This window comes from Budorcas taxicolor, chromosome 7 (genome assembly GCF_023091745.1).
Source record: "Budorcas taxicolor isolate Tak-1 chromosome 7, Takin1.1, whole genome shotgun sequence".
NCBI lineage: Eukaryota > Metazoa > Chordata > Mammalia > Artiodactyla > Bovidae > Budorcas > Budorcas taxicolor.
Genome location: NC_068916.1, coordinates 88,364,960 through 88,509,138, shown reverse-complemented (window position 1 = coordinate 88,509,138; position 144,179 = coordinate 88,364,960).

Sequence of the window (144,179 nt, the reverse complement as noted above, 5' to 3'; positions counted from 1 at the left end):
CATGGACTGCAGCCTACTAGGCGGAGGAGCCTGGTAGGCTGCAGTCCATGGACGGAGGAGCCTGGTAAGCTGCAGTCCATGGGGTCGCTAAGAGTCAGACAAGACTGAGCAACTTCACTTTCACTTTTCACTTTCCGGCATTGGAGAAGGAAATGGCAACCCACTCTAGTGTTCTTTCCTGGAGAATCCCAGGGATGGGGGAGCCTGGTGGGCTGCCGACTATGGGGTCGCACAGAGTCGGACACGACTGAAGTGACTTAGCAGCAGCAGCAGCAGCAGGGAAGGAGTTGATAAACTTTTTTGTTAAGGGCCACATAGTAAATATTTCAGGCTTTGCATGCCATAATGCTGAGAAGGCCCAAACTTTCTGGACTTTTATATGAGCCCAAGGGAAAAAAAGACACCCATTATATTTGAAATGTTAGATTTCAGAGTTTATTTGTGATATTAGTTTATCATACCCTTGTTAATACATCCATGTTCAGATTATTAAAAAAAAGTCAGAGAAGTTGAATCATTTAGCCACAAATGCTTTATATGTGAAAAAGACAGGATTTGAATTCAGCTCTGGGCGATTCTAAAATCTGTTCTAAGTTCAGAGTGATCATCTTTGGTTGCTGAGTTCACAAGTGATTTTTATTTTCTTCTTTGTATTCTCATGTGTTTTTTCTAATAGCTTTATTAAAACACATTCATATACCAACAAATTTAAGTATGCAGTTCAATGATTTTTAGTGTATTCACAGGGTTGTATACCATCATTGTTATCTAATTTTAGAACATCTTCAGCACTCCAAAAGAAACCACATTAGCAGCAACATCCTAATCCCTAATTCTTGCTATCACCTGGAAACTACTAATCTCCAATCCTATTCATGATGGAAAAATAATGAATTTACCTCTTCTGGATATTTTATGTAAATGGATTCATGTAAAAGAATGGTCTTTTGTGATCAGTTTCTTTAACTTAATATAACATTTTCAAAAGTCTTTCATGACACAGTGTCTATTAGTACTTCATTCCTTTTTATTGATGATAGTAAGAGTCCATTGTAAGGATAGATCACATTTTTTAATCCATTAATCGGTTGAATGGTTTCTACTTTTTAGATTAAGGGTAATGTTCCTTTGAACATTTGTATATGAGTTTTTGTGTAAATATATATTTGTATTTCTCTTGGGTATATAGCTAGAAGTGGAATTGCTTGATCACATGGTAAGTCTATATTTAAGATTTTAAACAACAACCACACTGTTTTTCAAAGTTGTTACACCACTTTATAATCTCACCAGCAATGTATGAAGATTCCAAGTTCTTCACATCTTTACTAAAATGTCTTTTTCCTCTCTTTTTCTACTTTAACAATCCTTATGTGGCCTCTCTGAAGCCTCAGTGTTGTCCTCTGTGAAATGGGTATAACGCCACCTAACTCACAGGGTTGCAGGGGAATGTTTTGAAAAAGATATGTGTCCATGGGAGCCAGCAGGGATGGAAGAGTTCAGGGTCCAGCTGGGGTTTGGTCTAGGGTGCAGGGGAGGGGACAGGGTGTGAGAGATGCTGGTCCCTGAAGGTCTGCGCTCAAGGTTTATCCTGAGGGCACTGGGGAATCATGGACGGTTCAAGTGAGAGTGCTCCTGTTGACACGTGGGTGAAGATGGGGGGAAGGAGCCAAGGGGGGAATGCTGAGATGGAGGAGAAGTTACCGTGTGCAAGAGGTTGAATGAGCCTCATGGTGGTGGGGGCCCAGGAGCCCCACATCCCGAGGACTACGAGGACTGAGCAGATACACTTAGAAAGCAGTTTTTGTATTTCTCTAATAACTAACATTTATATACTGTGTAGCTGAATGTCTTCTTTGGAAAAATGTCTGTTCAAATTCATTGCTCATTTTAAATGAGTTATTTGTCTTTTATTATTGAATTGTAAAATCCTTTATATATTATAGATACAAGTCCTTTATCAGATGTATTATTTTAAAATATTTTTACATATATATGTATGGCTGAATCCTTTCACTGTTCCCCTGAAACTATAAGAACATTGTTAATTGGCTATACCCCTATACAAATTGAAAAGTTCAAAAAAAATATTTTCTCAGATTCTGTGGCTTTTTTTCTCCCTTTTTGGTGACATCATTTGAAACACAAATGTTTTTAATTTTGATGAACTCAATGTATCTATTTTTCCTTTTGTCACATGCTTTTGGTGTCATATCCAGGATGCTATCATCTAATACAAGATCATGTAGATTTATACCTATGCTTTTTTTTTCTAAAAGCTTTATAGGTTTAGCTCTTACTTTTAGACCTGCTGTAAATCATGACTTAATTTTTGTATATGGTGCGATGTAGTTGTTCACCTTTACTCTCTTGTATGTGGATGTTCAGTTGTCTCAGCACCTTTTGTTGAAAAGATTTCATGCATTTTTCAACTTTTAATTAATATTTTTTAGTTTTATGATTGAAAACACTAAATGTCATAAAAAGCACACAAAACATTTTGCAAATTAAATTTAAATATATGTAGGAGGAGTCCCTGGTAGCTCAGCTGGTAAAGAATCCACCTGTAATGCATGAGATCCCAGTTCGATTCCTAGGTCAGGAAGATCCCCTGGAGAAGGGATAGGCTGCCTCCTCTGGTTTTCTTGGCTTCCCCTGGTGGGTCAGATGGTAAAGAATCTGCCTGCAATGTGGGAGACCTGGGTTCGATCCCTGGGTTGGGAAGATTCCCTGGAAGAGGGCATGTATTCTTGCCTGGAGAATCCCCATGGACAGAGGAGGCTGGTGGGCTGCAGTCCATGGGGTCTCAAAGAGTCAGATATGACTGAGCGACTGAGTGACTAAGCACACAAGAGGATAATGGGCTATCACAGAAATTGAAGACAGGAAACTGATTCAAGGAAAACTGGAAAGGCTAAGGTATCATATGCAAAATAGATCTCAGAGAAATTAGGAGAGAGACAAATCTTAGGGAGAGTATTTTCAAAGGCTGGATTTTCATTTAAAAAATATATGTGTGAATAATGTAGAGATAAAAGCAGTGAACATGGACTATGTTTTCAAGAAATTTGATGATGAGAGAATCAAAGTTCAAAGGAAAAGCAAAGGTGAGAGGAAAATTCTTACAGTACATCTTACAGTGTATAGGAATATATATATATTTATTTTTAAATAGGTCATCTTGGTTAGGAAAAAATTGAAGATACAGGGAAAAGAGGGACTAATTAATTTTAAAAATGTGAGAGAAGGGCTTCTAAGAAGACATTTTTGAATAGAGTTATGATTTATATGCATTGAAAGAAGAAAGCAAAAGGAGAAAGATTGAGTGATATGTTGAGAAACTGAAGAGGGTAGAAGGGAAGGTACAGGAAGAGACAGGAAGGAAGAAGGTATGCAGCAGGAATGGGGAGGTCAAGAGTGAAAGGGGGTGAGTTCTTCAACAGATGAAGAAAATCTTCCCATAACATGGAATTCTGATGTGAGCATTGATTCTAAGTTTATAGACTTGACAAGTTGTTGTTTGCTGATCACTTGTAGACAGGAGATATAGAAATGGAATTAATTCCAGGTATGTATTTTGCTTAAATACTCTTGCTGCTGCTACTGTTGCTGCTGCTGCTGCTAAGTTGCTTCAGTCGTGTCCGACTCTGTGCGACCCCATAGACGGCAGCTCAGGGTTAATCAAAATAAAAAGATATGACTCCTCCGAAAATCAAGACATCTAGCAATCCTGAACCTGCATTGATGAATAGTGACTATCCCTGAGGGGCTTGGGTTAGTTGATCCCTTTTGAGAAAGAATCTAAAGGAATTAAGACAGTTTGCTTCAGTCTTTACCATTCCTGTATGTGTGGGATAGTAATCAATAATTAATAAATGAAGCATACAATTATAAGCAGAGATGATTTTCCATGTATTGATTAGCTATTTAATTTCACAGTTGAAAAAGGAGTTTTTTTTTGTTTTTTTTTTTAGTGAAATCTGTAATGAACAAGACTGAGTGAGGGAACGGCATTGCTAATAAACAACCAGATCTGGTTTTCTTGTGTTTAAGAATTCAAGGACATTTAACCCAACAACTTGTAAACCAAGAATGGAAGTTGAGGGGGTATCAAAATAAATACAAAGATGTTTTTAAATTAGAACAGTTCCACTTATTTTTACGTCTTCTCTATGATAACAAGCAAATGATAAATGCACAAAACCCAAGACCTTCTAATTTCCAGAAGGTCGACTGTTACAGATGACATTGCATTTTTACGTTTCTGAGAATCTGAGAAAATAGGTACATTTTCATATAATATTGCTTTTGGGTATTTGTTCTGAAGTAAACCTACTAAAGATTATAGATCACATCTTTTTAAATAATGCAGGTTATGAATGACCCTGATTTGTGTAAATTTACAACTATCACTATGAGGCTTTTAAACAATTCCAAAAAGCTGCTCATCTGTGAGCTTGAATAAATAGTTGCTGCTTTCTCATTATTTCAGAATGCTCACTTCTGAAGTACTGTAAATTCTTCTTTCCCATCCAGCTCGTATGACCACCTTCTAGCCACTAGAAAGAATGGATTTGGACTTTCCTGTTATTTACTATAATGGTTATGAAATTTAAAAAGCATTTGATGCATTCACTCACTTAAATCTGCTCAGGCACAAAGGACATGACCCACATAGTTCCCTTCAGAAAAGTGCACCCACATGAGAAATGTGTCTTATTTCTCCTTCACCCATCCTGTAGAAATAGTCTGGTAAATAAAATGGAACACTCGGGGATAGGGGAGGCAATCAGAAAGTTGCCAATTTCTTTCCCTTTGCTTCAGCACCGCACTCTAGCTTTTCTGGTGTTTTGTGGTCTAACTCTACTATTTAATGCTACTGTGAGATCACCCACATGGAGTTGGGTTTTGTCTTTTGATCTTGATTATGTCCCTTTTTCATAACCTTCCATCTGATCTGTTTGAGGGACGGGGGTTGAGAAGAAACACATTGGATGCCAGCAAACCTCATTTTCTGAGTATCTCCATTGATGATTTAGACTCTTTATAACAATGGCACATGGGAACAGGTATTCTATATGTTCGCATTGCTTTTTAGTCACTTATCCCCATCAGGAATGGATAGACCTAAGCTTCCAACTAAGCTCTCTGAAAACACATAAATAGCAAGCTGTTCCTTCACATGAACTTTACAGAACAATATTTGTAATAGCAAGGGGAAGAAGAAAACCACTCTAGTATTAAAAAGATGTTTTACAGTGTTTAGTTGCTTCCGAAGATAAAGGTTAAAAAAGAGAGATTTAAATACACACAAACACGTGCACAAGCGAGGATTTGTTTACTGCCTTCTTTCCCACCCACCGCTGCCCAAGGTGGGGAGGGAGGAGGAAGATCATAAAAACACAGATTTCAGTGCTGTCTGGCGCAACCACTATTGCAGTGGAACTGTCATCGTCTCTGTTAAAACTTTCTGTTGTTGTGATGTTTATTTTTATGTTCACCCCAGAGTATAATCGGATACTTGAACATATTCGTGTTGTTATTGAGGTTATTTTGGGGGGTGAGTGATATAATGCCACTTAATTGCTAAATATTAAAAATAGGGTTCAAGCTGCTTATCAATTTCAAATCAGATATCACTAAGATTTCAACCAGCTGACGCTAATGGTTGTGATAAATAAAGAGGAATGGCTAAGGACTTCTGAGAGGTCAGGTAGGAAATTATAACAACATTTCACTTCACGGTAAGTTGGGAGAAGGAAGCATGACAACGGCCTTGCAATAAACAGGAGGCTTCCTTCTAAATACTTTACTTCGTCACAGTTGAGTTCTGATACTGTGGAAATAAAACTTCAATTCTCCAAATATCTTTCTCCCTCCCTTTTTCACTTTCTTTTTTTCTTTACTGCTTTCTTGCTTTTTCCCTTTTCTTACTAACTTGGATTAGTATCCACCTATCTTAGGTTGATAGAATCACTAATATAGTATTAGTAAATTAATATAGAATCTTTACCAATATTTTCAAAATAACAATTCAGATGTTTTTGGAATTTTATAAGAAATCAAAGAGATTATGAAACATGCCTTTTCTCTCTCTTTTTTTAAGAGATCTGAAATCTGGAAGCATTTGCCATCTTCCAAAAAGTGTAATGAAAACTCTTATTTCTAATTTCCAGTGGAATCTCAGTCTGCCTTAATATAGGAGCCACATTTGTATGACTATATTCTAAATATTTTAAAGTATTTTAACCACTGATTTTCGACTTGAAGAAGTGAAATCACTATATTGTTAGATCAATAACGGGCATTTTATATGATTTAGATGATTAGAATTAGTTGCTGTTACAGCAGTCAACATTACTTACTTTCAGGCAGCTTAGCCTCATGGAAAGGTACTGCTCTCTTGGTTCCCTTAGGCAACAAGAAGACAATCAAAGGCATAAATCTAAATTGACTTACACAAGAAATTGCAAGAAATTTACTGATCTCAAAATTTACTAAGGGAGAGACCAGCACATCTGCCCCAATAGGAAATGATTTCTGCATAGTAAGTGTTGATCTGCATAACCGTATGATCATCGCAAGTGCTGATTACCAAATCTGAATCATCATTACTTAGCAAACTTCTATAAATACACATGGCACCATGTAATATATTCAGCTGTGCTAAATTAATGACAAAGTCCTTACCCCAAGGAGCTTGGGGGCCTAAAAACAAAGATTGACACAAAAGACAAAAATGTAGAGCACATACTGAGTTGGGGAAAATTTTCAGTGCAATGAATTCAGGGAAGAATTTGTATGGTTTGTGATAACAGAAGAATTAAGATTTCATACAAAGTTTGCCTTTTGGATTGCTCCTACTGCAAACTCTGTGCTGGCCCATGAAAGAACTCCAACAATTTAATCTCTTAACTTAGGAATATCAAACAATCTAACTGCCATTTTTTAAAATCTTTACATGAGTATATTTAAATTCCATAAAATTAATACATCCAAAACTGAACTCATTATCTCTTCATCACTGTTCTCTCATTCCTTAAGTCAGCTCCTGCCTTGGTTAAAGCCACTCGCCTCTTGCAATGATTACTCAAGAAATTTCAGAGAAACTTTCTCCCCATTCTCCTCCCTCAGGTGCCACCAAATACAATTGGCTACCAAATTGGTGCTGTGTTCTCTGTTTGCTCTTTCTTAGTACTAATTGGATGGAGAGAGTACATCTCTCTCTCCATCCTTGCTTCCTACTAGCATGTGCTAACCACACCCTAAAACTATAGCCTCATTTAGCTTCTTTGCATTGATTTAGGATACTCTATCATTTTATACCGTTGCATATCTTTTTTTCTACCTTTTCAAACATTTCATACCTAGGGGGAAAAAAAACTTCTTATGAAATTTTCTCAATTAACATGAAAGTAATAAATATTGGTTTCTTATGTAAATGTACCTGTATGACTTGGTAGAATTGTTGTCTAGTAGATATTGGCCGTCTGCCTCCCCAGTAATAACGTTCCCCTTACACTGGCAAGAGTGCCCAGGTTTGTCCTTTCTCATTTGTTTGCCATGAAAATTCCTGACATAGTTTTATCTGTTTTCCACCCTAAGGGGATCAAGTCTGTGGTGAGAGCTAAACTCAAATAAGGAGACAGGAGAGATTTGTTTCAGTGATATATTTAGAGTCTTTATCAAGATGCTTGATAAAGCACAACCTGGAATCAAGATTGCAGGAGAAATATCAATAACCTGACATATGCAGATGACACCAGCCTTATGGTGGAAAGTGAAGAGGAACCAAAGAGTCTCTTGTTGAAAGTGAAAGAGCAGAGTGAAAAAGTTGGCTTAAAACTCAACATTCAAAAAACTAAGATCATGGCATCCAGTCCCATCAATCTATAGCAAATAGATGGAGAAACAATGGAAACCGTAGGAGACTTTCTTTTCTTGGGCTCCAAAATCACTGCAGATGATGACTGCAGCCATGAAATTAAAAGACGCTTGCTGCTTGGAAGAAAAACTGTGACCAACCTAGACAGAATGAAAAAAAGCAGAGACATTACTTTGCCAACAAAAGTCCATCTAGTCAAGGCTTTGGTTTTTCCAGTGGTCACGTATGGATGTGAGCATTGGACTCTAAAGAAAGCTGAGCACGGAAGAATTGATGCTTTTGAACTGTGGTGTTGGAGAAGACTCTTGAGAGTCCCTTGGACTGCAAGGAGATCCAACCAGTCCATCCTAAAGAAAATCAGTCCTGAATATTCATTGGACACTTCACTGATGCTGAAGCTGAAATTCCAATACTTTGGCCACCCTATGCAAAGAACTGACTCATTTGAAAAGACCCTGATGCTGGGAAGAATTGAAGGTGGGAGGAGAAGGGGATGACAGAGGAAGAGATGGTTGGACGGCATCACCGAATCCATGGACATGAGTTTGAGCAAGCTTCAGGAGTTGGTGAAGGGCAGGAAAGGACATGGGGTTGCAAAGAGTCAGACATGACTAAGCGACTGAAATGAGCTGAACAGATCAACCTCCTTCCAAAACTGGACCAGTCCATAGACTAGACTATTATGTAAGTTAATTTCCTTTGTGCTTAAGCTAATGTGTCAAATTTGTTATTTTTTGACACATGCACCTCCGAAATCCTATTCCTATTTGAATTTTCTAATAACTATTTACTTACAAATATTTTATCCAGTATGAATTTTAAATTTTATGAGAACATGAAATGGTTTATATCCTATGTTTCCTAGCATGCCTATACTGGCATATTGGGTTATCAGTAATTTAAGCAAAGACCATACAGTTATCTGTCAAGAATGCTTCTAAAAGAAACACTTCAGGGATAGGAGATTGGACCACATTATCTGAAATGCCCCTTCCATGCCTCAGCACTTTGTATGACTCTATTAATTTTAATACTTCCAAAAGTATTCCACGCTGCAAAGTTGACTGTGATGGTTAACATAAAAAAAGAAAAAAGGAAAGTTATTTTAGTTTCCTGCCACAGTCATAGCAAAGTACCCCAAACCGGGTGGGTTAAAACTACAGAAATTTATTATCTCCCAATTCTGAAAGGTAAAAATCCATAATCAAGGTGTCAGTAGGACCATGCTCCCTCTGAAGCATCCAGAAAGAATCTGTTCCATGCCGTTCTCTTAGCTTCTGTTGTTTGGCTAGCAACCTTGGTATTCCTTGGCTTGAAGCTGCGTAATCCCGCACATCTCCTCATATGATATTCCCCTTGTGTCTTCACGTGACTGTCTTCTTACAAGGACACCAGGCATCTTATATTAGGAGACCACCCTACTCCAATATGACCTCATTTTAACTTAACTAGCTACATCTACATCGACCACATTTCCAAATAAGGGCATATTTTGAGGTACTGGGCGTTAGGACTTCAGCATGTTTTATTTTGGGGGATACGATCCACCATAAGAAATGCCAAAAGCTAGTACTTTCTAGGAGGAAGTTTTATAGAGCTCCTTTCTCCACAGGGTGGGGATAGGATAATTAAGATTCTGGGAGAGAAATCTAAATGATTTAAGGGAAGTGAAGAAAGAACTGACACCCAGTGACCGAAGACCGTTTTGTAAACAGATATATTTTCCTCTGTGATTGGCACTTGTGTGTGAAAGAAAACATAATCCCAGCGGATACTATTTAGCTCTGTCAGGCAAAAGCGATTCATGTTAACAACATGACCTTACTGGTGAGGAGGAACTTTTATTCATTTTGGCTCATGAATAAATTAGCTCTTTAAAAAATTCATAGGAGAAAAACGCTGTGTGAAGTTGTTTTCACTTTTATGTGGGTTATCTGTTTATCAAGATGAGGGCATTATGTAATTTTAATGAATGAAATGTAACAATACATTCCTTGATTTCATAACAAGATTAAAATTGATTCTGAACATAATATAAATCTTCCCTGTTGAAAGGCAAACCCCAAGCCTGTTTTCATCATCATGGAGATGTTATCACAGAACAAATCTGCTTGGAATCAGGCATATCTTGGTTCCCACCTCCACCAATAAAATTGTCATGTGACCTTGGGCAAGTTACTCAACTCCCTCAGACTAAAGCTTTCTAACCTGTAACCTCAAAAGATTGGTGTTGTGACTGAATTAAGGAAATGCATACTCTCTGGCGCATAGAACTTAATAAAAGGTGGTCATTGCCACTGTCATCATTATTAGGCTAGAGGAAGTTTTATTCAAAAAAGTGGCAGAAATGAGAAAAACCTAAAATATAATATTAGAGACATGATCAGTTTTGCAGACTTCTTTTTGCAATCACTTATATAATCATATGTGGGACTAGAGTTTGATTTTCTTCTGGACAAAAGGTTATCCATCTTTCTAGACTATGCAAAGGACGCCTTCAAGGGACTGTTTCTATATATCTCCGTTCATGCCACCCAGTGTTAAATGTAGATTTCTTTTTGAGGCTCAATTCAAAGTGGATAGGCACCTGATAATTCAGACAGAAACGCTATGCTTTTGCACCATAGGAGTGTGGATTGACTCTCTACAGAGATCCAAGCAACTGGGTAATGACTAGTCTGTCATGCAGCCAATATTCTTTTCTCATCTTCTTTCTATATCCCTGGCCACTTCTTTTTCACTGAAGGCTTCTTATCATCTGTCTGCCATATATGGCATCCCTTAAAAAATTTTGACCTCTTTTCTTCTTTTGCTGAACACTTTCTATAGATTATCTATCCTCTCTGATGGAGCCTTCTATCACTCACGTAGTGATAACAACCAGACCTCTGAATCAGCCACTCATCTCTTAGATTTTTCCACCTAGCTATGAAAATCAATAGAATGTGAGTTTCAGGGACTTATCTATATTGTTCACACTATATCCAGTGTTTACCACACTGCCGAGCAGAAGAAGGGTTCAATAAAGACTTTTTTATTTTATTTTATTTTATTTTTGACTGTGCTGGGTCTTCACTGCGGCATGGCTTTTCCCTAGTTGCAGGAAGCGGACCTCTCAGTGTGGTGGCTTCTGTTAATGTGGAGCACAGGCTCTAGGGCACGGGCTTCAGTCGTGGTGGCATGTCAACTCAGTAACTGTGGCTTCCAGACCCTAGAGCCCAGGTTTAATAGGTGTGATGCTTGGACTTAGTTGCTCTGCAGCATGTGGGATCCTCCCAGATTAGGGATCTAACTGTGTCTCCTATATTGACAGGTGGCTTCTTTACCACTGAGCCACTAGGGAAGCCCCTAGACTGTTTAAACAAACAAAATTCAAGAATATTCCACATGGATCACTGACTACTTTTCCTCCAACCCTGTTCCCTAGTCTTAGTTAATAGCAACATGATTTACAAGGTGCCTAGTCTGGAAATCTGGGAACATATTTAGTTCTTTCTTTCCTTCACTTTCAACATTCAGCCAGTCACTAGTTCTGTCAGTTTTATCTCTTTCCATCTTGTCAAATGGGTCCACTTTATGTTTTTGTTCAGGCTACCATAATCTTTATCAGCCCCTCTCTGATTTTCCCACCAGACCCATTTTTGCATGATACCCCCAGCATGACTTGGAGGACAATCCGAACTCCTCTTCAGTGTGTGCACATCCTCCTGACAGCTTTCCCAGCTTCATCATGTGACACCCCCTGCTTCCCACTCTTTTTTCTGGTCATGATGAACGGCTTCCCATACTGAGCTTCCTCTGACCTTCAGTGCACTAACATATTCAGCCCTGTCTCTGAGGGCTCCTCCTGTCAACTCCTTGTCTCACTTTTCCCCGGGCCTTGATTTGAGTTTAGATATCACCTCTTCCAGGAAGTTTATCCCAATTTCCCTCAGCCAGGATAAAGTATATGTTGCCACCTTCTCCAGAGCAACAGTGTTCTGATGTCATTTAACATTTAGCACCCAGGAGATGCTGCAAGCTGGGACTCTGTTTTATTCATTGATACACTCCCAGCACCTAAGACAGTATTTGGCAAATAATCAACACTTAAGAAATATTTGTTGAATGAGTGTTATGTAGACACAGTGCAAAGTAGCCTTTGGCCAAAGGAATGATTATAAGTATTAGCAAATCTGTGCTACTTTTTTTTTTTTTCTTCAGAACAGTTCACTTTGATTTATCTTGAACTGCTAAGCAGGCTGTAACTAAAAATGACTGTGCTTGACACTGACTATAAAAATACCACTGTGCAGACTGTGTTTTTAAAAACCAATATTGAAGCTCAAATCATTTATAGTGGTGTCCATATTAACTGCTCTCTACCTACGTTCACTAAGTGTTGAAAGATTTTTTTTACATCTTTCCTCCAGATTTCTCCTCCAGCTGCTACCATAATAGCTTTCCTTACTTGGTCTTCACTGTTACTAAATGCAAACGAATCAGAATGTGGCACAGAATCCACCTGATTCCAGGAGTAAGCAGTAGTCCTGTGAATCACCCATTGACTCATTCACCATAAGTGGCTGTTAGTCTGACCTGGCATTTGCAGGTACCCGTGGGGGTTACTTTGACCCATAGAGTGCTGCCCACACTTCTACACTCTAGAAAGTTTCAAATTTGCAGGAATTAGGTTAGATAGTGCATTCTTCATCAGTGTCTCTTCTTCAAACACGTACAGAATGGACTTTAGATTCCTGATACTTCTTGACATGTCAGGTTGGCTATTACATCCTCTGTGATCAAACTTATTCTCACAGATTGATTGTTGTTCTCTTAGTCCTAGGTACTGTTAAAATATTACAGTAGATCAAACCCCAAGTGTGTATGTTTATGGTATCGCATTTGAAGAATTCTTGTATTTAGAGAGTTCTTAGTGACCTTCATGAATATTCAGTTATAATGTTTTACATTTTCTTTCACCAGCAAAATGCAAGGTGCAACAACAGAGTTGTCATTTAAAGTAATCCTGGAAGAGCAACATGGCTAACAATATTGACTGGGCCAGAGATGCCAGAGCCTGGTGTTAACAGACGGAAGTGTGTTCTTCCCAAATTCCTATGTTGAAGCCCTAACCCCAAATTTGACTGTATTTAGAGACAGGGTCTTTAAAGAAGTGATAAAGGTTAAATGGCATCAGGTCCTTGATCAGATATGACCAGTGTCCTTATAAGAAGAGGAAGACACACTAGGGGTTCACACACACAGAGAAAAGGTCATGTGAAGATACAGCTAAATAGTAGCCATCTGCCAGCCAAGGAAAGAGACTTTAGAAGAAGCCAAACTAGCTATTACCTTGATCTTGGACTTGCAGCCTCCAGAACTGTAGGAAAATAACTTTCTGTTGTTTAAGCCTCTTTTTGCCTTTTCATACCGTTCCTGGGGTTCAGAGGGGATGACAGAGGATGAGATGGTTGGATAATATCGCTGACTCAATGGACATGAGTCTGAGCAGGCTCTGGGAGATGTTGAAGCACAGGGAAGCCTAGCGTACTGCAGTCCATGGGGTCGCAAAGATCAGACACGACTGAGTGGCTGAACAACAAAAAGCCTGTTAGTCTGGAGCAGTAGGTTATGGTAGCCTAAGATCCAAAACCTAGCTGGGTCTTAGTCCTGGCTTTTATGTTTATAACTGCACACTGTGGGAAGACATCTAGTTCCTGAATTTCTCTGCCTTATTTCTGAAAAGAGAGTAAGTGGAAATGCCACCTTTAGGGGGTCATTGTGAAATAAGTCACAAATTAAGGTGATGGTGCTTTGTGCCTTGTAAAAATGTTATAAAGTTATTTTTAGTTTTCTTTATCTTGTTGATAGTCAACAAAAAAAGGTATCTGTATTATTTTTTTCTATAAGTTAATTTTTTGAGTCTTTATTGAGTATTACCAAATTTTTCTTTTGTTTTGGGACAATGGTCAGAATAGGAAAAAGGTCCTGTGTATTAAAATCACACAAAACAAACCCTGCTGTACCAGCTACTATCCATGTTAAATAAGGAGTTACTTTTCAGTCTGACTTTCTTTCTCTGCAAAGTGGGACTGAAAACAGCTACCAGAGCACACAGGATTATAAGACTAAATAATAGTATGTAGCCCCAGACACATGATTGTATCTAATAAAATATGTGTTGAAAGCATGAGTGTCTCTTACCTAACAAATCCCCTTTTACTCAGCATGTAGGAAACTCTACCCAGACATTCTCGTATTGAATTCCTTTATTTCCTGGAGAAAATTAAAGACAGCACCACAATAGTTAAGAATTGGAACTCACCATGCTCCAGGCACCATAATAAATGCTTCAACTGGCTTAATTTTTTAATCTCCACTACTCCCCATTATTATATTCATTGTACACTTTAAGAAAACAAAAGCCTGGAGTAGAGATGCAAGATTGAGGGTGGCCAAGTATACCATGGGATTTACTTAACACTAAAAAATATTCATTGATTATTTGAAATTCACATTTAACTTGACATGCTGTATTTTATCTGGCATTCCAGCTCAGAAAAGGCTAAGTAACTTGCCTAAAGTTACACAGAGCCATGAATCAAACCCTTGCATGTGCCTCTCACATCCCCAAATCTTATCCTTTATGGATTACTGATTAACTATGATATTAAGGAGAGACCATTCAGATAGGAGAAAAGAACTTAGGCTGGGAATTATCCTAGCTGATAATTGAAATATCTTCATAGTTTGGGCTGGTTGTGAACAAGGTCAAGGCAAATGTTTCAGAAAGCTTTGGGCTCTGAACTGAGAACTTAAGGCCCTAATTAGCTGGGCAATCTGCTTTGACATCAAGAGCAGAACAAAGTTTAAAAGCAAGGTTTCTTTTTGCAGAGTTGTTAAAAATATCTTTTTTTTTTCTCTTGCATTGGAAAACATTTCCTGAATTGGAAATAACGCTACAGCTGAAATAGCTGCAAGCAAGTTAGAAAATGGCTATTAAACGTGCTTCTTTGTAGAAGATGGCACTCCACAATTGCTTTGCCAGTGAGTTGTAGTGAATTGAAGCTGGAGCTCTGCTTCCTGTGTGTGGGCATGTCCTTAGGTATCTCATCTGGTTCTTTCAGCCCTTTCAGTGAAGCAGGAGACCTTGTACTGAACAATAACCTGGGGATCTGTTAATAACACGAGTTCTGAAGTATATCTATTGTTTATACCTCCCTGTTCCCTTTCTAGGCTGCAAAGAATGTAGCCAAAAAGTAGACAGAAAATCTGGAAAAAGGTATTTTGTAGGAGGAAAATATATAATTTAATTAATTTATACAATTTATTTTTTCCATCACATCTATTTATTTATTTTAGAAGACTGGGGAAAGCTTGACAAATATAACCACCTGCCTGCTGAGCATATTCATATTTAAATAAATGAAAGAGAACAAGGGAAGACCTAAATAAAGCTTAACATAAAATATAATTTAAAACAATTAGTTGGGATGTCTGAGCCAAAAGTTGAGTTGAAAACCATCAGTAATTGACTCTTTGGATAATGAAGGATCACAAGTTTAAAAAACACTTAAAGAAATGTTTAACTTTTAACTTCAGAGGTAAAAGTATTGATATCAAGTAATTTAATTTTAAATATGATTAAAGTTTGGGATAAGCCCAAACTTTATAGATTGTGTTTCTGAAGATTTTTTTTCCCCCTTAATTTTTTTAGATTTTAAAATGTGCTTTATTATAGAAACTAGAAATTATGGTGACTTCTCCAGGTTAGCCTACAAAAGCTTCCTTGCTTCTTAATATACTTGAACGGATGTCCTGACCCAAAAGGATAACAGTGTTTTCTTTGTCCAGAGCTCTGATTTCAGCAGGGCCCTCCATAACCTTCTCGCCTTCTTGAGGTCTGTTCTCTGGAAGAGCAGCTAGTCTCATTTAGCTGTTGCCCTTAGAATAAAATCCAAACTTCTCTCATTGACTTAAGGCCTACGCTCTGCCCCGTCTGTATTCTCCAGCCTCATCTCATCCCCATTTGCTTCTGACCAGTCCTATAGATCTTTTCAATGGTTCATCATTCGTGTCATAATGTTACCTGCCTCAGGGCATTTGTGCCTGGTTTCCTCTCTATTTTTGTTTCTTTGCTGGTGACATAGCCGTTCCTTCTTTCTGAGGCCTTTCCTCATTGTTCTGTATAGAGGTGCACCCCCATTATTCTTTATACTACAAGTGGTTTGTTCCCCTGAGAACACTTATCCATATGTCACTTACAACTTAGCTCTTAGAGCAATTTACTGACCCTCTGATTATATTAGAAACTTGTTTTGTCAAGCTCCAGGTCTGAATTACCTCTGGACTCCCTGGCCAGAACACCATGTGAGTCATTTAGTGGGTGCTAAATAGATAGTTGTTTAAGGAATGAATAAATTTGTGTGTGCTCCCTGCTAAACTAACCAATAGCAGCTGAAACAGGCCTCTGAATTCCTTTGGACACCAGGGAATTGTCCCAAGAAACTTGCGCCAATATTTGGAGGAGGGGATTCCAGACGTTGGAGAGTTTCAGGCTGGCTTCAACAGTGGGGGCATCATTTTGGAACAGGTCTTCACATATTCTGGATAACAGAGAATGGATCAGGTATTTAATAAAGAAAAAAAAACGGAAGTGACTGAGACAATTTTCTCTGTGGAAAATAAAATATGTTGCAGGGAGTGTTTATATTTGGGGAGATAAGTTAGGAGTCTACAACAGAGTCCTGGCAAGGAATGGTGGCACTTTAACTAGGTGAAGGCAGTAGAGATTGAGAAAGGTTAACGGATTCCAGAGTTGTTTAAAAGTTCTCAAACTTCAGCGTGATTTATAGATTGCAGAACCCTAAAGTCAGTTTAAAGATGCTTACTCCTTGGAAAAAAAGTTATGACCAACCTAGATAGCATATTCAAAAGCAGAGACATTACTTTGCCAACTAAGGTCTGTCTAGTCAAGGCTATGGTTTTTCCTGTGGTCATGTATGGATGTGAGAGTTGTATTGGGAATTAGGCTGAGCGAGAAAGAATTGATGCTTTTGAACTGTGGTGTTGGAGAAGACTCTTGAGAGTCCCTTGGACTGTAAGGAGATCCAACCAGTCCATTCTGAAGGAGATCAGCCCTGGGATTTCTTTGGAAGGAATGATGCTAAAGCTGAAACTCCAGTACTTTGGCCACTTCATGAGAAGAGTTGACTCATTGGAAAAGACCCTGATGTTGGGAGGGATTAGGGGCAGGAGGGAAAGGGGGCGACAGAGGATGAGATGGCTGGATGGCATCACTGACTCGATGGATGTGAGTTTGAGTGAACTCCGGGAGTTGGTGATGGACAGGGAGGCCTGGCGTACTGCAATTCATGGGGTCGCAAAGAGTCGGACACGACTGAGCGACTGAACAGAACAGAACAGAAAGTCGATTTCTGATTTAGGAGGTCTAGAGTGGAGCCTGAGAATTTACATTTTTAATGAGTTTCCAGGTGATATTTATGTTCCTGGCCAAGGGACTACACTTTAAGAACCGCTATTTTAAATTCATGGGATTTGTAATAAATTTAATGTTGGAAATGAAGGAAGGATTAGTAAACAGAATGATTCCTAGATTTCTGGCTTAAACCATGTTCTTTTCTCCTTCTCCTACACACCTGTTCTCACACTCACTCACTTACTCCTTCTTCCCAATACAGTTGGCAAATACCCTCAGCAGCTCTTAATCCTTTTCCTGATTTCGAAGTAAGCTCAGTCTCAAAAAAAGCTACTGCATTTTTTCTTTTGAGTGTTTGAGGATGCTTATGGAGAGATCTTGGGCTTCCCTGGTGGCTCAGAGGTAAAGAACTTCCTGCCAGTGCAGGAGACACAAGTTCAATACCTGGTTCGGGAAGATCCCCTGGAGAAGGAAATGGCAACCCATTCCAATATCCTTACCTGGAAAATCCCATGGACAGAGGAGCCTAGAGGGCTACAGTCCATGGGATCACAAAGAGTTGGATACAGCTTGAGCAACTAAATGACAACAACAATGGTAAGATCTTAGGTGGAAGCCCATTTTTTCTGACCAGTTCTCGTTTATCTTTGGTTATAGGGACAATTGAATCCAGGGTCTCAAATGCCATGAGCTTACCCCCTGTCTCTTTTTTGTCTCTGTCTCTCTCTAGAAATAGATCTCTGTTTCTGTCTATCCTTGTCTCTCTCCATATTCACAGGAAGGAGAGTAAGACTCCTAGAGCTTTGAGCTGACATTTCTACTGCATCTCAACCAAAAAGGCAAGAAGAAAGAGAACTTCCCTTCTTCACTAAAAATGAATACTAAGGAGGCTTGTGATTGGTTAGGCTTGAGTCATGGAAGTATTCCTGTACCAATCACTGTAACTGGATACAGGGATGACCCCAGTTAACTTAGAGGGTGTCATGTTTCCAACCATGTGGGCAGAGAAAGGGTTGTCTTGCAAGCCTTTCCAGAAATGCAGGTTTAAATGGGGTAGACATAGTTCCCCAAAGAAAGAAGATTACTATTACCAGAAGGGAGAAATCACTTCAGAAAAAATAAAGCAGGTGTCCATCTTCAGCTTGCTAGCTTTTATTTCTCATAACACCCTGTGTTAAGTAATGATATTCACTACAGTCTACATTTTTATATGCATTTTGGAGTTGATTTAATATGCAAATTCTGTAGTAAGTTCTGGGAAGATAGGAATTACATCTTTGTTTTCATTTGTGTCCCCTGGGGCTGGCAGGGAACACAAATACTCGGCTCTTGATGTGTCTAATGAATGACTTAATAAAATCCTCACTAATAGCTTTCTTCTAGACGACTGCCCTTTCCTGCTGTAGTCTTTCTCCTCTCCACCCAGAATTGTGGCATCATTTACTTACCCATATTTATTAAAGGTTATCATGTGAGGATTAACTAAGGATCTCTCAATTCAGTTCAGTCGCTCAGTCCTGTCTGAGTCTTTTTGACCCCATGGACTGTAGCATGCCAGGCTTCCCTGTCCACACCAACTCCTGGAGCTTGCTCAAACTCATGACCATCGAGTCAGCGATGCAATCCAACCATCTCATCCTCTGTCGTCCCCTTTTCCTCCTGCCTTCAATCTGTCCCAATATCAGGGTCTTTTCCAATGAGTCAGTTCTTTGCATCAGGTAGCCAAAGTATTGGAGATTTCATTTACAACATCAGGCCTTCCAATGAGTATTCAGGACTGATTTCCTTCGGGATTCACTGGTTTGATCTCCTTGAACTCCAAGGGACTCGAGAGTCTTCTACAATACCACATTTCAAAAGCATCAGTTCTTTGGCATTCAGCTTTCTTTATGGTCCAACTCTCACATCCATACATGACCACTGGAAAAACCATAGCCTTGATTAGATGGACCTTTGTCAGCAATGTAAATGTCTCTGCTTTTTAATATGTTGTCTAGGTTGGTCATAGCTTTTCTTCCAAGGAGCAAGTAAACAAACATCTGTTTATTTCAAGGTTGCAGTCATCATCTGATGTAGTTTTGGAGCCCCCAAAATAAAGTCTCTCACTGTTCCCTTTATTTCCCGATCTATTTTCCATGAAGTGATGGGACTGGATGCCATGATCTTCGTTTTTTGAATGTTGAATTTTAAGCCAGCTGTTTCATTCTCCTCTTCCACTTTCATGAAGAGGCTCTTTAGTTTCTCTTAGCTTTCTGCCATAAGGGTGTTGTCATCTGCATATCTGAGGTTATTGATACTTCTTCTGGTAATCTTGATTCCAGCTTGTACTTCATCCAGTCTGGCATTTCGCATGATGTACTCTGAATATACGTTAAATAAGCAGGGTGGCAATATGCAGCCTTGACATACTCCTTTCCCAGTTTGGCAGTAGTTGGTTGTTCCATGTCTGATTCTAACTGTTGCTTTCTGACCTGCATACAGATTTCTCAGGAGGCAGGTAAGGTGGTCTGGTATTCCATTTCTTTCAGAATTTTCCATAACTGGTTGTAATCCACACAGTTAAAGCTTTAGTGTAGTCAGCAAAGCAAAGTAGATATTTTCTGGAATTCTATTGCTTTTTCTCTGATCAAATGGCTATTGGCAATTTGATCTCTGATTCCTCTGCCTTTTCTAAATCCAGCTTGAACATCTGGAAGTTCTCAGTTCACGTATTGTTGAAGCTTAGCTTGGAGGATTTTGAGCATTACTTTGCTAGAGTGTAAGATGAGTGAAATTTTCCAGTAGTTTGAATGTTCTTTGACATTGCCTTTCTATGGGAATGGAATGAAAACTGACCTTTTCCAGTCCTATGGCCACTGCTGAGTTTTCCAAATTTACTGGCATATTGTGTGCAGCACTTTCACAGCATCATCTTTTAGGACTTGAAATAGCTCAGCTGCAATTCCATCACCTCCACTAGCTTTGTTCGTAATGATGCTTCCTAAGGCACACTTGACTTCACACTCCAATGCCTGGCTCTATGTGAGTGATCACAACATCATGGTTATCTGGGTCATTAAGTTCTTTTTTGCATAGTTTCTGTGTATTCTTGCCACATTTTCTTAATATCTTCTGCTTCTATTAGGTCCATACCGATTCTGTCCTTAATTACATCCGTCTTTGCATGAATGTTCACTTGGTATCTCTAATTTTCTTGAAGACATGTCTAGTCTTTCCAATCTATTGTTTTCCTCCATTTCTTTGCATTAGTCCCTGAGGAAGGCTTTCTTATCTCTTCTTGCTATTCTTTGGAACTCTGTGTTCAGATGGATATATCCTTTCCTTTTCTTCTTTGCCTTTCATGTCTCTTCTTTTCTCAGCTATTTGTAAGGCTTCCTCAGACAACCATTTTTCCTTTTTTGCATTTCTTCTTTTGGGGGATGGTTTTAATCACTGCCTCCTGTACAATGCTATGAACTTCCATCCATAGTTCTTCAGGCACTGTGTCCATCAGCTCTAATCCATTGTTATCTATTTGTCACTTCCACTATATAATTGTAAGGGATTTGATTTAGGTCATACCAGAATTGTCTAGTGGTTTTCCATATTGTCTTCAATTTAAGTCTGAATTTTTCAATAAGGAATTCATGATCTGAGCCACAGTCAGCTCCCAGTCTTATTTTTGCTGACTGTGTAGAGCTCCTCCATCCTCTATTACAAAGAATATAATCAGTCTGATTTTGGTGTTGGCCATCTGGTGACGTCCATGTGTAGGGTCATCTGTTGTGTTGTCAGAAGAGGGTGATTGCTGTGACAGTGCATTCTCTTGGCAAAACTCTGTTAGGCTTTGCCCTGCTTCATTTTGTACTCGAAGGTCAAACTTGGCTGTTACTCCAGCTATCTCTTGACTTCCTACTTTTGTATTCTTGTCTCCTATGATGAAAAAGGGATATCATTTTTTGGTGTTAGTTCTAGAAGGTATTGTCGATCTTCATTGAACTGTTCAACTTCAGCTTCTTTGGCATTAGCGGTTAGGGTATAGACTTGGATTACTGTGATATTGAATGATTTGCCTTGGAAAGGAACAGTGATCATTCTGTCATTTTTGAGATTGCCCCCAAGTACTGCATTTTGGACTCTTGTTGACTATGAGGGCTACTCCATTTCTTCTAAGGGACTGTTGCCCATAGTAGTATATAATGGTCATCTGAACTAAATGCTCTGATTCTGCCATTTTAGTTCACTGATTCTTAAAATATCGATATTCACTCTTGCCATCTGCTGTTTGACCACTTCCAATTTACCTTGATTCATGGACGGAATATTCCAGGTTCCTATGCAATATTGTTCTTTATGGCATCGCACTTCACTTCCATCACCAGTCACATCCACAACTGGGTGTTGTTTTCACGTTGGTTCATTCTCTTCATTCTTTCTGGAGCTATTTCTCCATTCTTTTCCAGTAGCATATTGGGGCACCTACTGACCTCAAAAGTTTATCTTTTATAAAAAAAAGTTTATCTTTTTGTCTTTCCATACTGTTCATGGAGTTCTCAAGGCAAGAAGACTGAAATGGTTTGCATTACATTCTCCAGTGGCCCATGTCTTGTCAGAACTCTCCAGTTTGACCCATATGTCTTGGGTGGCCCTACAAGGCTTATAGTTTCATTGAGTTAGACAAGCCTGTGATCCATGTGATCAGTTTGGTTAGTTTCCTGTGAAGGATCTCTAGGACTTCAGAATATTTAAGGTAGGTGTCAACAGAGATCTTTTCTTTGCAAGGCCCAGATATTAAATATTTTAATTTTACAGGCCGTATATGCTCAGGCACAACTATTCAACAACTTTGTAGCATGACAAAATCATAGACAAGGGGCTTAGCAGGACAGTCAATGAGGGTAGCAAAGAATTGGACCCAGCTGAATGACTAACACTTTCACTACTGCTACTTTCAGACAACCATGAGTGAGTGATACAGGGTCACCCAGCTGCCAAGAGGTGGTTCTGAGGTTCATCCTGCTATCCTCACACTGTCACCACACCCCCAATGCCACCACCTGAGCTTTGACCTCAGTGCAGCAAAGCGTGGGGAGGAAGCTTGCCCAACTCTTTGCAACCCCGTGGACTGTAACCTGCCAGACCCCTCTGTCCATGTGATTCTCTAGGCAAGAATACTGGAGTGGGTTGCTATTTCCTTCTCCAGGGGATGTTCCTGACCCAGGGATCTAACACAGGTTTCTCTGAGCCACCAAGGAAGACCACTATTAAGAGACAGTTCTAAGTATAAAGACGGGTCAACTTAAAAAGTATCAGCAGATACATGCTTGACTTTATCTTATAATCTAGACAGTACATTAGAATATGTAATGAATATACATCATTTCCAAAGGAATACCAAGACAGAAGTAGCAATAAAGATATAAATGACAGTCAGATGAAATAATTTAGATGAAGCTTATCTCTCTCGAAGAGATAGCGACTGGGCAAGTGGTCAGGAAGGAAATACAATGTGCTTTTAGCTTTTTATGAAAAATAATGTTCAGTTCCATGTTGCTGAACATAGTTCTGTTTTTGCCAAATACATCTCTACTTCAAATTATGGCTGGAATTCTTTATTAAAACTCCACTTCTGGTCTTTGTTTTTGAATTTGTTATTTTTGTTGTCATCTCTTGACTGCTATCCCGTGAAGCTACTACTTCTTTCCCACTGTCCCCTGACACCTTGGTTTCCCTCACACTGTCCCCTGAAGCCTGGATTGCCTTCCCACTGTCCTTGGAGGTTTCAGTATCCTCCCTGTGGTTCTTCTAGCTCTGGTTGCTCCATAGCCACAGAAAACTGCCAGCATCATGAATCATGCCACTTTTCCTGTACTTCTGTTACTGATGCAGTTGGAACATCAAAGCAAACACCCTGCTTTCCTTTGAGAAAGACCATTCCCTTCACTATTTTTTCAGACCACCATAGACAAATGTAAATTAATGAGTATGACTGTGTTCCAAAATATCTGTTTATTAAAACATGAGGAATATTGAATTTTACCTGAAGTATATTGTTTGCTGACCCCTGATCTTTAGCAAAGTTTTCTGCTAGTTATCTCCTGGAACAAGTTTGAGTTCACCAACATATACACAGCTTAGGCATCTAATGTCATATATCTCATAAGTGATCACATTATTTTGTCCCTTTCATAATCCTTAACAGATAGGTTTCTGATCCTTTCATTAAGTTTAGTAAAATGGGAATTGAGGTGATGTGAGTAAGAATGTTATACCTGGAGTGAAAAAGAACTATGTCAATTTGAATGTTTTTGAGTGACCAGTAAATGGAGAAGGAAAAGTGTCTCTGCAGCCTTGAGTTATATTTTCACTATATAATCACATTAACATAAAATAAGAATTGATTATCATATCTTCTAGAGAGTGTGCATATTGAGATATAAAGTTCACCACTACTCATTTTATTAATATTTAGAAAATGAAGTTTTAAATTTTTGCCATTCCAGCTCTGTTATAATTGCTTCTAACTGTGTCTTTAGGTGCTTTAAGGTGAAGTTTGAATTTGATTGAGGAAAGGGATAATAGGAGTAAGACTTAGAAAGAAGCAAAAAGAATGAATTAAACTTGTCTTTTAGGCATTATGTGCTAATGTTCCATTGGAATACTTTAAATGCTAGTGTTGCTAGTCGTAATATAGTTTCTGAGAGAACTCATGCTATAAGATTGATGGTTAATTTTATTATAGAAATTTGAATCACATTATCATATAGGGAGTTTCCACCTCTGAATATTTCACACCCTAGGGATGTTCTTCCCAACCCAGTGGAGAAAAAAAGAGATGCCTGTGGTACATGATCCTGGCTGTGGAAAGGTTCTAATCATAGGTATGAGAATAGATTGATGTCTGAGTAAATACCTGGAATTGTCAATGTGTCTCCTCACTGACTTCAGTGGGAACTTACAAATAAGGATGACATACTGGCATTACGAATATTTCAGAGCAAAAGAAAATCCTCAAATTATTCATGTTGTTGTTTTTCCAATTCAATGGTTTTTTTAACTACTTGAGTCATTGCTTTGTCCAAATTTGAGGAAAAGAAAAGTAAATTGCTTAAAATATAAATTTTCTTTGCATTAAGCATTTTAAAGTTTAGGTTTACAAAATTTTAGGAAGTAGAAGGGGCATTACAGGCCAATCCCCTGACCTTCACTTCAAAGATAGGAACCTCTTAAATCTTGACAAATAATGGCTGCCTTCTGTGTGAAAAATACCAGGCAAAGAACTCATCCTATAACTATGCCCATTGGGATTTTTCTCGCTATTAGAAATTTCCCTTTTGTTCTTATCCTAAATCTACTTGACTGTAGGTCCTGCTCTTGTTTTTAGCCACTCCCCACCTCAAACCATATGCAGTGTCTTGTGTCTCTTTTAAATGAGAGCTCATAAATTAATTGAAGAGAGATACGCATACTCTCTATATGCTTCCAGGTAAATTCTGCCTCCCTGTTCTTCATGTTAGGTGATTTACCCACCAAGCTCTCTGCACAAGAAGTGCTTCCCATTCATCAAGGTTATCCTTAAAGTGAAAGCCTCAAAGCTGGAATGAATACTTTTGATGGATTCTGATCCATAAGAAACACAAGGAATGATTGTTTTCTGACCAGATATTCTTTTTATAAAGAATTATCTGGCTCACGAAAATGCCATATTTTCAGAGAATGGAGATCTAGATGATATCATTGTTTCTAATTCAACTTTTAAATTAATTTTGTGTAAGTCAGTTGCATAGCATTAAATGAATTAACCCCTCTGTTCATAGGACCTTGTTATCACTACAAGCATGTATTATTCTTCTGCCTGCAAGTACTTGTAATATGTGTGTGTGGTATTGTGTGTGTATTCCCCCACTTTTTTTTTTAACTCAATACTGAACTTGTTTTAGGGTATCTAGATGGGTAGGTGGATATTTAGTTTGTGGCTACTAACTACTTCTAGAATTTTGGGTTGTGCATTCAACTGAATTATCCTGCCTGCTCTCCCAGTGATAGATATGTGACTGTCTCTAGGACCCAGGCACAAGTAACAGTGTGAAGAACTTCCTCAGTGCTGTGTAAGCACCTGAGAATTGCTGGACCAGAGGGTCTAAATATGCTAATTTAGAGTAAATAATGCCAGATTGCTCCTCAGAATGACTACAAGATTCTACATTCATCTTCCTGAGGATCTCTATAACCCCGCATTCTCACTAACATTTGGTATTTTCCAGGTTTCTAAGCTTTGCCAGCTTAAAGAGAGAGCTTGCTGATACTCACTGGTGTTAATTTTCTTTTTCTTTCTACTAAAGAATTTGAGCATCTTACTATGTTCATTAGTTTTTGTTTTTTTATTTTTAATTTCCTCCTCTGTCAACAGCTTTTTCATTTCCTTTGTATTTATTTTTCCATTGGCATCACTTTTTTTGATAGCTTAGAGAAAGTCTTAAAATATTTTGAATAATGACTGGTTTTAAACATTGCAAATATCTTCCCTCAGCATTAGCATATATCTTTTATTTTTGTCTACTCATTAAACTGTGGTTTTTCCAGTAGTCATGTATGGATGTGAGAGTTGAGCGCCAAAGAACTTATGCTTTTGAACTGTGGTGCTGGAGAAGACTCTTGAGAGTCTCTTAGACAGCAAGGAGATCCAACTATTTCAGCCTAAAGGAAATCAGTCCTGAATATTCATTGGAAGGACTGATGTTGAAGCTGAAACTTCAATACTGTGGCCACCTGATGAGAAGAGCTGACTCATCTGAAAAGACCCTGATGCTGGGAAATATTGAAGTCAGGAGAAGGGGACAACAGAGGATATGGTTGGATGGCATCACCAGCTCAATGGACATGAGTTTGAGTAGGCTCCGGGAGTTGGTGATGGACAGGGAAGCCTGGCATGCTGCTGTCCATGAGGTTACAAAGAGTCAGATACAACTGAGAGACTGAACTGAATTATTTGCCTTATAATTTGTTTTTTAAATTTTGTTTAAAATTTCTTTATCTGTATCATTCACAACATCTCCCTACATTTTCCCCATTAACTTGATAGATTTTTAATTCAATAAGGTTCAACTTTGTGTGTGCTGTTATTCAATTTTATTTTGCTTTACTGAGTGAGCCACTTTCCCCCACACAATTGAAGAACAAACCATCGTTTCTGTATTGCATTAAATGGTTTATTTACTCCCCAGATAAGCATTTGTTTATCCCTGAGAACTCTCTTTTGATCCGTTGGTCCATTTGTCTGTTCTTGTGCAAATGCATGACTGTTATTACAATTACCTTGCAGTTTTCTCTTTGTATTTGTAAAGTCTCCCCTCATCTTATTCTTTTATATTTGTCGGACATATATAGTAGTCTTTATTTCCTTTGTAAAATTTAAGTATATTTGTCACAACATCTAGCTGAAAATAGGAATAGGATAGCATTAAATTTATCCATTAATTTGAAAGAATTGATATTTTTATAAAGTTAAATTTAGTACTATTCCAGAAAACAAAATTCCTTTCTATTTATCCATGTGATGCTTATATCCTTGTTTTAAATTTTCTTTGAAATAATAATTAAATGCTACTTTTAATCTAATTTCTAAATACTTGTATTCAAAGCTATGTTTTTTAATCAGTGTTCTTTATTATTTTTTCTTATGGTTGTGTTTCACACATTTTGACATATACTCTTTTTATTATCATTTAATTGTAAATAGCATGGTACCTCTTGCCTGAATAAAGCTTTTTTCTGTAAGCAGATCGCAGCCTTTCTGCACTTAGGTAAACGAGACAGCATTTCAGTACTATATACTTGGGGGTCATTTTAAAAAGTGAAATCGCCAATAAAAAGCACAAAACTACAACAGGGACAGTTGTTTACAGTGTGGAAGCTAGAACAAGAAGGCAGAACATTGCCTTTCAGGGCCTCAGCCCATCAGTAAACACACACTTTTCACCAGTTGACACATGACCACAAATGACTGTGAGCATGCTGCAAGTATTGATTTGGAGGATTACAAATAAATTTTAGCAAGTAGGGAAATTTGTAGACATGGAATCCATAAACAAATAGCGAGGGGCGACTGTTTATACAAATTGTCCATAGAAATACATTTCTCTCTCTCGCTCTCTGCCTGCCCACACCCCCTGAAATTATGATTCTCTTTCACATCTGTAATTTCCCCAAGTTATTTTGGGGCATGAGTGTTGAGGGTTGGGCAGCAGAAGCCAACAGACCATGTTAGATGAAGTGACTAGTACTTCAATTAAGTCAGTAAAAAGCCGTCAAGGCAGGTGACCCTGTTTAGCTGTGGAGATCTCCAGGTTAAGAATGCGACAGCAGTGACTTGAGGTAGGCAGGCACAAGACAGAGAAGTTAAGGTAGTCTTGGAACTGGCCAGGGGACCACTGACCAGAGATCATCAGACTAGCAGTCAAATGAGAAGGTGGTCATGACATGGAGGAAAGAGAAGGGGAGAAGCCAGATGCCTCAGTACAGTCTGTGAACAGAAATCAGAATCACATAGGAGGAATCCCAAGCTACTCTATGATCTCAAACATCAACTGGGATTGCTCTGGGAGTGTGCGTACAGGAGGGCTGCATTTGATCGGTGCTTACTTCCTGGCCTTGGAAATAATTGTGCCTGTGGCTTTCCTTACCACGGTACTTCTTCAGTGACTCACAGTGGTTGTTGGTGGTGGTATTTATGAATTGTTTTTACCTAGTGTCGATGACAGTGCTTCTTCCTCTAACCCAGTCTAATTCAGTCTGAATTCTACCAAGGCCACATGGCCTGAATTAGTAAGTTCTCCTAAGAGGGCTTACCTGGAGGAGGCCATGGCAACCCCCTCCAGGATTCTTGCCTGGAGAATCCCCATGGACAGAGGAGCCTGGCTGACTACAGTCTATGGGGTCACAAAGAGCGGGACACCACTGAGTGACTAAGCACAGAACAAGAGGGCTAAGACCTATGCTAGAGAATCCTAGTACCTGACCTGGGATCAGATCATCTCTCCATAGTGTCTCTGTGTTAAATTGCTTCAGTCATGTCTGACTCTTTGGGACCCCATGGACTGTAGCCTGCAGGTTGGGAAGATCCCTGGGTTGGGAAGATCTGCCAGAGAAGTGATAGGCTACCCACTCCAGTATCCTTGGGCTTCCCTGGTGGCTCAGTTGGTTAAGAATCCACCTACAATGCGGGAGACCTGGGTTCGAACCCTGGGTTGGGAAGATCCCCTAGAGAATGGAAAGGCTACCCAATTCATGGTGTTGCCAAGAGTTGGACAGGACTGAGCGACTTTCACTTTCATAATGTACCTCTTGTTTACCAAAATGCTTTTAGTCCACTATATTATCCATATACTTTCTCTTTCATTGAAAGCAAATACAAACACATCTGCTTGCAATGCCATTTTTTCGACCATTTTTTCCCTCAAGGTAGCTATTGGTAATTTTAATTATTTGGATAACTAACATCAAGCATAAATTTGTATAAATTATTACAACAGCCACCCATGGATAATCCAATATTTTTCTTTAGTTAGCTATTTTTTCTCTTAGAAACACAGCCTTCATTGAGCGTAATTGAAATGTGTGTGGAATAAGAATTTCTGCCCGTTTTTAGCAGTCTGCTTTATTAGATTTGTCTACCCAAAATATTTCCAACCAAAATACTACTGTTTTGAAGAAACTTTTGTTTTGACAATGAAAAAGATTTTGGAAAATTAATATAAGGATCTTCAAAATCATTGAAGTAATTGCTATTGGGTATCCGGGTTCAATTCCAGATAGTTTCAATTTTAGTTGTTTCTGCCACACTGAAAATCCATTTCCATCTTACCACGCTTTGTACAATTTAGTGAAACGTAAATGCTTTGAGGGTGGACTCTATCCATGGTTATCTTTTCAAAGTCATCTGTAACTGCCACATGGAAGGACACTGTGATCTGAATATTGCCTTTAAAACTAGGTAAATGTTGCAACCACAAATTTAGGTGGCAATGGAATGACTTGAGTTACCAAACAAGGATGAAAGACCCCGAAGACAGAGCAATTTTTCTCTGAAATATTTTGGATGGAATTGTTTGAATGAAGGACCTTTTTTGCCTGAGCAACAGATACACTATGTCTCGCATTCCTATCGGTTGTTTTCTCTAGTTATTTCTTGCTCCATTTCGAAGCCATTTTTAAGGACTATGTGAAAAGAGGTTAACTTTTACTTTTATGGTGGAAAAAAATACTTTTCATCTCTGCAACAAATTGAGCTTTTGTATTTATTTTTCAGTGCAAGAAATCATGATAATTTGGATTCTGAATTCATGGAATTGGATTTAGAAAACAATTTAGTTTTGGAACTTCTAGCAGGAGAATCAACTGGGAGGACCCAATTTTATCCAATTTGTAGCTTGATTTCATCCAGCAAGATATAGTTAAGCATAAAGACCTAAAAGTGGTAGGTGTTGTATTGAAATAGCATCACACTTAGGATGCAATGAGGCGTAAAGTAATGCTGAATGCTCTACATTCCCTAACACGACATTATTCCAGCATGACACACAATCCAAAGCCTTTGCAATTACAGCTGTGACCTCAAATTAGATTTTAAAACATGTATATGTGTATATGCATTTACAATTTTTCCCTCATTTTATCCCCTAATAGTTTAGAAATGCAAATGCTGGTGGCTTCTGAAAATAACTCTGTTCAGCCAGAATACCATCCTTCCCCTCAACTGACTTTTCTTTGGACAAAGTCTGGTCTCTTCAGGGATGGGCAGGACAAAAACTCAGCTCTTTTAGAGAAGGAAGTTATGGGCTAAGAAGCCCCTGCTTCTGTTACAGTGAAGTTTTCCTATTTACCTGAGAAGATTAAATTGCTCCCCCATTGAGTTGTAGGAGGTTTTTTTTTTCCATTATAAATTAAAAGCAAGTCTAAAATAAGGTTTTTAAAGGCACAGTGACAGAACCAGCTGGGCTGATTAAAAAAAAAAAAAAGTCCGCCTTCCTCTCCTGTGTCAAGATTAAGTCACAGGGGGCTCTTCATTGCCTCCAGGCTGCAATTCTGAGCGACAAGAGCTCAGAGTGGCATCTTAACATTTTCTCTGGGCTTGTGGAAGCAGTTCCTTCCCCTCAGAAAGTGCTGCACATCACTGGGGCCCCCAGGAGGGAGAGAATCTCCCCACCTCCATTTGCTGCATCCACACAGCACCAGGCCACAAAAGACTTGGATTGACATGCATATTGTCTAAATATGCCCGATGTGCGAGCGTTTCATCTGTGCCTTATGTCCCACAGCTTCCTGCCTCCCTTAGAAGATTATATAATCACTTATCTTTTCTATTTTTAAAGCAGATTAATTTGATTTAGTGGAAGGGAGACAAGGGAGAAAAGAAAGGGATAATGGGAGAAAGCCAATATTATTTCTTTCAAAGCAGTTTGGTTCAGAGTCATTTTAATAGGTCTGGAAAATTAGAATTGGAAAAAGAAAATCAATTGTGATGCTATATTCTAGTTTGGAAGGGAACATAAATCCACACTGGCACCGACTTCCTAGGGCTAGATAATTAGGACTGCTTTGTTCTCACGTGGGAGAGACAGGGGACTCATTGGTTTCTTACATCTATTATTATTATTAACAAACTTGTGAATACCAGAAATTCTCTTAGGAATACGAGATAAGGGGAGGACACGTCCGTCATGGGAAATAAGGGTGCGCAGCATGTCTTTCTCCTGTCCTTATGGGAAAGGCCTCTGTCCTCATCGTGAGCATCTCACAGGCCTTTCCCATCCCTCTCCCACTTGTTGAACATCAGGTTAACTCCCTCAATCTCACTTTTTTCTCCCCCTCCCATCTCTTTTATCCATGAATTACCCTAAAAAATTACTCTGAAATTGTGAAATAAATGCAATCTATGTCTTGGAGTTTTATGCAATCTAAAGCTTTAGAAAAAATTTAATTTTAAGTAGACTCTTTTCTGCCCCTTTTTATCTATTTTGCTTTGACAGTTTCAGAACAAAAATGAAGTTCATGTGGCTGAGGATACAGATAACATATTCATGGAGGGTGAAGAAATTTTAACCAGTCATGGTGAGAGTTATATTCTAGGAGGAAAAGAAGAGGGGAAATAAAGACTGAAGAAACTGTACATTATTACATTCTGTGAAGTTGGTTGAGGTGATTTTGAAACAATGTGAGAAAGAGTGTTGGGATAATAAGAATAAATGAAGAAGTACTAGAATTGCCCTCTTGGAATGGATAAAAAGGAAAATGATAAGAATACCTGTATAACTTCTTAGAAGATATACCTGTCAGGAAGGCAAATACTTGGTTATGAGAATCAAAGAGAAGAAGAGAGATTGCATAAAATACTGTGGGAAGCTGAAGATAAATTCAGAAAGTGACAAAGACAAATCACACTGTACAGAGTGAAATAGAGAAGGAACACTTTACTTAAGACTGTGGCAATAGGGAAGAGAGACTGGACTCAAGTGAAAGGTGGGAGTTTTTCAGTCCTGAAGTGAGTTGGTGAAAAAAGAACTGGGGGAAGCTAGGGGGAATTTGGTAAAAGTGATTAGACCATTTGTGTTTGCTAATTGTTGCTCATGAAAGTAGGCTCCTATCCTCTCACAGATAATATAACAATACTGTGTAAATGTAATAGCTAATTATTGTTTTTGTTATTATTATTTCTATTAATTATTTAGGAGGAGAAAATTAAGGCTAGTAAGGTATATGGTCTAAATGATCAAAATGTATCCTTTGTAAATGATCTTTTAAGAGCAAAGTAGAAATTAAATGTCAATAAAAACTTTCTTAAGATGATTTAAGGGCTTCCCTAGTGCCTCAGGGGTAAAGAATTCACCTGCCAATGAGAGAGATCCGGGTTTGATCCCTGATCCAAGAAGATCCCAATGCTGGGGAGCAACTAAGCCTGTGCTCTAGAGCCCTGGAGCCGTAACTACTAAGTCTGTGTGCTGCAACTATGGAAGCCCGTGCTCCCTAGAACCTGTGCTGTGCAACAAGAGAAGCACCTGCTAGATGAGACGCCCATACGCCACAACTACAGAGGATCCCCTGCTCTCTGCACTGAGAGCAAAGCCCACACAGCAACGAAGACACAACACAGCCAGAGAGACATTAATGTTTTTTTAGAAAAGGTCGTTTAAGCCATTAGGAGATATTTCGTATAATCGAACAATGTTCTGGGACCAGTGTTTGCTTTACATCTTCAAATTTTCAACTAGTGAATATCTATTGTGTGTGAGTCTGAGTGTTAGTTGCTTTTATGTCCAACTCTTTGTGAGCCCATGGATTGTAGCCCACCAGGCCCCCCTGTCCATAGAATTCCCCAGGCAAGAAAAATGGGGTGGGCTGCCATTCCCTTCTCCAGGGGATCTTGCCGACCCAGGGACTGAACCTGAGTCTCCTGCACTGCAGGCAGATTCTTTACTATCTGAACCATCAAGGAAGCCCCTATTGTGTATGTGAAAGTGAAAATGTTAGTCATCAGTGGTGTCCAGCTCTTTTCGATCCCATGGACTGTAGCCCACTAGGGCTCCTCTGTCCATGAAATTCTCCAGGCAAGGGTACTGGAGAGTTTTGCCATTTTCTTCTCCAGGGGATCTTCCCCACCCAGGGATCGAACCCGGGTATACTGCATTGTAGGCAGATTCTTTACCCTCTGAGCCACCAGGGAAACCCCCTACTGTGTATATCCAGATACAAAAATATAAAAATCAAGGTTTAGTTTCTGTTTTCAAGGAGTTCAGAGGGGAAATAGAGGACAGTTACAATCCAACATTTCAAAGTCAATGATAGAAACATTCACATAGTATTTTATTCTATTCAGTTCAATTCAGTTCAGTCTCTCAGTCGTGTCTGACTCTTTGCGACCCCATGAATTGCAGCACACCAGGCCTCCCTGTCCATCACCAACTCCCGGAGTTCACTCAAACTCATGTCCATTGAGTCGGTGATCCCATCCAGCCATCTCATCCTCTGTCGTCCCCTTTCCCTCCTGCCCCCAATCCTTCCCAGCATCAGGGTCTTTTCCAATGAGTCAACTCTTCACATGAGGTTCTATTAGTTGATGGGAAATAAATTTGCCTGGAATTTTTCTGGGTCATGGGCTCTACTCGGTAGTAGATTTATATAATGAGAAGATCATAGAACTCCTGAATAATCTGTAGGAGCTTGAAGGCTGGATTCAGTCTTGGATCCCATGCATCTAATCTGAAATGCTGTTTCTTGTACCAACATTTGGTTAATGAGCTATCTTCATCCCTACAAAGAACATGGTCACATTTTACTAGGGGAACTATTAGGAGGACAGAAATAATAAGCCCTTTATTTCAGTGCAGTATTCCTCAATATTCCAATGAAATGCGGAAAATAAGAGATTTTTTATTACTACATTGGAGGCAGACCTACAGGCACCCGGAGCACAAACCCTCTGAACATAAAAATGGTGGAAAGTCTTAGGGAATGAGGGAGTAGGAAAGAGAGTCAGAAGTGGACACTTCCAGTCTCAGTGGGGACATTAATAAATATTCCCTCTGACCAAGCCAGTATTCCCTTTGATTAAGCCAATGGCGCTGAAAACATTTCCTGGAAAAGAGCCATGACTTTTTTATTCTGGTTTCATGGTAATAAGGATGAGAGAATCCACTGACTGTTCATTGTTTGCTGTATTTCTGAATGAATGCAAGGGCATTCATCCTTTCAGTTACATATGGGATAGGCTCTTCTTCCCTCATGAGCTGCAGAAGGAAGAATGGTGTTCACTAAAGAAACACATGCCCGTGGCTAGTCATCTGACACCACTCAATAATCAAAGGACATACAGACCTCCCTGCCTCCAGTGTTCATGAGGCTCTGCAACTAGACACTGAAGAAAAAGGTCGCAGATAATCCTAAAGAGGCAAAGAAGAGGCTCTATCAATCAGAGATTGTACACAGGAGATCCTGTGCCCCTGACTGCAGACTGCATCTAAGCAAGCTTGGAGCCACCCAACACTTAGCCCGAGCTATCTAATCAGCAATGGCCTTGCTAACTCACTTATTCCTGCCACCATCAGTCCTGATTACCTCTGTCACAGTGACTGATGGGCAATCTATCACTAACACTAATATGGCCAAGGGGTCGGATTAGCTGTACTTGATTATCTGCAAAGGGAAATCATCTTCCTTTTGTAGTCTTTCAAGCTAAATCTTCTTGCACCAAGGAACTTGGCTTTGAGTCTCTATTCTCTTATAAAAATAGTTTATATTTTTTCTCAGATCAGAGAATTCCTCAGATTAAATGTCAAAATGCTTTCATTTACCTACTCTTTGTATTATTTTGGCTTCATGCAACTATCAAAAGCATCCAAAATGAAAAAAAAAAGAAAAAAAAATACAACTTGGAGAATGGAAAGGCAGAAAAACCTAAGAGAAAGGATCTCTTTTCCTGAAATCTGCAAGTCTCTAAAGTCTGTGCTTTAGCTTAACTCTTGGCTAGCAAATACTCTCTCTACATCCAAACTAGCACTGCCAGATCATTAATTGTAAAATACTGAAGCAACCTTCAGCCATAAAGGAGGCTCTAAAGAATATCTTTGAAGAGAATGTAAGCGGGAGGGTTTGCCTTACTCTTGCCAAAATATTCAACTCTTGCATTTTCCTTACATCAGAAGCCAAACCTACAAGCTTTCTCTAAGGCACCAACATTTGATGCAGTGTGAAAGGATACTTGTGGATGGAAAATTCCAATTTCAAGGATGTAGGTAACATTACTTTAGTTTCATAAACCTGTAAGTCTGGATGCTTCACACAGCAGAAATAAAGTTATCTTCCCTGACTTGCCCTTCTTTCTTTAGTATATGTTAGTGTACATGGGAAGGGTTATACATCTCTTTCTCTTTCTCTCTCTTTCTCTCTCTCTCTCTCTCTGCAGGGTTAATGAGGTCTCTGGAATGCAGAAGACATAAGTGCCAGACATAGTCAAGGAAGGCTGGAGAGCACTTTATCCCAGTTTTCTCCAAGGTGTCACCTTGATTATCTTTTTGCTTTTCATTAAAACTTCTACTAAACCCCTGCAATCCCTCTCAATATTTAATCAGAATGGAGCTCAGATAAACAGGCAAACTAGGAGTGGGGTTCAAAGCAAACACTATTTTCTGGGTCTGGGAAATGTTACTCCCTGGGGTGTTGGGGGGATATTCAAGCTGATTAATTACATAAACTTTGAAGAAACCAATGAGTTTTGCTCCCTTCGAATAGGTTCTAGTTATCAATAGTTTTCCTTTCCTTGAAAATATGTGCTTGCTGCTTATTCTTATCAGTGTGTAGAATATTTTCCAAGAAGGTATTTCAGGTATCTTTAAATCAATATATAATAAACAACATGATACAGTTTATATTCCACATTTGGAACAAATAAAGTATAATTATTTTCTTGGGTTTCCCAGGTGGCGCTAGTGGTAAAGAATACAGCTGCCAATGCAGGAGACACAAGACATTCTGGTTCAGTCCGTTGGCCAGGAAGAATGCCACCCCACTCCAGTATTCTTGCCTGGAAAATTTCATACATAGAGGAACCTTGCCAGCTATAGTACCTAGGGTCACAAAGAGCCAGGCATGACTGAATAACTGAGTACACAATTATTTTCATAGCTTTCTGGAAAGGTAGTATTGTGTTGATATACAAAGGCAAATTATTCCTGAACTATTTGTTTGAAAAGAAAAGTGACTTTCCACAGTGAGATGATCAGTTTGGATTAATTGCTAGGGTACCTTTAATACTGATTTGGCATCATTCAGTATGAGATGAATCTTCTAGTCCATATTTGTATATAGCTTATTTAAATATTTTTAGCTTGTTCAATAATATAAGCTGTTATTTCTTTCTTCACCTCAAGTAGAATGGAGAAAAGCTTTAGGCTGCTCTGTTAACATGATAAGTAAGTAAGTGAAAGTAGCTCGGTCGTGTCCCACTCTTTGGGACCCCTTGGACTATAGAGTCTATGGAATTCTCTAGGCCAGAATACTGGAGTGGGTAGCCATTCCCTTCTCCAGAAGATCTTCCCAACCCAGGGACTGAACCCAGGTTCCCTGCATTGCAGGCAGATTCTTTACCAGCTGAGCCACAAGGGACGCCCAAGAATACTGAAGGGGGTAGCCTATCCCTTCTACAGTAGATCTTCCCGACCCAGGGGAACTGGGGTCTCCTGAACTGCAGGTGGATTCTTTACCAACTGAGCTATCAAAGATGAAAATAAAACAAGAAACTTTCCAAATGATAAGAGGTTGTAAATAAGAATTTATCTCTGATAGACTAAATAGAAATTTCATGGGGCAGAGCCTACTGCACAAGCTGAAATTAAACATAGTAACCCCTGTAATATTAGCCCCATAAGTCTTCCTCTGGAGAAGTGAAGGGAGGTATCTACTTTCTAAAAGTTAGAAATTCCAATAGTTTATTTGTGTGCTTAAGTTGTAGATAACAACCTCTAATTACTATCTCACATAAAAGGTTGAGCCACCTCCTGCTGGACTATACTATGGGTCATAACAACCTCAGCAACTCTATCTTAAGTAACAAGATCTGATGGGAAATGTCCACAAAATTAATTACATTGGGGAAAATAATAATGTAAGAAATATACACATTAAGCCTCCCTTAAAAATGAAAAGGTCTGAAAATCTAATAACTATTTTGGCAAGTGTCCACACACAAAAAAGAAATCAATAGTTATAGGGAGGACTAATATTGATAAGATTGTGTTCATCATTGTTGTCTGTCAACACTTTAACTTGTGTAGGATGTTTAAGCAAGAGCAATTGCAGTGTGAAACAGGTCATGATATGTTGATGACACAAATAGGATGATTTAGAGCATTGTAAACCACCTAGCTGCTACTTTTCAAGTTAGTTGATGTAACAAATGTGAGATTTGCTGGTATTAATACTCCCTGAATTTCCATCTGCCTTGCAAAGTAGCAAAGCAGTTCTTTTTTCCCAGTAACTTCTCTTCTTCTCAGATGAATAATCTGAGAAAACAAGGTTTGGAACAAAGAACATACTTATTAACAAAAGGGAAAACGAGTGACTATTTCCATTAAACATTGTTTATCTCTGCTGTGTCTTCACAATGGTATTATAAGGGTGCTAGCAATTGTTGCTTTAAGTCATGAAATGAGTGTCTATATATAAGAATGAATTATCAGCATTTGTGAAAGACCAGTTTAAAATCTGTTGTTTATTTTGGATTAAATGATTTTTTGTGACAAAGATGCATGTTCAGAATCATTCCAGAGCATTGACATTTTTGGTTGAAGTTTGGTGAGAGACCGCATAAAATATCTTTATCGTCTAGCCATTACTCAGACAATTACCTAGCTAATTGGTTAATTGTTTACAGTGAAATAAAATAACCAGTTCACTCTAAATCTAAAATACAGTTATTTCGAATTTGCCTCTGGATTGAAAGGATTTGATGTTGATTGGTGGCTGTATTAGTGTGCTAGGGCTGTCGTAACAAAATACCACGTAGAGGGTAGTTTAGACAACATAGTTATTCCCTCACCGTTCTGAAAGCCGGAAGTTCAGGATCCAGGTATCAGCAAGTTTGTGCTTATCTGAGGCCTCTCTTGGTGCTGGAGACGCTCTCCACGTGTCTGTCGATGGTCTTTTCCTCTGCGTGTCTACGTCCTAATCTCCTCTTCTCATAAAGACACCATTCAGACTGGGTTAGGTCCCATGCTATGGGCCAAAATTACCTTTTAAAAGGCTCTGTCTCCAAATTCAGCCACATTCTGAGGTACTGGACATTAAATCTTTAATACAGGCATCTTGAAGACTCACAATTCAGCCCTTTGCAGCGTTTTAGGCTTAATCCCTTGTGTTAGCATAACTCTTGACTTTTTTCCAGCTGTTGGTATTATGGACTTCATTTACAGTCTATCCATTAATATAAACATGTTAATAAATAATGAACACAAAACAAATAGTAGGAAGATGTAAGAGACATTTATGTAACTTCTGGGTAAATTAGACTTTGAAACATTTACCCAATCTCTTAGAACTGCCTTAACCAACTATTTTATTACTTAGGTCCTTGTATAAATAGTTATTGTAAAATTAAGTTGACTTAAATTTATTTCATTTTATTTTGAAATTCTATTCTATGCTTTGTAATAGTACTTGTGATTAAAGGGCCTCTAGAGGATCTGAAAAAAAGAAAAGAGTTGAAAATGACTATTTGATACAACAAATTACTGTTTGAATTCAATTGAACTTTTTCTTCCTTTTTGAGAACAAAAATATAATTTGAAAGTATCGTCAGTGGAAGGACATATCTAGAAAATTTCAGAGCATGTATGTACCAGTCCATGCTCTTATTGGAATTTCTAAAAAGTAACCAGTAACTGTCTTTGTGAAATTGTAATATGTTTATTAATAAATTTTTACTCATATTTAACAGTTGCCAAAGGCTTCTTCAGCTTCCCAAGCTCTCATCCATAACTGAAGTACATCACACACACACACACAGAGGTCGCTCAGTAGTGTCCAACTCTTTGCAACCCCGTGGATCACAGCCCACCAGGCTCCTCGGTCCATGGGATCTAGGGTAAACTCTGGTATCTCCTTCATAACACATAGCTTGGCATGCCTACCCCATTTAGAAGGGAACATGAGAAAAATACAGACACACATTATGTCATCTGAAATTTCATCTAGTCCAAAGGATTGCTTATTACTAGTGGTAAAGAGCCTGCCAGCCTGCCTATGATGCTGCTGCTGCTAAGTCACTTCAGTCGTGTCCGACTCTTAGTGACCCTATGGACTGCAGCCTACCAGGCTCCTCCGTCCATGGATTTTCCAGGCAAGAGTACTGGAGTGGGGTGCCATTGCCTTCTCCGGCCTGCCAGTGCAGGCAGATGTAAAAGATGTGGGTTTGATCACTGGGTTGGGAAGATGTACTCCAGTATTCTTGCCTGGAGAATCCCATGGTCAGAGGAGGAGCCTGGTGGACTACAGTCTGTGAGTTACAAAGAGTGGGACACAGCGGAATGATGGAGCACAGAGCATAGGAGAAAGAAGAAATGTAGTTCCCCCAAACCAGAAATAAAAGGGCAGTGCTTTATGCAGGATGAGAGAGAAAGAGTCCCTCTCGTACCTCTCACAGCTGCTATTCTACATGTGTCCATTGGTAGAAGGAGGGAGTCTCGGGGTTTCAACAGGCAGAATCTTACCACCCGGGAGACAGACACACTTGAATAAGTATAGATATGTATAGATTTCTGGAGGTGTTCAGTGACTCTTGATGTGCGAGCCCTCCTGCTTTTCCCTTTAGACCAAGTTCAAAACAGAGCATAAAGGTCTAAGGGAGACGGTTGAGTATTCAAAACTCATTTCTCAAAGCTGTAGATCAAGACTGTATGCTGGTGATTTTATGAAGATTAGTTGCTATCAATTGCCACTCAAACTTTCCACTTCATAAGACTGAGAACAAGTATATTCATTTAAAATTTTACTTAGCTCAATATTTCATGGTAATTAAACTGTTGATTTTGATGTGTAAAAATGACAAAAGTTTTAACCAACTATCTGATAGATTCTGTAAATGCTGATCATTTATTTGAATGACTTAAAATAATAGGTGTATAATAAATTGGGTTGAATGGAAATAAATGAACAATTCACAATAAAATATTACCTTTCCTTCAGCAGCAGTTTCCTATTCCTTAAGCCTGAGTTTTATAGGTACTTAAACCTGTTTTATTATTTGTTTCCTTTCAGTAACCTCTTACAGTTTTAAGATGAGGTGCTGCTATTTAACAGATCTAAAAGACAGTAGAAGACCACAGGTTTTGCAGTTGTAGTGACTGATTTGAAACTCACCTCCATCACTTAGTTTGAAGATACTTTGGTGCTTCAGATTTTCCAAGGGTGTATAATACAAATGATAACATTATTAGAAGATTAAAGGCATTAAAGTATGCAAAGAACTTAGAACAATGTCTGGCACATTAAAGATGTTAGCTTTGATGCACACCCCAATAGCCTGATGCAGAACTCTTCTTGTATCCATAACTGTCATCCCTACTCTTGACTAGGTGATTTCTTGACTGCATCTGGGGAACTTAGGATTTGAACTAAAAGAGAGAGCAAGAAATACAATTTTCATTGAAAAAGGCAAATTAGTCTTACACACTGCTGAGATACACCTAATGATTAGTCCCCAGGCTGATCCATCATCAGTAGTTTGTAGCTAGTTTGTTCCTTACCCTAGAGTAAAGCTGAGGCACTTCTTTCTTTAACAAACTAGACATTAATTAAAGTAAGCAGGGGACTAGAGGGTATAATTGCTATTGTAAAGTATAATGAATGTTAGAAAAGCAGTGAGCTTACTAATAAAATAATACAGTTCTTCTTCCTAAAAGATAAAATAGAAGGACATCTCTGTATGAAGAAATGTATTTAAAGTCATAGTAGGAAAGAAAAAGAATTAATGAAATCATATACTCTCTTTCTAGCAATTTGATGATCAAAATCGAGAAAACTTTAGAGCAAACCTTGTCTTATTTTCAGAAATTTGACAGGGTACCTCTCAGATTCACTTAAGTCGATACCTTGCTTTCTCTCCAAATTGTATAGCATTTCCATTGTATTTTTTTTTTTTTTGGTCTCACTTCCTGGGTGTCCCATTAGTACTGTCTGCTTCTTAATTTCCTTTTTTTTTTCAATATCAGTTCATTTGCCTTTGCTCAAAATTTAAATATTAGTCTTGATTTATTCCTTAATCCTCATATGCAGTAAGTCACTAGTCATCTTGTTTGACACCATATATAATAGCTCTAAATGAATTTCTTTCTGTACATTCCTCTATATTGTGATATTATAGTTAGAAATTTGTTCTCTAGAATTAAGTAATCTGCGTAAAATCCAACTGTGGCATTTGATTTTAGGTCAGTTCCCCATTTGTAAAAGCAGAATGAAAATAATTGTATCTCCATGAGTGACTATAAGTATTAATGATGTACACATAAGGGACTTGATACACTGGCTGCTTCAGAAGGCACCAATACATGATGGCTGTCATTGTTACTATGGTTGTTTCCATTGTCGCCGCTCTAGCCAATTCTCTACCACTTCTTTTCTGAATCACAGCAGTAAGCTATCCACCTTCAGTCTCTCTCATCACAAATTATCCTATGCAATATCATCAGATTAATCTTTTGACTCCAAGCTTTCCAGGTGACTCTCTGTCCCCCCAAAGCCAAACTGTGTGTCTTGATATAACCCTCTGCATTCTTCCTCCCCGCTGTAGCATGCTCTTTCCCTGTTCTTAAATTCTTAACCTGATGTCTCAGTCGGTGTGAACACCATTTCCTGACTGTGCTAGATGTCTTCCTGCTTTTGTACATTGTTTTTTTCTGTGATTTCTATTTGGATGATTTTTAGCCATTGGCAATTGATGATACTTATTAATTCTTTAAGTGCTACATCAAATAACACATCTTTTGTTGAACTGACTTTGGATTCAAAATCAGAAGTGATCGTTTGTGACTTCTTTCATTTGATCTTTGGTAACATTCTGTACATCCCTTGGATTACTTATCTTTTTCATTATGCATCATATACTGTAGTTATGGTTGTAGTGGTCTTTTTTTGTGATTCTAAAGTAAGTTTCAAATGGAGATATCCTAAGTTCCTAAATATTTTTTGACCACCTAGATTGGTGATTCATAGAATGTAGGAGAGTACCAGTGATGGCATGAAAGATGGTTTTAGGTAGTACACAATTAAGGTATTCAATAACATTGAATCACATAGTAAGAAACATTAATATATTACTTAAAAAATCCTTATGGTTACATTGAGAAAAAGTTCTTTATATGGTGGTATCCCTAAAACCTCTCTAGTTCAGTATTAAATTTTTAAATAGAACTGAATAAGTTTCATAATCTTCAGAAATCAGCCATGTCTAATGAGCAGTTCAACAGTTTTGTTTTCATTATATACATTTTTCTATTTAATAAACCATACTGACTAAATTACAGTGTATCTAATGTGGGGATTTGGCACAGTAACCACAGGCAACCTAGCAATGTCTAAATGTTGCCATGTAACTGTATCAGAGTGCTCTGCTCTGGTGAACCCTGAGCAGGTATTTGGGGATTCTCCCATTCCATGTGCTTCGGAAGAGAGTTCTTGTAAAGGCCGGGATGGGGAGGCACTAATTCCTATCTTTCATTACCAGCAGAAATAATACAATAGTCTTCACCATTATCTTTTTCATCAATTGAAGTTTCCAGACTGGTCTTCACACCACTCTTTACATGGAGATTGAATCCTTTTAGCCGCTTCTACATAAAAAGCTATGTCGCTGCAATGCATTGCGAGACAGTCTTAAACAAATGTTAAAATTCTCAGGATTTTCTTTATGCTGCTTGTACAAACCCTGAGAATGACTGAAGGAATCTTATCTTCCGTTGCAAGCAGTTGACTGTAATGAGGTTGTTTGACACCAAAAAGAAGATTGTTATTTCTATGGACTGAATTGTGTTCCCCCAAAGTTCAGATGTTGAGCTCTCACTGTCAGTGTCATGGTGTTTGGTTCAGATGAGGTCATGAGGTTTGGGCTCTCATGATGGGATTAGCGGCCTAATAAGAAGAGTCAATAAAAGTCATTAAGAAAGGCAATGTCAAAGAATGCTCAAACTACCTCATCTCACACTCACTTTTGCACTCATCTCACACATTGCACTCATCTCACACACTAACAAAGTAATGCTCAATATTCTCCAAGCCAAGCTTCAACGGTATGTGAACCATGAAAATCCAGATTTTCAAGCTGGATTTAGAAAAGGCAGAGGAACAAGAGATCAAATTGCCAACATCCGCGGGATCATCAAAAAAGCCAGAGTTCCAGAAAAACTATACTTCTGCTTTATTGACTACGGCAAACCCTTTGACTGTGTGAATCACAACAAGCTGTGGAAAGTTCTGCAAGAGATGGGAATACCAGATCACCTGACCTGCCTCCTGAGAAATCCATATTCAGGTCAAGAAGCAACAGTTAGAACTGGACGTGGAACAATAGACTGGTTCCAAATCGGGAAAAGAGTACGTCAAGGCTATATATTGTCATGCTGCTTATTTAACTTCTATGCAGAGTACATCATGAGAAACACTGGGCTGGAAGAAGCACAAGCTGGAATCAAGATTGCCGGGACAAATATCAATAACCTCAGATCTGCAGAGGACACCATGCTTATGGTAGAAAGCTAAGAGAAACTAAACAGCCTCTTGATGAAAGTGGAAGAGGAGAGTGAAAATATTGGCTTAAAACTCAACATTCAGAAAACTAAGATCATGGCATCTGGTCCCATCACTTCATAGGAAATAGATGGGTAAACAATGGAAACAGTGACAGACTATATTTTGGGGGGCTCCATAATTGCTGCAGATGGTGACTGCAGCCATGAAATTAAAGGACACCTGCTCCTTGGAAGAAAAGCTATGACCAACCTGGACAGCATATTAAAAACCAGAGACATTACTTTACTAAAAAAGATCCGTCTAGTCAAAGCTATGGTTTTTCCAGTAGTCATGTATGGATGTGAGAGTTGGACTATAAAGAAAGCTGAGTACAGAAGAATTGATACTTTTGAACTGTGGTGTTGGAGAAGACTCTTGAGAGTCCCTTGGACTGTAAGGAGGTCCAACCAGTTCATCTTAAAGGAGATCAGTCCTGGGTGTTCATTGGAAAGATCAATTCTGAAGCTGAAACTCCAATACTTTGGCCACCTGATGTGAAGGACTGACTCATTTGAAAAGCCCCTGATGCTGGGAAAGATTGAAGATGGGAGGAGAAGGGGACAGAGGATGAGATGGTTGGATGGCATCACCGACTCAATGGAAATAAGTTTGAGTATACTCTGGGAGTTGGTGATGGACAGGGAAGCCTGGCGTGCTGCAGTCCATGGCATCGCAGAGTCAGACACGACTGAGCGACTGAACTGAACTCAAGAAGATTCATCAGAGTTTGCCTTCACTTACCATGTGAGGCACAGGGAGAAGGTGGCCATCTGCAAACCAGGAACGGCATCCTTGCCAGAACCCAGTCATGCTGGCACCGTGATCTCAGAATTTCAACCTGAAGAACTTAAAGAAAATTAGTAAATTTCTGTCGTTAAAGTCACTCAGTCTACGATTTTTTACTTTGACAAACTGACCAGACTTATGTAATTATGTAGCTTTCCATATTTTCATCAAAAGATGAATGGATCATGTCTTGCTCTAAAAGCAAGGGACATTTCACAGCTCTTTTGGAAAACATGCTGCTATTATGATTCCTCCATCACCACTTCCAGCAGTTGTATGCACAGTTCGAACAGCGCTGGCTGTTCTTAAGCCTTCATAGAGGAAGTCAATTAATGCCCTGAGAACCATAGCCAAAGAATATTTGCCTGTTCCCAAAAGAAGAGGATGTAGCTTCTGAAAAACCTATGCAAGCATCTGAAAGAGCATACAGTACTTTAATTAGGAGACATTTCTACTAAATACTGACAATGCTATTGAAGACCTGAGCACAAAGGAACCAATGTGACGTCATCTTATATTTTAAGACTTAAGTTGATACATCTGAGTGGGTAAAATAGCCTATGGAAAGGTCATTTGAACTTAGGTTTTAGTGAGTCTTTCTAAAAGTTGTTTATTTGGAAAACTTCTTACATAATATGAGGAATTGGTTCTCTTTTTGTCTTCATCCATGCTGTCACCGGAAAGAGTCAGCCATTGTTCATCATGAGAATACCATGAGTCATCCCTGCCTCACAGCAGATCATGATTATCCAGTGACTCAGGATGTCAAAGGGAAGACTAGGTCCTTTGCTGACATGTTTCTTCCTGGTAGATCTAGCATCTTTCTTTGTGTCGTTAAGCTACCTATCACTCTATTACCTCTGACTCTTTGTTAATCTTATTCTACCACTACCTGTTTTATTTAGAAAATGTACAGTAATAAACAGGAACAACAGCAAAAAAGTGTTTTAACACTGATGTTTGTCTAGGAATTAAAAGTATTTAGCCAAACAAGTATTTAGATATATCTTCATTAATGTCAACTCTTCAAAAATTCTACCTTTAATAAATTATTTGAATAAATGGAGAGCAAATATATTCAAAAGTTAATTTATATATGGGCTTCCCTGGTGGCTCAGATGGTAAAGCATCTGCCTCCAATGCGGGAGACCTGGGTTCGATTCCTGGGTCAGGCAAATCCCCTGGAGAAGGAAATGGCAATCCACTCCAGCACTCTTGCCTGGAAAATCCCATGGATGGAGGAGCCTGATAGACTACAGTCCATGGGGTCACAAAGAGTCGGATATACTAACAAGAAATCAGTTTTTTTCACATTGGTTTTACCATTAAAAGAAACATCCTTAAAAATGTTTAACCAAGAATTACTATACCATCTATTAGCCAAAATATAATTTTAGATAATATGTATGGGAAATACAAAGCGAATCCACATTCTTGTGTTAGTTATAGACATTATAAAAGATTTGTATGTGTATAAGTACTGACTTGATATTTTTGATTAGAAACACTTATTTACATTCCAAATAGAAAGTAAAAAATAGAAGGAAGAATGACATCAGCAAAATGACTGAGTAAGACATCCCTGGTGTGATCTGCCTCAGTAACAGTGATTTTGCATCAACCCACAGACAAAAGTGCCTTCATGGGAGCTCTGGGATCTAGGCAGGAAATTGTGACATGGAATATGTAGGAAATGCTTTAGAGTCCAACCTATAAAACCTATTAGAACTAATAAGTGAATTCAATAAAGTTACAGAATATAAAACCAACATTCAAAAATTAGTCACATTTCTATACGCTAACAACAAAATATCTGAAAGAGCAATAAAGCGATCCCATTTATAACAACTTTAAAACAATAAAAATACTCAGGGATAATTTATTAAACAAGGTAGTGAAAGATCTGTATACTGAAAACTATGACATTGATGAAAGAGATAGAAGTCACAAATAAAGCAAAAATATCCCTGGATGAGGAAGAATTAACATCACTAAACATCCATACTATCCAAATCTATCTGAAGTTTCAATGGTCAAAGAATACAAACTTCCAGTTCAAAGATGAATAATTTCTGTGAGCCAGCTCTTGAGTATATGACTATGGTTAACAATACTGTATTATACTCTTGGGTCTTCCCAGGTGGCTCAGTGGTAAAGAATCTGCCTGCCAATGCAGGAGACACAGACTTGATACCTGGGTCAGAAAGATCTCCTGAAGAAGGAAATGGCAACCCACTCCAGTATGCTTGCCTGGACAATTCCATGGACAGAGGAACCTGGCAGGCTACAGTCCAAGGGGTCACAAAAGAGTCAAACATGACTTAGCTTCTAAGCAACAACAACAATTACATACTTAAAAGTTGCTAAGGAAGTAAATATTGAATGTTCACACTACAAAAAGTTAATTGTAATTATGTGAGGTGTTGGATATGTTAACTAACCTTATTATGGTAGTCATTTCACAATGTGGATGTCTCAGCTCATTATATACCTTAAACCTATACAATGTTATATGTCGATTATATCTCAATAAAGCTGGAGAAAGTAACAGGAATAAGTTTTTCAAGGCACAGATCAGATGTAGGATCTGGGGATCTATTCATGGTTGGGACGCTTTGAGATCCCCTACTCTGCCTTGTTCTTTTTTTCCACTAAGACATTTGCTGGAGACTTTCCCCTAGCACTTTGAGATCACATAGTGTGACACAAGGGACTAAAATTAGAAAGTCAGATGGAATTATGTTTATTTTTTTTCTTATGGGTATTAAGGAGAATTGGTTCACCCAAAAAAGCAGACCAAAACTAATAAACTCAGACTCTACATGTCCGTTAACAGAAAATAAGGTTGCTAAAAAAAAATGACAATCATATTTCTAACTAAAAAAATTAAGTCTGATAGGAGTAACTTGAGTGTCTAATGCATCACGTGACAACGTTCACTGAAGCTAATCTTTAGAATCTCACAGAATTTTGGAAGCATTTCTCTGATGAGCATTAGCTGTGTTAGTTGAAGTGGAAACATTGTCTAATGGCAACCATCTCTTTTAACACCATAAACACAACCTAAAATGGCATGTTAGACCAATCCAGAAGCCAAGGAATGTAAAATCTAAGTTATTTCTATCTTTTGCCCACAAGCAACTTTTAAGAGCTGGCAGTTGGTGTTTCAAAGCCTTACTGGTTTTCTGTTGTAGTTGTTTTGTTTTCTTTTCTGTATTGGTTAATTTTGAACACTGAGGCTATAATTTTATTTTACTATTAATAAGAAAAGTGATCTGACTTAAGGTTAAAGGGAGTATCTTTTTTATTCTACTTCTACAGTGCTTAACATGTCACAGCTAGCAACAAGAACATCACATGTACTTTTCAATGGGCAGAATTTTTCAACCAAAGCAGAAATGGCAGAAGCGTTTCACCACAGATAATTCCCTAAGAAGAGGCTAAATTATGAGGAATCTTCATCTAAAAATCACACTAGTGTTCTCAAACTATAGGAAACTTGCTAATAGTTATATTCATTAATTTTAATCTCCTTTGGTTCATTAATTTTATGTTGTTGACTGTGAAAATGACAGTGTGCTTCCAGCCTGAAGATGATAAGACTTCCTTTGCAAGTTTTTCATTATCACACTGGTCCAAATTAAATTAAACTACATTCATGGCACATGAGCAAAACCAAGTAAATAAAGTTTGTGTTTTATGAATGAACCAAACGGGTGACCAATTAAAAAGAAAAAGGCACTAAAATGTCTTCTGTGTGGAAATATGTTGCCCTGTTCGTAATGAGGCTGCAGTCAGGGGCAACAGGACTGATGTTTGATAACAATCCCATTCAGATCATGGGAGATTATCTGTAATAATATCCCATTTTATGCACCAAGAAATAGGGTTAGGGCAAGTTAGAAAACTCATTAGTCAAGAGCATATTTTGCTAAAGTTGGAGATCTTTGGGCACACAATATCATTTTCTTCATGTCCTTTTCAAGCCTGTGTCTGTCTATGGAGGAAAAATGTGTATCTTCCCCATAAGACAATGACAGAAATAGGCTGTGGATATGCGTCTATGTCCAGTCAGCAGCAATATGCATAATAATATGTGGCACAGCTTGTGTAATGAAGTTCCCAGCATGCAGTCTGGAAAGGTATCCTCCAGTGTGTAAGGGTGATTTATTTCCTCTGTCAAGAGGCAGGACAGCCAGGACTTGTCCTTCCCTACTGTACCTGCAAAAATACTCTGTCATCTTGGGAAGTGGTAATGGGTTCCACGAAAGCTGTGCAGGGGCATTGTTTTGAACCCTTCATTTAGTTGGGCTTTGTCCCATGCCTTTTAATTCTGTGACTGAAACATTAACGGGGATTTCTTCAAAAACAATGCAATCTCTAGTGAAAAGGGCTGCCATGTCATACTATTGCCTAGCACGTGCCTTGCACGCAGTATTTAGGATGATGAATAAAAACAATTTTGCTGTGGTAGAAGTATGTAGAAAATGAGAGGAAACAGCTTTGTATATAATGTTAACAACTTCCTCTGTAGTCAGAGTATAAGAAAAATAAGATTTGTGTTTGCGCCTTAAAATTATTGAAGTCGGTACATTTACATAAACATGATTTCTAGTACTAAGATGTAGCTATTAACTATACAGTTCTTCTATTTAGATTAGATTTTAATCTCAAATTTTAATTTCCTTTTGACCTTTTAAAAGATAGAGCAGTTTGTCTAATGATACCTCTTTTTCCAAGTCAGAGCTTTATTTTTAAATAAACAAAACTAAGTAAATGAAAGTTTTAAATGTAAACTAAATAATTCTTCTTTATCATCTCTAACTATACTAATCATTAAATAGTAAAACATGTTTTATTTTTCAGAAGATCAGAAAATCAAGAGAATAAAACTGAACAGCAAATATCCTAGTATTGGAATAAGTTGTTACTAATATTTTTAATACAAATGCTTTTTGTAAATGCTTTATATTATGTATTTCCTCATCTAATTTTTATTTTAAAAACCATCATTAATCTCTTTTAGAAAATGTGTCTTTCATTATGTATTGCTAGCATTTCAAAAACATGCATCTTGAAGTCTTAGAATTTCATCTGGGCAACTAACCAGTGGAAATGGATGTGATTTGCCTATAGATAAAATGCTTATCAGTGCTAAAAGGCTAACATAAGGGTAAACAATTTTTCAAAGACAGAAGAAAATACAAAATTTGTCTTAATGTTCGATTCAGATAATTCTGATGAAAAGTTTACTTGATACTTGAATTCTAATGTGTTTATCTTAGAGAAGCATGGTAGTTATTTGGCCAAATTCACTGAAGAAGCATAACTTTGCAGGTCAGATCTTAGATGGCACGTGCTTGGGTTTAGACAGTTGCATTAGCAACTCCAACACTTCCTATCTGCACAGCTGTAGACAAGTCATCTATGTCAGACTCTTTATCTGTAGCACCAGGGTAATAATTTTTCAGTTGTGATCATCCATGTTTTACCAAGTTAAATTAATTCTGTAGAAGTTTTGGCACAGCAACTGGTATTGAGTAAGTGTGTTTGGTATATATACTGCATTCAATAAGCATTTCTATGTCACTTCAAATTCTTCTACACAGCATTTCTATACTTTCCACTTTGGCCACTAGAATGCTTTACCTTCTGTGGATTCAGATTCTAAGCCCTAACTTCTGCAGAACTACTGTGGGGATCACTTTAATCTTTCTCTAATGTTCTTTCATGCATTTTAATCTAGTAGTATTTTATTCTATCTTCAACAATGACTTACTACTTAACATGTAGGGCTTGAAAGCAAACTGTTTCAAAGATTAAATCAGCTCCTTTCATTTGGACAGCTCTAGCCATTGTCTTTGAATTACATATTGTTGTTGTTTAGTTGCTAAATCGTGTCCTGCTCTTTGTGACCCTGTGGACAACGGCCTGTCAGGCTCTTCTGTCCATGGGATTATCACCAGCAAGAATACTGGAATGAGTTGCCATTTCCTTCCAGGGGATCTTCCTGACCTCGGTAGCAAACCCATGTGTCCTGCACTGGCAGGATTCTTCACCATTGAACAACCAGGGGAGCCCTGCATTATATAGAGATAATATTTTTTTACCGTAGTATTTTATGCCTATGCTGCTAAATAAGTTTAAATCTAAAGGGAGGATGAAGACCTGGGAAGAGCAGTGAGCTACATGTACTGAAATTTCTATTGGTGATAACAAGTGTTACTCTAAAATGAAAGAGCTGAAGCATAAAACCAAGAGAGGTTTATTTTACTCTTCAGAACCTACTTTGTCTCTCTCTATACCCTTATTTCTATTGGACTGTTACTTTGGTTATGAGCTTTTCACACATTAGCTCATGTAATCCTTGCAGTAACCATGTGAGTATATGTTATTAATCCTACTTTAAAAGAAACCATGTTTTGAGAGGCTGGGTAACTTTCCCAAGGTCGCAGAGTGACTAGGCAAGAACCAGAACTCAAACTGAGTCTTGCCTTACTCCATGCCAATGCTGTCTACTCAGCTGTAAAACACTTCCTTTTCTTTTCTTCCTTTTCCCCCTGTGACTCCTCTTCTCTCTCTTCTTCCTTCCCTCTCTCTCACACATCTCCTTTAGGTAATCCTGATGTAGAATGGAAAATAAATCCATGAAAGTGAAAGTGAAGTCGTTCAGTCGTCTCCAACTCTTTGCGACCCCGTGGACTGTAGCCTACCAGGCTCCTCCATCCATGGGATTTTCCAGGCAAGAATACTAGAGTGGGTTGTCATTTCCTCCTCCAGGGGAATAAATCCATACAGTGTTAAATAATCTCTGTATTCCATTTTCTAAAAAAAAAACTGTGTCACTATTTTATTTTGACTATTAGACCCATGCCTTTTCTCTACATCAGTGACCTTCAGTAGAAATAAGCTTCTATGACTTGGTGACTTCTATTCAACTTGGGATCAAGTTATTCTCATATTGTGAACAGAGAAATTAAGATTTAGCATTAGTAGCAAAGGCAGTTCTGAGGTTAGGATCTAGATCAGAATCAGATGTGTTGTCCAAAGTGTGATGCAAAATATCAGTCAAGTTATTATGTCAAAATCAGGGGCCTGGGAGGACAGAGTTAGGCTGCTACCTAGGTCTGGAAAATCAGGGTTTACAATCAAGAAGACCAAAGACAATACTGTGGATCAAGATCTCATTCAAAGGAATAGGAGGGGAGAGAGAACTCTTGGAAATTTTGTATAACTTCCCTGACCCTTAGTTTTCTCATCTAAAATATGGGTATAACTCCTTGAGTTAAGGAGATTGGACATGCTACATGAAATGGACCTAACAATTCCTGACATTGATGTAACACAATCAAAAGCCCTACAAGGGAAGAAAACCTTAGTGTTTTAAAAACTTGATTATGACCTTGACTCATAGTTTAAGATTTTCTATAAAACAATGTTCCTCATATATCAAAGTGATCTGCTCAACACAGGATAACATGGCCATTCATGTGTCAGTGCCCTCTATATGTGCATGGGTGTCTAGAATCCAAATGTCAGTATTTATTTACATAAATGAATTTAAAGTTTTTAAATGGGATATTTGTTGTTGTTTTTCAATTGCTAAGTCATGTCTGACTCTGCAATCTCATGGACTGCAGAATGCCAGGCTTCCTTATCCTTCACTATCTCCTGGAGTTTGCTCAAACTCATGTCTATTGAGTCGGTGATCCCATCCAAACAACTCATCCTCTGTCACTCCCTTCTCCTCCTGCCCTCAATCATTCCCAGCAACAGAGTCTTTTCCAGTGAGTTGGCTCTTTGCATCAGGTGACCAACGTGTTGGAACTTCAGCTTCAGCAACAGTCCTTCCAATGAATATTCAGGATTGATTTCCTTTAGGATTGACTGGTTTGATATCCTTGCTGTCTAAGGGACTCTCAAGAGTCTTCTCTAGCACCACAGTTCAAAAGCATCAATTCTTTGGCACTCAGCATTCTTTATGGTCCAACTCTCACATTTGTACATGACTACCAGAAAAACCATAGCTTTGATTAGATGGACCTTTGTCGGCAAAGTGATGTCTCTGCTTTTTATACACTGTCTAAGTTTGTCATAGCTTTTCTGCCAAGGAGCAAGTGTCTTTTAATTTCATGGCTGCAGTCACCATCTGCAGTGATTTTGGAGCCCAAAAAAATAAAGTCTGTCACTGTTTCCACTTTTCCCCCATCTATTTGTCATGAAGTGATGGGACCAGATGCTATAACCTCAGTTTTTTGAATGTTGAGATTTAAGCCAGCTTTTTCACTCTCCTCTTTCACGTTCATCAAGAAGCTCTTTAGTTCCTCTTCACTTTCTGTCCTTAGAATGGTATCATCTGTATATCTGAGGTTGTCGATATTTCTTCCAGCACTCTTGATTCCAGCTTGTGATTCATCCAGCCCAGACATTTGCATTATGTACTCTGCATAAAAGTTAAATAAGCAGGGTGAGAGTTTATGGCCTTGCTGTACTCTTTTCATAATTTTGAGCCAGTCCATTGTTCCATGTCCAGTTCTAACTGTTGATTCTTGTCCTGCATACAGGTTTCTCAGGAGGCAGGTAAGGTGGTCTGATATTCCCATCACTTAAAGAATTTTCCACAGTTTGTTCTCATCCACAGAGTCAAAGACTTTAGCATAGTCATGAAGCGGAAGTTGACGTTTTCCTGGAATCCTCTTGCTTTTTCTATGACCTGACGGATGTTGGCAACATGATCTCTGGTTCCTTCGCCTTTTCTAAACTCAGCTTCTACCTCTGGAAGGTCTTGGTTCACGTATTGCTGAAGCATAGCTTAAAGAATTTTGACATTACCTTGCTAGTGGGAATTTAGCATAACACAAATACGGGGTCACATTTTTAATAGTGATGATGATCCATGGTTTCATTTTAAGTTTTAAATTCATAAAAGTATTATTTAAATATTTTCTGTCTCTGAAATTAAGTAGTCTGAGCAAATCCTTGAGTGTAACAACTAAGCGGTGAGTGGTGTCATGGCATAGTCACTTAATTTGTTAATTAACCAAACACCCATAGGAACCTTGATGGTTAACCATATACAATTCCAAATTTTTATTCTTAGTCGTATACCATTATTTAGCTATAATGTGATATTGATAAAAGACAGAACACATAACAAGAGATGAAACAAAGATGAGTAAGGAGAATTTCTAAAGATGATCTTTATTTACTTCCTTATGATTGGACTTCTAAGCTACCTTCATCTTGAGCAGTATCAAGATGTGTCTAGTACTGCAGAAGCTAATGTCAAAAGAAAAAAAAAACAGTGACGAATATATCAAATTCATATTTTTATCTACTAAGATGATAACTCTAAGTATATATTATGTGTCATTTGTTGGATGTTCTTGCAAACAGCCTAAAATCCCCATCATACAGAGGGAAAAATAACACAAAAATTGTTTTTCAAAAGTATTTAATGAAAAATAGAAAAAATTTAATTCAGCTAAGAATCCTTGTCTGTTTTGAAAAAAGTTATTCTTCAATCTACATGCTAATAGACAGTCTCTCAATTTGAATATGATGTTATTTTATAAATTTGTTAAAAATCAAGACATGTTTTTTTTCATAATACAATTAAGTTCAAGTAAATTAATTGCTATGAAAGACTTGTTAAGTGGCAAAGGTTGAATTTTGTCTTTCTACGCTATAAAATTTATCAAAGTATGACAATCAATTTTGTAATATAATCTTTTCCAACATGTTAATATAAATTTCTTTAATCTTTTTAAAATAACATTTTTGTCACATTCCATATACATATACAATTATAAAGGGATTTTTTTAAACAACAATCAAGCTCCTCAAAATTATGAGCTTCTGAGAAAGAAACTTGAGTTAAAGATGTAGAAAAAGCCCATGTAGTTGAGGATAGAATTTGAGAGTACATTTGGATTCTGTGCAGAAGTATTCTGTTGACTTCCACTCCAAAGGCAACAATGTGTTTCTAGTCTTCTGACTATACAGAGTTATCAGTTAGACTATAAAAGAAAAGTCACAATTAGTATTCTAAAATTTTCTATTAAATTTTTGAATAATGCACAATGAAGCCATATTTCATAACAGATGCCATCAGATTTGCTGATGATTCACTCAGGGGAATGCTTTAGGAAAATTAAAACCTCAATGGACTATGACTCTCTCTCTGTCTCTCTCTCTATCCCAACCATCCATCCACCTATCCATCCATCCATCTGCATATATACCTCTAGGTTCTAATAAACCATCCAAACTGGCCATTTGCAGCTACTCACCACATTTGAGATGCTTATATTTGTGGCAGGGCTTAGAGACAGGAAAGTAATAAGGATACAGCTGATTGCTATGGGATATTAATCCTAAACCACTGAAAAGACACTATTTTGTGATTTTCTGTGTTACTTTAATTATGATTTCTGAGTATTCAAATAATAAAGAGCAGTTTTGGAAAATTCCTAATCATTTCTCTTCCCATTATATTTCCTACCCTATTCACTAACTCAGGCCCTTTGCCCTACTGTGCCATAGTTTTCCAGAAAATGCACATCCCTGGGGACTTCTGCCTTGTTAGCCATAATCCCTGTTAAATCCAATATTCTTTCTTTATCCCTGCTGCCTCCATCATTTACTGGAAAAGACTGCATTTCCACTTATATCTTAAGGAAACCATAGTTTCTGCATATCAAAGTAGGCTTGCTTATTCTGTTACCAAGCCAGGGAATGGCATAAGTAAAACTTGAGACAGAAAGAGGATCTCAGAGGCAGTTATATAAGATGACAATATATTGTTCAATTGGTTGAATATGATAATAAAGCAAGGCATAAATTTAGCTACATTACATCAAAATATGTTTTGACCTTCTGTTTGTCCCTTTTAAGTTTTTACTAGACAGTCAAATATTTTGGTGGAAGGCATCAATATATTTTCAATTTGGGACCCAAGTGGCTATCTTACATATATATATATTTTAGCTCATGACTAACACAGTCTTTCCAGAAACCAAACAAAACTAAATCCCAACTGCATCAGGCTTATCTCATATTTCAAAAGATTCACAAAATTTAAGTGGGTGTTCAGCAGACAGAAAAACAAACAAAAATGTGAAAGAATCTCAATCTAAATAATGTTTGATTGAAATCATTGCTTGAACGGTTCTTATTTCTTAATGTCAGGACTCTAGTGCCAAAATGACAGAGCAGCCCTTTTGCTAATAGCATGGGTTTCAGTGGGAGAATTTCTATTTTCTTACAGCCTGAATTCAATGCAGTCTGATCACCAAAGCAAGGTAATACCAGCCCAGCACGCATGTGACTTAAATACACAAGACCTGCATTTCAAGAACATTTAATATCCTCTTAGAAGCCCTTAGGTAAAAGAGAGTCCCCCAATCCAGTCTTTTGTGCTTCTGCAATGATAGAAGAATAGAAAATTAAGATGATTCCTCTGACTATGGACTTTCAATCCCAGAGAGCTAGGTGAGGCGTGCAGTCTATTGACCCTTTTTCTCTATTTTTGCTCCTTGTACAAGGAGAGCCCAAAAGCAAAATCTGTGGAAAATAGCTAAGCGTTCATCCACTAGCTTTTTACCACTCAGGTACCACTAATACAAATTCAAAAAATGCTAATAAAGTCTGAAATTTCCCAGTAGGGGAGTAATGGAACACTTTTAAAAAAGGCACTTTCAGTTAATGACTAAGGCATTTTTTGCTAACAGCAATTTTGGCTTCTTATCCCAGGTGGAGAAAAATGCATTAAACAGGAGATTAAAATGTCCTTTCAACTGCTTGGTAATGCCAGCTGCTGCTGCAGGCTAAGGCATCCATGAAGTGGCATTTAGTTGATGGTGGTTCTGTTCCAGGGATGGAGCGAGTATGAAAATCCCTCTGGATGGGGGTCTCTTTAAATATGCTGTATACGCACAAATAGCAAGTGTAGGAGCTGGGCTAGGATGGTAAACTGTACAATCTGTTCATTGCATTTTGGTTGCTAATTAAGAGGTGACATACAGTATGAATGCACAGAACCTGTTGAAATTCTGTCAGGCTCTGTCTTTGCTTTCACATGTTTGAATGCTATTTAATAAGGCGTCTTAATTGAAAGCAGAGAAATATATAAAAGTAGAAGACAAATATGTTGGATTAGGATTCTGCGACAACGCGGGTGTGTATTCATGATTTCTAACCCCTCGGTGGAGACAGCTACGCTACTTCATAAGCACGATATGCAAATGCCGTGATTTTCTTCTTGCTGTGGGGGATAGAACCAGAGTGGAAAGTTGGAAACAGAACGTGCAAACACAAATGTGAACTTAACAGTGACTCTGACATAAAGGAAAAATGGTTTCTGTTGCCAAGAAATACCGTTTTTTATGAGAAGAGGTTTAAGGAAAGAAGATGGAAAAAAAGGGAGGGCCCTGCTACTTAACAATGTATTGTGTGTGTGTATTTTTATAGTCAGAGGCATATTTTCTCTCAGTCTATCCTGAGTGTATGAAGCCAGATTAATACCAAACTGTATTTCCTGCAAATTGGCTTCATATCGTAAACATAACGAAGAAAGGTAAGATTAGAACCAGAGCCAAAGCTATGGGTCTCCGTGAAGCTAGTAATGCTAGAAGCAGGAGCCTAGGGGAAGGTCAGCACGAGGAACTGAAAATTCAATCTCTTTGTTTTCGTTTTATTGTTTGTATATAGGGGTTAATTAACGAGTTAAAAGATGTGAAGCTTTCTGAATTTGCCTGGCTCACAGCACGTGCTCAGAGGTGTTCATTCCATCTTCCCCGTTGATTATTCTTCAGTTCTGGGAAGTATCAATAGACTAGGAAAATCAGACTGTAGTAAGTTTTCTACTTAGAATCCTCATTGCCCATGCTTCCCTTGAGCGAAAATTATTTGAATTTGTTTTACTTACGGTAACTAACGACTCTTCTACCTCTCTAAATGACAGGTAGAAGATGGCCTTACTTAAGCAACTATATAGGGTTCCCACTTTAACAATCATCTAGCAATAGCTTAAAAAGATACCTTTTGAGTTTGAAGGTAAATTTTCATTTCCACTTGTACTGTTCTTCTCTCTCCACTCTGCTCATAGAGTTGAGTATGGCTTCCTCATTTGATACTCAAGTCTGTTGACACTCCTCTTTAAATTTCAGCACTATCTAAGCCCTAAAGACGTATGAACTACTGTGTGTGATCAGGAAGTTAGTCTGGAGCATTTGTCTTCACTGGAGCTCCATAAACCCTCTGTTTTGTAGGCTGCATTCACAGTTCACTGAAACTCCGGAGTTAACAATAGGACATTTCAGCCATTCATTATTATATAAATAGCCAAGGAGTAAGTTGAGTATATAGCTTCAGCAAATGTGTTATTCACTTTTTAAAAAAGCATCGCAACTATAGCAATGAGAAGTAGTTGGGGGACTTCCCTGGTGGGCCAGCGGTTAAGAATTCACCTTCCAATGTGTGGGATGCAGGTTCAGTCCCTGGTGGGAGAGCTACGATCCCACAGGCCTCATGGCCCAAAACCCAAAACATAAAACAGAAGCAATATTGAAACAAATTCAATGAAGACTTTTAAAATGGTCCACATCAAAAAATAAATTCTTTAAAAAGAAGATAACTAATTGGCGTCTCATTGAGCATACCAGAGGCAAGGAAAACTGAATAGTAATTGGTAGCTATTTAGGTGTCTAGAGAAACGGAGGAAGGGATGGACAATGAGTCATGTTCACTTCTGAGATGAGATTCCATCTCTGAAGCAAGAATCCAGATACCTTTATATTAAGGTATAATGTTTTTTAAAATACCAAATCTTCAAATTGTCAGAAATTCGATTGCAATGATTCTCCATAGTTTATATCACTGCCTTTTGTCAATACTGGACATAGAATTACTAAGAAATACTATGGCCAGGGCACTTAGAGGTGGGACTAAAATAAGGATGAGCTGAGATGGTCTCCCAGGCAGCCTTGAAATGAACGCATTAGCTTTCTAACCCTAGAGCAGAGCAGTTGCACAGAAAGTTCTATACTGAGAGGCTCTGAAATTCTTTCACATATTAGTAAGACTGTAAATATTATTAGAGATTTCAGGCTCCTAATCACTAAGAAAATAAAACCATACCAATAACCTCAATTACAAGTCACTTTACAGTGTTACTTACCGTAAGAATTTAGTTTTCCTTGGTAAATGCCAGTTAAAAACATAGCAATTACATGTTCTTGCAGATTACTTGGTGACTCTATTTCTAAAGTTTTCATGACTTGCCCTCTGATTTTATAACCGAAATAATTTCTTTACCCTATAATTACTTGCTATGTAAATACCTGTCAATAAATGATTGACTCTGGCCATTTCCATTTAATTAAAAGGTCAACACCGACACATAAATACTTTTTTATATAACGATAATATTTGTACCTGTAACCACAAAAGTAGCTTAGTATCCAAGACAAATTTATTTTTGCTGTGCACACTGAGATACACAATGTGAATTTGATGTTACAGGCATGTGGCATCAAATTCCCTATGTGGCAGTTGTAAGTGTTATGTCATTTGTAGATAACAATGTAATAAATGTACATAGAAATGTTACATAAAAGTATTACTCATGTTTAAATTTATTGAATTAGTATATAGATTAGGTAATAATAATGACTGGGACAGAATCATTCCAAAGATTTTTCTCTTCAGTTACAAAATGTAACTGAATAACTGAGTAACTAGTCTCATAATTCTTCTCCTTGGAGTACAGGAGAGAAAATAGGAACTAGAGAGGGATAGGACTTATAATATCTAGCCCTATGTTCCTAGGCAAATCTGTGGGGATCAAAGGGTGAAATGGAGCAGAAAGGCAGAAGAGGTCAGATGGGTTATGTGACAGGAGTAAAGAGCAGGCTAATTGAATTTGCAAATGATATGGAATTGGGAGTTGTTAAGAACACAGGGGAAGATATATGCTATGAGTGTTGCTAGATAACTTAAGTTTGAGTAAATTGATCTTCTGGAACTTTGAAAACATACCCTCTGCATACTTTGGCTCTCCTTTTTCTTTGTCATAGGATTTATTAGTTGCTCTTCTAAAAATTCAGTTCAGTTCAGTCGCTCAGTCGTGTCTGACTCTTTGCGACCCCATGAATCACAGCACGCCAGGCCTCCGTGTCCGTCACCAACTCCCAGAGTTCACTCAGACTCATGTCCATCGGGTCGATGATGCCATCCAGCCATCTCATCCTCTGTCGTCCCCTTCTCCTCCTGCCCCTAATCCCTCCCAGCATCAGAGTCTTTTCCAATGAGTCAACTCTTCACATGAGGTGGCCAAAGTATTGGAGTTTCAGCTTTAGCATCATTCCTTCCAAAGAAATCCCAGGGGTGATCTCCTTCAGAATGGACTGGTTGGATCTCCTTGCAGTCCAAGGGACTCTCAAGAGTCTTCTCCAACACCACACTTCAAAAGCATCAATTCTAGAAGTTAACCAATGAGTATTCCATTGTCCGTTCAACGAATATGTACTCAAAGTGTTCCCGTCCTTTTTCACTCCAAGGAAGGACACAGAGATGAAAGTAAATACAATCACTATTTTTCTAGCTTTCCTGTCTTAAAACCATATTTGCCCCAGAATGTTTTAGTGAGGTGTAGGATACATAGCAATTTAAGTTTGAGAGGATGTTACCTGGCTTTGAAATTTCTTACAAAGATCACTTCAGAGTTTAATCTGAGGGAGAATACCACAGACACTTTTGCAAAACCATCCTTTATGTCAGCTATATTAAAAAGACAGAAAACAGTGCAGGTTTTGGTGAGTTGGTAGCTGGGAAGCTCCCTCACTCCTGTTGCCATTTCTTTAGGATGGAGAAATACATTTACACTTCAAAGGATTTGGTCTCCTTTGCCATATCTGAAATGTCTCATTCTTACTTTAATTGAATGTGGCATCATTTTTGAGTGATGCAGGGTGCCTGGCTGTCAGTCCTTTAAGGAGGAGCCTCTGCCCTTCAATGGCTGGTGAATGGGAGATGGCAAGAGCATGCTCCTTCACTCTCACCCTCATTAACCTTCTCTTGGTTCACCTCTTTTCCATGCAGCTCTAGTAGCTCTCAAAAAAAAAAAAAGAAAAAAGAAATATTCTGGGAATGAATATAGACCTCATAATATGATATGAAGAAATGTAGGTCATGAAAATTTCAAGCCTGATAGAAATAGTTAATGCTCATTTATGCAATGACCTATGTTGTGTAATTTATTTATAACTTCTAAATGTTATAACATTCTTTTAAAACTTATCTCCTGTCAGTTTTCTTACAGTGCCCCAGGGAAAATTTTAAACTTGAAAGTTCCAACATTTCGGATTTATCAAAGTGAATTTCTCAGATTCTCTTTTCACTCGGTTTCATGGATTTTTTACATTGGAGAGTTAATATAGCTTTAAAAAAAAATCTCTCTCTTAAAAAAAAAATTACCTCTAGGCTGAGACCATATTTGGAGAGCTTCTGCTCTGAAGCAGTTTTGAGGTTATTTACATAAGAGAAGGAAACTGGAATTATAACTGAAGTTATTTAAATGACAAAATTCACTAAACTTGATGCTATGATAATGTCTGATGAATATACACATTTTCTAAAGAAAATCAGATAAAATCTTATTCGGTTAAAGCTCTATCTAGTTTACAGTGAAAAAGCCTTGTTTTAAAATGTTATTTTTAAAGCATTTTACAGACTGTGAACTCAACCATTTTTTAAAGGAAGATGTTTATTCTTAATAACCGTAACTTATAGAATTGGTTAAAAAGGGTGAACTATTTCATAGCCACCTTGCCACTATTGAAGCATTCAGAGCCCAAAATAGAAAATATTACTGAAAGATCATGTCCCAGGACTTGGAAAAAAAATACTCTACATAGGGAATCACCTGTTTGTGGGTTTAACATATCCTTTTAACAAATCTATACATGGTTTAGAGCTATAAATTCTTTCAACAGCAGGCCTAACTAAGCACCTTGAAACCTAGAAATTTAGCCAGTGCTTGAAGTGTGATTAACACTCAGAGTGTAGCAAATCATGCTGCCATGCTTTCTTGTGCACCCATATATATGGGGGTCTAAATTACCACTCACTGATTACTATTTAATTAAAGAAGAAAGTACAGGTAAATTGTTCCTGTCACCATAAAGTCTATGGACACGTTCAGTGACTGTCACTCAGTTAAAATAGTCCCAGAGGGATTAGGTACCTGCTGGTTATACAGAGTGTATACTGTCTTTCAAAAACAAAGCAAGCCTTTTTGGGGGGATGGTATTATATTTGTTGTGCATCTCTTTCTGTGTATAGTTGTGTGACTTGGTTACTTTGAGACAAGAGTTTGTTGTGAAAATTACACTATGCATCAGTGTTAGCCCACCTACATTTCATGGCATTGGCTATTTTTCTTACTGTTCATATTCATATTTAAGACATTTAAACATGTAAAAATGTAACTTGAAGTACAGGCTAGGTTTCTAATGATGAAAACATGTTTTCTCCTAAAATGTTGGTTCGCAGCACTCTCTTCTCTGCCCCCAAGCACCTCCTCCGCTCCTCTGCCTCACTGACAGGCTTTGCCTTCAGAGTTCATGTAAGTGTTCTAGAATGCTGCCCTTGGACTTGATCAACATGGCTCTGGACACTAGGATTTGGAAGTACGCACTGTGACCCTTTCTCCACTGTCTCTCTCCTAAGGTAGACAGAATCCATTGGGTTGGCTTAGGGGACAAACGCAGTTGGGATTCATAATCCTCCAGTTAGATGACATCTCAGGACCATGGGACCCTGTAATGTCCTGCACAAATATACTTGAGAAGTCTCCCCGGGCATATGCTAAGGATCTTCTAAGTCCCTTCTCCTCAGGGCACGAGTGTGCTTTGCCCAAAGGGAGAAGGAGATGGAGGTTTTGTCAAGTGAGCATGAAGATGATGACCCCTGGGGCAGAAAGAAAAGTGGTAGGTAATTGCCTAGAGGCCCACAGAACTCATGTCTGGCCCATAAAAGGAGTGGACCTGGTCTTCTCATTGATTCACAAAGTCTTTCCTAACTTCCATGATAAGGTCAAATACCTCTATTATTTTTATAAGCCTTGAGATCATTATGTGGTAATCCTTGGACACTCGGTATTTTACACTTCTTTATGTGACTATGTACTTAATGTCTGCCTTGCTACAAGTCTGTGGCTTCAATTAAGCCAGAAAATGGGTTTGATTATGGCCACTATTGTTTCCTCCTTCCAAATACATTGGCAGGCTCATAGTACATGCCTAACAATATTTGAAATGAATAAATGCAAACTTGCCAGCTTTGTAGCATTCTTCTGAAAACTAGAAGACCAGTGACCTTATTGTGTACATGAGGCTAGATATGTGTTTGGCAGATACTTAGGAAAGTTGTGCTAGTTAAGGTTTGTCCATCCAAGTTGATAATCAGTTTGAGTGAACATTACCTGGTGTGCATATATGTACTATCAATTATTAGTCAACTATTTTGGTTTGACTGCCCTGCGTGGGTTGTGAGATCTTAGTTCCCCAACCCCAGCCCTCAGGAGTGAAAACCTGGAGTCCTAACCACTGATTGTTTTGTTTAGTCATTAAGTCATACCCATTATGCCCAACTCTCCGTGACCCCATGAACAGTAGCCTGCTAGGCTCCTCTGTCCATGGGATTGCCCAGGCGAGAATACTGGAGTGGGTCGCCATTTCCTTCTCCAGGAGATTTTCCCTACCCAAGGATCAAACTCATGTCCTCTGCATTGACAGGTGAATTCTTAACTGCTGAGCTACTAGGGAAGCCCCAAAACCTAACCACTAGACCACCAGGGAATTCCCCTGAAAGACTATTTTACTCTGCCCTCCTGATATATCAGTATATTTAACAGAGATGTCCAGGAAGATTAATTGGCTTTAAGCAGAAGTGGATCTAGGAGCTCAAATGACAACATTAAGTAATCTTTTTCCATTTCTAAACAGTGTGTTGACTTTGTTCTCTAGCAATCTTTTTCCCCAGCAATTACACTAAAAATTCCAGGCCTGACTCTCACAGGCCTAGCCTGGGTCACATGTGCAACCCTGAATTATACAGGTCAAGCCATGTTAGAAAAGGTATTAAAAATAAGGATGAAGTATGTTCCTTTAAAGAAAATTAATGTCTTTACCATAATAAAGATGTCGAGCAGCTAACACCACAGAGACTCGCCTACTTTAACCATCCGTAGACTCTACAAAAAAGAGATTCTTGATTTAAAGTGACTTGATTTAATGACCAGCAGTAAGTTGCTGCTGTGTCATCAATTTATCACACGCAGAAAGAAAAAGAGAAGTAGGCATCCTTGCCTTTTAAACCTGCTTCCTGCAGGAGTCTGCTCAAGGATCACCAGACTCTGCTCCCAGAGTAACCTGTCTTCTCTTCCTCTGGAGGAGTTAGGAGGGGGAGAGGCTACTAGATCCAAGTTACAAACCAGCCACGCTCTCAGGTCTTCTGTTGTTGACCAAAAGCTAGAATCAGGGCAAGGAATGAGCTTACCAGAGCAGAAAGAAAGAATCAGAAAGGAGAATGAGTGTTACAGTAGATTCTACAGATTATAAAGCCTGTGAGACCAACGAACCAGGTATGCAGATGATTTCTAAAGATGAATCCACAGAATCATCTGAATAAGTATTATCTCCCCAGGGGACTGCTCTGAAAAGTAAAACTAATTTTCAGTATATTTGTCAATAGGAAAGTGGTTGAGAGTACAGGTTTTAGAGTCCAGTTCTCTGAGTTTAAATCAAGGCTATAACATGTACCAGCCTTGGATCATGGTCAACTTACTCATTTCTGTATCCTTCACAGTCTACATCTGCTCAATGGGAATATTAGCAGACTCCACTTAAACTGTTATGTGAAATAAATGAGTTTAAAGTAAACTGAAACAAATAAAGATTTAAACTACATACTGGCACATAGTACTTATTTAAAAGTTGGTGCAAATACTAGAATGCATTTGTAAACAATATTTTACATATATTAAGAACTAAATTATCAAAATGGGTCTATTTTTAGGCATATCTCATTTAAAAAAATAAACCCTCTAAAAGTACTAATAAAAGCAAGGGAAAGAAAAAGAAATGGTACTGCCTAAACTCAATATTATGGGATTTTGTAAGTTAAACATGGAATACGACCTGAAAAGGGAGCTAGATTGGTACCTTTAGGACACAGACTAGCTCTGTGTGTGTAAAGGTTTAACCAAGATTCGGTCCACACTTTGAAACTCTTGGACACTGTGAAATAGCAAAGTGATGAGGAATCAAAAGATGAAAATGTCAGTGCCAATAAGAATTGATTCATGGGCTTTAAAGGCTGTATGAATTGTGTAACAATTAGTGTGCAGGAGGCAGCCACAGTACTGATGCTGTCAGCTGCAGGAAATAGGGTGGATTTCTAACTGGGAACAGCAAAATGACCAAGGATAGTCACTCATTCTAATATTTGTATGCATTAATTAATCAATAATTGAATGCATAGTTATTAAATATTTAATATGTATGTATGGATGTGAAAGTTGGGCTGTGAAGAAAGCTGAGCACCGAAGAATTGATGCTTCTGAACTGTGGTGTTGGAGAAGACTCTTGAGAGTTCCTTCGACTGCAAGGAGATCCAACCAGTCCATCCTAAAGGAGATCAGTCCTGGGTGTTGATTGGAAGGACTGATGTGAAGCTGAAACTCCAATACTTTGGCCACCTCATGCGAAGAGTTTTCTCATTGGAAAAGACTCTGATGCTGGGAGGGATTGGGGGCAGAAGGAGAAGGGGACGACAGAGGATGAGATGGCTGGATGGCATCACCGACTCGATGGACGTGAGTTTGAGTGAACTCCGGGGATTGGTGATGGACAGAGAGGCCTGGCGTGCTGCAATTCATGGGGTCGCAAAGAGTCAGACACGACTGAGCGACTGAACTGAACTGACTAAATATTTAAAATAATATACCAGTGCTGGAAATGTATATGTATATGTGCATCAAACAAGAATATTTGCCATAAATTAAGAAATACAGCCACAAAATATTACTTGAACAATTTCCTGAAATATTCACCTAGTGATCCTAGATTTTCTCCAAAAACATCCCTTCCAAAATGAGCAGAAACTTCTTCAAATTTCCTGTATTCTTCCCAATTATATGATCCTAACTGAGATAATCATATAATTTTTGGATTAGAATTTGAGAGATTGGTCTTCCTAAGTGGCACAAGTGATAAAGAACCTGCCTGCCCATGCAGGAGACACAAGAAACACGGGTTCGATCTCAGAGTCGGGAAGATACCCTGGAGGAGGGCATGGCAACTCATGCCAGTACTCTTGCCTGGAGAATGCCATAGACAGAGAAGCCTGGCAGGCTACAGGCCATGGGATCACAGAGTTGGACACAACTGAAGCGACTTAGCATGAATGCACTGAAGAATGTATAGACGTGCTCTGTTACTGAATAATATTAAATATATACAAAACTTCATGTCACAAGTCATTACAGTTTCATATTATAACTGTTCCTATGAAATCAGGGCCCTACTCAGAAGAATGACCTTTTATTATCCCTATCATGCCAGTGTCGTTGCAGGTCACCAGGCTCCATTAAAACTCACCTGTCCCTATGCACGTTCATGAAAAATCCAATGAGTTTCCAGGAAATTTGTGCATTACTAGGGGACTTACATCGGAGAAGGCAATGGCACCCCACTCCAGTACTCTTGCCTGGAAAATCCCATGGGTGGAGGAGCCTGGTGGGCTGCAGTCCATGGGGTCGCTAAGAGTTGGATATGGCTGAGTGACTTCACTTTCACTTTTCACTTTCATGCATTGGAGAAGGAAATGGCAACCCACTCCAGTGTTCTTGCCTGGAGAATCCCAGGGACGGGGGAGCTGGGTGGGCTGCCATCTATGGGGTCTCACTGAGTCAGACACGACTGCAGTGACTTAGCAGCAGCAGCAGCTAAGTCTGACATGGTCTGACATCAAGTTTCTGCTGTTGCAGTTTAGTTTGTGGATCATCTTACTATCTTCCAGTGGTGATATCATCCATGTTTTGTCATTACCATACCCACAAATACCACCTAGCATCTTTGTGGGCATTACTGCCTTTGCTAAAGTTTTGAAGAGTTGTTAGAAGTGTCTTAAAGTTTTGTCTTTTACAAGAAAGAGAAAATCACCCCCCGGCAACTTTCTGAAATCTCAGGTACAGAAAATAGCATCCTGTGATTCAGTTCAGTTCAGTCACTCAGTCCTGTCTGATTCTTTGAGACCGCATGAATTGCAGCATGCCAGGCTTCCCTGTCCATCACCAACTCGAAGAACTTGCTCAAATTCATGTCCGTGAAGGGGGTAATGCCACCCAACTATTTCACCCTCTGTGGTCTCCTTATCCTCCTGCTTTCAATCTTTCCCAGCATCAGGATCTTTTCCAGTAAGTCAGTTCTTTGTATCAGGTGGCCAAAGTATTGGAGTTTCAACTTCAACATCAGTCCTTCCAATGTATATTCAGGACTGATTTCCTGTAGCATGAACTGGTTGGACCTCCTTGCAATCCAAGGGATTCTCAAGAGTCTTCTCCAACACCACAGTTCAAAAGCATCAATTCTTCGGTCCTCAGCTTTCTTTACAGTCCAACTCTCACATCCCTACATGACTACTGGAAAAGCCATAGCTTTGACTAGACAGACTTTTGTTAGCGAAGTAATGTCTCTGCTTTTTAATACACTGTCGAGGTTGGGCATGGCTTTTATTCCAAGGAGCAAGAGTCTTTTATTTTCATGGCTGGGGTCACCATCGGCAGTGATTTTGGAGCCAAAAAAAAACATAGACTGTCACTGTTTCCATTGTTTCCCCATCTATTTGCCATGAAGTGATGGGACTGGAGGCCATGATCTTCATTTTTTGAATGTTGAGTTTTAAGCCAGATTTTTCATTCTCCTCTTTCACTTTTATCAAGACATTCCTTAGTTCTTCATTTTCTGTCATAAGGGTAGTGTCATCTGCATATCTGAGGTTAGTGACATTTCTCCTGGCAGTATTGATTCTAGCTTGTGCTTCACCCAGCCCAGCATTTCACATGAAATGCATATAAGTTAAATAAGCAGGGTGACAACATACAGCCTTGACATAGTCCTTTCTCAATTTGGAACCAGTCCATTGTTTCTTGTCCAGTTCTAACTGTTGCTTCTTGACCTGCATACAGATTTCTCAGGAGGCAGATAAGGTGGCCTGGTATTCCCATCTCTTGAAGAATTTTCCACAATTTGTTGTGATCTACACAGTCAAAGGCTTTGGCATAATCAATAAAGCAGAAGTAGATGTTTCTCTAGAACTCTCTTGCTTTTTCGATGATCCAATGTTTGTTGGCAATTTGATCTCTGGTTCCTCTGTCTTTTTAAAATCCAGCTTGAACATCTGGAAGTTCATGGTTCACATACTGTTGAAGCCTAGCTTGGAGAATTTTGAGCATTACTTTGCTAGCCTGTGAGATGAGTGCTATTGTATGATAGTTTGAGCATTCTTTGGCATTGCCTTTCTTTGTGATTGGAATGAAAACTGACCTTTTCCAGTCCTGTGGCCACTGCTGAGTTTCCAAATTTGCTGATATGTTGAGTGCAGTATGTTAACAGCATCATCTTTTAGGATTTGAAATAGTTCAACTGGAATTCCATCACTTCCACTAGCTTTGTTTATCGTGATGCTTCCTAAGGCACACTTGGCTTCGCATTCCAGGATTTTTGGCTCTAGGTGAGTGATCACACCATAGTGCTTATCTGGGTCATCAAGATTTCTGGTATAGTTCTGTGTATTCTTGCCACCTCTTCTTAATATCTTCTGCTTCTGTCAGGTCCATACCATTTCTGTCCTTTATTGTTGCCAATTTTCATTAAATGTTCCCTTAGTGTTTCTAATTTTCTTGAAGAGATCTCTAGTGTTTCCCATTCTGTTATTTTCCTCTATTTCTTTGCATTGATCACTGAGGGTGGCCCTTTATCTCTCCATGCTATTCTTTGGAACTCTGCATTCAAATGAATATATCTTTCCTTGTCTCCTTTGGCTTTAGCTTCTCTTCTCTTCTCAGCTAGTAAAGTAATACTCAAAATTCTCCAAGTCATGCTTCAGCAATATGTGAACCATGAACGTCCAGATGTTCAAGCTGGTTTTAGAAAAGGCAGAGGAACCAGAGATCAAACTGCCAACTTTCGCTGGATCATCGAAAAAGCAAGAGAGTTCCAGAAAAACATCTATTTCTGCTTTATTGACTATGCCAGAGCCTTTGACTGTGTGGATCACAATAAACTGTAGAAAATTCTGAAAGAGATGGGAATACTGGACCACCTGACCTGCCTCTTGAGAAACCTGTATGCAGATCAGGAAGCAACAATTAGAACTGGATATGGAACAGCAGACTGGTTCCAAATAGGAAAAGGAGTACGTCAAGGCTGTAAATTGTCACCCTGCTTATTTAACTTTTATGCAGAGTACATCATGAGAAACACTGAGCTAGATGAAGCACAAGCTGGAATCAAGATTGCTGGGAGAAATATCAATAACCTCAGATATGCAGATGGCACCACCCTTATGGCAGAAACTGAAGAGGAACTAAAAAGCCTGTTGATGAAAGTGAAAGAGGAGAGTGAAAAAGTTCTCTTAAAGCTCAACATTCAGAAAACTAAGATCATGGCATCCGGTCCCATCACTTCATGGCATATAGATGGGGAAACAGGGGCTGACTTTATTTTTGGGGGCTCCAAAATCACTGCAGATGGTGAATGCAGCCAAGAAATTAAAAGACACTTACTCCTTTGAGGGAAAGTACTGACCAACCTAGACAGCATATTATAAAGCAGAGACATTACTTTCTCAACAAAGGTCCATCTAGTCAAGGCTATGGTTTTTCCAGTAGTCATGTATGGATGTGAGAGTTGGACTATAAAGAAGGCTGAGCACAGAATTGATGCTTTTGAACTGTGGTGTTGGAGAAGACTCTTGAGAGTCCCTTGGACTGCAAGGAGATCCAACCAGTCCGCCCTAAAGGAGATCAGTCCTGCATGTTCATTGGAAGGACTGATGTTGAAGCTGAAACTCCAATACTTTGGCCACCTGATGTGAAGAGCTGACTCATTTGCAAAGACCCTGATGTTGAGAAGATTGAAAGCAGGAGGAAAAGGGGAAGACAGAGGATGAGATGGTTAGATGGTATCACTGACTCGATGGATGTGAGTCTGAGTGAACTCCGGGAGTTGGTGATGGACAGGGAGGCCTGGAGTGCTGAGGTTCATGGGGTCGCAAAGAGTCGGACACGACTGAGTGACTGAACTGAACTGAACTTTTCTCAGCTATTTGTAAGCCTTCTTCAGACAACTATTTTGCCTTTTTGTACTCCTTTTTCTTAGGGATCGTGTTGATTCCTGTTTCCTGTACAACGTCAGAAACCTCCATCCATAGTTCATCAGGGACTCTGTCTATCAGATCTAATCCCTTTTGAATCTATTTCTCACTTCCACTGTATAATTGTAAGGGATTTGATTTAGGTCATACCTGAATGGTCTAGTGGTTTTCCCTACTTTCTTCAATGTAAGTCTGAGTATGGCAATAAAGAGTTCATGATCTGAGCCACAGTCAGCTCCAGATCTTGTTTTTGCTGACTGTACAGAGCTTCTCCATCTTTGGCTGCAAAGAATATAATCAGTCTGATTTCGGTATTGACCATCTCTTGATGTTCATGTGTCGAGTCTTCTCTTGTGATTGGAAGGTGTCTAAAATAACAAAATATGTGTCTCCAGCCTGAGTGGCAGAAGAAATCAAGGGAGAAGATTATTAGAAATGGTTGTTGAGTGGGTTTGCCAACTGATGTTCCCTAAATACAGATATGACTATCTCCTCACAGATCCCAGGACGTTGAGTTGCTATGATTCCCAGTTTTACAGAGAAAGAAATTGAGACTCAGGTAGGTTAATTGAAGCTAAAAGCAAGAAGACAAGTTCATTCTCAAGCCATTCTTGCCTCTTTTAATTTCCATAAATTGGTCACAAGTCACATGTGAGCCCTGACAGTGTTTAGAAGAAAACCAGCAGTGATCACATAGGCTTGTACTTCTCTCAGCTATTCTCTAAATATATTCACACCTTCTTGCTTATCTAGCATATCATTTCCTTCCTGTCTTCAAAATTTCATCTTTTGAATTACCAAGTTATTTGCAAACTTTTTCTGACCATCCCAATTCTAGTAACTGTTTTCATCTGTAAAAGTCCATGGCTTTTAAGTTGTAATAATTTATTTGATATGTGTTATAAATTGTCTTGAAATCTTGGTTATTGTTTCCATTATGAGCAAAGACTTTGTCCTTGTAAACATCTTAACAATGGAGAGGATGGCTGCTCAGCATTGTCGCCATCCTGCTGCTACTTCCTCCTCTCCCTGGTCCACATTCTAACAACTAGGTGTCATTTAAAGAACCTGCCTGCCAATGCAGGAGATGCAAGAGACTCAAGTTCGATCTGTGGATTGAGAAGATCCCCTGGAGGAGGAAATGGCAACCCACTCCAGTATTCTTGCCTGGGAAATCCTGTGGACAGAGAGCCTGGTGGGCTACAGGCCATGGGTTTGCTAAGAGTTGGACATGACTGAGCACACACGCACAGACACACACACACACACACACACACACACAAACACACACACACAAATAACAGGAAAAGAACCTTACTCATGGTGATGTGCAAACAGATTTTCACACTGGACCTATTTTTGCTAAACCACTCTCAGTGCTACAAATAAATATTATGAAACTAAAAGGCATTGGCATCTGATGTCTAATCTTCTGTAGGAATAACCACCTACTCTTGCAAAGACAGAGTTCTCTAAAGCAAGGTTAAAAGGTCAAAGCTCTTTGTCCTTCACGTAATACTTACTGAGCACTTGAAAGGTTCTTATACTGTACCAGATATTGAGGTGGAAGCGTAAAAGACAAGTCTGTTCTTCAGGAACGCGTCGTCTAGTGGGAGATGCAGGAAAGTAAATAGGCGATTATATGGCAGTGCGGTACGTGTCCCCAGTTCTCCTGGAGCCTGTTATTTGTCTCCTTTTCAGCGTTATTTCATACGAATTTGAAACTACTCTTTTCTTCCCATTCTCTATTTTGTTTTTCAATCTCATTTCCTAGAATGTATAAGAATACCTTTTATTTATGCTTTTCTCTAATAGGCAACTTCTAAATAATGACTTTATCTTACATGTTTATTGTGTATTTTTAAAGCATGTGTAAGCTGCTTCTCAAATGGCTTTCAGGGATCCCCACCTTGGGGTATTCGTGGTCTGTGTCGCCACTCCCCTCTTGTGTGGACTGGATCTAGTGTCTTGCTTGCAGCAAATGGAATGTGGCAAAGGTGATGGAATGTTCCTTCTGAGACTGGGTTATACATGAATGCACGTCCGCCTTCTCTCTGGCTTGTCTCTGTGGTTCCCCTGGTGAAGTAAACGGCCATGTTAAAAGCTACTTCATGGAGTGACATGTGTGTAAGACACTGAGGGCAACTTTCAGCCAACAGTCAGCAGGAAACCAGAGCACCCTGTCCCAGTAGAACACAAACAGCTGAATCCTCCCAACAACCATGACCCAGAGAAGCTGTAAGATAAGAAATGTTGTTGTTTTGAGCCACTATCTTTTGGGATTATTTGTTAAACAGCAATGGATAATACAGCTTGGAACAGACTGGATTTATCATATTGATACATGGACTTAATGATTAATCTTCCGCCCTCATTTTTTCCAGAGATCTTCCTAACTTGTAACATGTCCTCCATTGTACCTTTGTTTCATTTTTCTTTTGTCTTTCTAAATTGCTACACTTCTTGGTGAGCAGTTCTAACTTCTTATAGAAAGCTAGATTTTGACGTCCAGTGCAATAAAATTGAGTAGCTTACAAGACCATGAAAGTTTTCTTAACTAGAGGGTAGAGTTTCAGAGTCTTGGAAGATAATATATTGGCAAAGCTCCAGGCTTGCTAGCTCCGAGTCTCGCTCACCTCACCAGCTGCACTAGCTTCCACCTTCATCTCCCTATTCTTGCTGCCCCTCAGGTCCGATCTCCCCACAGCAAGTCTGAAGGATCTTTCTGAAATGCAAATCTTCCCCTCACAGTGCTCTACCGGTCCCCCCCACCACACACACACACACACACACACACACTTAAAATACTTCGAGACCTTCTCATTGATTTCAGGTAAATGAGAAAAGACCTCTTCAGGGCCTACCAGGCCCTGCAAGGTTCAGACAGCGTACGCCTCCCCATGCTCTTGTTTCATACTCTTCTCACTCTGAGCTGTCAGGCCACTGTAGCCCCTCATCTCGGCTCCCTTTCTGCCACAACATATTTCCATACCCTCTTTCCTCTCCTAGGAATACGTGTAAATACTGCAGATAAGAAAGGCATGCTCATCTTTCAGATCACAGCTCATCGTGAAGATCTTACTTGTCCTCCCAAGTATTCTGTGATCTCCTTTATGTTCACACATCACCATAAAACCCTTCATAACCCAGATCCCATTTACAATATTCAGCTCTTTGGATGAGATTTTTCCAGATCATAAGCTCCCTCCTGGCGGGTACCACATAATTTTTGTCTCAACAATATATAATGAGGCCTGGCAATAATAGATGTATGATAAATATATATGAATAAATAAATGAAATAGCACTAAACTCTTATCCTTAGTAGCAATGTTGTTATTACATTCAACTTCGATAGAGTATTAATTTTATGTTTCATTTAATGTGAACATGGTACAGAGAAAGAGAACAAAAGGGAGATAGTTTTAAAAAGTCATCATGTATGTGCATTAAGTATGTTTTCCTGAACCTATGTACTGGATATTAGTCCCCCTTTTACACTGTATGATGTTTTCCACATGCTAAAGTACTAATCTAGGGTTAATATACAATATGTTAAATATCTGATTTCTTTTGACCAAATTTGATGAAGAATTAGATGAATCCAGTCAAACAGTAAATTAGTCACTTGGTTGGTAATTGGTTTTTACTTTTTAAAAGTAGATTTAGTGCAGCATAAAATTGAAGAAGCACTGCCACCCCTTGAAACACAAAAGGCCCACTAAAAAAGCACCTATTAACACCTGAGCTTGCTTGGTCATTGTTTTCTTCCTCTCTTGACCACATTTGTCCTTGACGATATTAGTTTTCATTAAAATCAGGCTGATAGTTTTCTTTAATCTTTGTTCCACTGATGAGTATCTCCTTCAAACTAATTTTTAAAATAATGCTCAAAGCTTTCAAAATATTGAGTTCTTCAAATTTAATCTTCCTCATTTTATTTCTTATTTATACTCCATAAATAGGTATATATATTTCCAATTGAAACAGACCTTGAAACATAATGTGTCTTTATATAGCTGTGATCCACCCACTCAGAAGAAAACAATTCATGAACATGGAGTTTAAAATATATCATAAAATTCACGCTTCACACTGTGCCAATTTAACACAAACATGCCACATCCCTTGCATTAATAACTATAGATGATGACTGATAGAAGTTCATAAGATTGCAACTGAAAATCCATTTATAGATCAGAAAATAATCTGAGTAATGAAATTTAGATATACAGAAGAACCAGATCTTTTATATACAGATGACCAGACTCTCTAATGCCATATATGATTCATTACAATGAGGCATTAAGCAGTTATGCAGCTTTACTATTTCATATCCTAAAAGAGGATCAGAATATCCTTTTTAAATATAGTTTTTTTTCTTCAAAAGTTCATTAAAACAAAAAGTTGGGTGATATTTGTGGGATGAGAAAATGAATTTGTTTAATTGTGACTGCTTGCAAAATGTCTCGTATTGGTCACTGGCAATTCGTTGGATTATTAAAGCAGAACTTAAAAAAAAAAAACCTTGATATTTTGAAAACAATGTTAAAATTATATGACTCTAAAACAAAATCACTTTGTAGATTATGAAATCTGGTAATGCTACTCACTCATCAACTCTGAAAGAAGAGTTTACCTGTAGAAAAATAATCAGCATTCTTAATAGGTGCTATTATATGATCTATTACATAGCAACAAAAATACTACACGAAACCAAATTAGTTTTCATTCTCAACTTATCTGAGTGATTTCCCAATCTGTCACTAAATCCTATTTTGAAGAGTCCATCAGTTTATAAGCTTGTCCCAAAGTTGATGCAAGGAATACAACTGTTTTTTTAACCTTGCATATCTTATATCAGGGAAGTACAATTTTTAGGGTGGAATATTATTAAAATACTAGTGCTGGACAGATAGACTAAAATATCATTCAAAAGTTATCCATAATCTGAGATAGCACTAAATTATCGCACAGACAACTGAAGCGCTGTGCCTTCTAGGTAGAAGACCATCAGGGTGAAAGGTTGCTCTCCCTCTGCTTGGCAAGTTATCTGTAAAAAAAAAAAAAAAGCTCACCTCTGGTCCCTCTGTTTCTATATTGCCCTGCAACAGCAGAGAATGTTTTGCAATTTTTTTCTTCTTATGCATTATCAGCAGGTCTCTTTGGAAAATAAAATGCCCGATTCTTTAAAAAAAATAAATAAAGGCTATCCATATAAAAGAAAAATCATTTGTGAAGCTTTTCTTCAGGAGATCATCTTTGTTCCAGTGCACACCATTCCAGCTAGAATTTGGAGAGGCCAGGTGACACAGTGGGAAAATATCTGAACTGCAGCTCAGGAAATAAGTCGCAAATTGGAAAAAATTCTGGAAGATTACATAATAGGTGACCATTTTCTGCTAGAGTGTTTTTTTTTATTGATTCATTTTAAATGGTACATTATTCAAGCAGAAATATTCACAAGAATTTAAGATCCTACAAAAATTAACTAACATCCTTGTTTATTGATACTATTGTTTGTTATATCTTTTTTGTTTGTTTATTTTTTTCCTTGACAGGGCCCAAATTTTATTATAAGTAAGAAATAATTTATGCTTTTATACTTATTATAAGATAATAAGTAAATTGATTATTTGTTCACAAAAAGTTTTTCCTATTCCTCCGATACAAACTGCTTATCTAAATTTGACTACTTCCCTTCAGGAAACTGACTGGATTTACTCACAATGGATGTGAGTAAATGAGATGCTTGTGTAGCATCACATTTAGTGGTCAAAGACAGAAAATCAAAGAGACATGCTCCCATTGGCTCTCAAGTCAAGCCCTCCAGCCCATGCTTGTTCTTTTTTGCCAACTCAAGGCAAACCAGCCTGGAGAACTTGGGGTCTGGATATTGAAGAATACACGGGCAAAAGACAGAAGCAGTTTGCTTTTCTGAATCACACGTGCTGGAAAACTGCCCATGGATATAAACATTTTTGGAATTTTCCTGAGCAAGAGTTAACTTTATTAAGTCACTGGGATTTTAATGCAGGAGCTATATTTTAGTTTTCAGATCAATAATTTAGTTAAAATATGTAGCAGTAATTTTGTATTAGTTTCTGCTGCTGTATAACAAATTACCACAAACCTAGCACCTCCAAGCAGCACAAATTTATTACCTCCAGGTTCCTGTGGGTCAGAAGGCTAAGAACTATACTTAGGGTCTCACCAGCCTGAAATCAAGGTATCAACAGGACTGCAAATTCTTCTTCTGAGGTTCTGAGTCCTCTTACAAGTCCATTTAGGTCATTGGCAGAATGCAGTCTTTTGCACTGTAGGACTGAGGTCCCTATTTTCTTGATGGCTATTGGCCTGGGGTCACACTTAACTCCTGGAGGTCTGGGGCATAGGCCCTCTCACAACATGGCACTTTCATTCTTCTTTGAAGCCAATAGAAGCATGTCTCTGATTTTCTCTGTCTTTGACCACTAAATCCTCTTTTAATAGATTACTTATTTGCATCAGGCCCACCAAGATTATCTTCCTTTTGATTAGCTCAAAATCAGCTGATAAGAGATCTTAATTATATCAGCAAAATTCCATCCCCTTTGCCTTATAATGTCACAGAATCATAGGAGTGATAGCCCAGCATAGTTACAAGTCGCCCCCCACACTAATGGAGGTGGGCATGTGCAAGGGCAGAGTCATTGAAAGTGAAAGTGAAAGTATAGTCACTCAGTGGTGTCCGACTCTTTGTGACCCCATCAACTGTAGCCTACCAGGCTCCTCCATCCTTGGGGTTTTCCAGGCAAGAGTACTGCAGTGGGTTGCCATTTAGGACCCTTTTAAAATCCTTCTTACAAGGTAGCTCATTTTGTTTTTATTTGCCTTTCTCTATGACTAATGATAGTGAACATCTTTTAATACACTTATTTGCCAACTTTATATCTTCTTTAGTGAAGTGTCTGTTGAAATATTTTATCCATTTTTATTGGTTTGTTCTTTTATAATTGAGTTTTAAGAGCTTTTATACACTCTAGATGAAAGTCCTTTAGAAGATGTGTTTTGTAAATATATTCTCCCACCTGTGCATTGTCTTTTCATTCTCTAAACATTATTTTTTGAAGAATGAAATTTTTTGTTTTAATAAAGTCTATTTTATCATCTTTTCTTTTATGATTCATGCTTTCAGTGTTATACTTAAGAAACATTTGCCTAACTCAAGTTCACAAAGATCTTCTCCTATGCTTCATGTAGAACTTTTGCAGGTTTAGGTTTTCCATTTAGGTCTATGATTAATTTTTGTTAATTTTGTTTAGGGTACAAGGTATGCTGCTGCTGCTGCTGCCAAGTCGCTTCAGTCGTGTCCGACTCTGTGTGACCCCATAGGCGGCAGCCCACCAGGCTCCCCCGTCCCTGGGATTCTCCAGGCAAGAACACTGGAGTGGGTTGCCATTTCCTTCTCCAATGCCTGAAAATGAAAAGTGAATTTGAGGTTAATTATTTTGGTCATGAATGTCCAATATTTCTAACACCACTTGGTGAAAAGACCATGCATTTCCCATAGCTTTTGCAACTTTGCACCAAATCAACTCACCATACAAGTGTTTATTTCTAGACTCTCTTCTTCACAATTGATTTATGTTTCTCTTCTTTCTTCAATATAATACTATTTTTATACTGTAGTTTAAAAGTAAAAGTAACTCTTAAAGTCAGATATTATGAGCTGTCCAACTTCATGCTTTTTTTTTCATACTTAATGGTCTTTCAACATTAAGCATAATGCTATCTGTAAATTGTATTTTTTTAGATGCCCTTTAATAGACTGAAAAAGTTCCCCTCTATTCCTAACTTACTGAAAATGTTTATTATGAAGAGCTGTTGTATTTCTGTCAAACAATTTTTCTGCATTGATTCAGGTGATCATAAGTTTTTTTTTCTCATTTTTACTCTGTTAATTGCTTTATCATATGCAGCAACATTTTTATATATTGCTGGATTAAACTGTTTACGTATTTTTGCATATATGTTCCTGCTGCTGCTGCTGCTAAGTTGCTTCAGTCGTGTCCGGCTCTGTGTGACCCCAGAAACTATTAAACTAGAGACTTGTTTTCTTGCACCAGCACGATTTGATTTCAGTTTCAGCCTAATGCCAGTTTCATAAAACGTTTCATAAAAATGTTGGGAAATGTTCACTTCTCATCTACTTTATAGAAAATTTTGTGTTGAATTGGCATTATTTTCTCCTTAAATGTTTGGTAGAAATTGCCAGTGAAGCCATCTAGCGAACAAACCTATCTAGGGTTTTCTTTGTTGGCAGGTTTTGAACTACAAATTCATTTGCTTTGGTAAACTTAAGACTATTCAGATTATCTGTTTTCTTAGGTGAGCTTACGTTTTCTGCATCTTTCAGGGAATTTATCCATTTCATTTGATACCAATATTTATGGGCATAAACTTATTCATGAAATTCCTTTATTATTATTTTAGTAGCTGCAGGTTCTTTAGTGATCTCATTTCTTCCATACCTGATAAAGCTAAGTATGTCATCTCTCTTTTTTCTTGCCAAATTTAACCGGAGATTTGTCCATTCATTATTTTTTTTAAAGAATCAACTTTTAGTTTTAATGATTTTAATGATCTCTATTGCTTCTTTGTTTTCAATGTCTTAGATTTTCAATGTCTTGTTTTATGTCCTTAGGTTTATTATTTACTTCTTTCTGTTTCATTTTGTTTTCATTTACTTTTCTTTTTCTGGTTTAGGTAAGTTAGTCACTCAGTTGTGTCCAACTCTTTGTAACCGAATGGACTGTACCTGCCAGGCTCCTCTGTCCATGGGATTTCCCAGGCAAGAATACTAGAGTAGGTAGCCATTCCCTTCTCTAGGGGATCTTCTCGGCCCAGGGATAGAGTCCGGGTATTCTGCATCACAGGCAGATTCTTTACTGTCTAAACCACCAGGGAACCCCATCAGTTCAGTTCAGTCGCTCAGTCGTGTCCGACTTTTTGCAACCCCATGAATCGCAGCACACCAGGCCTCCCTGTCCATCACCAACTCCCGGAGTTCACTCAGACTCACGTCCATCGAGTCAGTGATGCCATCCAGCCATCTCATGCTCTGTCATCCCCTTCTCCTCCTGCCCCCAATCCCTCCCAGCATCAGAGTTTTTTCCAATGAGTCAACTCTTCGCATGAGGTGGCCAAAGTACCAGAGTTTCAGCTTTAGCATCATTCCTTCCAAAGAAATCCCAGGGCTAATCTCCTTCAGAATGGACTGGTTGGATCTCTTTGCAGTCCAAGGGACTCTCAAGAGTCTTCTCCAACACCACAGTTCAAAAGCATCAATTCTTCGGCGCTCAGCCTTCTTCACAGTCCAATTCTCACATCCATACATGACCACAGGAAAAACCATAGCCTTGACTAGACGGACCTTAGTCGGCAAAGTAATGTCTCTGCTTTTGAATATGCTATCTAGGTTGGTCATAACTTTTCTTCCAAGGAGTAAGCGTCTTTTAATTTCATGGCTGCAGTCACCATCTGCAGTGATTTTGGAGCCCCCCCAAAATAAAGTCTGACACTGTTTCCACTGTTTCCCCATCTATTTCCCATGAAGTGATGAGACCAGATGCCATGATCTTCGTTTTCTGAATGTTGAGCTTTAGGCCAACTTTTTCACTCTCCACTTTCACTTTCATCAAGAGGCTTTTTAGTTCCTCTTCACTTTCTGGGATAAGGGTGGTTGTCATCTGCATATCTGAGGTTATTGGTATTTCTCCTGGCAATCTTGATTCCAGCTTGAGTTTCTTCCAGTCCAGCGTTTCTCATGATGTACTCTGCATATAAGTTAAATAAGCAGCATGACAATATTTAGCCTTGACGTACTCCTTTCCTGATTTGGAACCAGTCTGTTGTTCCATGTCCAGGTCTAACTGTTGCTTCCTGACCTGCATACAGATTTCTCAAGAGGCAGGTCAGGTGGCCTGGTATTTCCATTTCTTGAAGAATTTTCCACAGTTTGTTGTGATCCACACCGTCAAAGGCTTTGGCATAGTCAATAAAGCAGAAATAGATATTTTCCTGGAACTCTCTTGCTTTTTCCATGATCCAGCGGATGTTGGCAATTTGATCTCTGGTTCCTCTGCCTTCTCTAAAACCATCTTGAACATGAGGAAGTTCACGGTTCACGTATTGGTGAAGCCTGGCTTGGAAAATTTTGAGCATTACTTTACTAGCATGTGAGATGAGTGCATAGTAACATATAAACTTTGATTTCAGATAATACCATTTATTTTTCTTGAAGTACTGAGTTAGCTACATTCTAAGAATTTTGATATGTGGTGCTTTTATTTCTATTTAGTTCAGAATATTTTCTAAATTTCCTTGAAACTTCCTCTTTAGCCCGTGAGGAAAATAGATCTGTGTTGTTTAATTTCCAAATATGTATTTTCCATACCTACTTTTCATATTAACTTCTTGTAAAATCATAGTTGAAGTCAATACTTTGTAGCATACTTTCTTCAGAAAATGGCTCAGTTTGCATCATCAATGACTATGATCTTCTTTTCATATGTCCTGCCAAGGAAAGGTTGTATGTTAAATCAAGCTGGACGTTATTAAAGTTAGAATCTATTCAGCACTTATTAATTCTAGATACTATTGTAAACACTTTCATTTGGGACATTTTTCATCTTTTTAACAAGCTTGGGAGAAAGTTAATATAATTTACATATCACAGATCAATTAAATCTAGGACACAGAGAAATTAAATTCTCCAAGTTCTCATAACCTGTAAGTGGTGGATTCAGAATAGGAACCTAGTTAAAAGCCCACATTTGAGACTCTAAACACTTTAGGATACCAAATTAGGGAGGGCTTATGTTTATAAATAAAAGGAAAAGAGATTTAATGAGTGTGAATTTTATATAGTATTAGGTTCATTACACATGAAGATATATTTAATCAATTTAAATTATATATTATTATAAAAGCAAATACCCTTATTGACCACTTATATCTGATAACTGTGTGAGTGTGTGCCTGTGTGTGTCCTCCTCATGCATGTGCTCTGTCATGTCCAACTCTTTGTGACCACTAGGACTGTAGCCTGCCAGGCTCCTCTGTATCTGATAAGTATATAGTTCTTAATTAAACAGCCATGTTGCTGAAATTATATTTGCAAGTAAATCTTTCATTGACTAAATAAAAAAACTTAAAAGTGATACACTATAGTACTCCCTAGAGAAGGCTTCTACATGTTTTTATCAATAAATGAAAGTGTCTCATTCAATTATAACTTGTCAACAAATATAATTAAAAATTTCTGAGATCCTAGCAGTGTCAAAATGTTCCTGGAGTTACATATTTTTATAACTCCAGCAGGTCTCCAAGCCTAATCTCATCTTGAAGCCAGAAAATATACTGAAGTCTTTGTGGTTAGTTTGATTTGCAGACTCTTTGGCCCACTGCAAATTTTGTAACCAGCAGCAAATCTCATGGCTCCTTTCTAGGGCCAAACCTCATTCTGGCATGCTACCACAGTTCAGTCATTTCTTTGAGAAATTGTGTTCTACTGTTCAATCAGCTAATTTTAAAATACATGCTGGTAATACAGCTAGGACTAAAGGGAGAACGTTCCATATTAACTTACACTGCATAACCATACATTAGCTACTATTGTGTTAAGTCTCATGTGTCTCTCTTGAGGTGCATTTTTTATATTAGGATGTTTTCTTCTTAAATCAAGAGCTAAAATGTGTCATATTTTTTCCTTTCTTCTTTTCAACCAATATGTATTTAAATACTTAAGACACACTTTGTTACAGAAGATTTTGCACATACCGGGCATGATCAGAATGAAAATGTAAATTATTTTTCTGCTGATTTTCCAGGATCAGCTTTTTTTCTATTATCCTGATAAACCTAGAGCATTTACAAGTCTCTAGACATGAAATAAGTAAGCAAGCATAGTGTTAAGATGCCATATTCATGAAATACAAATAAATTGATTTATTAGCAAATTTAGCTAATATCAACCATAAACACAAATATTAGGTCATGTGTGTTATAGCCCTATATTGCTTTTTGGTTTTTTATATACATCTTTGATTTTGGGCTTCTCTGGTGGCTCAGCTGGTAAAGAACCCGCTTGCAATGTGGGAAACCTGAGTTCAATCCCTGGGTTGGGAAGATTCCCTGAAGAAAGGCATGGCAACCCACTCTAGTAATCTTGCCTGGAGAAATCCCCATGGACAGAGGAGCCTAGTGGGCTACAGTCCATGGGATCACAAAGATTTTAATGAGTTCACACATCCTTTAGCATACCAATATGTCATCTATCATTACTGTGTAAGCGTTTGCTATGTTGTTTGCACTGCTGTCATTTAAAAAGAATACATAAAGCTTAGTGAATGTCCTATAATTTACCTTTCTTATTGTTAGACATTTCATTATCTATATTTGCATAGGAAGCTATTCCCCAAAAATAGTAGCTCAAAAGGCAGTTATTTTCTTTAATCCTGATTTTGTGAGTTAAAAATTGAAACAGGGACAACTTATTTCTGCTCTTCAGTATCTGGGGCCTTCATCAGTGTCGTTTGAAGGTGTCTAGTGAGCCACTCTGTGGTAACTTTGTTATAGTCCAATCCACACCTTACCTGATAATTGATAAATTCTACCAGGTAGATTAGCAATAAAGAATCTGCCTGCAATTCAGGAGATACAGGAGACACAAGTTCGATCCCTGGGTCAGAAAGATCCCCTGGAGAAGGAAATGGCAACCCACTCTAGTATTATTGCCTGGAAAATCCCAAGGACAGAGGAGCCTGGCATGTTACAGCTCATGGAGCCACGAAGAGTCAGACACGACTGAGCACACATGCACCTTACCAGGCAGATTCTCATCCTACAGGGGTGAACCAGTGTTTACCTTCCATTCCTGAAATGCCACAGCTACGCCTGCCACTTCAGGGCTTAGCAAATGCCTCATCTATTAACGTGATACCCGCACCATGTTGCTTTAGGCCAAATAACTTGTTTTTTATGATCAAGGAAGTATTACAGCAGGCACAAGCATATATTTTATTGGCCTTGATGATGCTATGAAAGTGCTGCACTCAATATGCCAGCAAATCTGGAAAACTCAGCAGTGGCCATAGGACTGGAAAAGGTCAGTTTTCATTCCAATCCCAAAGAAAAGCAATGCCAAAGAATGTTCAAACTACTGCACAACTGCACACATTTCACAGGCTAGCAAAGTAATGCTCAAAATTCTCCAAGCCAGGCTTCAACAGTGTGTGAACCATGAAATTCCAGGTGTTCAAGTTGGATTTAGAAAAGACAGAGGAACCAGAGATCAAATTGCCAACATCCGCTGGATCATTGAAAAAACAAGAGAGTTCCAGAAAAATATCTACTTCTGCTTTATTGACTATGCCAAAGCCTTTGACTGTGTGGATCACAACAAACTGTGGAAAATTCTTCAAGAAATGGAAATACCAGGCCACCTGACCTGCCTCTTGAGAAATCTGTATGCAGGTCAGGAAGCAACAGCTAGAATGGGACATGAAACAGCAGAATGGTTCCAAATCGGGAAAGGAGTACGTCAAGGCTGTATATTGCCACCCTGTTTATTTAACTTATATGCAGAGTACATCACGAGAAACGCTGGGCTGGAAGAAGCACAAGCTGGAATCAAGATTGCCGGGAGAAATATCAATAACCTTAGACACGCAGATGGCACCACTCTTATGGCATACAGGAAAAAGAACTAAAGAGCCTCTTGATGAAAATGAAAGAGGAAAGTGAAAAAGTTGGCTTAAAACTCAACATTCAGAAAACTAAGGTCATGGCATCTGGTCCCATCACTTCCTGGCAAATAGATGGGGAAACAGTGGAAACAGTGGCTGACTTTGTTTTTCTGGGCTCTAAGATTGCTGTAGATGGTGACTGCAGCCATGAAATTAAAAGACACTTACTCCTTGGAAGGAAAGTTATGACTACCCTAGATAGCATATTCAAAAGCAGACATTACTTCATCAACAAAGGTCTGTCTAGTCAAGGCTATGGTTTTTCCAGTGGTCATGTATGGTTGTGAGAGTTGGACTATGAAGAAAGCTCAGTGTCGAGGAATTGATGCTTTTGAACTGTGGTGTTGGAGAAGACTCTTGAGAGTCCCTTGGACTGCAAGGAGATCCATCCAGTCCATCCTAAAGGAGATCAGTCCTGGGTGTTCATTGGAAGGACTGATGCTGAAGCTGAAAGTCCAATATTTTGGCCACCTGATGCGAAGAGCTGACTCATTGGAAAAGACCCTGATGCTGGGAATGATTGAGGGCAGGAGGAGAAGGGGCCGACAGAGGATGAGATGGTTGGAAGGCATCACCGACTCAACGGACATGGATTTGGGTGAATTCTGGGAGTTGGTGATGGACAGGGAGTCCTGGCATGCTGCGGTTAATGGGGTCTCAAAGAGTCAGACACCACTGAGCAATGGAACTGAAATGAACTGAACTAAAAGATCCTGGCATCTGGTCCCATCCCTTCATGGCAAATAGATGAGGAAGCAATGGAAACAAGGTTTATTTTGGGGGGCTCCAAAGTCACTGCAGATGGTGACTGCAGCCATGAAATTAAAAGATGCTTGCTCCTTGGAAGAAAAGCTATGACCAACTTGGACAGCATATTAAAAACCAGAGATATTACTTAACAAACAAAGGTCCGTCTAGTCAAAGCTATGGTTTCTGCAGTCATGTATGGATGAGAGTTGGACCATAAAGAAATCTGAGCACTGAAGAATTGACGCTTTTGGACTGTGGTGATGGAGAAGACTCTTGAGAGTCCCTTGAACTGCAAGGAGATCCAACCATTCCATCCTAAAGGAAATCAGTCCTGAATATTCACTGGAAGGACTGATGCTGAAACTGAAACTCTAATACTTTGGCCACCTGATGTGAGGAACCAACTCATTGGAAAAGACACTGATGCTGGGAAAGATTGAAGGCAGGAGGAGAGGGGGGACAACAAAGGGTGAGATGGTTGGATGGCATCACAGACTCAATGGACATCAGTTTGAGTAAGCTCTGGGAGTTGGTGATGGACGTGGAAGCCTGGTGTGCTGCAGTCCATGGGGTCACAAAGAATCAGACATGCCTGAGTGATTGAACTGAACTAACATATATTCCTCACCCATAAAACAGCTGAAAAGAATATCAGAAAATTCTTATCTAAGTTATCAGCTCTGGAAACTGTGCTCTGTCCTCCATGATTTGATATATTTACTAAACTAATGGTCAGCATCAAGTACTGTGTACTTAATATTATATATGTGGGGTTTGGGAAAAGGAGCTGATATATTACTAGACCCTTTCATCATCATACCTTGTGGCTCAGTTGTGAAATTGTTGAATCTCTTCTCCATGGTCTTGCAGTCTGCCAGATGTGAGATTTAATTTTTCATATGTGTGTGGCAGGGTGTTCTTTTTGCCAGGGCAACGCTTCAAGTTCCACTAACTCATAGCTCTGACTACTGTATCATACTATAATCTCATACCCACATGTCATGGGGTTAACTTCTCTGATTCTACCGTCATTGACATTCATTTTTTCCTCTAATTTTGTGGAAATGTTCTGGTAAAATCTCTTCCATTAAGTGGAAAATTAGATACTACAAAAGACAAGAACTATATATGGCAAAGGAGAAAACGGAAAAGAATGCTTTTTGTATTTTCTTCCATTTAACCTGTGACCATCAAGGCTTTTGACAGAAAACTGCATCTAGTCTTTGAGAAAAACTGATCTAGTTTAGAATCCCATTAGGAATATGCTAGAGTGCCTGTTTCACTGGACCCTTGCCACCAGGAAGTGTGAAAAAAATGCTTGGTGGACAAAAATACGATTGCCTTAATTGAAAACATTTTCTTACTAACATGATTGGACATTTTTCATATGTTTAGTGGACATTTATAAAGCTCCTTTTATGAATGAATGTAATGTAATGTGCCCAATCTTTTTTATTGGGACATTCTAAGACATCTTCAACATGCTGCAAGAACTGGCTTTGAGAAGTACTTTGCTTACCATTCAAAGAATGAAACACACACACACACATACACTAACACACATAAACATTTCCAGACGGTTAGGAGTTCTGAAATATTACATATCCCATCTACACTTCATCTCTCATAAACAGTAGTTAAATAGTTAAGATTATTACTTAATGTTATAATTGCCTGATGAAAAACAGAGGAACAGAAAATACATACTCTTTAAATAAAAGTAAAAATAAAATAAAATGAGGAAAGTCTACACAAGATATTAGTTAAAGGCACATAACATAAAGTTAAAGACACATAACATAAAATCAGAAGTTCTTGGTCTCTGAGCCACACCATGGAAGTACATGAGACACCTTAGGAAGCTGAAATAGAATATTATGTGCTATTTTATATTTCCTGTTTTCGAGTGACCTAAATACAGCCATTCCCAAGGGACCTGAGAGAGAAAGCTCCCAAGGGTCGGGAAAGCTACAACCAGGCAACAGCTTGAGTTGTAACAGAGTCCCAGCCATAGGTCTTAAAAGCCTTGCCCTGGGAGGGCCAGCCTGATGGTGGGGGCAAAGACTATGAATGCGGCCTGGGTCTACTGTACTGGGAACTCATCGCGAATCTAACCAACGCTCTTCTGGCACTGACTTCCTTGTAATGTGCCTCCCTGCCTCCAGGTTATCAGTCCTTAGAAACCTGGAGCCACAGGATGACATTTAACTCTGAACTCTCTTCTTTGTATTTAGCATAACAAGAGCTAATAAAGTATAGAAGCTAGGATAATAATTGCAAGAATGTTAAGTTAGCACTCGCGGTTTCCAACAGAAGCTAGTGAAGTTACCAAAGAACAAAAATTCACATTTGATCATAAGCTAATTGAAGAACCCTTCCTGACTTTGTAAAGCAACCAAAAGTAATAAAAGATGAGGGATTTAAACAGAAAGCAAAGTTGAGGAATTTAATAGTTGGTAAAATAAAATATCATAATTTTTTTTTCCCTTTCCTCCAACTCCAGGAGCGTGTAATTGGCACGAGTACTGCAGTGTTTCCCTTATTCTGCCGTATATTACATGGTGATCACTTTTTCACTAGGCTGTGCATTTGTGGGAATCAGGTCTAGGATGCACAAGACATTCACCTTCATAGCCACAGTTGCATTTTAAATATGTCCTGATCAGGGATGAATAGATGAATACCACAATCGTTAATGACTATAACATTTAAAAACGTTAAGCAACAGATTGCTTTTATTTTTTTCCCAACTTTACCTACCTCTATGTGTTTGTGTAAATTACTTCATAAATTTTAAGAAGCTGTAAATACTTTGGGGATCACCATTTTTACTTTTTCATTTGCAGGGTAATTGGTTAAACCATCAGAATATAAGAACCTAATATAAAATGGGCTTGACCTGTCTTCTATTGAAAAAGTGAGAATGTAATCAAACATATATTCTAATGTATACAGTCCAACATTATTTTTGTCTGAAGTATTTCATTATAGAAATAATTTCAAAAAAATCTGAATATACCGTTTTCAAGTCACTTTTTATCTTAACACATATAAGAATTTAGCTGCAGTCTTTGTACTATTCTGGATGATAAAGGAAGAAGGCATTTGAAGTTTGAATTAGGCATTAAAGTTTTCATGGCACTAATTATAAAGGAGATTGTTATTTGATTTTAATTCTGAAGCATGTGTTACCTGTTGCTCTTTTAATGTTTGAGTCTTGGAAATACTTTGAGGAGGGTGAATAGACCAAATTGTGAAGGGAAAAAGCACCAGTCGTTTTACCAATGTGTATTAACACCAAAGTTTTTTCTTTATCTTTTTTTAAAAAAATTATCACCCTGTCAAAATTAAATATGCAATTCACAGGAAATTTAAAGGCTAGTTAAAATATTTCAATATAGTTAAAATCTTTTTGAATTTCCAGATGCATTATTTCTTCAGTAAGTGTTATAAAATGCAAAGTTAATTAAAATCTTTGTATTATACACTATCTACTCATTTTGGATCTGCCATCCCAATAGTAATTAATGTTTGATACTTGTTAACATTAGTTATTTTGTTAAGTAATGCTAACATAGTTAACATTAGCTACTTTGTTAACAAGATCTTTTCTTTATTTTAAATTCTCTAACACAGGATCTTTTCCTAATTCAAGCAGAATATCTGACTTTTTTGCCTGTGACTTACATCTTTTTGTTCTACTTGTGTCTGTGTTTGAAGTTAAATGTCTATACCACATTACCTATATCTAAATGGTCTGATGGAAGTGAAATAGGACTTTATAACTTCAAAGAACAGTATAAGAGAAGGGTAAAGAACAGGGTAACAGAAATTCAGAAGGAAACAGATTGTTCTCCCTGAGGGAAAAGTGAAAAAAAATTTGCAAAAGAACTGGTCTCTTTTTTTAATCTCTGGGATGAAAACGGTAACCATAGAAATAACAATAAAACTTAGGCTTCCTTGTCAAAGAATATATCTTGGTGAATGACAGTCCTTGATACTATTTTTAGATCTTTGCCCTTACAGCCTTTCCCAATATTTTAGAATCTCTAGAAAGAATACACCTGTGCCATTCATGGACCAGCAACTTGGCCTGAAAATTGAAACAGACTTAAGAAAATTGGGCAGAGATATCACACAAAGCATACCCGTCAGTTTTCTATGAACGATGGGAGAGATGAAGAAAGGATTGTCTCAGATCTCTACCAGTTGTATTCTTTCAGTTAATAAGGCATAAAAACTCCTTGACTAATTTAAGAGGAAACTTAGTGGAAGAACAGAAAAATAGTTTATGGAATTTAAGAAGATAACTATGTATCCCATATTTGAAAGAAGGAACTGAACTACAACAGCAGACGTTTGTAAGTTTTTTTCTTTCTAAGAATGCTATTCTGATTGAGAATTTACTCCAGTGACTCTTGGTCTTGGGGATTTTATCTACCAAACATCCTCAGTCTTCTGTAACCAAGTGCAAGTTCAGGAAGGATTAATAACACCAATTAGAAGAACTGCCCCAGTCCGCCCCAGTCCACCCCAGCCCCTGCCTCCTACTTGGGAGACAGCTCCTATGAAAGGAGAAGGCATTTTTGCAGGGCCATCATTTGAAAAGACACCACCAGAATAACCATACAATGAGGGTCAACATTCCAAACTACCATGCTCAGATCATAAATTGCTAAACAGCCTTCAGTATAACAAAACCAGTGACCCCTCTGCTAAAGAAATCCATTCAGTTATCCTCTCATTAATTTATTTACACATCAATTAAGCATTTATTATAAAAGAGAAGTTAGGCTATATAATTAGTATGTAAAAAGGACAGAGATACAACATAGGTTTTAAGAGTTTACCGAAAAGAACAAAACATGCATGTATGAAAAATAAACATAAATTCTTCAATGATAAGGACAATTAAAGATGCTAAGCAGTGAATTTAATTTTGAGGAGAACAGAATGCATTTTATGTATTCATATTCTCCTAAATTCAGTGCGACCAGGACTCTCCCAGGATCCATATTTAAAGCAAGCATAGCAGATCCTGTCTCTTGCATCTGTGTCTGTGTTCATATGCTATGGGTTTCCTGCCTCTCTCTGTTGCACTCATATCACTTTTATTTTTGAATGAAAGGCCTTGTTTTTTTGGTTGGATTTCAGTGTCCTCACAAAGACTCCTCTGATTTCCATATTGTGTCCACCTGCATATTATTAGTGCCTGAAATTTCCCTATTGTTGAGTTGTACCTGCTGTCCTCAAGAAAAGAATAGACAGGAACACTACAGTAATGACAGGGAATTTTTTTCAGTTTTGCTCAGGGATTTACATGGATAAGAAAAAGTAGAATGAAAAGGAAGTTTTTAATCTCCTTCTATGTCCAGAGCAATGCCAGAACAATGCCTGCATGAGGTCCATACAGGGGTTAAGAGATATAAAAACTGAATGACTTTTCTCATAAACATGATGCTTTGATTTTTTAAAAGTTGTTGGACCTGTTTCCAGCTTCTGCAGTTAGAAACATGAATGTAATATAGCAGGTTTGCATTTACTGCAATCATTTAATTCTATTTAAAGAGGGCTGTTCCATATATTTGAAATCCATGCAATGAAGTAGTTTTCTATTCAAACAGATGTATATGTCCTTATTCAGTGCAAATTTTGTTTCTACAAGACAATGTCTCTGTATAATAAGAAGCATGCATTTTTTACTTAAAAATTTGATGTTACATAAAATTTTCTGATGGCAAAATACTTAACCTACCCCAATTGGGAAATAACAGATGTGCATGCTAAGTCACTTCAGCCATGTCCAACTCTTTGTGACCCATTGGACTATAGCCCAGCTCCTCTGTCCAGGAATTAAATGGGCTTCTCCAGGCAAGAATACTGGGTGCCCTCCTCCAGTAGGTCTTCCCAACCCAGGGATCGAACCTGTGTCCCTTATGTCTGCAGGTATATTCTTTACCATTATTGCCAAACAGCTAATTCTAGACAAACTATACATAAATGATAAATAGACATAAAGGTTTTTATGAAAAGAGCTAAAGATTGGTATATTCAATTATACAGTCAGCCCTCTGTGTCAGTGGGTTCAGTTCAGTGTCTGTGGGTTCAACTGGTAATGGATTGAAAATATTTTAAAAAATTCTAGAAATTTCCAAGAAGCAAATCTTGAATTTGCATCATGCCAGCAACTATTTACATAGCATTTACATTATATTTACAACTACTTACATAGTATTAACATTGTACTAGGTATTACAAGTAAACTAGAGATGAAGTAAAGTGTACAGGAATGGGTATATTTGGTTATTTGTAAATAGTAGACAATTTTATTATAAGAGGATTTTGGTATTCACTAGGAATCCTAGAACAATCCCTCTTAGATCCTGAGGGACAATTGTATTTATTATGAAATGATCACCCTGCTAAGTCTAATTAATCTCTATCACCACACATAATGGCAAACTTTTTTCTTGTGATTAGAACTTATAAGATCTATTAGCAACTTTTAAATATATACTATGGTACTATTAACTACAGTCACCATGTTCTATGTTATGTCCTCATGACATATATTTTATGTTTGTATTTTGACCATCTTCACCCCTGCTTTCTTTGTCTTTAATTTCAATCATCATGAGTTTTAAGTTTAATTTTAATCATTATCTTTAATTTTGGGAGAACATCCATGAATAAATATAATGGGTAATCATGTAAGGGAAGACAGTACAATGTAAAGACGCAGAGCTTGGGTCCTGAAGTCAGACTGTAGATCATTGCTTAATTTCTGTGTCTTATTTTCCTCACCTATAAATAAGAATTATAGTAGCACCCACTTCCTATGGCCCTTGTGGACATTAAATAGAATAATATACATAAAGTGCTGAAGACAATACCTGTCATATTAAAAGCAATCACAAAAGTTAGCTATGACTATTATTTTCCACAGGCAATCAGAATAATTTTTAAAACGATTAATTTTTTCATTGACATAAGCCTTAGTTGTCACCGTTTTAAACTCTTTAGTATACATTCATTTATTCATTTAGCAAATGTTTTTTTCTAGTACAGATTCCCAGGTGTCTCAGTGGGCAAAGAATCCACCTGTAATACAAGGACTCAGAAGATGCAGGTTCTATCCCTGGCTCTGGAAGATCCTCTGGAGAATGGCATGGCAACCCATTCCAGTATGAGGAATCACATGGACAAAGGAGCCTGCGGGGGCTACAGTCCATAGGTCGCAAAGGGTGGGACAAAACTAGAATGAGTGAGAACACACATATTATGACAAGTACTTTATTAGATATTGGCAGCACAAAGACATTTGCTCCATTCAAGGAGTTCAAGAGCTGAAATAGAAAAGCAGATTGTGGCAAAAAAATATTCATGCCAATGTCATAACTGGAATGATAGAAGTAGTCATGGGTTGCCATTGGCATACATGGGAGATAATATGAATCAAATCTCCCCTGTATGTAAGTACCAGAAAGGCTTCAGAAAGTAGCTGACATAAGCTGAGTCTTTAAATCTGGTAGTGTGTTCACCAAAACACTGTCTGGGAGAAATGTTGTAACCTAAGTGAAACAGCACAGGCAATAGGTATAAAAGTGATGAACTTTGAGAATTGCGAATAATTTTCTAAAAATGAAACAGTGAGCCAAAAGATAGAGAGGTATAAAGCTTGATATTTGAGCAGAGTTGGATCATGCGTGATCTTAACCGCTGTGATAAGAAATCTGAGCTTGGAGACTGTAGATACAGTCTCTAAAAGGTCGTGTAGAGACTGTAGATACAAGACTTATTTAGAAAGAAATTCAGTGAAGCAGCCGATGATAGGTCAAAATGATGGGATCAGATAGTATTTATCATCTTTTAACATGTATACAATTTACTTATTTATTATATTTATTTTTATTCTCTATCTCCTTGTACTAGAATGTATAAACTCAAGAAAGATAAAGATTCAGTCTTTATCCCCAGCAGTAAGAGTAGTGCCTGACATATGGTAGATACTCAATAAATATTTGCTGAATAAATTGAAATCTCAACAATCCGGGTAAAAGAAAATGACAGTCTGAATGAAAGTAGTACTAATGAAGCAAAAAAAAAAAAACCCAACAGATTTTAAGGAGCACAGGATCAGAATTTGTGACTGATTAATGATGAGGAAATGAGAGTTTTGTTTTGTTTTGTTTTAAGCAACTACTCAGTGTCCAAACTGAATCAATTCCCAAAAAAGTTATGGAAGAGGAGAAAAGTCTGGTGTGAGGAGAAAGGTGGTCAAGGCAATAAGAACTTAGCTTTTGATTCATTGTTCTTGAGGGACATACGGGCAGGAATTTAGAGATGTCCAGGAAATACTTAGATATATGATTCTCAGTATTATTATGGTTTAACTAATTTGTGGATGTATTTAAATCCAATATCTGAATGTAAATTCAGTGTCTCCAACAAGGTGGTAGTAATAGTATAGTTTATTTTTCCCCTATTTTCCTGCCCCTTTTTCCTCCTCTGACCCCTTCCTCTATTGACTCCACATCTTTAAAATATATGTATACTTCTTATACATTATTATTAGTCTATATTACTCTGAGTAATATACTCTAATTATAATTTCAGTAATAGCTGTCCCAGGTGTAAAGTGGCCCAGTTGGTAAAGAATCTTCCAGCAATGCAGGAGACTCAAGAGATGTGGGTTCAATCCCCGGGTTGGGAAGATCCCCTGGAGAAGGGAATGGCAACCCACTCCAGTGTTCTTGCCTGGGAAATTCCATGGACAGAGGAGCCCAATAGCCTACAGTCCATGGAGTCACAAAGAGTCGAACACAACTTAGCGACTAAACCACCACCACCACTCCAGGTGTAAAGACTGAATTATATCTAGTAACAAATCAAATGATAAAATTAAAGGGTTTTAGATAATTTTGACGTCTCTTTTGAGCTTGTTCTGGTGTAAATTTGAGATATTTTTTAAAAAATATTTTTGCACATAAAAAAAGCACTTTGGTACACTTCCCCCCCCCCCCCCCCCCGCCCCAACCAAAGAAAAATAGTGTTATCCATCCAGAGTGAGTATTTTTTATTTGATTCTGATATGTTTTAATAAATCACTTGCAAGGGCCCTAGTTGAAGCAACTCCTTCTGGATCAAGGTGTTTTCTGCCTAATATACTCTGTAAGAGAATAGTTCATATCTATATAAGAATTTTAAATGCATGATTCTTTTTGATAACCCTATGAAACTGGAGTATGGGAGATTATCTCTGTGCTATAGATAAGGAATTTAGGCTCAGACTGGTGGCACCATATTCACACAGCAAACAATAGAAAAGCAGGTGTCAAAGTCAGGGTCAGCTGAATACTAGTCTACTATCTTTTCCCCTACAATTACCTCTTCATCCAGCTCTGACCCAGAGGCACTGCACAGGTGGTCACTAGGCATGAACTGCAAGAGAGATGATATATCTGGACAAAATTAGCATTGACTGCAGATGTTAGCAGCAATCATAAAACATAAAATGCAAGGACACTTAAAGCTGCATAAGATTAAACCTATGCTTTGTGTGTGCTTGGTCGTGTCTGACTCTTTGTGACCGCATGGACTGTAGCCTGCCAGGCTCCTCTGTCCATGGAAATTCTCCAGGCAAGGATACTAGAGTGGGTTGCTGTTTCCTCCTCCAATGGATCTTCTTGACCCAGGGATCAAACTCAGGTCTCTTGCATTTCAGGTGGACTCTTTACCACCTGAGCCACCAGGGAAGCCCCAGATCCATGCTGCTATATTGCAAAATGCATCCCAGAATAACTTTCATATTCTATATGAGTTATTTCAAGATATTTCTAGCTTCTAAAGCCTCCACCCCATCATCAGCCAAAATTCAAAGATTCAGTGGAAGCCATAAGGCCTCCCCACCCCACTACCTGTTCATCTATAACCACATATGCTTCATTCCTTCCCCAAGATCTCACATAAAATGTTGCTTCCCTTCCATCCAGTGTTAATAACATGCCTTGTGGCCTGGATCCCATCGACTTACACCTACTCAGAGACCATATTCTTTTAATTATACTCTCTTAAGTCTATCCAATATTGAAGCAAATAAATGAGTAAACAAATAATCGTGGATAAAACTAAAACACGGCTCTGTAAATCTTTTATGCCTTATAAGCTGCTGAATTTCTCTCATGCTGTAATCATGTCTATAAAAAGGAGTCTGTCTGTCCTTCACTTCCTAACCTCTCTTATTTTCCAGGCCACTGACTACACTATTCTGTTTCAGTGTGGTTGACCAATAACCACCTAATTGCCCAGTCTGATAGACTTATTTTCAACACCTTTTTTCTGTCCTCATTTTACCTTATTTTAACGTCACTTTTGACAGTAACTTTACCCCCTTTAAAATTCATTTCTCTCAGTGCTTCCCTAAATGTTCTCTTGTTTTTTAATAAATCTTATTTAGGCTGCTTCTCTTTCACTGGTTATTCTTTATTTATTGGTGTTCTTCAGGGTCTCATCCTCAACTCTGTTCTTATGCTCTCTTCTCTTATGACTTCATTTTCATCTTTGTGTCGGTGACTTCCAAGTTCCTTTGTCATCCCATGTTTCTCTGCTCAACATCATTGAACATGCCTATCTGACTTTCTAGTGAATACTTCCACTTCCGTGGGACACTGGCATTTTGAGTTCAATATGCTTCAAATGAATTTTATGATTTTTCCTAAGCATCCACCTTCTGTAAACTTCTCCTTGCCCTATATTTTTATCTTGCTGCATGGCACAACCATCCATCCAGTGTTCCAACCCATATGCTAAGAATCGTTCTTAGCTCTACCAGCACTTTTATCCCATCCCTAAACCTATAAGTCTCATAATTCTTTCCATCCTACTTCTTAAATATCTCTCAAATCCACTGAAGTTTCTCCAGTTACAAAGCCACTGCCTTATTTAAGATCTGCATTACTTCTCAAGTGGATTATTTCAGGATTACTTCCAACCCATTCTCCATTCTACAGTTAACGATCTTTCTAAAACTTCTGTCTTTTATGCCAAGTTCCTATAAACAAACTTTTAGTGATTTTGTTCCCTTCGAATTACAGTCCATTTTAAAAAAAAAAAAAAAACTGAATTCCCATGATCTTTGGAGATGTACTTGCCGACATACTTCTCCAGCCATCGGTCCGTTGCTCATTCGTTTGGTCAAATTTGTGCATCCTTAAAATCTTTGCTGAGACATCACTTATTATAGGCAGTTTTCCCTCATTCCTCTGTTTTAGAGTAACAGGGGCATCTCCTCTGTGCTCCCACATTTCCATGTTTCCATTTAACAGTGCATTTATATTTTGTATCATCCTTTTATCTGTCTTTACCGTTAGCTACTTTTGCTTGGTGAACCCAGAACATGCCATCCAATGAAAATTTGTGAGATGCCTGAATATAATGTAGATTTAGTGATATGCACCACTCTAGACATTGATCATATAACTATGAAAAATACAGAGTCCCTGTCCTCAGAGAACTTACCTTCCAATAGAGACAATAAGAAAATAAACTCATATTCTAAATGGTTGAAAAAAAAAAGTAGAGCCACTTAAAAACCTCTAATCAGCTATTTTTTTGTAACAACCAGAAAGACAGCTATTCTTCCAATTGCAGATTTTATTTTCAGTATCAGAATTTCTGGATAAAGTGTAAAAATGATACTAAGCGAGAAGTTTTATCTATAAACCTCATATCAAACTTCAGAATGTCTCTGAATGTGTATGATTTAACGTAAGTATGATGATCATCTGATAAAACTCATAGAAAATACTGTAAACAATTCCAATTACATTGGCTTAAAACATTTAAAATCAAACTTTGCATATAAAATTTATTTCAGAAATCTCAAACCATAAAGTATGCAAAGAAAATGGGCTGTGAATGGATATGAGAGTCTAAAAAAGTGTCTAATTTCTAATTCCAGCTGCAAGGAAAAGAATGTCAACTATGTGAGACTGTGGCTGTGTCTGCATCCACAAAGTGATTTTAAAAATGATTGAATTCATTTAAATGGCCAGTTATTTTGACAAAACCAACAACTAAAAGTGGCCAAATCTTGTCAATACCTGGTTGTTTGCATTCAGGCTACTTGCCCCCTCAGTTTGGTTCTTATGTGTAGATAGTCTGTTTATCAAAAATCCAGGGTGGGCCACTAATGTCATTTTGTGAAAACACATGATACCAAATAAGAGTGTTTTCTGGCCATTTGCTCTTGGCCACCCACGTGTCTGAGAATGCAGTACACAGGGCTCAGTACCTTAAGGCTTCATATTTTTTCTCATCTTCTGAAGGTGTGGGAAGAAATAGTTTGATTGGAAAGTAGTCAGCCTGGTGGTTGTAGAGGCACAGTTCCCATAGAAGATTGTTATCAATCCAAGGATCAACTAGCAGGGATTACCACCTAAGGACCTAGCAATTTGTACTTTACTGTAATTAACCTGGCTGGGCTAATGGATAGAGATGTTTACTCAAAAGCAAAGACTTGCATAATTTTTTTTTTTTTAAAGAGAAGCTTCTTTTGCTTTTGAATTGCATTTGTTTCTGTAACAATTCCCCAGCATTAGTTTCTGTCAAATAAAAGACCAACTAGTATTTTTCTAAATACAAACACCACAAATATGCTTACTGCAATTACGATATCTGCTTTTTCACTATTGTCAGGAGATATTGAAAAGCCTCATTGCTTTTATTTCTTGTAATGCTGATTAAAAATAAGAAAAATGTACACATACAATTCAATGAGGACTGTGAGAAAAACAATGTATGTCTGAAAATGTAGTCTGATGGTCCCACTGATCTTTAGCTAGGATTATTACAATATTAATGTATAAAAGTACAAAATACATATACAGGCTACTATAGTACTATTTTAGTGTATTTTTAACAGTGCTTCTTCCTTACACCTAATCAGTACATCTTATTGCTCTATGGTGTCCAAAAGTAAAAATTTATCCTTGGAGCCTAATGCATATTTAATCTTTTCCTACCAGGCAGGTCAAAAATCTTTTTGGTGAAATAATTATGAAATAGACATGATGTTATTATTATTACAAATTTAAGTTGCCCTGACTAATCGTTTTGTGTAGTTTAGAGATAGAAATAGTAGAAATGGCAGAACTAGAAGAGGAGGTGGTAATTCATTTGCTCATACTTAGACATTTACATTGGGAAGAAATGACTGGAAAAACAATCATTTATTATTCTTCAGGATGCCCGAGTCAGCAAAATCACCTGCATATGGTTGAGAGAGGGGTCCCTCACAGTGCAGATTTTGTGTTTGATTTTATGGAGAACTGAAAAGCCAGTAGCTGTGGATGGCATTTATATTTAGTAAGAGTGCAATATACTCATTTGAAGTTGGGAGATGAGTATTTATTGAAACAGCTGGCAAATCAGCAGGAAAATGCTGATTTTGAAAAAACTATTCTTCTTCTGTGGAATCAGACCTACTGTATTTAGCAACACTATTATAATTGAACACAAAACTGCATTAAAATACCATTAAGAAGGAGACAGAAATCCAGAAAAATAAGAGAATTCTCAGTTAAAAGCTGTCACAGCAGTCCTGAGTCAGCTCTTTTAAGCATAAATGCACAAATGCACAAATGATCTTTCAAGTATGACACCAGATGAACCCACTGGACTCTCTTTCCTCATCACTTGCAGCCACTGTCAAATGCAGCCAATACATTTTTCCAGGCTGACTCACCTACAGGAGCTCATCCATCTCAAAACTCAGGAGCACTGATTCCATCCTCTTGTGAAATTAAAATACCAGCAAATTGGATGAAATTTAATTTCAAGCAGGACACAAATACAGCTTAGCCTTCCCCTGAAAATAATCTATGTCATAGTAAAGGACATTCTCTAACTCCTACTGATCCTTGAGCCACCACTTAAAAACACAGACCATACTTTTGTATGGACATAAGGAAACCAAAGGATCACCAGGTCATTTTTTTTTTTTTCCCCAGAGGGGAATACTGGGAACTGCTTAATATATGTAACTCACTAAAGGTCACAAAACTGGTTTGTGGCTAAAACCAGAACTTCTGACTTTCAATCCAGTGTCCTTTCGACCACACTCTTTGCCCTCTCTAGTTTGTCACTAATGGTGGTTGCTATGTTGAAAATAAAGATAGACTTCATCCCCACCCTGGTCCTTAAAGGCAACTAGGAGGATTGGAGTGGGTATAAACAGTGGGACATTTTGTGATGCACTTAACTGTTACTATTTTCTCCTCCTGCATTTAATAATGACAGCAGTCAAGTAGGGTTCGTCTACCTCCCCCACACAGCCCAGGAAAGTTCTGTGGCATACCACTGAGCAGTTTCCAGAGCAACAGACCATTTCTCTGCCTTCTGCTGCCCTGGAAATGTCAGGGAAATACTGGCCATGCAGAAGGGCACGATGCAGATACCTGAGAACTCTCCCAGTGTAGTTCAGCTCTGGCCCAGGTCCATCTCAACGTCGGAAGTCCATCCAATCATTCCCCAGAAATGTACTAATGTTTGTTTTGTTGTTGTTTTAATGATGTATAAAAAAATAAAAGAGAAATTCTCTGTAAATCCAACTGAGTTTCACCTTTATTCATATAGTAGTCTAAGATAAATCTCATGTTCCCTTGTACAAATTATACCTGAATCTATCCTTTGATAACTGTGGAATCTCAACTGCTTAAGGGCGAGTTGGCTTCCCAGGATGCACCACTGGAAGTCCACGGGGCTTGGCAATGTCCATCTCTTCTTAGATCTTAATCTTCTTAGATCTTAATCTCTTAATTTCTGTTAATTTAAGACACTGTAAAGGTGGTTCCCGGAGAAGGCAATGGCACCCCACTCCAGTACTCTTGCCTGGAAAATCCCATGGATGGACGAGCCTGGCAGGCTGCAGTCCATGGGGTCGCTGAGGGTTGGACATGACTGAGCGACTTCACTTTCACTTTCATGCATTGGAGAAGGCAATGGCAACCCACTCCAGTGTTCTTGCCTGAAAAATCCCAGGGACTGCGGAGCCTGGTGGGCTGCCGTATATGGGGTCACATAGAGTTGGACATGACTGAAGCAACTTAGCAGCAGCAGCAGCAGAAGAGATGGTTCCAGTGGGCTTCAAGAGGCCACTTTTTTGTGTCCAGCCTTATTCCTCAAGGCTTCGCTGGTAGCTCAGACAACAGACTCTGCCTTCAATGCAGGAGACCCAGGTTCGATCCATGGGTTGGGAAGATTCCCTGGAGAAGGGAATGACAACCCAGTCTAGTATTCTTGCCTGGAGAATTCCATGGACAGACTATGGGGTTGTAAAGAGTCAGTCATGACTGAGCAACTAACACTTTCACTTTAACACTTACTCCTCAAAAGTGCAATCCTGCCACCTTCCACATCCTCAAGATTAGAGATGTGTTTATCTCAAACATGCATCACCTAGCTCTCATAAAATCCCACCATTTTTCACCTTTAGAGAAGCTAGAAATTATTCGTTAAGATTCCTATCATGGTTCTGGGAAGCTTAGCAGGAAAGAAACAGAAAATTTGAGAAGTTACTCGTCAGTTGAGAGTTCAGTTAATGTTCTTGTGGTTGAAAATTTAAACCTAGCTTAAACTTGTGAATATTCAAGTTCATACCTTCTTGGCAAAGCATGACCTCCCTTTCTTCATGGAGAAAAATTGTAAAAACTTCAAAAGTTACTTTTTAAATCATTTTAATTGCAAATGAATTCAAAACATAAGGATGAAATATCTCTGAAGTTGCACATAGTTACTAATACTAGAAGAGAAAAGATTGAAGTAATTTCTTCTAGACTTCATCAAACCATAAATATCCAATGTTCTCTTGGAAAATTTGGAGGGTTGTGTGCATAAATTCTACATGGTTCCTTATTTTTTTAAATATGAAATAGAATTGAGGAGAACTTTGTCTAGGGTGTTTCTAGTGAAAACCTAAAATCTGCCTTATTCTGTTTCCAGAGAGGTGTTTTCATTTTCTCTCCTATTCTGGTATTTGCTAATATATTTTTATTCTTCTAACCACATGTATTATCAAGAAGATCATTAATAAATCCTTGTAAGAAACTTGGCTTTGGCCTTACCAAATTCTGAGGATGAATCTGTGTTTTTTACAATAATTGCCTACAACCTTTGTTGGTTCAAAGTTTAAACAATCCTGAGCCATAACTACATTACTTTGTAATAGTCCCATATCAGTGATATTGAACATTTCCACATTTTGATTTAAGGCACTTTGATTTACATGACAGTCTCAGTATAATCTTTCAATCTATCTTTTAGAAATTTTTGTCTGCCTGTATTTAATAGCATTTATTTTGGCACTTCATTTTGCTTCTAGCAGTTTCTTTATGGATTTTTTGATAGAACATTTTTAGCACACTCTTGGCATTGAATGTAATGTTACTTTTATTAATTTTGTGGAGAAACAACATTTATTGAGTGCTTACTCGACACACAATTATGCAAAAGCTTTACATCTGTTGAGTTGTTTTATGTGGGAACTTTTCACACAGAATTCTAAGCCCAATAATAAATTCTTTACAAAGGCAAATGTTCCATATTTTTGGTTGCCCTTTGCCATCTTCCCCCTATGCTGCCGCTTGGCCATGCTACACAAAATTTCCTGCAAATATTTTGATTAACTATCTATTGCAATTAAACACAACATGGGAATCTAGGTCAAGATGTGTCTATGAGAAGCAGTGCTATACTTCACCTGTTTATAAGTTCAGAAGCTGTTATAGGTAAGGACACTCAGGACATCTTTATTGATCCATATACCAGCCTGCTCTGCTCCACTTCTGTATGAAAGGATCATGAGACCGGTTCTTTGAACTATCTCCTAAGATCAATGCCTGAAGGATATAAAGCTTGAAGGTTAAAGAAAGATCTGTATATACTACATGTACATTCATGCAGTGATTTACTTGCGTGAAATGATTTGCTAGACAATGTTGGGACAGGAGTGTGAGAAAACCTGATTTCTATGCTTCTTTGGGCTAAAATGAATATGGAAAAGTAGAGTGGGCTTGGAAGTGTTAATGTTAAAACTTCACTGTACCTCACTGATACAGTTTCAGCCTACACTGGCCCCAAGGAAATCTGGATTGCCCCAAAGCCAGACAAAACCTATAAATAGGGCAATGAGGAAACAAACAAGCTGGCAAATGCATACAGGTATACATACGTTTTGGGTAAAACAAACCAAAAAATGGTGTTGAAAAGAGGTGCTTTTCTCTTGTACCAGCATGTAATGGCGCGCGTGCTTTCACCCAGAGCAGTTTCCTCACCGATCCGTGGGTGCAGAGGGAGGCAACCCTAAATCCTACCCGTGTCAGTTCAGGTCCTTCAAGAAATGTTGGCTGACAAGCTGGAATGAGTCTTTAGGGGTTTCAAGGAGAGGGAGCGGAAGAGGGCAAGACCTGCTTCCTGGTGCAATGGCTTTGTGAAAGGAGAATGGGAAGAAAGGAGAGCAGGGTAGCAAACACTTCAGAGTCATGGCAGTTCTGAGATGTGTCCAGCCAAGCCAGTGAGGAGTGGCCCAACAAAGGCTGTTCACTGGCGCCCAGCACTGGGCATGAATGGCCAGGCTCGAGTACCCACATTTGTTTTAGCCATGGATGGGAGGGAAGTATAGAGTTCCCACTGACACCACAGTGAATCCAGAGGTGCTACCACTGGAGACTGTCAGTGAGCTGCACCCACACCATAGTCACTTGGGGAGAGCTTAGTGGCCTCCAGTCATGTCCATATACCCTCGATATCCATGAAGTGTGAGTCTTTGTGTTGCGATCCAATGTTCCCTAAAGTGTCTTAAATGAATCTTCCACTGGAATATTTGTTGCTTGGTGTACGTCAGCTCACATAATTAAACCAGATGCATCTCCTTTCTCTGTGCAAATATCTTTGTGGTTAGTCCTTCCAAGCTTATGCTGCTTCTCTAACTCTTACAATTTCTTTTATTTTTATTTTGAACCCTTCTCAAAGTCTCTTTTAAGAAAACAAGTACAATATGTCCCTTTGTAACATTCTCCCCACAATAAAGCTATTTCATAATTTTAATTCTGTGTACTATGTATCTTTTTGAGGGATCACATCTCTAAGTCCCATCTCTTATTGCTTTTTCTCTTATGTTGGTGTGGCAATTAAGAGCTATGTAACTTTTATTTGGGAGGGGGGAGGATACTATGACCTCTGGAAAAACTAGAGTCAGGTTCAAACTCAATACCTTTGGAAAGGAATTTTCAACTCTTCTTGCTTCCCATATGTTACTAGTTAAGGTAAGTAATGCTAGTTGCTACAATAAAGACAAACTCCAAAATCTTTGTATCTTATTAATAATAAAAATTATCCAGCATTGTTTTGGAGAGGGTTCTTTTTCATTTAGTAACTCAAGAACTCGGATTTCTTCCATTTTGTTATGTTCCTTTATCATCATACGACTTACAGGATAGTTACATCAGGGGAAGAGAGTAGGAAGCATGCTGGCTCTTGAATTGCCTGAATGAGAAGTGATATACGACTTCTGTTCACATTCTCAGCTGCCAGAACTTACTCCCTTGTCCCCAGCCCAGCTGAAAAGGATGCTGGGAAATATAAACAAGCATAATGACCTTTGTTGAAGACTGTTCTTGCACACCTTGCCAACTTTATTCTCACTCCAGGCTGGTGTGACTATCTCATAGCCCCTGAAGCATCTCCATGCGTATATTCTCTCCTATACCAGGAAAGAAAGGACAAATCTTTATAAAAAAAGAAGAATGAGGTGTTGCTAAATATACTTTAAAATACTCATCCAAACATCACATGTTTCTTCATGCCAATATTCTTTATGTTTTCAAAGCTTATAGTATTTCTCCTTTTTTCAAAATATCTTTTTTGAAGAATGTTATTTGAAGAACTAGAATCAAGAGGAATGTACACTAAGGGTAGCAGAAAATTAAATGATTATGTTTAAGACATACTCTTGCCTGGAAAATCCCATGGACGGAAGAGCCTGGTAGGCTACAGTCCATGGGGTCGTGAAGAGTCGGACACGACTGAGCGACTTCACTTTCACTTTTCACTTTCATGCACTGAAGAAGGAAATGGCAACCCACTCCAGTGTTCTTGCCTGGAGATTCCCAGGGACAGGGGAGCCTGGAGGGCTGCCATCTATGGGGTCACAGAGAGTCAGACACGACTGATGTGTCTTAGCAGCAGCAACAGCAAAGACATGCAAACAAGTCAGTGGATTATTTAAAAGCAGATGATTACATTCTGTCTGTTATAAAAGTAGACAATAATGTGATTGTTTTAGTCTTGTCATTAGAACGAATTAGAACAAAAAATTGGTTCTTTCTTGGCAGATGAAAAATCCAATTTACTGAATGTCTTAGCTTTCTATTGCTGATTTAACAAACTATAGTAAAGTTAGTGGCTTAAAACAATTTATTCCTTCTCAGTTCTGAAGTAAGTAGTCTGAAATGAATCTTACAGGAGTAAAAATCAAGGTGTTGACAACGCTGATTTCTTCCGGAGGATCAAGGGAAAACAAAACCCATATGTTGCCTTTTCCTCCTTCTAGAGACCTCCAGCATTCTTTGGCTTGTGGTCTCATCTCGCCAATCAGTTCTTCTGCCTTTTCCTCACTTTCTCTGTCTTTGATCCTCCTGCTTCCCCTGTAAAAGGACTCTTGTGATAATATTGGGCACACACAGCTAATCTAGGATAGTCTCCTTACTCTCAACATTAATTCGATCACATTTGCAAAGTCTCTTTTACCATATAAGATAACATATCCCCTGGTTCCAGGAATTAGGATATGGACATCTTGGAGAAGGATGGAGATTATTCAGCCTATCATACTAAGTCATCTGTAATCTTCCTTACATTACGTTCTTGTCAATAGCCTATGCTTAGCAATCAGCTGGCTGATGCAATAGATTCATTTTCATGAAACTAAATGACTGGTGCAGTAGCAAAATCTTCATCATTAGCTACTATGAATTGGTTAATGAGTGCCCACTTAATAGGTGGTATTGATGATGTGGGAAGAGTTGAGCAAATTTATGTAGAAGCCAAGGAACCTTTTTGGAAAAAAAAAAAAAAAAAAAGATCAAAAACTCTACCACTTCTTTGTTGGGACTCAGAGTTCAGTCTTCTCTGAGATTCTGCTAGCTGAACCACAAAGGTCCAGAGGTAAGATAGAGTCCCCAGTGGCACCATATTCTCAGTGACAACCTATTAGGAACAGTAAAAGTCATCTTACCTGATAGAGAGGAACTGAATTTTTAATTTAAATCCCAAATACCTCCAGTCATGATGGCAGATTGGGTGATCTAGACATGAGGAAATGTTCATAAAATTATAGAAATCCAGTAACCTGATTCTTTCCTGAATATTGATCTGATCTTTCCTAACCTGGACCTGGTTTTTCCTTTTAAGTGTCATATACTCTGATATTTTCTATGACCTAATTTTTACCATTGTAGTGGTGTTGCTGTAGAACTGCTCTGAAATTTTTAACCAATGTAATGGAATTATAATGGCCTTATAATGGGCTCCCCATAATTTCTTTTTACTATTGTAATGCTGTCATAATGGCATTGTAAGGGGTTTTCCATAAACATACACTGAAATCATTTCGCCACCATCATGACAGTGAAATGAGTCCCCACAGAGTTTATTTGAAATTGTTTTGCTCTTCTAATGGCATTATAAATGCAGTCTTCATAGACTTACAGGGAAATTGTTTGACCATCATAATGTGATCTTCATAGACTTACAATAAAATCGTTTATAAGTGTAATGTGGTTTCCATTAACTTGCACTAAAATCATTTTCCTACCATAATGGCATTATAATAGGGTATCCATGAATTTGGACTACCAAAGTTTGGTTCTTCTGATGGCATCATAGCAGCATTGCTATTAAGACAGTTAAAGTAATGTTGATGTTCTGTTGTGTCATAAGCAAAGACTATAAGCAATGTACATCAACTTTTCACACTTAAGTATCATGTGGTTTTTCCTTTAAAAATAGTGTCCTGACCACAATATACTTTATAAACCAACAATAATCAACTTCTCAAATAACTAGATGACGGAACTCTAGATTCCTAAGTCATGAGATCTCATCTTATGCACCTTCTATATAAATCTGATTTTTAAATTAATTTAACCGTTTTTCTTTTCCTTTTTTGAAAAGTGATACATCATTTCCTCTTGGCCCTTTAAAATATCATTTTTTTATAAATCCTCTTTTATGAGATTGCAATGAAGTACAAACATTGCTTTCTAGTCCTTAGTTTGAGCATTCTGAAGTGTATGATATTTATTACTTTGGTCCCTTTTATTTACAAGAGAAAACACAAACAAAAATCACTGGGAATAAGCAGGTACAGTATCAATACAGATCAAAAGCATTTAATAAATATATTGGATTAAATATCTACTAGATGAACAGATCCAGTGTTAGTTATGTTATTCAGATATGCAAGCAGAGTGAAAGGTGTGATGTTGAGTTATATGTTCGCATAGCTTGCCGTTAGGAATGGCAACCCACTCCAGTGTTCTTGCCTGGAGAATCCCAGGGACAGGGGAGCCTGGTGGGCTGCCGTCTATGGGGTCACACAGAGTCAGACACGACTGAAGCAACTCAGCAGCAGCAGCAGCAGCAATGCAACTTCGCAAACAGCTTTCTGGGACACATCTAATACAGATGATACTTGTCAGCCTGGAAAATTTTAATTAGTCCTTTTCTGAATTAGCAGTAGCATAGTGAAGATATATATGATTTCAGGAAGTGCAACGTGTTATACTTGTATTGCTATGGGTTTGATTTCTGTTGTCATCAAAATCTTACTGTGTTCTCAGGTTCGTTTCCTTGAGGTACACCCATGAGTTCTCATATCAGAAAGAAACCCTATGTAATTAGGTATGAAATAGATGGGGACCACTGCGCATGATTTAGAAAAGAATTTCAATTATTTTTAGAAAAAGCAAGTGTTTTATGAAAGCCACTAGCCATACCTTTGTCTTGGAGTTAAAAGAAATTGCGTTGGAAGAGTTCCTTTTTTAGCTCTAGAATGTCTCTCTAAGGTCAGCTCTTCAATTATAAGCATAAAGCAAATATGTATTATTGCCCTGGATAAAGGGTATAACGATGTTTCTATTGGTAAGAATTGTCTCTCCGATACACACTTAGTAGGTAATGATTGTCTGAAGAGGAGGTGAAAAAATATTATACAGAGGTCAAGGAACCTTTTCAGAACATGGAAATCAAGACCCAAACCACTTTCCTTTCGAGGTTCAGTCCTAACCCATCATCTTTGTTGATTAAAATGGTTATCCAGCAGAGGTTCCCAGGTAGAAGAGATTTTCTAGGAGCATATCAGTGGAGTTATACCTTGTGGGATGCCTGGAGTGGTAACTGAGTTCAGTGCTGAGACATTTGTGGTCATGGGTTGATGGACAAAAGCAGTGGGATATGTATCTTAAGCTTGTAGCCTCTTCTAATGCTGTGTCTGCTTTCTCTGGTGGCTCAGATGGTAAAGAATCTGCCTGCAGTCCCTGGGTTGGGAAGATCCCCTGGAAAAGGAAATAGCTGCCCATTCCAGTATTCTTGCCTGGAGAATTCAATGGAAATAGGAGCCTGGCAGGCTGCACTCCATGGGGTCACAAAGATTCGGACACGACTGGGCAGCTAACAATTTTCAAACAATAGCTATACATTATTTAAAAGGAATAAAATGATAATATTATTGCATCAGGGACTTTTCTTTGTGCCTTACATGAATTGTCTTGAAAAAACTTTATGATATTTGTCTTACCCATGGGAAAACTGGGACGATAAATGACTTGACTAAGTTCCCATAGCCTTTAAGCAGTTGAGCCAGAGAGATTACTTCAATCAGTTTAACTCTGATGTCTGCATTTTTGGCACTGTAACATTTTGGGATCTCAAGCTTTGGGACCCTCATCCCTAACACACTGACACAGTAGGATTTTACTTTCAGGACTTGAGATCAAAGATGGTAGGAATGATGTAAGAACTGGAACTTACACTTAGAGTGATATAAGGAAACATTTTGGAAGTCGTTTAGATTCTTCCTGCCATTTAGATTCTGAGACCTTAGAGAGTATGCCGGGATACTAGTGACATCAAGAGAAGCAGATGAATTTAGTATCCCAAGGTGTGGGTCCACATGTGTTTGCAGCAGACTGAGGAGCCTTCTTTCATTGAATTGATGGTTTTCTAATTCTTTCTCCTGAGTGTGAAGTAGCACTGATTCCCTTGGAATGAGAAAGTCTCCAGAGTTGTTGAAATATTCAGGGAGTTGGAAGAGTCCCAAGAGAGATCTTTGAGTTCCTGGTAATAGGCATGTGAAGGCTCTAGAGATTAATTTGAATACTAAAAATAAAAATGACCCTATTTATATCACAAGCTCATGAAACAGGCCATTTTGCATATTCTGCAAAGACCTATGGATTAACATATACTAGCCAGATTTCATAAAATAAAAATACAACCAATGATTATCTCAGAATTACATAATTTAAAAAGTCACAGGCTTTTACAGCCAAAGTTGGGTAATAGGTTTATGAATATAACAGGAAAACAAATCGCAAGGGTCAGAGGATGGTAACAAAATAACATCAGGATAAAGTTAAGAAAATAACTGCATCCCAAATATGAGCTAGCTATCACCTAATTGGCATTTAAAATGGCAAAAACAAACCTTTATGATTCTTAGCATTTCACTGTTGCAAAAAGATTCATGTCAACATTCATCCCTCAACATTAACAAGCGGTCTTATAGGTCAGTGGAAAGATATTCAGACTGGCTATCAAACAGCGTATATAATGCAACCTACCTCAGAGGTTTGTTGCGAGGATTAAATGAGATCATTCACGTATAGCATTTAACATAGCACTTGACACACGGTAAGCGTCCAGCGGATGGTTGCTCTTACTCAGCGTTTATTGTTGTGTTCTTGTTATTTGCCAGTAAGCCATGTGCCTTTAGACAAGTCCTGTCTGAGTCTTAAGTGGGCTGTCTTCAAGACGGGGAAATCAGATCAGGCAACTTCTAAGCTCTTCTTAATATTCAAGTTTCAATATATGCTGGCAGAATTCTGCTACAGTTTTCTTTCTTTCTTTTTTCCTGCAAACTTCTTTAAGATAGCTCACAGTTATGTAAGCACAGGAAGTAAAACTACTGTGAAAATCTGATGAAAAAATAACCAAATTATTTAGACCAGCTGTGAGAAAAGCACATAGAGTGACTTGCTGGACAGCAAAGATGACGATTCCAAGGGTAAGATTTACTGTGGACCCTTAAGAAGAAGAAAGAAAAAACTGGTGGCTAAATAACAAGAATTACTGCCAAACACTGGCTAATCATGGAACCGCTTACTCAGTAACCTCACGAGATGCCAGAAAAGCAACGTTATCAGCAGAATCCTCTTCAAATAAAAATATATCTGGGGTTAGCAACATGAGTTATATGGTGAATTGTGGAACATCAAAAGTCTTTTGAAATATTTTAATATGAAGAGGAAATACTTTTGTCAGTCAACAGGACTTACTGAGATTATTTGAGCAAAGAGTTCTCAAAGTGCTACAGAAGAGCAAAAGTCAAGCTTAGTAGGATGACATCTAGACAAATATTAAGTAAGCTGAGTTCAATGGAAACCAAAAACTAGAGCTAATTAATTCTGTGGCTTAAAGGGCAGAACATGAAATGCAATGGGGGCTTTCCAGGTGGCGCTAGTGGGAAAATACCTGCTTGCCAATGCAGGAGAAATAAGAGCCACAGGTTGGGAAGATTCCCTGAAGGAGAGCGTGGAAACCAGTCCAGTATTCTTGCCTGGAGAATCCCATGGACAGAAGAGCCTGGCAGGCTACACTACAGTCCGTAGGGTTGCACAGAGTGGAACACGACTGAAGTGACTTAGCACACACGTGTGCATAGGCACAGATCTTGATCTTGACAACTGCCAAAGCTTTCTGGTTTGCAATTATTACTTTGATATAGCCTCATTATTCTGACAAGTAGAGCAAGGCTTTGACAAAAGTGTGATGAAAAAAAATATTGGTATTTTGGACAAAATTGAAGTTTTAGACGTTGTTCATGAACTGTTAAAAAGTAACCTAGACCTGCAGACATGCTCTTCCCCTTGTAGAGATGCCCAAGAAGATTATGTGACATGGCAGGAGGAGATGGAAGTGGCAGTAATGAAGAGTCTCCCATCCTGGTCCTAAAAATCCCTAGAGTTACCTCCGTGTCCTACAATTTCCCCCTTCCTTTTATTTTTCAAGCCACCTCTTTATTCTCTCTCCATGCTTAAACTGTGACTTATAACAAAGATGCACTAACAATACATCACCTGCTCATACTGTCTTTTCTCTGAGTTCTTTGCATCATTTGGTCCTTTCTTTAAATAGCTCTTCTTGCTCATCCGAACTATTAAAACTCGAGATTTATTTTTCTGAGCATAAGGAGTAATGATGAAAGAGCATGGAATATCACAAGGAATGATGTGATAGCCCTTCAATGGGTTATTACAACTCACAGTTTTTGTAGTATGAACATTTCTGCTTCTGCAACATAAATATTATTCATTTAACATGTCATTAAGTAGCCTGAATTGTTCAAACACTTTACTTTGCTTGAAAATTTACTATACCCTTCTGTTCAATGAAAATATACATTATTCATACTCAAAAGCTTTTTTTCAGAATCAGTTTCCAAGAATTTTAATTAAGGTATAAATATATATAGTATGGAGGGGGGAAGTGTATAAGCCTGAAGTGTATAGCTCAATTGATAACCATGGTATATGTAAGTGTGTATAACTTGATAGTAGTTAAATGGACACATGCACACACACACACACACACACACACACATACTGTAAAACAGTTTTGATACCCTGGAAAGTTCTCTATGTATCTTCATAGTCAATACCAGCATCTACCCACCTCTCACGCCTCCTTCCACCAAGATGTAACCACTATTTTGTTTTCTGCCATAATTGGTTAGTTTTGTCTATTCCTTAGCAACACATAAATGGAATCAAGTAATAGTTGTTTTTCTGTCTGGCTTCATTCAGTCATCATTATATCTGAGGTGAAAGAAAGTAAAAGTCGCTCAATCATGTCCCACCCTTTGAGACCAACTATTCAGTCCATGGAATTCTCCAGGCCAGAATACTGGAGTGGGTAGCCTTCCCTTCTCCAGGGGATCTTCCCAACCCAGGGGTAGAACCTAGGTCTCCCACATTGCAGGTGAATTCTTTACCAGCTGAGCCACAAGGGAAGCCCAAGAATACTGGAGTGGGTAGCCTATCCCTTCTCCAGGGACTCTTCCCCACCCAGGAATGAATCAGGGTCTCCTGCATTGCAGGCAAATTCTTACCAGCTGAGCTATCAAGGAAGCCCATATCTGTGGTAGCCACCCAAATTATTGTATGGAGCAGAAAATTAGCTTTTTCATGACTGTATAAATTCCCTTGTATCAATATAGCAAAATATATTGATTCCATGCATTTAATGGACAATTGGGCTGTTTCAGGTTTAGAGCCATGCTTAGCTGGACTAAGCATTCATGTTCACACCTTTGTGTGAACGCTTTATTATTTATCTTAGGTTTATGTCTTGGAAGAGAAATCTGGGTCATAGAGTGCTATGCATACAGGTCTAGTAGATATTGACAAATGGTCTTACAGAGCAGTAGAAGCAATTTGAACTCCCACCAGCATATAAGAATTCCAGTTGTTGCAAACCCTTCCCATCACTAGACATTGGGAGCGTTTTTAATTTTAACTCTTCTGGTATATGTGTCATGTTGTACAATCTTATGTGCACTTGATGTGAATTTCCATGATTTATGATGTTGAATTCAAAAATTCATAATTGAAAATTTGTGTTTCTATACACTACATTACCAGCTTCCATGGCAAACATGGTTCAGTTACTTACAAATTAAAACAAAACTATTAACACATTGAATTAGATGGGAGTTCAGAACTGGTTTTTAATTCTAGGTCTGCCAGAGACTGATAGAGTGATCTTGGACAATTCATTTTTCTTTTCAGGTTCTTGAGTTCCTGACCTATTAATTACTGGTTTAATTGTGTTGTTGTAAGGTTGTTTTTATTTCTGACATATATGATTTCATAAATATTTTATTCTCTGCCCCGGTCTACATCTCTGGCCAGGGCAGGTGCCTAACTCTCTCCTCAGTGGAGAGGAACACACATGCAGAGAAAAAGTGTTGTTTCCTAAGTCATTTTTCATCAGTTGTCAGATTCCTTTGGATTCATTTAGATGTTTAATTATTTTCTTTAGCAGAAGCTGAAAGGATCTAATGGTCTGAGTTACCACTGATCCTTTGATGGATTTTTTTCCTGTAAGATTCCCACAGAAATTCCTTCTTGGTCCTCTGGGCAGAGGGACTTTGCTCCAGGGCGACCAGTTTTCTCTCATTAGTGCTGACACAGCTCTCCTGTGAGCTCTAAACCTTAAAAGGGGTTGTGCTCTCACCACAGTAGAGGGCTTCCTATCAGCTCCAGGCAAACTCCACACCTCAGGAGTGTTAGAGCACATCCTGTGGCCACAGAAACCGAAATAAATCTTTTTTGTTTCATGTAGTTAGGGCAGTAGTGATCCAAATTAATGAAAGGGTCATCACTTTTATCCGTATTTGAACAGGGGCTACAGAGATGAGTTCTCTTCTTCCTTTTGGTCTAAAACTAAACCAATGGTAACTGATGACCTAACCCATACATTTTGTTTTTCTGTTAAAATTTTTCTTCAGATCAGTTCAGTTCAGTTCAGTTCAGTCGCTCAGTCATGTCCAACTCTGCGACCCCATGAATTGCAGCACGCCAGGCCTCCCTGTCCATCACCAACTCCCGGAGTTCACTCAGACTCACGTCCATTGAGTCAGCGATGCCATCCAGCCATCTCATCCTCTGTCGTCCCCTTCTCCTCCTGCCCCTAGTCCCTCCCAGCATCAGAGTCTTTTCCAATGAGTCAACTCTTTGCATCAGGTGGCCAAAGTACTAAAGTTTCAGCTTTAGCATCATTCCTTTCAAAGAACTCCCAGGGCTGATCTCCTTCAGAATGGACCGGTTGGATCTCCTTGCAGTCCAAGGGACTCTCAAGAGTCTTCTCCAACACCACAGTTCAAAAGCATCAATTCTTCAGCGCTCAGCTTTCTTCACAATCCAACTCTCACATCCATACATGACCACAGGAAAAACCATAGCCTTGACTAGACAGACCTTTGTTGGCAAAGTAATGTCTCTGCTTTTCAATATGCTATCTAGGTTGGTCATAACTTTCCTTCCAAGGAGTAAGCGTCTTTTAATTTCATGGCTGCAGTCACCATCTGCGGTGATTTTGGAGCCCCAAAAAATAAAGTCTGGCACTGTTTCCACTGTTTGCCCATCTATTTCCCATGAAGTGATGGGACCAGATACCATGATCTTCGTTTTCTGAATGTTGAGCTTTAAGCCAACTCTTTCACTCTCCACTTTCACTTTCATCAACAGGCTTTGTAGTTCCTCTTCACTTTTTGCCATAAGGGTGGTGTCATCTGCATATCTGAGGTTATTGATATTTCTCCCGGCAATCTTGATTCTAGCTTGTGCTTCTTCCAGCCCAGCGTTTCTCATGATGTACTCTGCATAGACGTTAAATAAACAGGGTGACGATATACAGCCTTGACATACACCTTTTCCTATTTAGAACCAGTCTGTTGTTCCATGTCCAGGTCTAACTGTTGCTTCCTGACCTGCATACAGGTTTCTCAAGAGGCAGGTCAGGTGGTCTGGTATTCCCATCTCTTTCAGAATTTTCCACAGTTTATTGTGATCCACACAGTCAAAGGCTTTGGCATAGTCAATAAAGCAGAAATATATGTTTTCCTGGAACTCTCTTGCTTTTTCCATGATCCAGCAGATGTTGGCAATTTGATCTCTGGTTCCTCTGCCTTTTCTAAAACCAGCTTGAAAGTTTTTCTTAATTCTCCAAAAATAAATGATTCCATTGGAGACTGTGCTTTGAAGGCTGCTAACTATAAAGTTAGCGTCTTGTAAAAGCCACGTTAACTCTTCAAAGCCATTTGATTTCTAGTTACTGTAGTGAAGTCATTGTTTACATGGAAATGAACCTAGAACATCATTGATTTATAAATACTGGGAGCATTATACCTACACCAGGCACTATGATATTCCTGAGAATAGAATCGTTTTTAAAAAGTCATCTTTCTCTGCCCTTGTGGGCTTACAGTCTTGTGTATGCCATGTGTAAGTTCTTAAGACTCTAAAGATGGCTAAATAGAGAAATCAAAGTCTAACAATGACTAGACATTCAAAAGGACCCTTCAAATGCAGACAGAAGAATCAGTTTCAAGCATCCATTTCTTCTGCAAATATTGTTTTGTGGTAGCCACAAGTTCCGGGAAACAAGCTCACTCAGAAGGACGATGCAGATAGTGGAGTACAGTTGATTACACCAGCGGCCCAAGGCAGAGTATCCTTTTAGCCAAGGATCCCAACCAGTTTTTGTGAAAACCTTATATACCCTAAGTGTACGTGCCCAAATCCACCTCCCTAAGTTCCCTGAAACTAGTCTGAACAAAGGAAAAGAAAGATACAATCAAAGTTAACCCATGATTCATATGCCTTAAGCCTAGGTAGTTAACAGTGGACAGTTATCAATAGGCTTGTGGTCATACCCCAATAAGCATAATAGAATGTATGATTCTATTCAATTACACAGATAATTAGAGTATTCTTTTAGGCAATGGAGAGTCTAGGTATGAGCCCTGTGGCTCTTCCATCAGTGGAGACTGGTTTTCCAGTTGGTATGTTGTTTCCATAGATACTGGGCATATAGCTCAAAGTCCACAGTCCAGCCCAGGATGGAGTTCTGCTTTCAAGATGGAGCCTTTTCTGTCTGTTTGCTCCTTCAGTTTTACTTCATCTGATTCACCTGGTCTTGTTCTTAGCCCTGAGGAGTCAGCAGTGAACAAAACCTATGTACCTTTTGTCCTCTAGAGGTTCTGACCCATGGCTATCTGAGATTCTGCCACGAAAATTCCATGCTTAATGACTAAGAGTCTGCATCACTACTAAATTATTACCAACACAGTTTTACTTTTCATATGAATGCTTATTTTCATATGGAAACTCCTCCCAGGAAACCCAGGACCTGGTTCTTCCCTTCTGAAAGTGTAAATGTGGTTTGTATGTGTGTGCTTGGGATTATTTACTGTTGTCAAGAACATATGCAACTTGGAGGGAAATGGAATAACTCTCACATCTTAAATATGCCCTGTCAAGAGTGCATATTAGTTACAACCTGCTCCATTATATCCCATGCAGACCAGTATGTGGTGCAGTTAGTCCACTAGATTTAGAGTTGGAAACTTGAATTTAGATCTCAGCTCTGCCATTCAGTATTTAAGTGACCTTGGTCAACTTATTTCTTGTCTCTGAATTTGATTAACCTCATCTGTAAAGAAAATTCCAGAAAAACTTCTACTTCTGCTTCCTTGACTATGCTAAAGCTTTGAGTGTGTGGATCACAACAAACCATGGAAAATTCTGAAAGAGATGGAAATACTCTTTCAGAAAAGTATTCAGACTACCTTACCCACCTCCTGTGAAACCTGTATGCAGGTCAAGAAGTAACAGTTAGAACTGGACGTGGGAAAAACTGGTTCCAAATTGGGAAAGGCTGTATATTGTCAGCCTGCTTATTTAACTTATATGAAGAGCACATCATGCAAAATATCTGGCTGGATGAAGCATAAGGTGGAATCAAGATGGCTGGGAGAAGTATCAATAACCTCAGATATGCAGGTAACACCACCCTTATGGCAGAAAGTGAAGAAGAACTAAAAAGCCTCTTGATGAAAGTGAAAGAGGAGAGTGAAAAAGCTGGCTTAAAATTCAGAATTCAAGAAACTAAGATCATGGCATCTGGTCCCATCACTTCATGGGAAATAGATGGGGAAACAATGGAAACATTGAAACTTTATTTTATTGGGCTCCAAAATCACTGCAGATGGTGACTGCAGCCATGAATTTAAGACACTTCCTCCTTGGAAGAAAGGTATGACAAACCTAGACAGCGTATTAAAAAGCAGAAACATTATTTACTGACAAAAGTCCCTATAGTCAAAGCTATGGTTTTTCCAGTAGTCCTGCATGCATGTGAGAGTTGGACCATAAAGAAGGATGAGCACTGAGGAATTGATACTTTTGAACTGTGGTGTTGCTGAAGAGTCTTGAGAGTCCCTTGGACTGTAAGGAGATCCAACCAGTCCATCCTAAAGGAAATCAGTCCTGGATATTCATTGGAAGGACTGATGCTGAAGGTGAAGCTCTGAAACTTTGGCCTCCTGATGCAAAGAACTGACTCATTTGAAAAGACTCTGATGCTGGGAGGGATTGGGGGCAGGAGGAGAAGAGGACGACAGAGAATGAGATGGTTGGATGGCATCACTGACTCAGTGGACATGAGTTTGAGCAAGCTCTGTGAGATGGTGGAGGACAGGGAAGGACAGGGAAGCGTGCTGCAGTCCATGGCGGCTCAAAGGGTCAGACATGACTGAGCAACTAAATGACAACAACAATATCTGTAAAGTGGGGATAATAATTCCCATTGTCTGTTTAATCAAATTTTTCAAAAAGGAAATTGGACTGCATTGGAGATTCAGGACAGTTGTTTTAATTGTGTGGTATTAGCACCTTTCTGTGGAGAAGGAAATGGCAACCCACTCCAGTGTTCTTGCCTGGAGAATCCCAGGGACGGCAGAGCCTGGTAGGCTGCCGTCTATGGGGTCACACAGAGTCGCACACGACTGAAGTGACTTAGCAGCAGCAGCAGCAGCACCTTTCTGTGTAATAAAAGGAGTTTGTACTACAGTTACCTCTCATGTTCATGGCTATGGACAACTGGGAGGAGTGAAGAGGAGGGCTGTCTGCTTACAACCATTTATGCACCATCATACTTCCTTCTTCTTTGCCAGTCATCATTTATTGAAAACAACATTTTCCAGGGATCATATCATGTTTTGAGTTTAAGTATAGGATCTGGTTGACTGGGCACCTATGCTTTCAGAAGTATACCTTATTTCATGGAGTGACGACTTCCACAAAGTTCCCTCAACCATGCTTCACTCAGCCATGGGGTGTTTCCTTTCCTTATGGGTCAGTTATCCCATTGCTCTAATGAGGCATCGATAAACCAGATAATATCACTCAGGCACAAATGACAATTAGATGGCAGAGCTGAAATTCGAACCCATTAGACAGCTTTACTTCCAGGTCTGTTCTCGAATCATTAAACAAGGCTCGTGCTTCGTCTCAGCTCAGATTTCTTATTTACAGTTGATGTTTCATTGTCTGAAATTTCACAGCTTAGCTCTTTGACCCCTTAAAAACACATTTAAGCAATTGTAGCACTCTTGCCTCAGTGCCTCAGTGCTTTATTTTTGCTTAATCAATTCATCAAGGCCTTCTATTGTTAGTAGGAGTAAGGCAGAAACCAACAACTCTCACGACAGCGCCAAACATTCAATCATTCATTGGAATGAGTAGTGTTTTACAGAAGCAAAATAGACACACCCAGGATTATCATGATTTAACAAGTGAGCTGCTCTAAATCTGAGCATACATGGAATATGCCTCTGCTACAAAAGAAATAATATGGAATCTGACTTTATAATTGTTTTTATCCCATAAGAAATGTTATTTTCTATATGCACCCAGTTTGTCTGTATCTGACTTTATAAATTAGGACTAAATTCACCAGAAGTAGACAGCTCAGGTGTAGTAATTGACACCACCGAAGTCATCAGAAAACCTTGCTTTCTCTCTGTTTCATCATCCTCCAAGTGTGTGGCTTCCATCCTCACGGTCCAAAGTGGCTGCTACAGGGCCGGTCCTCATGTCAATATTTCAGGCAGCAGGAAAAAGCCCAACGGGAAGGGCAGAAGGGTGTGTGCAACCTGCCTTGAAATAAATTCTTCTGCAAGTACCACACAATAACTTCTGCTTACATCCCTTTGACTATATCTTATTCTCCTGATCTTTCTTAGTTGTACAGAGATAAAAGTTGCTACTTTATTAATAATCACTCCCACTGCTCTTTGCCATTCTCTCTCCCTCCCCACTTCTCAGAAAACCAAAGCTAGCTGTTATACATATATTCCTACATTTCTGTAGCATTATACAAGTAATTGATATATGTGTTGTTTATAGTGATCAGAATTGGATCGTCCTATACAAATTATTCTGCAGCTTCATTTTAGATTCATCTCTGTGAATCAGCTTCATATAGATGTCCTCATTCTTTTTCAATAGCTGCTTCAGATCCTTTAGTATCAATATGCACAAATATTTCACTACACAACTTTTACTGATTAAGATGTCCAAAAGGGCAGCAAAATCAGCTTGATGAAGTACTGAACACAGCTAAAAAATCAAGAGACTGAATAGCTGAGAGAAAGTTAGAAGCTTTAGGGTCAAGCACAGTAAGTGGGTTAACGTGGCTAGCTGAGGACACAGAGCATGCTCAGAGCGTGGCTGCAGCGTTTTCAGGACAGAGGGGGCACTTGTTAGCAGAGCTTCTGATGCCACAAAATCCCTAAAGATGCCATTTATGCCATCTGGCTTTGTTGTTCCTCTCAATCAGCATCTTTAGACATTTCTACTATTCATTTTTTCCCTTTTCAAAACGTCTCTCCAATCAAATCACCATCTAATTTCTAAATTCTGGGGGGAAAAAAAGAGTTTAAAAAAATTTAAAACTTTGCCCTTAAACTACTTTTTCAAGTTATTAGTCCACCTGTTGATAGCCTATCTGTCCGTTTTGAGTTCGAGAATTCTTTTTATTCTTCTTGCACACATTTTTCCTTCTCGTTATTTGGCCCTCTTTCCCCTTTTCCTTGCTCTTTGATAATTGTCCTCACCTTCTTATGCTTTTCAGATAATTATTTATTGAAACACAAACCAGCATATATGCTCTTATCTTGAATTTGCATACGTATTTTAAATTTAACATGGAAAGGAGCTGCATTAGACTCTGAATCTCCAGGTTTGTTGTTGCTTCTGAAAATTGAGGCTTGTGCCTTACACTGCTCTCTTTCTCGACATGACCTATTTGTGAAGCCCGAATGTAAGTCCTGCATATGGTGAATAAGTGGAGAAAGTAAGCAAAACAGCAGAGGTAACTCTATGAAAGAGACTGAAAGAAAATATCCTCAGAATACAAACATACATATTTCAGCATGCAGGGCAAACAAAAATGATCGAGAAACAAGCTGCTCAGTTTCTTTTGGCTAATCCCAGCTGGAAGGGTTTTCCCACCTTTGTGTTTTGTGAACTGGAACTGGGTAAACAGGGAGCCTGTGAGGATGTTCACTGGGAAGCCTTCATGTATCAATATCACTGCATTCTTCATCTTTCTGTTTTTCTGCTTTCCTCACTTTACAACGGGAGGTGCCAGGAAATAAGGGTGCTGGCTGTGAGAGCACCTAACAGCCTAACTACATTCTTTCTGTGGTTTTTGACACCTCTTTGTTCTAAGAAACATGACCTATGTTTACAAAACAATGAGACAACACTAATAAGACTGCAGATCTCAGAAAATCTCATATATGGAAGTGATTTGCATGTCAGGAAACTGAAGGGGTAAAGTTGTTTGTCCCAGTTCATGTTATTGTTGGCAAAGCCAGAAGCAAAATCTTGTCCATTGTGCAAGCTCCCTTCACTGTGCCCTTGGTTCCAGGCTGCTTCAAATATTGAACATTATTTCCAAGAAAAAAATAAAGTTAATCACCTAGCATTTTATGGAATGCTGACCACACACCAGAAACCATTGTGCAAGATGTTTTCATTCTTTCTTTTACTTCATGCATATTTATCCGGGGATGTTTATGCATGAGTCAAAGAGGGTTTTGGCCTCATGCAGCTTATATCTGGGTGTGTGCACACACCTGCTGACAGAGGATAAGGGAAGTAGGGAGTGGAAGAAAAACAATAAAACAAGTAAGTTCAGTTCAGTTCATTTCAGTCGCTCAGTCCTGTCCGACACTTTGCGATCCCATGAAGCGCAGCATGCCAGGCCTCCCTGTCCATCACCAACTCCCGGAGTTCACCCAAACTCATGCGCATCGAGTCGGTGATGCCATCCAGCCATCTCATCCTCTGTGGTCCCCTTCTCGTCCTGCCCTCAGTCCCTCCCAGCATCAGGGTCTTTTCCAATTAGTCAACTTTTTGCATGAGGTGGCCAAAGTATTTGAGTTTCAGCCTCAGCATCAGTTCTTCCAATGAACACGCAGGACTGGTCTCCTTTAGGATGGACTGGTTGGATCTCCTTGCAGTCCAAGGGACTCTCAAGAGTCTTCTCCAGCACCACAGTTCAAAAGCATCAATTCTTTGGCGCTCAGCTTTCTTCACAGTCCAACTCTCACATCCATACATGACCACTGGAAAAACCATAGCCTTGACTAGATGGGCCTTTGTTGGCAAAGTAATATCTCTGCTTTTGAATATGCTATCTAGGTTGGTCATAACTTTCCTTTCAAGGAGTAAGCATCTTTTAATTTCATGGCTGCAATCACCATCAAGTAAACTTATGCTTATATCTGATGGTGTTTTATGTTAAATGAACATCTGAGATAGGATAGGATAGGGAAAAGCCTACTTTGTATTATCTCGTTTAATTCTAACATCAAGTCTATGAGACAGGAACTAGTATTCTCTCTAATAGGTAGATAAAGAAACCAAGGCTCTGGGGAGTTTAGTAATTTCCTTAAGTCCATCCATCTTGTGTAGGAAGGCGCTAGATCTAAGCTCAAGTCTGCCTCACTCAAGAATTGTGCTCTAGTCATTATGCCCATTCGCCTCTAAATGAGAATGTCATGGGGGAAAAAAATTTCCTTGAATTTTATTCAAAGCAGAGATTGTTCAATGAGTAGATACAGCAGATAAGTGCTGATGATTAAGTAGCTGAACAATCGAGCTGAATGGCTTAATGAGGTTAAGGCTCCATGACATGAGAACTTGAGTTATTTCATCCTGAGAATGGTAGAAAAGAGGCCGAATAAAAATGCATTATTGGATTCATCTGGTCCCTATTTTCAAGGATCAAAGAATCAACTAATAGGTACACAATTTTTGAAGGCATGCTGTTCAAAGCAAGGTCAGCATCTAATAAAGACATCTACTATTTAATCATGGATCAGACCACTTGACTTTGCTTGTATCACTGAAACCAGCCATTATTGGCCGAGAACCAGCAGAGTACTCAGTACAGCATGAAATAAGAGAGGTTGGGGGATCTGTTAATTGCATCTTGTCTCTGCTATAGGAGGTACACTCCTCCAAAATCAGTCCCTTCCAATTATGCCAGGTTGCAGCTGGCATGGTGAACCCTGGGTTGTTTTTGCCCAATGAAAGAGTCTAATTTTATCACAGAATCATAGGACTGGCAAGACCTTGAGAGGTCAGCGGAGGCTTTCAGGCAAGACTGCACTGAGTGAACGTATCTAATCCTATTTTAAACCATCTCCAGAGGGGAGATTCCATGATTTCTCTTGAAAGCCAATGCCAGTGTTAAGCCACCTTTTGTATAGCCAGTCTAACATCCCTAGTGATTTATTTTAGACTCACGGGGTTTATAATGCTAGTTTATATTATCTCTATGTTCCCTCTTAACTTGTTAAAAAGTATTGTTGTAAGTCAAAATAACTCTTATGTTTGGGTAAAGGGATTAATGATTTGTAATTGCTCTTTAATGGGGTATTATATCATTTATTAGCTAAAAAGCCCTAGATTGAACATTTATTCTGTGTTAGCTTTAAGAAGTCCAAATCAAATGACTTTGAAGGACTTCCAAGCCAGCTCCCACTTTGTCCCTTGCTCCCTTGCTCTGAGCACACTGGCCATTTTATATCCTCAAACGTGCCCAGCTCATTTCTTACTCAGGGCTTTTGCACTTGCTATTTGACAGTCTGCTCTGAATTCTTCCTGTGAAGGGCCCCTTCTCCTCAGAAGAGCCATCCCCAATCAGCCTATTTAAAGCCACCTCAGAGCACGTATCATTCTCTAAAATTATCTTATTTATTCCCTAGTTGGCACAGTCGTTGTTTGTCTCCTTCCAAAAGAATGTGTGAACTGTGCAGACAGTAGCCTCACCTGACTTTTTTGTTCTAATCATTGTAATCCCAGCATCTAAAACAAGCATATGATAAGTACCTGATAAATTTTTGCTGAAGAAATGAATGAAAGGATATTCACATGTCAGGAGAGCAGTGGAAAATGTTTATTGAGTCTGTGTCCTCGGAGAACTCCGAGTGGTCTGTCCCAGGAGGGTGTCCAGTATGCTTATGGGATCTTCAGCATCAGACCATGTGGCTAAAGTCCCAGATCCAGCATTTACCAACTGTGCAACTTTGGACAAGTTACTTACATCCTCTTAGTTTTAGTTGTGTAATCTGTGAGATGCTGGCAGTAAAACTCAGCTCCCTTGTCAGTTGTTGGGATGAGTGGGTTATTTTAGCTATTACTTTTGGAAACAATGATTATTGAACACCTACTATGTGCCAGGAACTGATCTAGGAGCTGAGAATACAAAAATGATCAGTTGATAAAAATCTCTCCCCTCCGAGCATACATGTATAATAATTAAAGAACTGGATTTTGAATTTAACCTTCAAGGGGATTAGATCTGCTCAGTGTGCTAGAACAGGCTCTTCATTCAATGGTCAATGTGTATTCACTATGGGCCTCTTATGTTTCCAAGAATAAATATCCAGTTAATAATGGTGTATTGGGTACATACACAGAGAGGTCTATGTATAAGAGAGTATGGCCAGTTTACCTACAAAGAGATCGCTTGTGTTTGACACCTACAGTGCATAAAGAGATCTAAAGAGTGGTCCCCCCAAAAATTTGTTTAATATTGAGTGTATTGCAGAAAGATTATCAACCAAAAAACAGGTGAGTATTTCCTTGAACTTTTGATAAAGAAAGCCCTTTTTCTGGAAAGAATGGTGTTTTTTAAGTTCTATCAGTGTACCATTTGCATTGTTGATGTCACACTTAGAATCTTGAATTATCTATTGAAGTATCATTGCTTTAAATGTTGTGTTAGTTTCTGTTGTACAACAAAGTAAATCAACTACACATATACACATATCCCTTCCTTCTTGAGCCTCCTCCTGCACCCTTCTTCCCACCCCTCTAGGTCATCACAGAGCACCGAGCTGAACTCATTGTGCTATACAGCATCTTCCCACTATTGTGGTTCAGTTGCTAAGTCATGTTCAACTTTTTGCTTCCTGACCTGCATATAGGCCTCTCAAGAGGCAGGTCAGGTGGTCTGGTATCCCCATCTCTTTCAGAATTTTCCACAGTTTATTGTGATCCACACAGTCAAAGGCTTTGGTATAGTCAATAAAGCAGAAATAGATGTTTTTTGGAATTCCTTTGCTTTTTCTTTGATCCAGCAGATGTTGGCAATTTGATCTCTGGTCTCTCTGCCTTTTCTAAATCCAGCTTGCACATCTGGAAGTTCTCAGTTCACATGTTGTTGAAGGCTAACTTGAAGGATTTTTAACATAATCTTGCTAGCATGTGAAATGAGTGCAATTGTATAGTAATTTGAACATTATTTGGCATTGCCTTTCTTTGGGACTAGAATGAAAACTGACCTTTTCCAGTGCTATGGCCACTACTGAGTTTTGCAAATTTGCTGGCATATTGTATGCAGCATGTTAACAGCATCATCTATTAGGATTTTAAATAACTCAACTGGAATTCTGTCACCTCTACTAGCTTTATTCGTAGTGATGCTTCCCAAGGGTCACTTAACTTTGCATTCCAGGATGTCTGGCTCTAGGTAAGTGATTACACCATCGTGATTATCTTGGTCCTGAAGACCATTTTTGTACAGTCCTTCTGTGTATTCTTGCCACCTCTTCTTAATCTCTTCTGCTACTGTTAGGTCCTTGCCATTTCTGTGCTTTATTGTGCCTTAACTTTGCAAGAAATTTTCCCTTTTATCTCCAATTTTCTTGAAGATACCTCTAGTCTTTGCCATTCTATTGTTTTCTTCTATTTCTTTGTATTGTTCACTTAAGGCTTTCTTATCTCTCTTGCAATTCTCTGGAACTCTGCATTCCGTTGGTATATCTTTCCCTTTCTCCTTTGCATTTTGCTTCTCTTCTTTTCTCAGCCATTTGTAAGTCCTCCTGAGACAAACCACTTTGCCTTCTCACATTTTTTTTCTCCCTTGGGGATGATTTTGGTCACTACCTCTTGTACAATGTTATGAACATCCCTCCATAGTAGTTCAGGCACTCTAACAGACCTAATGCCTTGAATCTGTTTGTCGCCTGCAAGAGCTCTCTATTTTACAAATGGTAGTGTATATACGTCAATGCTTCTCTCCTGATTTTTCCCACCCTCCCCTTCCTCCCTTGTATCTACATGTCCATTCTCCAAGTCTGTGTCTCTATTACTGCTCTGCAAATAGGTTCATCTCTGCCATTTTTCTAGATTCTATATGTATGTGTTAATACATGACATTTTGTTTTTCTCTTTCTGACTTACTTCACTCTGTACGATAGACTCCAGATCCATCCACATCACTACAGATGACCCAGTTTTGTTCCTTTTATGGCTGACTAGTGTTCCATTGTTGGAGAAGGCAATGGCGCCCCACTCCAGTACTCTTGCCTGGAAAATCCCATGGACAGAGGAGCCTGGTAGGCTCTAGTCCATGGGGTCGCTAAGAGTCCGGCACGACTGAGCGACTTCACTTTCACTTTTCACTTTCATGCATTGGAGAAGGAAATGGCAACCCACTCCAGTGTTCTTGCCTGGAGAATCCCAGGGACAGGGGAGCCTAGTGGGCTGCTGTCTATGGGGTCGCACAGAGTCGGACACGACTGAAGCAACTTAGCAGCAGCAGCAGCAGTGTTCCACTGTATGTAAGTACCACATCTTTTCTATCCATTCATGTTGATGGACATTTAGGTTATCTCGATATCCTGGTAAATAGTGCTGCAATGAATATTGGAATTCATGTGTCCTTTTGAATTATAGTTTTCTCAGGGTATATGCCCAGTAGTGGGTTTTATGACCTTGATTTTTTTAAAGCTACTTTTCACCAATAATTTATTCTCATTTTAGGATGATTTTTTAAAGAGATAAGCAGCTGAGAGAAACCTTTATATATTAGTAGGTGTTCACAAATATGTATGCAAAAGTTTTTTTAACATAGGTGAATTTCTATTTCTAAAGTTTACCTTTGTATTTATCAATATGGTGGCTGCATTCTCTGTCAACAAATATAGAGACTCCCCATTTTTAATAACTCCACAACATCTGTGCATGAATACGTCATATTTGTTCAATCCTCAGTTTAAAATTTCAGTTATAGTAATTCAGCTTCCTTTTATCAGCTTTCTTTTTTTTTTTTTTTTAACTTGTCTTTGTTTTTTTTATTTTATTTTTTTTTTATTTTTATTTTTTTTTATTATTTTTTTTTTTTAATTTTAAAATCTTTAATTCTTACATGTGTTCCCAATTCATGGGGTTGCAAAGAGTCGGACATGACTGAGCGACTGAACTGAGGATGATATTTGGTACAGAATATACATTATTGTGTAAAATAACGTATGTTGATATTTTTTATGTTGAAATTTTTTTATGTAAATGTGTCAAAATTAACTTTATACTGCCACCAATAATAGACAAAAATTTTGATGAAAAAAAAATAAATAAATAAATAAAATTTCAGTTAATTCCAGCTGTTTTGTTGTTGTAAACAATATTGGTAGAAACATATCTGACAGAGAAATTTTTGTAATTGTTTGATTTTCTTTGAATATATTTGAAAAGAATAACTGTACCTGAGAGGAAGGTACAGAACAATGGGTTTGATTATATGAAAACTAATTCTTAACATATATATTAATAAATCAAATAAAATAGACAATGTGAAGCTTGGGAAATATTTGCAGGACATATTTGGTATAAGAGCATGATTGCTTCAGCCAGCCTGCCCGAGTTCAACTTCTTTACTTGCTAGTCCTGTGAGCTGGGGAAATTTACTTCTGATTTCCTCATCTGTAACAATAGGGATAATAATAGTACCTGTCTTTAAAGGAAACATGAGGGGTAGATATGCTATGTCCTGAACTGTGCCTGATACCGAAGAATTGTTATATAAAAGTTTGTTAATAAATGTGTCCTCATTGGGTAACTTCCTAATTATCTGAAGAGTTTAGAGATCAGTAAGATTAACCACTATAATATGATTAACACTTAAAACCTGAGCAATAAACTAAGCAATGTAACAGTAATCACACAAGAAATATATAGACAGTTGATTAATATATTAAAAGATGTTTACCATGTCTAAAAATCAAAAACACAAGAGTTAAATCCATATAATACATTTAGCCCATCTAATTAACAAATAGTAAAAAACGTAATTATTAACCAATACTTAGATCTCCTGAACTCATTTGGATAACAATATAAATTTGATTAATGCATTTGGAAAATAACTTAGAAAATAATTATGTTACTATTGTGTTAAAAGTTTGAAAAAGGTTTCATCACTTTAGCTCTGTAACTCTGTTTCTGAGAGTTTACTTAAAGACGTAATTTAAAACATGCACAGAGATGTTCACGAAGGTGGCAAATCCAATACGGAGCCGAAACAGCAAAGTGGTTAATACGCAGCATAAAACCAGTTTTTAACTCTGCCTTGACCATAAACCAGTAGTTAGTTTGAGATAAATGTTTAATCTTTTTTAACCGAATTCTTTCGCCTGAAAAAGATAATGCCTAGTATAATGGATTTGTGCATAAAGATGCACAATGACCACCACAGAGCAAACTCTCACAAACTGATTGCAGTTATCACTATTAATAATAGCTCCAAAATTTAGATGACCTAAATAATTGTAGAAACATAAATTACCATATTTTTTCTAATATTTTAAAGACATATATAATTTATATATATATATAAAAATACGTATATAATGTCATGAACATTCTAATGGATATAACATTTTGTTCTAACTGGGGTTCAAAAGTGAATCTGTTGTGTAAACTTAACTATGTAAAACTATATACATTTAGAAGGTAAATAACATCAAATGGTAGTTATTTCCAATGGTAGAATTATAATTTTATTCTCTGTGTATGTATATGTGTGTATATATGTATAATTTCTAAAGTTTCTATGGTATATACATAGCACACTTTCATCCACAAAACAGGTATTTATATTAATAAAACAAACTCTTAAGTAAAATGTTTTATAGTTACAGTAACATACAAATAAGTATATAGTATTTATAATTCCTTTGGCTAAGAATTGGTATTTCCTCTTATTCCAGCATCTTCCAATCTTCAAATATTTATTATGTGTTCCCAGGCACTTAGCACTTGCTAGAGGCAAGTCTTAGTAAGTCCCTGTTCTCAGGGTATTGACACATAGAGATCATCTCACCGATACACTCACTAAGGAATCAGAAATTCACACATTTCCATGGTGACTTTGAATAAATTCAAAATGATAGTAAATATTTCAGAGTAGATTTTTACCTTTCAGTGTTGATTTTTTCATTTGTATACATAGATTTAATTTATTAAAAATTTAGCATTTAAAAGTGATAACAGACTAAGACCTAACATTTTCTCCAGAAAAATGAAAGACCCAAACTTTCGAGTTACTATTTCAGTTGTGGAGTATAGAAGTGTACAGATTGGGCAGACTGAGCGGTTTTGCTGTGTGTCAGTATAGAGATAATTAGTAGTTAACATTTTCTATGAAACAAGAAAAATCACCATCTCTACCTGTGTTATCCAAAAAACGTCCATCTTTACTTTGCTTTGCTGCTGATGTCAGCTGGACTATGCTAAGCAAATTGATTAGCAGATTTGTTTCTGCTCTTATTGGTTATTGGTCAGGATCTTCCCAGAAAATCAGTTATAGCATGAGATTTAACATGAAATTTTATCATCCTTGAGCTAATAAACAATTCATAATAAAAGGCAAATGAAGTGAAAGATCTGAATGATATTCTAAAATGAATTTGGGTTCACCGCCCCTGCCTTTATTTTGGTAAGAATAGGATCACGCTGCTGTCTTTCAGTGCTGTATTTCCTGTGTACCTGGCATAGTGTATTTAGCTTCAGAAAACACTAACACGAAGGAAGAGAAGATTACATTATAATGAGGCTCTAAATAACATTAAACTAGCAATTTAAGTAACAGTAACTTTCTGATTAAAATATTAATGACTACAAAAATATATAGAGGCTTCAGTGGCCTAACATCCCTTGTTACATCCAGAATTTGATAAAGATGATTCTGGAATCTTCCTTTAGTCAGTTCTCAGCACAGTTTACATAGGACACGTGAAGTCTTACCTTCATATATAGTGAAAAAAGTGAGTTACTCTTTGGAAATAAGGGGACAGTACATAGTTATTTGTCATAGTGGTAGGCAAATATTTATGAAAGCAGAATCTTAGCATTGAAAACTCTTTCAAATTAGTATTTCAGATACATAAGCAAGACATGCTCGTTATACAAAATTGGAAACTATGAAAATTAGAAAGAAGAAAAACTATCACATTTTAAATGCCTATGGACATATACTTGGACAATTTGGTAAATTCCCATTTTTCAGCAACCACCACCCCAAGACACACACAAGCACAAACAACTGTAGCTATTTTTCATATTAAATAGAGCTAAAGAAAATACCCATCTCTCTGCTTCATTTCTTTGTTTCTGAATTCTTTATATTATATTCAGAAGAATTTGAAAGATTTATCCTCTGGTTCTTTTCACACCTCTCCTAGTGGACATACAAGCTATGCATTCCATTTGATTAGCAGGTGAAAATTTTATTTAACCCCCAAGATAGAGGTGATCATGATGTACATTGTTCTTTCAGTGGTTCTTTGTTATCTTTAAAATAAGGAAAGTAATAGCACCAACTTCCAAAGTTTTGTTATAATTAAATGAACTGATAACATGTGAAGGGATTTGAAAATGACAAGTGTATGGTATATGAGTTTAACAAGCAAGAGCTGTTATTACTGTTGATGTCATTGTCATTGCTAATGTTCAGATGGTCCCTGTGGCTTTATAGAAAGTAACAGGGCAAAAAGTAGGAAAAATGGGTCCACATCATTATTAGCCAAAGCAAAGACAGGAAAACAAAAAAGCTGTGTTTTTTAATCTATATTTTTATCACAGTATAAGGGGAAAATCATTATATACACACATTGAGAAACCCTCTTTGTGAGTATGCACGGAAATATTAGGCTGTATGACTACAAAATATTATGTAAATGCAATATAACAAATTATCATAGTAAATATTGTGAAACCTCTTAAGATAATTATTTCTCATGAACATTGTGTAACCAAAGCTAATATTTGCTATTCAACAGAAGAGTAAAATAAATAACTTCATGGAATTTGTAGTATCTTAATTAATCTAATTTCATCTGTAAAATGTATGAGTCAACTTGGCGAGGAGCAAATGCAATTTTATTTATCAATTTAAAATTTAAAATTCCAGTTGACTATTTTTAAATTGTATAAAAGTAAAAACAAACAAACAAAAAAAAAAGGATTATTGCTTTCAAAGGCATCCTTTCTGCTTTTCCTACTCAAAAATGGCTCTGATTAAAATTTTTAGCTTTGGCAAGCAGTTATCCAAAAATATGATCAAATGATAAATGGATGAGAAATTCATGACTAAAACCCAGCTCTATGCTCTGCTTTCTAAGTAATATTTTTCAACCAAATTTGAGTAATTATTTGTACAATGCAGGCTGATGTGACCAATATTTGAGCAGTCTATTAAAAAGAAAGTGGGGGAATTGCTCATATTATAGGGATCCAGAAAACAAAGAGAAATTCACAATTAAATTCCTTTAACTTTCTTCAATTATCACAGTGTCACAGGTTGAGTTTCTTAGTAAGCAGACTCTGAGACAGAGGTGTAGGATGCTAATTGAGAAGCTCTTGATTTTAAAACTTGGGCGGGGGAAGGAAAGATGCTGAGGGATAAGCTGAAGTGTATCTCAGGCCTCAGGTTATCCTTGGTTGACCTTACTAGGGGCTCTGAAGCTAAAATGGCCTGTACCTGTTCCCCCATATTGAACACAAATGACCAACCCTCCATATGACATGAAATGTTGCTCTCCCTCATAAGGACATGGCCTTGAAGGGGGCAACACTGTCCAGCTTAGGAAATTTCTTAAAGGGGATAACATCTAAAGTTTATGCAAAGAAATACAGGAAAACAATAAAATGGGAAAGACTAGAGATCTCTTCAAGAAAATTAGAAATACTAAGGGAATATTTCAAGCAAAAATGGGCACAAAAAAGGACAGAAACAGTATGAACCTAACAGCAGCAGAAGATATTAAGAAGAGGTGGCAGGAATACACAGAAGAACTGTACAAAAAAGAGCTTCATGACCCAAATAACCATGATGCTGTGATCACTCACCTAGAGCCAGACATCCTGGAATGTGAAGTCAGGTGGGCCTTAGGAAGCATCACTACAACAAAGCTAGCGGGGGTGATGAAATTCCAGCTGAGCTATTACAAATCTTAAAAGATGATGCTGTGAAAGTGCTGCACTCAATATGCCAGCAAATTTGGAAAACTCAGTAGTGCCCACAGGACTGGAAAAGGTCAGTTTTCATTCCAATCCCAAAGAAAGGCAATACCAAAGAATTTCACACTACCACACAATTGCACTCATTTCACAGGCTAGCAAAGTAATGCTCAAAATTCTCCAAGGTAGGCTTCAACAGTACGTAAACTGAGAAACTCCAGATGTTCAAGCTAGATTTAGAAAAGGCAGAGGAACCAGAAATCAAATTGCCAACATCTGTGGGATCTTAGAAAAAGCAAGAGAATTCCAGAAAAACATCTACTTCTACTTTATTGACGACACCAAAGTCTTTAACTGTATGGATCACAACAAACTGGAAAATTCTTAAAGAGATGGGAATACCAGACCATCTGACCTGCCTCCTAAGAAATCTGTATGCAGGTGAAGAAGCAACAGTTAGAACCGGACATGGAACAATGGATTATTTTCAAATTGGGAAAGGAGTAGGTCAAGGCTGTATATTGTCAGCCTGCTTATTTAACTTACATGAAGAGTACATCATGCAGAATGTGGGCTGGATGAAGTACAAGCCAGAATCAAGATGGCCAGGAGAAATACCAATAACCTCAGAAATGCAGATGACACCACCCTTATGGCAAAAATGAAGAACTTAAGAGCCCCTTGATAAAAGTGAATGAGCAGAGTGAAAAAGCTGGCTTAAAGCTCAACATTCAAAAAACTAAGATTATGGCATCCAGTCCCATCACTTCATGGAAAATACACGGGGAAACAATGGAAACAATGAGAGACTTTCTAATCTTGGGCTCCAAAATCACTGCAGATGGTCACTGCAGCCAAGAAATTAAAAGACATTTGCTCCTCAGGAGAAAAACTATGACCAACCTGGTGCAGTAGTGTCTGACTCTTTGTGACCCCTTGGACTGTGGCCTGACAGGCTCCTCTGTCCAAGACATTCTTCAGGCAAGAATACTGGAGTGGATTGCCGTTCCCTTCTCCAGAGGATCTTTCTGACCCAGGGATCGAACCCAGGTCTCCTGCATTGCAGGGTCTCCTGCATTACAGGGAAGATCCATGAACAACCTAGACAGAATATTAAAAAGCAGAGACATTACTTCACTGACAAAGGTCCATATATTCAAAGCTATGGATTTTCCAGTAGTCATGTATGGATGTGAGAGTTGGACCATAAAAAAAGCTGAGGGCTGAAAAACTGATGCTTTTGAACTGTTGTATTGCAAAAGACTCGCAAGTCCCTTGGACAGCAAGGAGACCAAACTTGTCAATCCTAAAGGAAATCAGTCCTGAATATTCATGGGAAGGAATGAATAATGATCCTGAAGAAATGAATGATGCTGAAGCTGAAGTTCCAATACTTTGGCCACCTGATGTGAAGAATTGACTCTTTAGAAAAGACCCTGATGCTGGGAAAGACTGAAGGCAGGAGAAGGGGACGACAGAGGATGAGATGGTTGGATGACATCACTGACTCAATGGACATGAGTTTGAGCAACTCTGGGAGTTGGTGATGGACAGGGTATACTGGTGTGCTGCAATCCGTGGGGTTGCAAAGAGTTGGACATGACTGAGTGGCTGAACTGACTGACTCTCTGAAAATAGCATGTCCAGTGTCTGGACAACACATTCTTCCTTGAAGGATGAACTGGGCAAAACTCCATGATTTGGGCAAAATGTCCACTATATACTCTATCATGTTTATTTAGACAAGTAGTGAAATTTCTAAGTAAACCTTCAAGAGAAGTTTTGTGAACCATTTTTTCTTACTCCCCTCTCCTACCTGATTCATCAAGTTAATTCATAATTGTCCCTGAGAAATAAAACTTCTGCATCACCTCCTTTAGGAAGACTTCATCATCCAAACAGAGGTGTATATATTACTTCTACTAAATTTTGTTTTTGAATTGCTTTTTAATGTATCAATTTTCCTCAAAAGGAGAGCTCCATTAGAGCGGGCTTTTGTCTTGAGTACCTTTCTCTATTAACTGTCTACCATGTTATCTGTATTATAATAGTCACTCAGGTAAATATTTATTGAATGAATGTATGAATACTTCTTGTGTCTCTGGTTCCATCATCTTAATACCTCCTAATCCTTCCCACAGAGCAGCATTAATACAAGGTGTTCTCCTTACCACAACTTGCAAGCTTTGTTTAAAAAAGAGAGCGAGAGAGATTATCTTATCACCAGTGTATCTCAAGGGCTCTGGCTTAAAAGAGTTTAATAGTCATTGAGTGGATGAATATTGTATTAATAGCTCTGGAGAGGACAATAAGGCAGTCTGTATGCAAGGAACTGAGGCTCCCAGGTGTTTCAGTGGTAAGGAATCTGTCTGCCAGTGCAGGAGATGCAGGTTTGATCCCTGGGTCTGGAAGATCCCCTGGAGGAGGAAATGGCAACCCACTCCAGTATTCTTGCCTGGGAAATCCCATACATAAATGAGCCTGGTGGGCTACAGTCCATGGGTTGCAAAAAGAATCAGACACAACTTAGCAACTAAATCACAAGAACAGTGCAAGGAACTACATGATTTGGGTATTAGTTGCACTTAGTGTTGGGAGTTTTAGTAAATCTGAGGGAAAATATTGACATCAAAATTTTAATCTTATTAGGTAATAATACATTTTATTACTGTACTGAACATTCATCATAAGTTATACCATATAATACTTCTGTTGATGCCTATTTAGAAATGTCTGATTCTTATTTCCACAGTCACAAAAAAGTGCCTACAGTAATCTGGACAACAAACATTTTAATAGCCTGAATGAAAGTTGCTGTGTTTTAATTTTAATATATCACTTAACCCTGGTAAGCATATGGAACATGTATTATTTTTATCCTCATTTCTCTAGATAAGGAAAATTAAGGCTCCTGAGATTTAAAAGTTTACCCCATGCCCACATCTAATGATTTCAGACTAATGAGATTCTAACTGATTTATCAAATTTCAAAACAGTATACCTTAAAACCACCAACAACCAGCAGTGCTTTAGAAATCTACATGTATGTACAGAGTTTTTGCAATATGCATATAAATTTATCCTCAGGATTTGGGAGGAGTAAAACATGGCTTAAGAAAATAAAAGAACTGATCATAATATGTTGTAAGAGAGACATGTTGCATATTGCATTTTCCAAAGATGGCCACAGCTGCGGATTCTAATCTCGCATGCTCTTCTGTAGTGTGACTTGCTACTCCCCATCAAACAGGGAGTCTTTTTCTCTTTCTCTGGAATCTGGACTAGCCTTAGTGACTTTTGAAACTGATACAATGCTATAGGAAGGACACTGCCTGACTTCTAAGGCTGGATCAGGGCAGTCTTGAGGTTCTTCCCTGACCCGTTGGACCACTCACTCTCCAACTGTTCCTCTCCAGTTGCTCTCTTTTATACTCCACACATCACTTATGTATCTCACCCAGGGATCCCTCCAGCAACACTAGTCACCTCCAGCTATTTAAATTTCTTGATTAAGACCTCAGATATACTCAAGAATAGATAAAGCATATCCAATCTGTCCTGTCTTTACTCACAGATTTTTTGAGCCTAATAAATGACTGGATTTGTATGCTATTAATATTGAAGTGGGAGGGGGGTGGTAAGATTTACACAGCAGCTATCAGACATATTAGAACTTGTTATTTTCTGTTCAGTTTTAGTGAGTTACCTGTCAAAGATCAAATCACAGTTCCAAAATTCCATCAAATACTATTCCCTAATGAATACTTTTTGTTGTTGTTTAGTTGTAGTCATGTCCAACTCTTTTGAGACCCCATGGACTGTAGCCCACTAGGATCCTTTGTCCTTGGGATTCCCCAGGCAAGAATACTGAAGTGGGTTTCCATTTCCTTCCCCAGGGGATCTTCATGACCCAGAGATTGAAACTGTGTCTGTTTCTTTGGCAGGTGGATTCTTTACCAATGAGCCATCAATGAATACTTACTATCACACAAATCTGACTCTTGAGTTAAAAAATTCCAAATTTATTTAAATTAATAATGGAAAAGACTTAATGATTAGGTCACTCAAATTACTGTATCTGAATACTGAACACTTCCTTCATTTCCCACCCCAGTTCCTGAAAATGGGACTTTTAACAACTTTAGGATGAAAAATTTTATTATTCTTTCCTAGAAACTACTAACTGGCTAGTGATTATTAATATTTTATAGCTGTGGTAATACAGACACAAACTCTATAGATATGATTTAATTCAGATTTATGATAATGAAAATGGAAATACTTAACTGCCGTTGTGTAGATTTATAAATCCAAATAATTAACTCTGAACTCGGAGAGATTTTTAGTTAATTAACTATTACTAGAGAGCATGTGATATGTGTGTGTAATTTTATGTGTCATCCTAACTGGGCTTAGAGATGTCCAGAATAGCTGGTAAAACATTATTTATGAGTTTGTGAGGGACTCTCTGGAAGACATTAGTAGTTGAATCCATAGACAAAGCAAAGAAGACTATTTTTAATGCTAGTGGACATAATCCAATCCAGTGAGGGTGTGAGTGGAACCAAGAGGTGGAAGAAAGCAGATTTGCTCTCTCTGCTTAAGCTGAGACATCCATCTTCTCCTGCCTGGGTTCCCAGACTTTCAGAGTTAGACTGGCATTCGAACTCCTGGCCCCTTGGTTCTCAGGCCTTCGGACTAAGCAAAATCAGTGAGCCAACTCCTATAACAAACAAACAAATAAATATCCTTTTGAATCTGTTTCTCTGGAGAACCCTGACTGATACAAGGTTCTCATATCAGAGTTTTCATAATAAGTTTAATCATTTCTTCATCATTTTATTTTTATCATATAGATTGTCCCTAAATAATTTAAGTCACAAACAATGTGACCCCAGTAAACACGGGTTTGAGGTTACAGTTTCTAGCTTCTATTGTCATCCTCGACTAGAATAAAATATAAGTAGATTTTTTTGCACAAATTGTCAGTTATTTTTTTGCCCAGATTGATTTAGCAGAATGCAGGGATCAACTTCTGGGAAATGCCAAGAGCCTAAAACTTCTAGAAATAATATTTTTTACAACTGTCCATATATGATATTCCCTAAAATAGTTTGGTCATAATTATCTTCATCAGTGTTATCAACATTTGAAAACTGTGTTTTTTTGTTGTTATATTTCATTAGCCCTTGGATCCCATCTGCTCGTCCATATTCCAAACATGTTATATGCTCAAATGTGTGTGTGTGTGTGTGTGTGTATTTTATATATATATATATATGGGTATATGTATAAATATATGTGAATAATTTAAATAAGTAATTTATCTCTATATTTAGAATTTCATAAAACACATTGAAAAATATTAAAAACAGAACTAGGAATAGTCAGCATAAATCTATTAAGATTCCTCATAAAGTGAATGGAATGTTTGCTTATATCAGTATTTTCTTTAATATTTTATTGTCTAGTACAAAGCAAAAGAATAAATATATGCTTCTTCAAATGGTAAAACCAATCATTAATTGCCATTCACCTTTGTTTGATATGGACTCTTGGTTCTGAATACATGCTAAAATGAAATTTTTGATGTGTCTATTTTCATGTTTCCCTTACTCCAAGACATCAGGTTAATAACAGCCTTTAGCTGATGGGAAATAAGTCAAACCCTGGATGTAGTTAACATTCATTTAAAAGCACAATTTGGCAATTGGTCTGTGCCATTAGGAAGAGAAAACGGGTAGGTGAAAACTCAGGACCTGGAAACAAATTTGTCTTCCTTAAATGCTCAGTTTCAAGTGTGTCTGGTTTGTAGCCCAGTTTGTATCAAAAGGGATCAATTTTTCCCCCTTTTCCCTGTTCTACTTTCGCACTGGTATTGTCTGAATCCCAGAGTGAGCAGCAATACATCATCTTGCTTCAACATCTGCTGGAGCCCCCTCTCCTCCTAATCTGCCCAGATCCCCAAAGCCTTTTCCACCTGCTATAGAGCCAAATGCTCATTATAGCACACAGCAACGCCCTTCACTGTCCTTCCTCCAAGATCCTCAAGGTTAACATGGAACAATGACTGTTATTAAGTGGGGGCTTTAGGAATATAAAAGCAGACCAGGCAAGGAAAAAGGGGGAGGGGTGGTGGAAGCACTGGGTAGGAGCCAGGAGAGCTAGCTGGCAGGAAAGAGCTGCTAGAAAGCTGTGGCCAATTTTCCAGTCGAAACATGAGTCATTGAACAGAGATGCCCTAGAAATAAATAGCTTCCCTGTTCATTGCCCAGGACACACAGAGACCACACCCTCCAGTGGTTTTCTGTTGGGGCACTTTGGTGGATGGCTTAGAGCACAGTGGAGAAAGGGAGATTAAAAATGGTCAGTTCTGTGGCGGCTGGCACGTCTAGAAGTTGTGTTTACTGCTCGGCTAACTGTACATTGTAAGCAGTTGGAAGTTGTTCCGCCTCCTCTTCTTTTTTCCTCAAACCACCAACCTGTTCCTTCGGCTTGCATCCTCAGACCAGCCGCCAATGGGAGATTTGAAGCCCACTGGATGAAACTGCTTGGCAAACAGAGAAATTCAGAAATCTCTCTGATGCTTTATATTCACCTTATTTATCATGAGACCTGAAGAGAATTAAAAGAGGAATCTAATCGTTGGGGAGGGAGAGTAGGGGGAACAGGCAGCTTTCGTTTAAGTTTCCTGCCTTCAGCAGCTGTGTAACTCATTTCCAGATGCCATGCTTGGTACAGTTTCCTTGTAGATTTTTTGGAGATATTTTAAGAAGTTCAGGCTGTTTCCTGAGTGACATTCGTAGGGATGAGCTTGATAAACCACACAAATGCCGGCTGGCCTCTGACACGGTTGGCCAGCTCTGCCCTCGACATACTCTCCTGTTAATGGACCTTTGGGCAACGTCTGCAGGAGGATCAAGTCACTCTTGTTACTCTTCAGTTCCTGGAAAATGTAGGAAACCACAGATTCCCCCAAAGGATACCTAGTAAAATTTTCTTGCCTCCACAACCTTGAGCCCCAAGGAAGCATGTCACTCTCCTATAGCCACACGGTGTGCCGATCTAAATAAGGCACCAGCCACCTACTTCCATGACTGCTCTAGCCAGGAGACTGGAGGCGTTGAATGAGCTCTCGTTAACAACAACAACAGAAAAACCAGCTAAGTGTAAAAACTGTCTGGGCTGGTAGAGAAGGAGCTTCTAATCTGCTCTATGAAATGACAGTGCACCTAAGCTGTCAGACTTACCCTTAGAAGATGATTATACTGCCCTTTTCTTCTTTTAAAATCCAAGTTTGAAAGTTACAACTTATTTGGGATAGACAGCTTTTTGCAAACCAGTGAGAATGGAGGGAGACACTTTGAGGGTTTAAAGTGTCTCATTTTTACTTGATCGAGATACTAGATCTTTGCTGTGGGTTTCTGTAGGCTAGAAAAGTAATGACAGTTTAAATAAGTGATGGACATTTCAGAAACATAGTTTTGCAGCAGCTTTATTGAGATATCAGTGACATTAAAAATTGTATGTATTTCTGGAGAAGGGAATGGCAATTCACTTCACTATTCTTGCCTGGAGAATTCCATGGACAGAGAAGCCTGGCAGGCTACAGTCCATGGGGTCGCAAAGAGTCGGAGACAACTGAACGACAAACACACACACACACACACACACACACACACACACACACAAGGTGTATAATTTGATGTTTTAACGGGCTTCCCTGGTGGCTCAGACGGTAAAGCGTCTGCCTGCAATGCAGGAAACTCGGGTTCAATCCCTGGGTTGGGAAGATCTCCTGGAGAAGGAAATGGCAACCCACTCCAGTACTCTTGCCTGGAAAATTCCACGGACTGAGGAGCCTGGTAGGCTACAGTCCATGGGGTCACAAAGAGTCGGACACGACTGTGTGACTTCACTTGACTTGACTTGAGCACCAAAATCAAACTAATTAACATATCTGTCACCTCTTGAGTGGGTGTGATGAGAAGCTTAAGATCTATCTTCTTAGCAAATTTAAGTACACAATATAGTATTATAAACTATTATCACCATGCTGCATAGTAGAACTCCAGAACTTTATCATCTTGCACAGCGTCATCCCATTTTCCCTTCCCCTGGGATCTTGACAGTCATCATCCTACTCTGCTTTTAAGTTTGTTTCAGATTCTATAAGATAGTGAAATTATACAGTGTTTGGCTTTCTATGGCTTGCTTATTTTATTGGCATGATATCTTCCAGCTCAACCCATGTTGCAAATGACAGGATTGTCTTCATTTTGAAGACTGAATAGTATTCCATTGTATGCATGTATTTCACATTTTCTTGATCCATTCATCCACTGAAGGACATTTTGGCATTTGTGTTATTTCCTTATGTTCACTATCGTGAATAATGCTTCAATGAACATAACTTTGAAAGTCTAAAATCTAAACCTCATCCTAGACATTATATATATATATATGTATGTATATATACACACATACACATATATATGTTTTTACCACTATTGCTTTACTACTTCCATTTCAGGATTGAGAGGCAGTAAGTAAATGTTAACTTGGGATATTTTAAGTAAGTATAATTTTATATGGAAGTAAAAAAAATTAGGGAAAAACAGTTTTTTATTTAGGGAAATTTTACAAAGCATTGGATATGATGGAAGCATGATCCTAGCTCTTTCACAGGCTTATGGAGTAATATTAAGCAAGTATTATTTGACCTCTCTGGCTCCTTATTCTCTTATGAAAAAAGGGTAGCATTACTATTTTACCTACCTCATAGAGTTATTGTGAGAATTGAACGAGTTAGTTTGGGAAGATGCTAGGAACATAGTAAAAGATCAATGAATTTCAATTGGTATTATTCTTAGTCTAGTCTATTCTAAGACATCTGCAAAATGTTTAAAATTCTTCAAAATGATTGTTTCTTTGCTCCTTTTTTCTTTCCTCTTTTTCTTGCTTTTAAAAAAAATACTATTCAAACCTTATTGAGAGTAGGATTCTGCTTTATTTATAAAATTTCAAAATCTTAGACTTTTGAATATTATTCTATAAATACCCCACATTGCAACTGGGGGCATGAAGTGGAAATCAATGATTGTGTCTTAATTAGCTTGGTCTCCCATAACAAAATACCATAGACTGAGTGGCTTAAACAAAGGAAATTTATTTTACCGTATTTCTAGAGGAGATTGAAAGCTCTCTGGTGTCCCTTATTAGGGCACTAATCCCATCATGGGCTTCCCTGCTGGCTCAGTGGTAAAGAATCTGCCTGCAATGCATGAGATCCAGGTTGGATCCCTGGGTTGGGAAGATCCTCTAGAGGAGGGCATGGCAACCCACTCAAGTACTTTTGCCTGGAGAATTCCATGGAGAACGGAACCTGGCAGGCTACAGTCCATGCGGTTGCACAGAGTCCAACAAGCCTGCAGTGACTAAGCAGCAGCAATCCCATCACGAGGATGCTACCCTCATGACCTCATCTAAACCTCAGTCATCTCCCAAAGGTTCCATCTTTAAATACCATCACACTGGGAGCTAAGGTTTCAAATAAGAGTTGAAGAGAGACACAATTCAGTCCATAGCAGACTCCTGTCTTAAAATCTGACACCTGATTCTATCAGCTTGATAGCAAGATTTTCAGTGGAACCAATAAACTTTGATCATCAAGATTCCACATTCTAAGGCATTTTGACATTACAACTACAACTTTGAGTTTGGTTAGTTCTATACATTATTTTGACCAAATTCCTTCTTTTCATAAGAAGTCCCTCAGACTTCTTCTGTATTCAGTATTAAGTACAGTTACCAATCTGATACAAATTCTGGACTTTCTCTCCACTGTTTGTTTTCTTAATCTTTCTTTAGCTAGCTTTATCCTACCTGCTTATCTCCTCACTTTCCACCTAGGACCCAACTTATCCTACAGAGGCCTTAGTCAGTATACTATCTGAGTCTCCCTTTAGCTCCTCTGAAAATATCACCTTTATTTAAACTCCTTATTATTACATCTCTCTTCTGGTTGCTTTTTCTCAGAACTCTGCATTCAGATTTCTTGACCATTTCTCTCTGCCACTTTCAGGAAACAGCTTTCCTGACTCTTCCTTTCCAGATTCTCCTTCAATGCTTCTCACCATGCCTTTTCTCCTTTCTCCTGCTCCTCCTACAAACCTAAATCGAGGCATTCCTCTAAGGTCTCTTGCCTTATCCCCTATTCTCAGTGATTTTAGTGAAATCATCCATTTTTGAAAGTTGGAGTTTCCCCCATTATGAAGCCATCAGACCCTTTTTCCTTGGTCTAACTTGGCAACTTCAGACTGTAAGACTCAGAGTTAACAGGAGCCCCGGGCTTGAGTGATGGTCGGGTGCAGGAATGGGGAGCACGAGAAAGGGCAAGGAGAAAGGAGATAACAAACTTTTTGTTGGTTACCGAACACTTCAATAAGAAAGACATTTCTCTTTAACAAACATCTTAGCTGACTCATGATCTGACCACTCATTACATGTAAGACTTTTTTAACTACTCCTTCCAGAAGAGAAAAAGTGCACGCTCCATCTACTTCCCTGGATCACACTCACACTGCTGCAGCTGACTCACTTTTCCAGCTGCCGCTTGGATGTCTTCTAAATAGCACATGTGTAGGGTTGATGTTACCATATTTGCCTTATTTTTTACCATCCCCATACTGTATATTAGTAGTTTAACCTCTCTGCCAGAAATCCAAGCTCAAATATTCTTGATGTCCCTACATTCTCCTGCATGCATACGTGCTTGGTCACTTCAGTCCTGTCTTTGCGACCCCATGGACTGTAGCCCACCAGGCTCCTCTATCCATGGGATTTCCCCAGGCAAGAATACTAGAGTGGGTTGCCATGCCAGGGGATCTTCCTAAGCCAGGAATCAAACCCATGTCTCCTGCCTCTAATTTATTGAAGGTGGATTCTTTACCCATTGAGCCACCAGGGAAAACCTGCATCCTCCTAGACTGACATATATTTAATGGTCAATGCATTTCCTGATTCTCTTGGATTTTTTCTTGTATCCCAACACCTCCATTTAATTTTTATTGTCCTTATTTTGTTAAGAGTTTTATTTTACTTTACCCAGCTTATGGTATTCTTTCCCTCAATGAAGCTGCTACTTCTGATCATTCCCTTTTGCCTGCTCAAGGGTTTGCCTTCCTGAACAGGAAGTCTCCTAGTCATTGCTGTTCAGTTCAGTTGCTCAGTCATGTCCAACTCTTTGCGACCCCATGAACCGCAGCACGCCAGGCCTCCCTGTCCATCACCAACTCCCGGAGACCACTCAGACTCACGTCCATCGAGTCGGTGATGCCATCCAGCCATCTAATCCTCTGTCATCTCCTTCTCCTCCTGCCCCCAATCCCTCCCAGCATCAGAGTCTTTTCCAATGAGTCAACTCTTCGCATGAGGTGGCCAGAGTACCAGAGTTTCAGCTTTAGCATCATTCCTTCCAAAGAACTCCCAGGGCTGATCTCCTTCAGAATGGACTGGTTGGATCTCCTTGCAGTCCAAGGGACTCTCAAGAGTCTTCTCCAACACCACAGTTCAAAAGCATCAATTCTTTGGCACTCAGCTTTCTTCACAGTCCAACTCTCACATCCATACATGACCACAGGAAAAACCATAGCCTTGACTAGACGGACATTTGTTGGCAAAGTAATATCTCTGCTTTTGAATATGCTATCTAGGTTGATCATAACTTTCCTTCCAAGGAGTAAGGGTCTTTTAATTTCATGGCTGCAATCACCATCTGCAGTGATTTTGGAGCCCCCAGAAAATAAGTTCTGACACTGTTTCCACTGTTTCCCCATCTATTTCCCATGAAGTGATGGGACCAGATGCCATGATCTTCGTTTTCTGAATGTTGAGCTTTAAGCCAACTTTTTCACTCTCCTCTTTCACTTTCATCAAGAGGCTTTTTAGTTCCTCTTCACTTTCTGCCATAAGGGTGGTGTCATCTGCATATCTGAGGTTATTGCTATTTCTCCCGGCAATCTTGATTCTAGCTTGTGCTTCTTCCAGCCCAGCGTTTCTCATGATGTACTCTGCATAGAAGTTAAATAAGCAGGGTGACCATATACAGCCTTGATGTACTCCTTTTCCTATCTGGAACCAGTCTGTTGTTCCATGTCCAGTTCTAACTGTTGCTTCCTGACGTGCATACAGGTTTCTCAAGAAGCAGGTCAGGTGGTCTGGTATTCCCATCTCTTTCAGAATTTTCCACAGTTTATTGTGATCCACACAGTCAAAGGCTTTGGCATAATCAATAGAGCAGAAATAGATGTTTTTCTGGAACTCTCTTGCTTTTTCAATGATCCCGCAGATGTTGGCAATTTCATCTCTGGTTCCTCTGCTTTTTCTAAAACCAGCTTGAACATTTGGAAGTTCACAGTTATGAGATGAGTGCAATTGTGCAGTAGTTTGAGCATTCTTTGGCATTGCCTTTCTTTGGGATTAGAATGAAAACTGACCTTTTCCAACCCTGTGGCCACTGGTGAGTTTTCCAAATTTGCTGGCATATTGAGTGCAGCACTTTCACAGCATTATCTTTCAAGATTTGAAACAGCTCAACTGGAATTCCATCACCTCCACTAGCTTTGTTCATAGTGACGCTTTCTAAGGCCCGCTTGACTTCATATTCCAGGATGTCTGGCTCTAGGTGAGTGATCACACCATCATGATTATCTTGGTTGTGAAGATCTTTTTTGAACAGTTCTTCTGTGTTCATTACTGTAAGCCACTCCTTTTCTTATATCTTAATCCTTTCAGTGGGTCCTGATTGCCTATCTAACAAACCCTGAGGCTTTACCTGGGCTCTCAAGGCCTTCTACTGATCAGGTTGTACCTAATTTTTATAAAGTACCCTCCAAAATTTCCCTTCCATCACCCTACACTGTGAAACCATATTACCATTCTTGAATAAATTTGGTTAATCATGCCTTGGTGACACTGCTGCCTTCCTGTGGTCAAAACACTTCTCCACATTTGCCATTTGTTAAAATGTTCTTTTCTTCAAAGGGCAACCCAAATGGCAACCTCAAATGAAACCTTCCCTCTTTGTACCTGCCAAAACTTTTAAGTTACATACACATACAGACACACACAGAAACATGCTCTTTTAAAATCTAAATTTTTTATCATATTTTATCTTCTGCTACAGTTATTTATGGGCTTCCCTGGTGGCTCAGACAGTAAAGAATCTACGGGAGATTGGAGTTCAGTCCCTGGGTCAGGAAGATTCCCTGGAGAAGGGAATGGAAACCCACCTCAGTATTCTTGCCTGGAGACTTTCATGGACAGAGAGGAGCCTGATGGGCTATAGTTCATGGGGTCACAAAGATCTTTGTTTCCAGAACCAGATCTTATTTTTACCTTTCTCTTTCTCCACCACCTGATAAAATGCTGGATTCCATAAATATCTATTCAAATAATAGATTAAGTCTCAATAAATATATTTTGAATAAATGTAAAATAAAATAAATTACTGAGAAAAATTCTGGAGTTTAATTACTAGGTTTTATTTCTTAGGTGATAGACAATTTAAGATAATTATGATGGTTACAGGAAGCAGCCTTTGGTTCTCTGAACACATTTTATTGGTAGAATGACATGATATGGGCAGCTGCATCCTTCTGTTTCTAAAAATCTCCATGTTTGCATGTAAAATGGGTAACTGTGATTTTGTTTGCATGGCTATACATATCTGCATTAGGAGGAATGAAATTTTGAATAGCAAAATAACTTTTTCAAAAATAAGAGAAAATGGTTAAAATTTACTCATATTTATAATGCAATCAGAATCTACTTAATGAATGTCATAATATATCTGTAGCATATAATTTAATGAAGACAATAAAAATTAAAGAGTCTATATTGAATAGTTGATTTTTAGCAAGAGATAAGGTATTTCATAAAATCATATTAACAAAAACTTTCTGCTACTTCTGTCAATAATTTTTTAAGCTATATATAAGGTTTCCCTGGTGGCTCAGATGGTAAAAAATCCGTCTGCAATGTAAGAGATCTGGGTTCGATCCCTGGGTAAGAAGAAACCC